The 142,322-nt window shown below is 46.2% G+C and overlaps 8 protein-coding genes, 1 long non-coding RNA gene and 1 pseudogene across 13 annotated transcripts in view; 6 read left to right on the forward strand and 4 right to left on the reverse strand.

Annotated features, from left to right (window-relative positions):
• Positions 1-9,342: 9,342 nt before the first annotated feature.
• On the forward strand, positions 9,343-10,324 carry LOC146387827 (zinc-binding protein A33-like; annotated as a pseudogene).
• Positions 10,325-23,335: 13,011 nt separating this feature from the next.
• Positions 23,336-27,657, forward strand: LOC146387828 (achaete-scute homolog 5-like). The gene has a single exon (XM_084929676.1). It carries the CDS (start codon positions 23,382-23,384, stop codon positions 23,928-23,930), a length of 549 nt encoding a protein of 182 aa, XP_084785802.1. The 5' UTR covers positions 23,336-23,381; the 3' UTR covers positions 23,931-27,657.
• Positions 27,658-30,724: 3,067 nt separating this feature from the next.
• On the reverse strand, positions 30,725-35,373 carry LOC146387829 (protein phosphatase 1 regulatory subunit 15B-like). The gene is made up of 2 exons (XM_084929678.1): positions 33,079-35,373; positions 30,725-31,674 (listed from the first exon to the last, which is right to left on the reverse strand). The coding sequence occupies exons 1-2, from the start codon at positions 34,519-34,521 to the stop codon at positions 31,417-31,419; spliced, it is 1,701 nt and encodes a 566-aa protein (XP_084785804.1). The 5' UTR covers positions 34,522-35,373; the 3' UTR covers positions 30,725-31,416.
• A 520-nt stretch (positions 35,374-35,893) lies between these two features.
• On the forward strand, positions 35,894-38,573 carry LOC146387830 (uncharacterized). Its single transcript, XR_014800327.1, has 2 exons — positions 35,894-37,376; positions 37,475-38,573. It is a non-coding gene; the product is annotated as an uncharacterized LOC146387830 (long non-coding RNA).
• Positions 37,789-84,256, reverse strand: pik3c2b (phosphatidylinositol-4-phosphate 3-kinase, catalytic subunit type 2 beta). Its single transcript, XM_084929677.1, has 33 exons — positions 83,952-84,256; positions 78,449-79,361; positions 76,666-76,766; positions 76,395-76,555; positions 75,821-75,941; positions 71,434-71,545; positions 71,242-71,321; positions 71,077-71,140; positions 70,730-70,876; positions 70,616-70,649; positions 67,396-67,591; positions 66,663-66,785; positions 66,205-66,372; positions 62,209-62,323; positions 61,792-61,934; positions 59,223-59,411; positions 58,947-59,040; positions 58,780-58,874; positions 58,516-58,696; positions 52,891-52,998; positions 52,706-52,798; positions 52,493-52,622; positions 51,290-51,426; positions 51,046-51,215; positions 50,812-50,968; positions 48,040-48,149; positions 47,703-47,898; positions 47,493-47,617; positions 47,259-47,376; positions 45,224-45,299; positions 41,806-41,912; positions 39,633-39,761; positions 37,789-39,333 (listed from the first exon to the last, which is right to left on the reverse strand). Exons 2-33 carry the CDS (start codon positions 79,256-79,258, stop codon positions 39,142-39,144), a joined length of 4,782 nt encoding a protein of 1,593 aa, XP_084785803.1. The 5' UTR covers positions 79,259-79,361; positions 83,952-84,256; the 3' UTR covers positions 37,789-39,141.
• A 6,701-nt stretch (positions 84,257-90,957) lies between these two features.
• On the reverse strand, positions 90,958-107,665 carry LOC146387832 (actin-associated protein FAM107A-like). 2 transcript variants are annotated; one of them, XM_084929682.1, is made up of 5 exons: positions 107,563-107,665; positions 104,542-104,593; positions 94,657-94,861; positions 93,449-93,608; positions 90,958-92,380 (listed from the first exon to the last, which is right to left on the reverse strand). In XM_084929682.1, the coding sequence occupies exons 1-5, from the start codon at positions 107,584-107,586 to the stop codon at positions 92,273-92,275; spliced, it is 549 nt and encodes a 182-aa protein (XP_084785808.1). In that variant the 5' UTR covers positions 107,587-107,665; the 3' UTR covers positions 90,958-92,272. The 2 variants fall into 2 exon arrangements, with proteins under 2 accessions (XP_084785808.1, XP_084785809.1); XM_084929683.1 differs by lacking the exons at positions 104,542-104,593; positions 107,563-107,665 and adding an exon at positions 100,806-100,928.
• A 1,379-nt stretch (positions 107,666-109,044) lies between these two features.
• Positions 109,045-115,083, reverse strand: mkrn2 (makorin, ring finger protein, 2). Its single transcript, XM_084929679.1, has 10 exons — positions 114,960-115,083; positions 113,602-113,730; positions 113,391-113,530; positions 113,181-113,315; positions 112,929-113,104; positions 112,764-112,829; positions 112,548-112,696; positions 109,724-109,834; positions 109,428-109,572; positions 109,045-109,347 (listed from the first exon to the last, which is right to left on the reverse strand). Exons 1-10 carry the CDS (start codon positions 114,983-114,985, stop codon positions 109,177-109,179), a joined length of 1,248 nt encoding a protein of 415 aa, XP_084785805.1. The 5' UTR covers positions 114,986-115,083; the 3' UTR covers positions 109,045-109,176.
• A 4,352-nt stretch (positions 115,084-119,435) lies between these two features.
• LOC146387834 (MKRN2 opposite strand protein-like) lies at positions 119,436-129,224 on the forward strand. Its single transcript, XM_084929681.1, has 4 exons — positions 119,436-121,446; positions 121,701-121,750; positions 124,086-124,254; positions 128,137-129,224. Exons 1-4 carry the CDS (start codon positions 121,244-121,246, stop codon positions 128,366-128,368), a joined length of 654 nt encoding a protein of 217 aa, XP_084785807.1. The 5' UTR covers positions 119,436-121,243; the 3' UTR covers positions 128,369-129,224.
• A 5,281-nt stretch (positions 129,225-134,505) lies between these two features.
• Positions 134,506-142,322, forward strand: part of tsen2 (TSEN2 tRNA splicing endonuclease subunit) — a 7,932-nt gene continuing 115 nt past the window's right edge. Inside the window, exons 1-12 of one of the 4 annotated variants that reach the window (XM_084929689.1) lie at positions 134,507-135,155; positions 136,527-136,593; positions 136,684-136,723; positions 136,814-137,074; positions 137,393-137,501; positions 137,611-137,685; positions 138,460-138,510; positions 138,600-138,744; positions 140,342-140,378; positions 140,532-140,643; positions 140,727-140,816; positions 142,009-142,322. The exon at positions 142,009-142,322 is cut by the window's right edge and continues 115 nt beyond it. In XM_084929689.1, the coding sequence (XP_084785815.1) occupies positions 134,718-135,155; positions 136,527-136,593; positions 136,684-136,723; positions 136,814-137,074; positions 137,393-137,501; positions 137,611-137,685; positions 138,460-138,510; positions 138,600-138,744; positions 140,342-140,378; positions 140,532-140,643; positions 140,727-140,816; positions 142,009-142,068 (1,485 nt within the window). In that variant the 5' untranslated portion in view covers positions 134,507-134,717 and the 3' untranslated portion in view covers positions 142,069-142,322. Of the gene's footprint in view, positions 135,156-136,526; positions 136,594-136,683; positions 136,724-136,813; positions 137,075-137,392; positions 137,502-137,610; positions 137,686-138,459; positions 138,511-138,599; positions 139,685-140,341; positions 140,644-140,726; positions 140,817-142,008 lie in introns of those variants that run through there. The other 3 variants (XR_014800330.1, XR_014800329.1, XR_014800328.1) reach the window with 3 other exon arrangements.
• LOC146387836 (RNA-binding protein 39-like) overlaps positions 140,730-142,322 on the forward strand; it is a 14,699-nt gene continuing 13,106 nt past the window's right edge. The window contains exon 1 of the mRNA XM_084929688.1: positions 140,730-140,816. The gene's annotated coding sequence lies outside the window, so the exon portion shown is untranslated. The remainder of the gene's footprint in view (positions 140,817-142,322) is intronic.

Below are 142,322 nucleotides of genomic sequence, written 5' to 3' on the forward strand. Positions count from 1 at the left end.
CTTTAGAGATGGAGAAAGCATAAAGTGACAATTATGAATCACTTAATATGATAAGGAGATTCTGCAGGTCATTAATCAATGTATAAAATTAAAATAAAATGTATTTTTAGTGACACAGGACACAAACATGGAAGCAAGATGTGTAATTAGAATCATTTATAATAAATTATTGCAATTTCTTTAACCATAAAGAATAACTAAATCCTTCAGGACAGTGTCACATCAATGCACTGAACTCACTATGTTATTCCTCTAACAGCCTCCACGTGTTCTCACTGTAATTTCCCCTCATGAATGAATTTATGCTGCACTAATGTGAATGTCTGCAGGGAAATCAAACACATTTCACACGCAGTACTCGAGCTGACTTACCTTTGTTTGAATGACGACTTGTACGCGCTGACTCCACAGATAAGGTACAAAAATATTTCAGGCTAAGTCAATAGCGGTTGGTCTTCAGGGTTTCTACTCCACGGCCGGGTCCACATTTCCAATGCACGCTATTTTCTGCAAGTACCGCTGCTTCGCCTCTGGACGCAATCGGTCTCTATACAGTCCATTCTCTTTTGAGCTGCTTTTAAGCATCTTTCTTGTGGTCGTTGTTCCAACACAGTGTGTTTGTTTTGATTTGTGGACCCGGAAAATGGTGCCGCGCTCCCACAATACATTGCGGCGTGACGTCAACTCCAAAGCCCTATCGGACGGAGAACTTCTCCTCCTAGCCCCCCCGCTCCAACAGGCAACAGAGAACGGGGGTGAGAGAAGACTCCAAACCTCCCTCCACCCGCTCATATGTAGTGTTGATGCATGTGTGTTCTAAGGTGCATTTAAAACCCAGGAGGGCATGGAGCTACCTGCCAGAGAGCAGCAGGTAAGCACATAGCCCCTCCTGCTAGCCCTCAATGTCTACGTGTATTTAAATTTGAGAGGTGGGCAACGACGCCAGGGGTGAGGTGTACACCCTGATGGTCTTTTGGAAACCGTGTAGCGTGCCCACCCCCAAGATCCTATATGTATGTGTAATGAGAGTGTGAGTAATGTGAATGTTGTGGGATAAAATTGAGGCACAGGCAGCCAGAAGGGGACAGAGGGGGGATGCCTCCCCTGCACCCTGGTGACACACCTTTACCCCAAGGCCCTGCATGTGTGGGTGATTGTGGTGGAGCGGGAAGAGGGAGGCAGCTGGAGTTGGGGAGGGAAGGAAGGGAGGAGCAAGTGACCCCTCCCTGAGGCCAGCTCCCCCACTGACCCTCCCCTAGCCCCGCTGCACGCAGCCACGAGGAAACTGTCACCTAAGAGCCAACAGAGCCCTTAATATGCCATGACCGTTACCCCCGGGTTGAGCCCCCCAAGGAAGATGGGGGCTGACCAAAAAATAATCCAGACGAGAGTAGGAGTGATGAACATGTGAGAAGAAAGAATATTCTTTACTGTTGGGGTGAAGGGAGCGCCATGCATCGCAAAGACCAAAGTCGCTCATATACTGTTTGATTATATTTGTGGACTGCCAATTACGCTGAGTTCCTGCTGTATTGAGCCTATCCATTTCTTCATTTAGTCCAAGGTTGAGGTCGCCTCCAAGAACAAGTGTGCCATCTAAGTGTTCAGAGAGTGCACTGAAAAAAACGTGAAAGAATGAGGGATCATCAACATTTGGACCATATACACTTACAATATGTAGCTTTTTATCAAGTATAGATAGTTTAATGATTAAGAATCTGCCCTCTGGATCTATAACTGTATCGAGTACTGTGAAATTAATATTTTTATGTATTAAAGTTGCTACTCCCCTTTGTCTAGAATTATAACAAGCTGAGAACACATTAGGAAACTCAGGTGTTTTAAGTTCATTCGAACCTCTAAGACAGGGGTGTCAAACTCAAATACACAGTGGGCCAAAATTCAAAACTGGAACAAGGTCGCGGGCTAACATTAATATTTATTGAAAAAAAAATCTTCCTCCAGATTTAAGAATGAATCTCTTCTTATGGACTCAAACAAGTTTTGCTGAAAAACTGAATATGGAACAAGCAAAGCTTAATAGTAAACAATATATATATTAGCTGTATAATACCAGTAGGCCAGCTCTAATACTAATTTGGTATGGCTTCGCGGGCCAAATGTCATTAGGCTGCGGGCCAAATTTGGCCCGCGGGCCAGAGTTTGACACCTATGCTCTAAGAGGTCTGTGGGTCTCTTGTAAAAGGACAACATCTGCCTGTAGTTTTTTGAGTTGGTTAAATATTTTTAACCTCTTTTCTCTGGAGCCAGCTCCATTTATATTCCATGTAACGAATCTTAGTGCGCCCATAGATGTCTGTGTATAACTAGGGGTGTACGCTGTGTGTGTCGCTTAGACAGGTGGAGAGGATACATCACTTGTTCATAAATAAAGAGAAGGAGAGAGAGAAAAAATGTGTGGTGAGATGCTCCCTGAGTCTGACTATGTGTGTGCATATTTACTAGGGGTGCAACGATACTCGTATCGATATTGAACCGTTCGATACAGTGCTTTCGGTTCTGTACGCATTTGTATCGAACAATACAATTTGTTTTATTTATTTTATCAACTTTTCTTCTGACGATGCTGTCTGTGTTGAGAGCTCAGTGGATCTGCGTTCGACTACTCCGCCTAGGCTGCACTGTCGAGCGCAGATCCACTGACCGCAGCGCAAGCTAGCGAGACAGAAGCTAAGCTCGTTGCAACATGGCAAATTGAACCTCCCCCACCCTCATTCAGATCTGGCTTTTGGAACTATTTTGGTTTTCATGTGACGTATGACCCTGAAGGTAAGCGCGTCATGGACAAAAGTAAAACAGTATGTCGGATGTGCCACGCAATGCTCAATTACATGGGTGGGAAGTAGTGCGTTAGCGCAGTTAGCTTGTTAACGTGTTGACACCGTCCAGCCCCACGCACGGGGCGATCCGTGTTAACTCGTTAACGGAGATTTGCCGCGTTATGGCGTTAACGTCATTTTAACGAGATTAACGCTGACAGCACTAGTGGGAACACAACGAATATGACTGCACATTTACTCCGACATCATCCTCGTGCAAAGACAAGTGGAAGCAGACGAAAACAACAAGCACGCATGCTACAAACTTTACCCGAGTCATTTAGACAGCCGTTAGCACAGGATCCTCCTTATGGGGACCTGATATGTTTAATATGCTGCTGAGAATATAGCCCAGAAGAAGCGTATAGTATAGCTTTTATTTTGGAAAGAGCCATTTCTCTGTAATAAACTCTCTTTTCCAAAGATGAGGGATTCCTCAATCAGATAGATTTATTTTTTTATTACTTTGTTGTTTCAGCAACATTAAATTTAAAAACTGTACTTTTGAGTTAAAATATACATTCATAATTTTAATAAATGATAAATTAAAAAGCATGAACATTTTTTTGTATTGAAAAAATATCGAACCGTGACACCAAAGTATCGAACCGAACTGTGAATTTTGTGTATCGTTGCAGCCCTAATATATACTAATATGAGTACGCTTGACTTAAGTGTGTGTATCCTATATGACTGTGTGCGCTGTCTGACTGATGTAAATGTGCTGCCGTTGAGCGCATGACTGTGCGTGATCGTGCTGTGCGTATGTGTCGAAATAAAGGATGTTGTTTGTGGATGAGTGTGGAAGCAGGTGATTGAAGCAGTGAAAGAAATAAAGAAAGAAACCAAGGACAAGGGTGAGCAGCATAAAAACAAGAGGGGGAAAAGAGAGAAAAAAAACGAGAAGGAGAAAAACAAACCCGGAAACATTCCAATCAAACCACTGACGGAGAGTGACGGTGTTCATTCTGCTATGATATCACACTTAAGATGCGATTTGATATTGGTAAGTTAAACAGATGTTAATGCAAGTTAGTGTGAGTGGATAGGAAAAGGGTGTAGCTGATTCTTATCTGGTGTGAAGTTAATACAGCCACGGAGTGATGTCGGGGTCGCGGTGAAGCTGTCCGTCCACGTACAGCCGGTCCACAGCGATGACAGCGCTGGAGCCCTTCTGGATGAAGTCGCATCGGATTGGGAAGAGGACCCTGCATCGTTCCAGGATCTCTTTGGGGAACTGGTCGTTTACGCTGAAGTCCGTTCCTTTTAATTCCCTGCCGCGGCTTTTCACCTGTTCCTTTTGTTTGAAGTGGCCGAATTTGGCCACAATAGGACGTGGTCTCCCGGTCGCAGCCCGCATGGGGCCGATGCGATGTACCCTATCAAAGGCGATGTTCTTCACCGTGTCCTCCGGCAGCTTCAGGTAGGTTTTGATGAAGCTTTTCACCGTAGTCTCCGCGTCCTCTCCAGCGGCTTCTGGAATACCAGCCGCTATCTTTGTTTAATTGGTCACATGACTGCATCATATGACTAACATGCGTCATCGTTTTCGAAAAGGCTCCGGGTTCGCTGTCCACACTGTGACGTGAAAACGGCATTTTCAAATGTATCCGCTTTGAAGAGCATTTTCAAAACGCTGCGTTTTACTTGACCGAAAACGCCGTCTCAGTGTGGACGGGAGCCCAAAATGGAGAGAAAAAGATGCGTTTTCAAACACAAACGTATCAGTGTGGATGTGGCTCATGTTTATTGGTCTAACACTTAGGGGGAAATTGGGAAGAGTAACTAGAGCGTGACAGGTTACGTCTAGCGGTTGCACTGAGGAGAGAGGAGAACGGAGTTAGAATGGTGGAAGAAATGAGAGCACCGGAGAAGCCGAGTATGGCTGTATTTATAGCTTACTTGCAGGTGGAGTGAAAAATGCTCTGAGGGAGAACCGGCGTGAGTCCGGGTCAGTTAGATGGTGTGAAATGACAGGTGAGGCATGGAGAGATTTCCAGAGTGGAGGTAAGTTATCCGAGGTCCAAGAGAGGAGCTTAAGTAAGAGGTGAGAGTTGTGGAGAGTCCGGGAATACTAAGGCACAAGAGAACAAGGTAAGTAAGGCACTTGGCAAAGAGAAGATGGGGCATAAGAGCCGGCTACCAACATGGAGTAGTTGACAAACTGGTGGAGAAGGAATGTCAGTGTAGGGCTTAAATCTCTCCAGCCTGATTGCTCAAATCAGCTCCAGGCCAAAAGAGGCTCAGGAACCTGGTGGAAATTTCCAGCCACTCACCCAGATCATAACAGTAGTAGTCCAAGAGCACTTTACACTACATTTAGTCATCCACCCATTCACACACTGGTGATGGCAAGCTACATTGCCTGCACCTGCATGTGTAGCCTGCACCAAAATCCTTACATGTCATATGTCTTGATGCATGCTCAGTCATCCAGTTAAGTTAATCTCAAAAGGTCAAAAGAAGCAGCGTGTGAGTGATCATTCGCAGGTGAGTGATCATTCGCAGGTGAGTGATCATTCGCAGGTGAGTGATCAGTCGCAGGTGCGTGATCAGTCACAGGTGAGTGATCATTTGCAGGTGAGTGATCATTCGCAGGTGCGATGAACGCATCGGAGGGCAACGTGGGGTTAGTATCTTGCCCAAGGATATTTGGCATGCAGACGGGGGAAGCCAAGGATCGAACCACCAACCTTCCAATCAGTAACTGATCTGCTCCACCACCTGGGCCACAGCCACCACCTGAGCCACAGCGACCACCTGAGCCACAGCCACCACCTGTGATTGGGCCGGGGCAGGAACCCTTAATGAGTTGTGCCGCCCCAACAGAGAGGAGTCAGAGGAGAGAAAACAACAACAAACATGGTCCAGAGTGAGATCAGCGGGGACAACCATGACAACTTTTATACACAAATGGGTTGGTTGGGTGGCCAATCCAACTTTTTCGGTTGTTTTTTCCGGCCAATATTTTTTACATTTTAAATGCTTTGTTTTTATCATTAATCACATGTTCTGGCTCACCTCCTCACCAGTAAGCTCAGCCAGTCTTTGCACAGGGTGTTCTCTTTACAGTAAAGAACTCCTGCGTAGGTTTGTTCATAACCCTTTCTAAACACAACGTATTACCCATATTAAATTTAAAAAGTCACCTTCTGTGATTTTGTCTTGCACAATGTGTTAAAAACATCTTTCTCATTATGTTCACCTCAGCAGGTGCCATTTTGATAGATCTATAATAAGACTTGTTCTATGAGTGTACCAGACCCTGGATGACGTTTACATATCTTTGCAAGTTAGCAGATATAGAGTATTTCCACATACGGCCCTTAAATCTGTTAAAATGTTCAACAACATTTTATTCAGTCTTGCTCAATGTTGAGAAATGTGTAATATTATAACGAACCATTACCATTACCTCATCATTATCCTCAACAGCAGAGTCCACCTTCTTTCTTCTTTCTTTGCCACTCTCCTCTTTAAAGGTTCTTTCTTTAAATTTCTTCAGCATCTCTTTGCTCTCATTGCATTGTCCTGGAGTTTCACAGATATGTTTAAGTCTTATCAGTTGGCTTGCAGTTAAGCTTTTTTGAGGTGGCTAGGGTAGAAACTTCCAGCATGAAGCAATGTATTCCGATCGGTAGGTTTGGAGTACAGAGAGGTGGACAGAGATTTGTCTTTTTTTTTACTTTTATGTCAAAGAAGTTAATTTCTTCAGTGCTGTAATTAAGGGTAAAAGCCTGCAAAATGTCCATTTAAGAATTCTACAAACTCCAGTAACGTACTGACTGGTCCCTTCCAGAGTAAAACTACATCTATGTATGTTTCCAAGGCATAAGTGGTAGAAAAGGATTATTTTGGTGGTCACATAAATTTAGTTCTTCCAGCTGACCAACAAATAGGCAGGCAAAACGAGGTGCCATTTTTGTTCCCGTTCCACTGCCAGAAATCTGGGGAAATGGTATGTTGTTAAAAAATAAATAATTCCTCTTTAGAACAAAAGCAGACAGCTGAATAAGGAAAGAGGTAGATGGTAATTTTGTAGACCTAGTGTCAAGAAAATGTCCCAGGGTCTCTAGGCCTTGTTCCTGGTTAATATTAGTATACAAGGATTCAATATCCAAAATGGACAATATTATATCTGCATCAATTGGTGGGAGGTCTTTGAGAAAAGCACAAAGTGAGAGTTATCCTTGTAAGAGTTCAAAGTTGGTACAAAATTCTTGATGTGAAAGTCTCCAAAACTTGATGTTCACTCAGTTAGCCTTCCAATTCCAGAAACAATGGATCTGCCAGGTGGTTCTTCTAGGTGTGTGTGTGTGTGTGTGTGTGTGTGTGTGTGTGTGTGTGGCAGCTACAGTTGTAGCCACAGCTGCCCTGGGGCAGACTGACAGAAGCGAGGCTGCCATATCGCGCCATCGGCCCCTCTGGCCAACACCAGTAGGCGGGAGGGTAAAGTGTCTTGCCCAAGGACACAACGACCAGGACAGAGAACCCGGGGATCGAACCGACAACCTTCCGGTTACAGATGCGCTTCCCAACCTCCCTGAGCCACGGTCGCCTGTAGCTCACTGAGATGGCTCGCCTGAGCTCCCGGCTGACAGAGGAGGCTGAGTCAGCTTCCTCCGGGGGACCAGAGGTAGCTGAGACCACATGCTCAGCCTCCGGGTACACAAACCCCGGGCAGAGTTTTAGGTGGCTCAGTTTGGTCGTACCAAGAAAAAACAGTCTTTCGTAACACAGGTCTGGAAGCGGGTGATACAACCTTGGAACACAGTCTTAATATTCCCAGGCTCGGAAGGAGCGTGAACAAAACAGTCTTTAATGTCTTTAGAGGCAGTGTGAACAGGCTCTTTAGAAATGGTTCCAAGCTCAGAAGGAGCAGGACAAAGTCTTTGAAATCCACTGTATGGGAATATCCGGCCTCAGCGTGGACCCCGCTTCCTCTTGATGAGGGAGTGGGGGACGGCAGATGTAGCTGAAGGTGACACCTACTGTATGCCTACTGGCTGAAGAAGTTGACTGCACTCCATGAGCGCCTGGCAGCATAAATGAACCAGCAGCTCGTTGACAAGAGACACCCAGAATGGCTAACTGAAGGGCGGACAGTCCTGATCCTCAAGGACCCCCAGAAGGGACTGGTCTCGTCCAAACACCAACCAATAACCTGCCTCAGCACCGCGTGGAAGCTCCTGTCAGGCATCATAGCGGCTAAGATGAACAGGCACATGGGTCAATACATGAGTGGGGCACATCATGGGAGGACAGGCCCCTGCACGGTATGTACCACTGGCAGATAGCGGAGGTGGCTGATATCCAGAAATCCTACCAGTGGCTGGACAAAGCTGGACCTAAAGACAGCACACCAGGCAGACCCCAGGTGCAGGCTGTGTAAAGATGCCCCAGAGACAATCCAGCACATAACAGCAGGGTGCAAGATGCTAGCAGGCAGGGCATATATGGAACGCCATAACCAAGTGGCCGGCATAGTGTACAGAAACATCTGTGCCGAGTATGGCCTGGAAGTCCTGAGGTCAAAATGGGAGATTTCCCCCTAGGGTGATGGAGAATGACCGAGCTAAGATCCTGTGGGACTTCCAGATACAGACGGACAAAATGGCGGTGGCTAACCAACCAGACATAGTGGTGGTAGACAAACAGAAGAAGACGGCCGTAGTGATCGATGTAGCGGTTCCCAATGACAGCAACATCAGGAAGAAGGAACATGAGAAGCTGTAGAAATACCAAGGCCTCAGAGAAGAGCTCGAGAGGATGTGGAGGGTGAAGGTGACGGTGGTCCCAGTGGTAATCAGAGCACTCGATGCGGTGACTCCCAAACTGGTGAGTGGCTCCAGCAGATCCCAGGAACAACATCGGAGATCTCTGTCCAGAAGAGCGCAGTCCTAGGAACAGCTAAGATACTGCAGGACCCTCAAGCTCCCAGGCATCAAACATCACAGTTCAGTCATGCGAGCTCTGAAACAGGAGTGGTGCTCCCAGTCCTTTATGCATTCCAAGGAAGAGGGAAGAATTTACAAACTAATCACCACACATCACGCGCCTCGCTAGGAAACCTAACAGAACAGCGGGTATGCTGTTTTGTGCCCTTGGCATTATCAGCACCTGCAAAGGGAGTCGTCTTCTCCAACTGCTGAGCCTGAAATAAGGTCATCTAGTTTTAGAAACTTTCACTGAACAGTCTATTACAGTGTCACAACCAAGCATATGCATAAGCACTTAAATACTTCAAATGAGAATAATAGAAATTTTCTATTACACTACCCAGAACGTGTCCAAGGGGAAGACACGTGCACGCATGTACACGCACATGTACGAATGGTGGGACAGAAAAATGCATAATATCTACTACTGAGAAACACATGTAAAGAGTACAAAACTGACACCTTTTTCTGTCTTTTTAAAAATGTAATCTAAATGTAATGTAAAACTTATTTTTTTAAAAATGTAATAAAATATTTATTTTTTTCTCCCTCAGAGTGCAGACATGTCTGTTGTCAGCTATCAGTTTTTGTGCTCCATCTGTCTGGATGTGTTCACTGATCCAGTCTCTACACCATGTGGACACAACTTCTGCAAAAACTGCATCACTCAGCACTGGGACATGAGTCAGAGGTGTCAGTGTCCCATGAGCAAAGAGACTTTCTGCACTAGACCTCAGTTAAGAGCCTGAAGGAGCTCATAAAGGAGATCGAAGACAAACAGGAAACTACAGAGAAACAGGCTGAAGGTCTCATAAAAGATCTGGAACAGGAAATCTCTGAGCTGATAAAGAGAAGCTCTGAGGTGGAGCAGCTCTCACACTCTGTAGACCACCTCCACCTCCTCCAAAGCTTTTCGTCCCTGAAAGCTGCTCCACCCACCAAGGACTGGACAGAGGTCAGAGTCCGTCCACCATCATATGAGGAGACTGTGGGGAGAGCTGTGGCTCAGCTGGAGGAGACACTCAGGAAACTCATGAAGAAGAAGCTGGTTGAGGCTGCAGAGCTGAAGAGGGTCCAGCAGGATGAGGTGGATGTGACTCTGGATCCTGATACAGCTCATCCTAAACTCATCCTGTCTGATGATGGAAAACAAGTGTACCACAGTAATGTGAAGAAAAATCTTCCAGACAACTCAGAGAGATTTTCTCAGTGTGTTAATGTTTTAGGAGAGCAGAGTTTCTCTTCAGGTAGATTTTACTTTGAGGTTCAGGTTAAAGGAAGGACAGCCTGGGACCTAGGACTGGCCACAGAGTCGATCAACAGGAAGGGTCAACTCACAGTGAGTCCTCGACATGGTTTCTGGACTGTGTGGCTGAGAAATGGAATTAAGTATGAAGCCAGTGCTAGCCCTCCAGTCCGTCTCTCTCTTCAGCCTGGTCCTGAGAAGGTGGGGGTGTTTGTGAGGAGGGTCTGGTCTCCTTTTGTGATGTAGATGCTGCAGCGCTTATCTACTCTTTTACTGGCTGCTCCTTCACTCGCAGGTAAAAACTCTGCACCTCTGATCATCTGTCAGTCACACTGAGCTGATCAACAACTGATTTTATTTGATACACTGATTTTGCATATTTGCAAAGTTTGCATATTTCACGATCATTAACATGCACATTGGCATATTAATGATGATGAAAACTGACCTCGCGGCCCACGGTTTCAGTTATCATGTCTTGTTTATAAGGTTGGAAACCTGCAGTCAGCTGAGACTGAAGAAGTCAGTGAAAATGTTAGGTCCAGATGAACAGAATGATATTTTTGGGAGCCTACAGGAAGGTTTACATACCTACAAAGAACAGTTGTAAATAGAGAGCTGTGTGTCTCCTTGGTGTATTGCTCATGCCATTAAGTTTTTCTGTTATTCCTAATTTTACATGTTTTCCTGTTGTAATTACATGAGTTTCAGCAATAAAGCTGCTTTTAAGTTACTTCCCGAGTCCTGTATTTGGAGTTTAACTGAAACCTTGAAAACAGCCCTACAGTTCAAAACTCTGTTTGGGGTTTCTGGCTTTGTTGTTGAAGTGAACAGACTTGCTCAAGATCACTTTCCAGTTCAATTCAACTCAATTGAATTTTATTTATACAACGCCAAATCACAACACCAGTCGCCTCAAGAAGCTTTATATTGTAAGGTAGACCCTAAAATAATACATACAGAAAGTATGTATTATTCAATCATATGACTCCCTATGAGCACTTTGGCGACAGTGGGAAGGAAAAACTCCCTTTTAACAGGAAGAAACCTCCGACAGAACCAGGCTCAGGGAGGGGCGGGGCCATCTGCTGTGATTGGTTGGAAGCCAATGAAGGGAAGCCAATACAGGAGAAATCTGCTCTCTCTTTCTAGTCCCTGTCAGGACTCTTGCTGCAGCATTTTGGATTAACTGAAGGCTTTTCAGGGAGTTTTTAGGACTTCCTGATAATAATGAATTACAGTCGTCCAGCCTGGAAGTAATACATGCATGAACTAGTTTTTCAGCGTCACTCTGAGACAGGATATTTCTAACTTTAGAGATGTTGCACAAATGGAAGAAAGCAGTCTTACATATTTGTTTAATATGTGCGTTGAAGGACATGTCCCGGTCAAACATGACTCCAAGGTTCCTCACAGTGTTACTGGAGGCCAAGGTAATGCCATCCAGAGTAAGAATCTGCTTAGATACCATATTTCTAAGATTTTCAGGGCCGAGTACAATAACCTCAGTTTGATCTGAATTAAGAAGCAGAAAGTTAGCGGCCATCCAGGTCTTTATGTCTTTAAGACATTCCTGCAGTTTAACTCATTGGTGTGTGTTATCTGGCTTCATAGCTTTTCAGTTGGACTTTGTCACCGTTTAGTTCCCATGTATGTTTCCTGTTTTATTGTGTTAGTCATCTGTCTGTATGTGTTATGTTTAGTTCTACTTCCTGTGTCATTAGTCAGATCTAGTTCAGCTGTGTTCCCACCTGTTTCCATTCATCATCATTATCCAGTCTATTAAACCCTCAGTTTCCCACAGTTCCCTGGCTCGTCATCATCGACTTCTCGTGTGTGTTTTCAGTCTAGCTCTGTCATTGGGGCAGCTAGTATCCAGCTGTCACCTGCTCCTGTGCCTGCTCCCAGGGCAAGGGCAGCTGAGACCTGGTCCACTCCTGCACCCATACCTGTTCCTCGGGTGCGATAGCTGGTGTCCAGCTAGCTCCTTCGCCTGTCCCTGCTCCTAGGTTGAGAGCGGCCAGGACCCAACACGTCCCTGCACCTGTACCTTCAGGTTCGGCCAGTTCCTCCACCTGTAATGGTTTCAAGGGACGGAAGACCCAGTCCTCAACCTGAGCTCCATCTGCAGCATCCAGTGCTTGCTGCAAGCTACGCGCACCCCCAGCTAGAGCCACCTGAGCCTGCTGTGATCCATACACAGCCCAGCGTAGGTTTCTGCACCTGCTGGTCCTGCTCTGTCTAAGCCAGAGGTCTGCGCTTAGACAGAGGTCTAACCCTGCGCCAAGCTGCACCACCAGCAACCTCCCCACCTCAGCTGATCATCGCTGTCACCGCTGCTGGCCTTGCGGCCGGCCTCCAGATAAGCTCTAGTGATGCTGCTGACCACGTGGCTGCCCTCCTGAACACTTGTTTCAGACTCCGCCCCATTCATCCTTTGTTTTGGTCCTTTCTTTCCATTCCCACACACCGGACCGTGACAATGACAAGTACAGAGCAACAGAGCACTGGAGGAATCAGTAACTCAACAGATATAACGAGGCCAGTAATGAATTATAAACAGATCCGAAAAAGGAGAATGACCGATTAAGATAAGAAATTCACCACCTGGGTCACAAGATCAACTCCAAACTCGATACACTTGTGAGAGATATGCTAAGCTTGTCTGACCATGTAGCTGAAGTGGAAACGATTAGGGTGAATGGAGGAATTGTCGGCAGAGGCTATTGAGGTATTAACTACTTGCCTGGAGCATGAAGTTCTACAGTCAAAGCTGACGGACCTGGAGTGCCACTCAAGAGGAAACAACATTCTAATATTCGGTCTGTAGAGGGAAAGGAAGACAATTCTTTCTTATAATATATTTCAAACCTCCTTAACCGTGAATTGCTTCTGTCCCCAGGCCTTTACTCGAGCTGCAGAAATGTGGCTTTTCTGTGGACATGGCAGTGGGGAACATTGAATAGCGCGCAGCTTCGTCTGCTATTGGGATGAACCGCAGTCTGGGGAAAGGATAGCAGCCCAGAGAGTGAGGGAAATGCTACAATAGTTCATTAGAGACAACAACAGAACTAAAACTTGAGCCACATGGTTGGGAATGAATACTTCAGGTCTCTAATAGCAAAATAATTACATATACCTGGTACTTTAAAACTGCCTCATAGCTTTTAGTTTATGCTCCACGTTTCAGTTCACAGTCCATGGTTGATATTCTAAATATAGCACAGTCTGTAAAAAAACCTCTGCTATCATGTATAACCAGTGCCTCCATCTGTGTCTGCATTTAGTTCATTCTCCTGGTCTGGCCTCCCGGCCATAACATTACCATGGATTTGAGAGAAGCCAATTGAGTCTAATAACAGATTAAATGCCATAAGGCTGTCATTGTTAGCATCTACATGGATGTTAAAATCACCCACAATAATTATTTTATCTGAGCTCAGAACTAAATCAGATAAAAAGTCTGAGAAATCAGACAGAAACTCTGTAAGGCCCAGGTGGACGATAGATGATAACAAGTAAGACTGGTTTCTGAGTTTCACAGCTGGGGTGGACGAGGCGAAGCATCAGCAAACACACAAACTGCTTATGTGCAGTTTGTCTCACAGTGTGTTACTGATAAAGGTCCAGCTGCTTATTTCACTCAGAGATGGGGAAAGGTGTAAGAAAAGACTGCTTGATGAACTGCAGATTAAAGATTACATGCAGTGTCATAATTTGTAATGACATACTGCATCTGTATATGATGGATTTTGATAAATGATGTATTTTTGTATTGTGAAACGTCCTGCAAAACGCACAAGTATACTAACGTTGTGTTATTCAAATGTTGCATGAAAACAGGTTAGTTTGTGTGTGAAATAACAGATCCAAGCTGAATATGTTCATTACACCACAATTAGAACTTAGACTTGTTTGTATCCTCATGCACTAATATTACTTTTGTGTTATATTAACATAGCAGAAGGTCTTTTTACCCGTGCATGTAAATGAGGGTGGACTCTTCAAGGAGATACTTTTTACTTTCTTACTTTGAGTACATTTCAGAGTAAATTTGCTTTTTCACTTTTACTTGAGTAAAACAGTTGAATCAGTTTTTCAGCTTTTACTGCAGTGTTTTTTAACACAAGTGTGGCGGGCGTGGTCTGCGGTGCTGGTGCAGGGGAGGCAGATGCACCTGCACGGCATCTGCGATCACGCCTCGCCGACATAAAAGGCTGAACTAGGTCCTGATTGTTGTTGTTGTTGTTGTGGTGCATGTGTCGGTCTGTAGAGCTGCAGCCGAACATGTGAACCGTAAATAAAAGTGAAAATTATGCTGAAAAGCATAAAAAGGTCGTCTGGTCTGTCGTGGTTCATTTACAACAAATATCAGAATGTGTACTTAAGTACAGAATCTCTGTACGTTGCCACCTCAGCTGATACGTTTATAGTATTTCACAGCAGCTGTTAAACTACAAAATGTGTTTCATTTTGTAGTTCATCTTCTGCACGTTGTAGTTTCAGCACAGCGGATATCTGAGGTCACACTACGAGGAGACAGTGTAAGCTTGTTTGGATCCCAGCTCGCCGACCGTAGGAAAAGGAGATGGGAGGGACTTTTGAAATATCCTCTGTTTTCTGGACTCGTGTTTGTTTAGTGGCTTCAGTTCAACCTGAGTGCTCATCAGAGGGGATAAGTGTGTGTGTGTGTGTGTGTGTGTGCGTGCATGCACGCTGTAATAATAGAGCAGCTGATAGAGGTCTGGTGAAATCTTCATCACGTCTCTGCATGTGCAGCAGCTTTAATTTTTCATCTTTGATGTGACACACACCTGTTTTATTTGTGACTTCGCTGTGTGCGCGCGTGTGTGCGCGCGTGTGCGTGCGTGCGTGCGTGTGTGCGTGCGTGCGTGTGTGTGTGTGTGTGTGTGAGAGAGAGATTGATTAGGACGAGGAAACTAGAGGTACCATAAAAATTAAATATTGTATCAACACCAAAGCTGCTGACATCGATACTTTGTTTCTATCCTTAGGTTTAGTATGTAGCCCACTGAACTGTGTTTAGTTTTTTGGGGGAAATGAACACATCTGTTTTATTTACAGCCTCCTGAAGCCGAACCAAAGTGCTTTAGAGACAAGCACATTTAGAACAGAACAGAATAGAATAGAATAGAATAGAATAGAATAGAATAGAATAGGTTAGATATGACTGAGATACATTTCCTTATTTCCAGTCTGCCCCAGGGCAGCTGTGGCTACACCTGTAGCTGCCTGCACCAGTGTGTGAATGTGAGAGTGAATGAATAGTGGAATTGTAAAGCGCTTTGAGGGTCTCGAACAGCGCTATATAAATGCAATCCATTATTATTATTATTATTATTATTATTATTATGAAAGGGAAGTCCAGTTTTCCTAAAGGCAGCATCCAAAAAGTTTGAGTTGGTGAAGTTCAGCTGAATACCAGGGGTCAGAGCGATGTTGGCAGGAAAACTATGTCAGGTTTCCAGAGTCGACTGTCACATGATCTCCCGCCCAAACCCAGCTGAGACAACTCGAGGGTCTGATGGGTATGTGGAAACTGAAAACTGCAGGAGTGGAGGTGATGGAGGTGGCTTTTAGGATAAATGCTGCCTGTAAAGCAGGCGAAAGCAACTCTGAAAAAATAAACGTATTATTCTGATTTTTCAGTTTCCAGTGTTTTAATGTAAATACAGTGGACAATGATGCAGGTGTCCATTGAGAAGGCATGAGTGCTGTGGGCAGAGGGGCAAGGAGCAGTTTACCGAGCTGTGTTTGCTCTGAAGTCGTCTCTGGTTGCGCAGTCAGAAGAACCTGCATATAAAACTCAACAGGTTCTTCTAAAACTTGAAGCTTTGCAGGAGCTTGAAGACATTTAAAATGTCACTTTTTCACCACTGAATTTAAAGTCTGGTTTTTCTGTCTTTCATTCTTGATTTTTAATGTTCAAGTTGTTTCTTTCCAAGCATGTAACATGTAACAGCTGGAAACCTCAGCACAGGCAGGAAGTTCAGCAGGTTTTTCTCCTGCTTACCTGGAACCAGGTCATGGGGAGGCAGCCTCTCCCCAGCCAGCTCCTCCAGCTCATCTGGGGGAACACCGAGGTGGTCCCAGACCAGCCGACTGATGCCATCAGATGATTACACACGGACCATCAAAATAAAACCTGAACTCACAAAGACTGGGGATAAACGGACATGAAGACCAGACAGACCGGGAGAAAAGGACACGAAACATGGAGAGATGATCATGGGAACAGGAAGTGAGAAAACACAGCAACAGCACTACAAACGCAGACATGAAAGGATAACAAAACACGGAGGTGAGACCAGGAAAAGACAAATAAACCCGAAATCAAGAACTATAAATCTGGAAAGTAACGTACTCAGAAACTACAACATGATGATCTTATACTTTCAAAGAAAAAAATAACACGTCCAAAACAAAACTTAATCCAAGATCCAGGGCCATGACACCGCCACAAACTGGAAACTGCTAGAACACCAGCATCTCTGTCCACAGTGAAACCAGTTTGACATCTCCAGGTTTGACTGAAACTTACAGCTGCCCACATGGTCGAGCTAAATGGCTTCTGAAAGAAAGTCTGATGGTCGGAGATGTCATCCTTGAACGTGGCCGGGCACGACAACACTCTGACTGAACTGCAGGACTGTGCCTCAAACCACTCTGACACCATCGCCACTCTCGAGGCCACTGTGGAGCGTTTGTCTACGGAGTTAAAGAAGTTAGATGAGAAATGTGAAGATCTTGAGGCACACTCCAGGAGGAATAATGTAAAAGGGACCCGGGATGACTGAGTTTGTTTCACAACATTTGGCGGAGGTACTGTCTCTCGAGGAGAAGCCGCTTATCGATCGAGTGAATCACCAACGTCCCAAACAAAGTGATCCTCCTCAGCCTATCATCTTGCACTACTACCATGTTCGCGAGAAAATTCGGAGGAAAGCTGCAGAGAACAGGAACCTGACGCATAGTGGGTTTAAAATAACCATCTTCCCAGATTTCCCTCTGTTGCCAAACACAGAGCCGCATTTGCAAATGTGAGAGAGTTAATACGTGGGACGTCAGGCACGGACTGGTATGCCCTGCAAAACTAAACAGCAAGGATCTATAACGCTGACACAGGGCTGTGTTTTTTTCCATTTAAATTCCACTTCAAGCGAGCTGTCAGTTAGAAGGTAAGAGTTACTAGGTTAACAGAGGTTAACAGAGGTTAACAGAGGTTAGCAGTAACAGTACAGGGAAGTAAATTGTGTTGTTCTTTTGTTTTTTAATCTACTTTGGTTGTTTTTTTACCTGCTGTGCTTCCCGTAGTTTTTTTCACGCCGCTGCCTGTTTTACTTTTGTATATGCAGCCATAGTTCATATTCATGTTTATTGATCTATATCTATTTTTTCTAATGTTTGTTTGGGGGGTTAGTAGGGAGGGGAGGGTGGGTCCCACGCCCAGCTGTTATGTTGTCGCTTTAAATACTGCAGAGCCAGATAATAACACTCCCTACTTTTAATTGACATGGCTGCTCGGAATAATGTAAAGCTTACAAGGCAGGAGAAATGTAACCTTCGTGAACAATCCAGTGAAAAGAGGGAAAGTTCTTTCTCATCTTAAAACACTGGGGATATTGTTGTGCAGGAAACTAATTTAAAGGATAATTTTCATATACAAATGTAGGTGGATTGAGAATGTGTACAATCTACCTTCCCTGCTAAAGCGAGAAGTGCAGCTATGATGACAAAGAGGTTTCCATTTGTACATAAAAGCACAATATCAGACAGAAACAGATGCTATTTGATTGTGGTCGAGCTGTTTTCTATACCTCTCACTCTACTGAATGTATACGCCCTGAATGTGGACAGTCCATCTTTCTTCACGGCACTTGTCCCAGACATGTCCCAAACAAACCTTGTCATTGGTGGGGAATTTAACTGTGTGTTGGACCCCTACCTTCTTTAACTAAGCAGGTCAGGAACAACTCCAGTGCATTTCTTAACACCGTTATTGAAAATTCAAATGTGTCTGATGTTTGGAGAACTGCAAACCCCACTGGTAGGGATTACTCTTTCTTTTCAACTAGGCATAATTCATATAGTAGAATTGACTACTTTCTTTTGGATGCCAAATAAACGCCATATGTCATTGACACAAATTATCACAATATTGTCATCTTGGATCACTTCCCTGTCACATTAACCTTAAACATCCAAAATGCAACTAGACCGCAGCAAATATGGTGGATTTTCATGAATATTTGGAAACGCAGATCTCTGTATTTTGATGTAAATGACAACTCGGAAACTAAGCCTGCTACACTTTGTATATGAATAAATATGAATATAATGATCTACTCTCAGCAAAAATCAGTGAAGCTTTTTTGTACACCAAGCAGAAATACTTTGAGCTTGGTGACAAACCATATAAAATACTAACAAGACAACTTAGGAAACAAGAACAAGAACAATAATGCAGGTGAGGCTTCAACGGACCTCAGAGACATTAACAATCAATATGTCCAATTCTATCAAATTTATACACTACACAAAATATAGATTGTGACTCTATGAAAAAGTTCTTGGATAGCGGCACTTCTCCAAACCTAGGGGAGGATGAACTCGCACACTTAAACTCACAACAGAACAATAGAACTAACAATAGAAGAAATCAAGAGGGCAACTGCTTCAAGTAAAATCAATAAGGCTGCTGGACCAGATGGCATCGCCAGTGAATTTTAGTGAGGTTTTTGTGCCCATACCTGCATAAAACATTTACTGAAGCTCTAGTAGATAAAGTCCTCCCTCCCACCCTTACAGAGGAAATTATAACTGTCATTTATAAGAAAGTAGGAATGCTGAGGATGTTGGTTCTTATCGTCCCATCTCCTTGCTGGATGGGAAACTATTTGCAGAATATCCATAATGCAAGACACTGCTTGATTCAGGTTAAAGCTTCACATCGTCTCACTTTTCAAGAGAAAGGTTAAATAAAATATACCCTGAGGTGTCTCCTCTGTGTGAGAAATGCTCCCTAGCTAAAGATACATTAAGCCACAGTTTCATTTTTTGTCCCAAGGCTAAAAAAAATGCTTCAATTCTTCATGTGCAGTTGAGCCCTGATCCACTAACAGTTATTCTGGGCATCTTTGATGATACTGTGGGAATAGACAGTGCAAAGCGACGTGTTATAGCTTACTGTATTATTATTGCAAAGAAACTTCTCACTCACTGGAAGAAGAGAGATGCATCCCCCTTACAGCTCTGGCTTAATGAGCTGGCAAATACATTAAATCTGGAGCGAATACGATATACTCTTTGTGACAGACCGTCCCTACATGTCTGCAGCTATAACCAGCAGTTCTAGTTTTTTGGCTTCTTATTATGACAAACGAGCTGGACAGCTGGGACTGTGGGTGTGTGGGAGGGTATTGTACCATATTATGTAATGTTTTGTTATATTTTGTTATGTGATGTGATGTTAATGTAAAAAACAGAGCAACTATCTGATACTGTAATTTCCATTGTCATACAAACATGTGAACTGCTCAGTAAATATATGTTGAAAAAAAACCAACTGTTTCTGGAACAGATGAAGCAGAAAACATCTGGAATGACTTTCCCAAACATTTAGGCGATTCCTGCCTTTCTTCAGGTTTTCATCCTATCTCTAAGGGAGAGACCAGCCACCGCTTGTGTCCACGATCTCCTTCTTCCGGTCACTACCCACAGCTCGCGACCATAGGTGAGGGTAGGGACCTGGATCGACCGGTAAAATGAGAGCTTTGCTTTTACACTCAGCTCTCTCTTCACCACGACGGACCGGTGCAGCGTCCGCATCACTGCAGCTGCAGCACCAATCCATCTGTCGATCTCCCGCTCCCATCACTCGTGAAAAAGATCCCCGAGATACTTAAACTCCTCCAATTGGGGCAGGAACTCATCCCTGACCCAGAGTGGGCACTCCACCCTTTTCCAGCTCAGGACCATGGCCTCAGATTTGGAGGTGCTGATTCTCAATCCCACCGCTTCACACTCGGCTGCGAACCGTTCCAGTGGAGGGCATCACCTCACGAAGCCAAAAGAACCACATCATCTGCAAAAAGCAGAGATGAGATTCACCACCCTGGTGAAAGCTGATGCTAAGTGGTGGAATTGAATTGAATTGCCGGCTCTGCAGACCGAGCTCTTGCAACGGTTGTATAAGGATCAAATGGCCCGTAGCAATGGGCCAAACACCCCTGCCAGAGCGCCTCCCACAGGACACTCAGAGGGATGCGGTCGAATGCCTTCTCCAAGTCCACAGAACACATGTAGACTGGTTGGGCAAACTCCTCGAGAGGTTAAAGAGCTGATCCAGTGTTCTACGACCGCGACGAAAACCGCATTGTTCCTTCGGTATCCGAGGTTTGGCTAAAAGACAAACTCGTCTTTCCAGCACCCTGGCATAGGCTCTCCCGGTCAGTCTTTTTGGTGCCTTGTAAATAAAACTGTATTTTAGTAAAGCTCATGATCTTTATTCTGAGAGATTTTTGCCTCAGCTGTAGTTTAAGGTTCAGACCTGTCGGTCATGTTCACGGCTTCTTCATTCGTGGGACACTGTTGTCTTCTCTGCTTTCACAGAGGAAGCTCAGCGTCTACTCAGCTAAAGGAGGCAACAAAGGAAGCACTGAAGTTGCTTTCTTCACCAGAGAACTTATCGAGCTGATTGTGCTCGCAGATCCTTCAGATCTGGAACCGTCAGCTCATCGAGTCAGAAACTTCTGCTCTCCAGTCGTGGCCAAACTCGGACAAACACAGACGTCTCAGGTGAGTCTGACGGCTCACAGGTAACAGGTCTCTGTGTGATGAACAATCAGAGACGTTCATGTGAAGGTGAACGCAGGCTCAGGAAACTCTCAGACAGCAGCTCAGGTTACAGGTGTGTGTGTGTGCGTGTAAACAGTCATCAGGGTGTGCTGTGTGATGAGATGTGTGATGACAGGAAGGGCGTGTGTCGCTGACGCCTTTCATCTGGAAGTGCAGGATTTAGGAAGAGGAAACTGCAAACACTCATTTCTGTCTTTGATGTTTCTCAGCCAGAGAGAAAGAAGAGACGGCGGCGAGCAGATTTAACCTGCGTCACCTGAGTGAACCCCCCCCCCCAAAAAAAGAAAGATGATAAATTCAACATTTTCCACACAGGAAGTGTGCAACGTTTGTTTTCACCTTAATCTGACCTCAGAGCTGCGAGTTAATCGGCTCAAGGTGAAGCTAGACGCAGCACGCTGGTTTTCTACAGTTTCTCTTACCTGATGACCCTGTATACACCTGTAGGGGGCGGGGCTTCAGTAGGCAGAAGCAGGTAAAGCATCAGCTTTTCATCGTGCACTCAGTGTTCCTGTGAAGCTCGAGGAGGAAGGAGCGCAGCTGCACCTGAAGGTGAGATGAAGACACGACTAATCACATCATGCATTCACACACACACACACACACACACTGTGCAGTTTAAATGATGGTGTTTGTAATGTGTGCAGCTGTAGTCTCCACTGTTTTGTTTTTAATTGTCTTTCACTTTTTATTTTTTGGAAGAAATCTCAGTTTTAAGAGGAAAGTTCTCACATTTCCTCCCAGAAAGGGTGTCAGAGTGTTATTGGAAACCAGTGAGTGTGTGTGTGAGCTGATCTGGTGCTGCGTTCACTGACTGGGACTAAACGTGGGCACAGTGGTTCTTCGTGTTGCTGTCAGAATAAAAACTAAAACTAAAGATGAATGTAAAAAATATGTTGTACAACATGTAGACTAAAAAAAACCTTGAAATTAATTTACGTATTTAAAATAGGGAGAAAACCTGTTTTTCATCACTTTGTTCACGTACGCAGACTCTTCATGAAGGTTTTGGTGCTTTTGTTCCCCTGAATGCAGAGTTTAAACCTGCTCTGAACTTTTAAAGATGCCCAGTTTAACTGTGACATTAATTCAAACTACAAAGAAAATCTTAAACAGGTAAACTTGCTCTGGAAACTATTTTAAACATAACAAGTAGCTGTCTCCGTGCTGGAGTTCAGCTCTGGATTAGACCGGCTCCATCGGGCGTGGTCTCCAGACTTTGATTATTTTAAATCCAAAGCAGGCTTTGAAAAACCAAACCAAGTAAAAAGCAAGAAAAATTATTTTTTTAAGTAAGACTGAAAAACCTTCCTGAGTTTACCTGAAGTTCATCCTGATTTCAAATCAATGATTCTGATCCATCAGATCGTCTCATGTGTTTAACACGTGGATCACCTCATTTCAGGACAAAAATTACACACCCAGTAACAAAGAAGAAAGCTGCTGTTGCTCCAGATGTACAGTCATACAAATACCTTATACTCAGGCTTTGATCATCAGCTCAAGTTCAACGTGACCATGAAGTCCATCATAAAACAAGGTCAAGACACAACAGATTTGTTTTAGATTTAGATGTTCTTCCCACAGAGCAGAACACAGATTTGAGTATCTGAGTATCTCCACGTTCATGATTTAGTCTAAAAGTTATGAATCAGCACATCTGAAAGATCGATAAACTGCACACGTGGTGTTTTTATGTCCAAACTCCTCCTCATATCATAGTTAATTTAATCCTGATGATCCAGAACGTCAGAAATATTTATTTTTCCTTTCAGCCTCTGAGATCTGAGAAGTCCTCAGAAATCAGAACATGTGATTTTCATACTTTTTTTTTCAAGACTTCCTATATATTGTTCAAAATATCAGGTTCAAATTTCTCATTATTAATTTTGACCAATCACAGTTCGACCCACACAGGTGAGTCAAAGAGGCCACACCCCTAATAATGCAAATTTTAAGCCATATTCCAGGTATGTTAGAAAACCATTCTTCCCCATACACTTGTATTATTTTTCTTTGACTCGTGATATTAACTCCAGATGAATCGTTAAAGCCGTCTCCAGAATATAAAACGGTGTCATTAGCATATAGTGAACTCTTCCTCTTATTTTTGTTCTGTAACAAAAGTTTAATACGGCATGAAATTATCCATCAAGACCAAAACAGTTTTTGTTTCAGGCTGCAAACATGTCTGTTTCTGCTATAACGTTGGACATTTTAAAATGCAAGTCTATGGGGATTGACTCACTGCTGGACCCTCTGCTGGATGGTAGGGGAACTGCAGTTTCAGTCAGCAGGACGATAACTCACCTGTGTGGCTTTTCAGGTTGGAAGATTCAGGATTAAAGCTGAATTTGTCTTTATGTGTCTCCCCAGATCTCTGCGTGCTGGTGATCGACTGTCTTTGAGGTGGTCTTTGAAGACTGTTGTTGATCCAGCTGGGAGTTCGGATCAGGTACTGCTCAGCCAGGTTGCACGATGAGCTCTGCCTTCTCTCCTTCGTTCATCGAACAACGATCTTCGAACCTGAGCTTCGGCGTGTCTCCGCCTGCTGGACTCTCTGAGGATCACAGCATCTCGCAGCACTCAGACTCTCTCTCCAACTCCGTCCCCTTCCTCCTCTACCCGTCCGGCATGGACCCCACCGGCCTTGGCCTCTACAGAGGTCCTCTGAGGGGCCCTGGCCCTGGGATCCTGCCCTATCTGACCCCCTTTCACCACCACGGACACTTTAGCGTCTACGAGTGTCCATTTGAGCCAGCATTCATCCAGAAACGAAATGAGCGGGAGCGTCAGAGGGTAAAGTGTGTCAACCAGGGTTACGCCAAGCTGAGAGACCACCTGCCAGGTCAGAGTGCCGACAAGCGGCTAAGCAAGGTGGAGACGCTGCGGGCCGCCATCAGGTACATCAAATATCTGCAGGGCCTAGTGGAGCTGGAGGACACCAGGCACAGTGGAGGGGTATCGCCCAGCACCTCGTCTCCAGGCCTAGACTGCAGCGCTGAGGCGGAGACCTTCACCTGCTAAACAACCACCATAAGGTCACACTGAAGTACTCTTTCCACTGCCGGGTTCAGACTGCAGGACGCTTCTCGCATCACCTGATTGAAGAGACAGATTACATGCCGCTGTTCTTCACCTGTGTGATGACATCAAGGAGGAGCCAGGAGGAGAGTGGGAGTCACACAACGTTACAGAGGCCTCCATCAGTCAGGTGGATGCCGTGCAGTCTGAACCTGGCATCAGAGCTCGAGTTTATCAACAACCCTTTTGTTTGAAGGTGCAGCAGAAGCAGGAACGTGGTCACCACAATCCGTCCATCACCACCAGAACACGAGGAGCACGATTTGTTTCTCCCTTGAGTATCCCGCACACGTTATCCACATCGTTACCAAAATGGAGTCTGGCATCCATCCGTGTTCTGAACGAAGGCAGCAGGAAGTCTTCTTTATGAAGATGTTCATCCACTGAACTCCTTATGGTCATGAGCGTTGTTGACCCGCCCCATCGTCACGTGACTTGTTAAGGGTCACATGGGTCCCAGTTTGAGCATGGAGGGAAAGGATTTGAGCCGGCATCATTTCACTGTATTGTGGATGGGTGAGAACTTTATGGTAACAGAGATGTGGATGCAGATGACCTTGGAAACATCATGCACTGTTTAATCAGAGTTTAAAACAACTTCATTTTTCTGACATGGATAAAAAAAAGTGTAGATTTACAGGAGGAACATCGTAACAAAGTATAAGTACTGCATTACAGTACTTGAAGGTGCAGCAGGAATACAATTTTCAGGTATCTCTACTTTGAATATTTATTTTTCTGACAACTTTTTACTTTTACTCCCCACGTTTTAGCAGAAATATCTGAACTTTTTATTGGTTAATCTGTCAAACAGGCTTGTTACGTTCAGTTAAAGACATCTGGAGGAAGTTTATACTTCCAGATTCTTCCAGATTCCGAAACAATAGCGCTTAAAGACAACCCTTTTGGTGTATCATATATGCATCAATTATATCGCTAAACTCAGGAGTTAAAGTGGGCCAGAATGATCCACAAGAGTGTTTATGGTGCAGACTTCAACTACTACAGAAGAGCAGCGAGCATAAAAGCAGTAATGTTTTTCAGGTGTCTGGTAATTTCACATGCAGCATTTCTAAGAGTTCAGCAAACACACAAACTCTTTGTGTGCAGCTTGTCACACAGTGAGTCTGCTAGCTAAAGGTCCAGACACTGTATTTCCCATCATGACAGAGAAGTTCACTCACAAATGAAGAAAAATGTAAGAAAGAGGAAAGGAGAAGAAGAGCGGTTAGATCAGGGGTGGGGAACTCCGGGTCTCGAGGGCCGGTGTCCCGCAGGTTTTAGATGTGTCCTTGATCCAACACAGCTTATTTAAATGGTTAAATGACCTCCTCAACATGTCTCGAAGTTCTCCAGAGGCCTGGGAATGAACTCATCAATTGTTTCAGGTGTGTTGACCCAGGGTGAGATCTAAAACCTGCAGGTTCCCCAGCCCTGGGTTAGATAGAAGTAAGGACGGGTGCAGAGCAGCTGTGAGGTTCATGGTCAGTCACAGATAGCACCCTCCGTCTCCGTCCCATTCAACACAGCATAGTGAGGTATTGCCGACTTAGCCTCTATGCACTGTATCAGTGGTGGTAGCTCCTACATAGCAGAGGCATATGTTTGCTCATTATGAAGAGGTAATTCCTCCATCGCTTAGGTATGCTTTGCCTACGTTCTACCACTCTCTGCACGACCCACACAGAGAGGGATTTGGTAGTGCTGATGTAGCATGCTTGTTGGCAAGAGACTGGGACAACGTCGTTTACCTCTGCTTCTCCAACGCTTTTTCTCGCTCTGTGACGCACACGGGAGGCTCTGAGTAGCTTGGAGATCATTTGAGGCGCACGAGTAGTGTAACTGGATAGCGACTGGCAACTCTTCTGTTTTTTTTTCGATACCTCCGGGTTTAAGATGGACTCATGGCATGCACAATGCGAGATAGGATTGGTTAGCATGGGGGAGGTTCCAGCTAGGCACCCAAGCATACCTTAAAATTTACATAATTCAAACCTGATAAATTCCGAGACTGGCTTGGGAGTTGTTTCTCGCAATATGAGCAAGAAACAACTGCAGACTGGCTTAGATGTTGCCTCGATTAACAAGGTCTGCCTGAGGCTATTGTTAAGGCATTTCAATAGGAAAACTATACTCCTGCTATCTAACGCATCGCTAGTCAAAGAGGAAACCTCCAATGAAGCGGTGATAATCAACGTCGCACTGACATTTTGTCGATGAGAGCTCCATTAACGCTACTGGTTCCCTCTGTGTGTGCTACCTAGAGAGAGGTGTAGGCAAAGCGGCTCTAAGCAACATAGAAATAACCTCTTCCCAGTAATCAAACACAAGCTACATAGTGTGTAACACCTGCGTCTGCTGTCACAACAGATATACATCAGCAAAACGTCACTGTGCTGGGGTGTGAGGTGACATCGAGGGCAGCAGATACTGACTAGCTGAAGTGCACGTGTGCAGGGTTGGAGTCAGCTGTGACGGCTCATCAGCTCACATGTTGTTGACCTGAGTCATGTAAATCACAACAGCGGTCTCCACAAGCTCCTTTACATCGTAAGGTAAAGACCCTAATACAGAGAAAGCCCAACAATCGCATGACCACCTAATGAGCAAGCACTTGGCGAAAGTGGGAAGGGAAAACGTCCCTTTGAACAGGAAGAAAAGTCCAGCAAGTCCATAAAGAGCAGCAGCAGCAGGTCAGCTGATCACAGCCTGAACAGAAATCCTGGTCCCTTTTTACCCACGCTGAGCCGCTACACCTGACCTTCCCCACCTGATCAATCCCAGTTGAACCCTTGACTGTACCCGTGTTCAGCTGTGGTGGCAGGGAAACACAAACAGGCCGAGTTTTAAAGTCTTTCTTCTTCGCTGTGTTCCACATAACGAAGGTTCAAGCTGAGCGTCATTAGAATTAGAGCTGAAATAAACTTTGTACTCTTGCGTAAGAATATTGTTTTCAGAGCCTGTACTTTTTCCACTTTAGTTCAGTAGATCAGCGGTCCCCAACCTTTTTTGCGCCACGGACCGGTTTATGCCCGACATTATTTTCACGGACCGGCCTTTAAGGTGTTGCGGATAAATACAACAAAATAAAACTAGTACCGGTACCGAAAAAAAGAAGATTTATTCATAACACACGTGAAAAGACCCAGGAAAACCGAGTTAACGATAAAAACAATAACAAAATAACGCTGAAAACCGATAAAAACCCTGAAAACTATACATTTCACACCTGAGCCTCAATTCTCGCGGCCCGGTACCAAACGACTCACGGACCGGTACCGGTCCGAGGCCCGGGGGTTGGGGACCGCTGCAGTAGAGAACATGAACCATAGCATTTCTTCTTCTCTGTAGTGACAAACGTGTGGACTACTGCCACCTCTGGTTAAAGGAAGAATCTGTGGCATTTAAAAAAGCATCATCTGAACGGTTTACCATCCAGCCTTCTTCCTCTGAACCAGTTCAGGATGTTGTGGCCTGCCTGTCCCAGCTTCTCATATTGTGAATAAAGAAAGTCCAAGAATGTGTCAAAACATGGTAATGACTGATTACTGGTTAACTCTGACAATGCTGCCTAGGCTTAAATGAACCTAGGAACTGATTTTATTTGAATAATTTAGGTTACATAGGGGAGAGCAGTGTTACAGCCGGGGACAGGACGTAACAGATAATTACTTATAAAACAGTTTTTATCCCCCCTCAATAAAAGCCCATAAAACAGAGCAAAGGTACTAAAGGTACCTCTACTAGTAGAGATAATAAAACACAAGATCTAAAAATGGCAAGTTAACGTTATTCCAAAAACAGTATCACTGAGAGGAATTTCCAAACAATAAAGAGAAAAGTTCAGCGCAGGCTGGCAAGTGGTTAGTTACCCTGAATCCAAGATTCATTGAAGGCTGAGATTCAGCGACTGTCTGGGAGCAGTGAGTCCTCAGTTGAGCAGCAGTGCTTCCCTGATCATAGCAGCTCTCTCCTGATGACACTTCCAGGTCTGCTCTGTCAGTGGCTCTAATGGCACAATGGTGGCAGTACTCTGAAGGACACAGCCGTGTACAGTCACTGCCCGACATCACGCCAAAGGAAGACTTACGGCTTAATCTTAGTACCCTGACATCCCCAACTCGAGTTTGTCTACTCCAGTGCTCTCTTCTGTCGAGGTCTCCAAATCTCCTTAATTATTACACCTGGCGCACCACATCATGGCTGCTGACTGGCCTTCTGCAACCAACCTCCAGATGCAGACTGGGTCTCATGCCTGCTGTTGGGTTACTCAGTTAAGTCAATCAGCCAGTGTTGGGTAGGGAAACAATCTGGCAGAATATTCTCAAACATATAACCAAAGTAAAACTAAACCTTATACATTTGCACAATAAAATCAAACTTTAAAATGAATAAAACAGAATTTGTTAAAACACAATAAGAATAATTAAATATTATTTAATTATTATGAATTAATAATAATTACATTTTTCAATTCAGTTTTATTTATATAGCACTAAATCTCAACAACATTTGCCTCAATGATCAGCAGCATGCTCGGTGCTTTATATTGTAAGGTAAAGACCCAACAATCATATGACCCCCTATGAGCAAGCACTTTGGCGACAGTGGGAAGGAAAAACTCCCTTTTAACAGGAAGAAACCTCCGGCAGTACCAGGCTCAGAGAGGGGCAGGGCCATCTGCTGTGATTGGTTGGGGTGAGAGAAGGAAAACAGGATAAAGACATGCAACCATGCATACTGTCACTACCCGATCCGTACCGGAAACCCGATGTGCGAACGGTGTCTACTTCCGGTCGAAGCATTTTACGATAGTTACAGGTCAGAGTATCTGTTAAGATGTTAAGAATAACAAGTATCTCTTAAAATGTTTCCAATAATGAAGCATTTCAATATAATGAAGACAAAAACGAAAAATAAAAAGATAGTTACAGATCAGGACTCCCCGATCCATACCGCGCATGTGCAGGGGTTTTCTTCTTCTTCTGTTCGTTTAATGGCAGTTTACTCCCCAGTGTACGAGGACACCGCCACCTGCTGACTGAGCGAATGAACCCTATTGTAAACTGAAGTAGCGTCATTACAAACGCGTGTTTAATTTGATTTAGTGATAGTCGAGCGTGTTTATGCTCGTCTGTGTGGAGAGGATTGTTGTCACTGTCAGTTGTCAGTAAACACTTAATCTGGCTGATGAATCTTTACGTGACACATTACTAAGTCAGTATTATTAACTCTGTAATTAGCCGCCATTCTTCTTATTTTACGGCGCTGTTGTTCAATCGGGGGACGCTCTCTGTTGGGGAGAAAAGCATGAATTTGTTTGTAAACGGATTATCCGTTGTTTAAATGTCCGGGCAGTCGAAAAGGAGGCAGAGCTGTGGAGAAATGCTAGGAGCTAACTGGGCGCTAATCTTTTTGGCTGCTGTTACAACCAAATTTCCCCTTGTGGGACAATTAAAGGATTATTCTATTCTAACCGTGTCATTCAAATACATTAACTGTCGCAATGTTGGAAAAGAGAGGAAGTGACGTAAGATTTGTGCATGTGGGGCACCGATCGGGTTTCCGGTACGGATCAGGTAGTGACACCTACCATATTTCTAAGATTTTCAGGGCGGGGTACAATAACCTCAGTTTGATCTGAATGAAGAAAATTTTAGAACATTAGATGAGAAATGATGATGCTGTCGAGTACCTGCGTGTGTCTGGCTGCATCACCTGCATACATGCTGAACTCTCACCTGAAGCTGTAAGCGTTCTCTCTTTTGCTTTCACAACTCGGATCAATAAAATCTGCAGTGTGTAAGAAGTGAAGTGTGTGTCTCTTTGAATTTCCCGACAATGATTCAACCCTTTACTGACACGTTTATTACCTCGGGCAGTTCAGGGAGCACAGCGTGGGATTTCCTGCTCCATCTACGACCCTGCAGACGCTGCTTGTGCTGATTATTTTTAATGACTGACCCAGAAATCAGTGATTGACGCTACAGGTGGGCAGATCGAACCAAACGTCGACAGTATCAATGCCAACGCTGTTATCATCATTGGATTGATACTAGAGCAACAGGTTTCTATCCTGTTGAGTTCAGTATGTAGCCCACTGAGTGTTGATTATGTTTCAATGAACATTTCTGTGGTGCCTGTTCTATTTGCAGCCTGTAGCACATTAGAGACATAAGTCTACATTCAGCTCTTCAAAATAAAAGCTGAGAGGTGTGTTTTATTAAGTCATTATTGTGGAAAGTAAAAGTCACAGTGATTTAATGGTCAGTAAAATGTGTTCAGAATTTGCACTTTGATTACGATTCTTATCATGAATCAGGACACTCTGCTCTCCCCAACATCAGCTGCCATTACAGGTTAACAGTATCTGTACAGGTGTCTGTAATACTGATGCGGTGTACTCGGTATCAGACCAATGTCTCAGTGTCACTAATAAATACATGCGACCTCTCCCTGAGGGTGATTTAAAGGTCAGCCACACAGGCCTACAGAGAGATCACGACACCCAGCAACCACAAAACTAAGTTTAAATGTTTTCCATTGCCTGCGATTGGTGTGAGGAAGACACCTGGGAGCTGATTGGTCCGTAGACCTGTGTGACATTTTCTAACAGAATCCACCCTGAACACAAATCAGGAAGCTTGTTGTTACCACTGCCTGGAGGCTGCCAGTGGTACTGCAGCTGACTGCTGGGCAGGTGTGTGCAGGTGTGAGGAGAATGACAGGAGGCCGTGTGCGATCATTAAATATTGGATTTATTTAGATTGATATTTAGTCTGTGAGACGATCAATGGGCACGAGTCCTCGGCAAACACGCCGTTAGAAAAATAAAACGCTTCTCTCGCTAAAATGACGCCAAACAGTTCAGGCAGCGCTCTTCCTCATCGTCAGTCACAGAAACATCTGGAACATCTGCCACAGCGTCAATGTTCCTGACCGCTGAATGCTCTGAGGGGCGGGGCCTCGGCTCTGACGTGTCAGCTGTTTCTGTCCAGTCTGAATTACATGGAGAGGGAGTAAGAGCGCCTCCGGCTGGACACGCAGGGTTAATACACAGTGATCAGGAAAACTCAGTATTGATTATCAGTGAGTCTGGGGGAGGTTTGCCCATGTGACAGGTGAACTCGCTCACACACAAACACGCACACACACACAAACTCTTCTTCTTTGGTTTCAGAGTGAAAACACTGGAAACAGCTGGATGCCCAGCTGCTTCAGACGGGGACTTTTTATTGGTTAATCAGAGGCAGGAGCCTTCATCATCCTCATCCTCACTGCTCGGACACATTAACACTGACAGGGTTTCCAGACGTGGAGCGTCTGGACCTCTCTTCTTTTGTGGTGCTCATGGGTTTGTGGTAGGAAGCAGGAAGCTGATGATGATGATGAGGCTCAGAAACACTGAAGAACCCAGTGGCGTTCTTCCTCACAGTGGAGCTGGGCTCGGCCTCGGGCCCGCCGCCAGACAAACACCCTGAGGAGCATGCCTAATCGCGGCAAGCTGTTCGTACACGCGCCGGCGGTGCTGAGGCTGCAGGCAGTAAGCGATGCTCTCTTCCACCTCCTGGCAGCGCCGCAGGAAGCGGCAGCGATCTCGGGCAAGCTCCTCCCACGGGCCCCGCCGGTCCTCCTCCTCCTCCCCACAGCTGGCAAAGAATTCCTCCACATCATCACAGAAACGAACCTGACGGAAAAGAGCGGGAGAAAACGACATCAGCTCAGTCATACAAAGAAAGGTCAAAGGTCATCAGGTCACTGAAACTTCCAGGAACAAATCAGCTTTCAAACGACTCAACCGTTTCACTCCCTACATCCTTACATCTGTATTGGGGATAAGTTGAAGCAGCAGAATCGTCGGGTTTGATTAAATCTTTGGGTCCAAATCAAAGTGAGTTTCAGGCTTTTATTATGTTTGAAGCACGTTTGGAGGATCTGACTGAAGCTGAAATCTGATGGGAAACGTTAGACGTCCTTCATTAAGACCTGACACAAGATAAGTCGTTCAACCATCATGGCGCTGTGTTTTTGGCTTTCAGGGGCGAAAAGAGCGTCTCTGAGTTCATGGCCCAGATGTGGGCTCGCCATCACAGCTGTCCGGACAACCTGCTGGGAACTCTGGGTAAAGGCTGAACTGGGAGTTACTAATAAACTGGCCGTGTTTACAGAGTAAATAAAGCACAGAGCTGCCGTCTGTTCTAATTACAGCTCACAGATCCAGTTTCTCCTCACGTCTCTCCAGGAAGCAAACAAACCCACAGGAGGCGGAGCTTCCTGCTGTCTGACTCATGTTTACTGTCAGACACTCCTCAGCTGCAGTTCCTCTGACGGCCAGCAGAGGCTCCAGCAGTGAGTCGGTGCCACAGACTCCCATGTTCAAATCGGCATGTTTACCCCAAATCACAAGTCAGTGACAGCAGTCAACTCGGTGTGCTTTACCTGGAAGGTAAATACCCACAAGAACACAAAAAGCCCAAGTATCAGACAACTGCCTCGGAGCAAGCACTCTGCAACAGTGGGAAGGAAAAACTCCCTTTTAACAGGAAGAAACATTCAGCAGAGCCACACAATGAATAACTTTTTAAAAATAGTTTTTAAATCCTAATCTAAGTTAAGAGATTTATTAAATATTTTAGATTAAATAATTAAATATGTGACGTGTTAACCTGAGAATAAACACTGAAAGTCAGCAGGTCGAACAGCATCTGCTGTAATAAACATGGAAAAGCTACAGGTGTGTCGAGAGATCAGTATGCAGCGTGAAGATTTTATTTCTTCTGCTGGAAACTTTCAGCTCACTTTGAATAAACTTTATTTTCCACACGTTCTCTGTCTCACCTGTTCATGAGCTCCTGACGCAGAGCGAGCCGCAGTAACCTGAACAAAGAACAGACTGAAGCTTCACTTTCACTCTGACTGTTCCCAAAACCCCACAGGGCAGGTGTGTCTGCAGGTGTGTTCAGGTGTGACTAACAGAACTCTGAGTCGTCATCGGAAGACCCTTTGACTGTCCCTCAGGTGAGCCTCACCTGTACCTTAATCAGTGTTTTAACCACCTGACCCGCCCCAGCAGCACTGTCTCCCAACGCACCTTTTTCGTGGAGCTGCAGTTCTGGGCGGAGGCGTCACAGAAACCGCTGTCCATCCGGTCCTCCGCCTCCTCCTTCCTGTACTCGGGTGGAGACTCTTGGCGGAGGCGGTGGTAGGTGGAGTTCTTCCTGGCCCTCGCCGTGGCAGACTCACGGGTCCTGATGGGAGCCTGGAAGTTGAGTGGGTTGAAGGGGTCTGAGGAGGAGCTGAAGGAGTCCCACAGGCGGAGGCTCTCCTCATCCGCCTCGCTCGCAGACGGCGAGTCGTCCCATGTGTCCGTGCTGGAGGGAGGAGAGGAGGAGGGGGAGGACTGAGCAGAGGATGGTGGCGTGGAGACAGGGATGGCACGAGGTGCAGTGACACCCGTGTGCAGGTGGGCAGTGAAGTTTCGGGGGTCATAGGGGTCCTCGCTGTGGCACAGAGAGCGCCACAAACGCTCCACCTCTGATTCCGCCTCACTGTCATCATCCTCATCATCATCATCATCATCAGTGCCATCAGACATCTCAGAGGAGCCCTCGCTGTCAAAGCCATCATCATCATCATCGTCATCATCAGAGGATGACTCCTCTGATTGGCTGTCCTCATCCTCGCTGCAGGGGCCACCCATGATGAAGTTGATAGTTTTGTTCTGGCACTGAGGGACGGTGAGCACCACCTCCTCCATCCCCTCAGTCTCCTGTGGTGGCGACAGCTCTGCTCTGGCGGACGTCACGCCGGACAGGTGCTCCTCCTCCAGGCTGGAGTACCCATTGTCCTGCTCGGGGGTCACAGGTAAGGCTGCGGCGATGGTGGCTCCTGAGCAGTTCTGTGGATCTCTGATGCTGAGCTGGCGGTCTGCCACAGCGTTCTGGACTGTGGGGGGGCTTCCATTGTTCACCAGCTGCTCTTTGTGGTCGCTGGCTCCAGCATTTTCTCCCAGCATCCCGCGGGACAGCTGCTCCCTCTCCGAGCACTCCTTGCCCCCCCAGAAGCTGTCCCACCATGGCCTGCTGGACCAGCTCTGCCCTCCCGGGGGTTTTACTTCCTGAGAACTGAGTAGCATGTGGCCCAGAACAGCCCGGAACGAAGACAGGTATCTGAATTGGGTCTGCTGGCAGAGGCTCAGGTCCACCTCTGCCCCATTCTGGAGCCCGATTTCCCGTAGCGAGTCCGCGGAGAGCCACGGCAGAGCCCCCACGCCTCGGGGCTCACACTGCAGGTAGGAGAGGTGAGGAGGCCCGAGCTGCACGTCCTCCAGCGGGCTAAGAAATTCGCTCTCCTCGGTAACCAAGCTGCTTTTCAGAGTTCGGTTCCGGATTTTCTCCACCAGTGCCATCGCGGGCCTGGACAGCAGGCCGATCCACGAACTTTCCTGGCTGTCCAGTCCGGGCATGGAGGAGGAAGAGGAGGGGGGGCGTCTCCCGCCCATTAAACGTCCTTCTTCGCTCATATTTCTGAACATGTCCTCAGTTTAATGTGCGAACAACTTCAATACGAACAGGCTGTTAGCACGTTAGCTGCTAATCCAACAGCTCATCACGCCTACTCCGCACATCACACACACCGGCTACAGCTGCGGGAGGATCCGAGGGCCGAGAGCCCGGCGCGGGCCGCGGTGCTCTGCTGACAGTGGTGCTTCTTTCTTGTGGAGAACTCTGTGCGGACGGAGGTGGAGAAACATAAGTGCTGAGACACGAAGAGTACCGGGTGTGGAGACCAGCAACGGGCCATTCTGTCTGCGGCGGGGCTCCAGTTAGCTTAGCACGTTAGCTCAGCGCTAGCAGCTAGTTAGCCTGACGGTTAGTTCCCCGGAGGCGGAGACGGATTCAAATACTCGAACCAAAGCAGCACTTCACCGGGTTATAATCAGTCTGCGGTGCTCTCCGGACTCCTCCTGGCGGTAATACTGCTGCGGTCTCCGAATACAGAGCAGCTTCCACGGCCGCTTCGCTCCGTCCGTCCGTCCGCTGAGAGATTTCATCAGACAGCCCGGGGACGGTCGCCTATGACGCGAATCTCTATTTCCGGGAGGCCGCGGGCAGGGAGTGCAGGAGGTGCTGTTCGCTCCTGCGTCTCCGTTACATAAACGAAACTCGGGCTCGAGTGTGCCACGTGTTTGTCAGCGTGAAGCTCCCACGGTCCATTTATAGAAGCGGCTCAGACACTGGAGGTGGTGAAAGGACCCAGTATGGATAGTAGCCCATAGTAACCGATGCCCATATTGGTGTGAAATCGATACTTTGTTTCTATCCCCGAGTTCAGCATGTAGCCCACTGAGTGTTTTAATGAACATGCGTCAAACATGCTGTGAAACATGTCTGAACCTTTCTGTGGTGCCTGTTTTATTTACATCCACATTAGACAGGCACGTTTACATTCAGCTCTCCAAAATAAAAGATGAAAGCTGTGTTTTATTGTGCTAACTGTGGAAAGTAAAAGTCACAGTCATCATCTAAGGAACATTTCAAAACTCAGACTAATGGTGAAAAAGGCTGAACTGGAGATGATTATGCATGCTTATATTTCTTCCCGTCTTTTTACGTGTCTTAACCATTTAGCTTTAGATCATCTTCAGACTGTGCAGCGCGACTCTTAACAGGCAACAACAGAAGATCTCATATCACTCCAGTTTTGGCCCTCCTTCACTGGTTGCCTGTAACTTTTAGGTTTCATTTTAAAATTTTGGTTCAACCTTAAGGGCCAGAGAGGGTCAGATAACGACTGTGTGTTGACTATTCTTCCCATTCCATGCAAGGCCACCTGGGTTGGCTGGCAGACTGTTTACTTAGCCTGATAGGGCGGAGGACACTGTCTCAGCTCAACTCTGGACACGCACACACATACACTGATAAGTACACACTCATCCCCCTCCCTTTCCAAACGCCTTCGATGCTTGTTTCCTGTGGGGGAAGACGGCGACATGCAACCTGCATGTGGCCAATAAAGCCTTTCATTCATGTGTTCAGAATTTGCTGATAGATGATGGTTCATCTCATGAATCAGGACACACTGCTCCCCATTCTATTCAGTTTTATTCATATAACGTTAAATCACAGCAGTCAACCAAAGGCACTTTATATTGTAAGATAAAAACCCTACAATAATCAGACGAACGCCTACGAGCAAGCACTTGGCGACAGTAGGAAGGAAAAATGTGATTTTTCCAAGCAGAAAACCTCCAGCAGAACCAGGCTCAGGGACATGTGGCTGCGGGGACAAAGACAGGACAAAGAGACACACGGCTCTCTCACATAAGCTGAAAGTATCAGTATTGGTATCGCACTGGCTCTGCATTTACTTGATATTGGATCGATACCAAAAGGCTGACACTGGGATCAGGCGTCAAGTCCAGGATCAGAAATCATTGATCAAAATCTGACAGTAAACTAAACTCCATAAATACTGTATGCAGATATATATGTGTGTGTGTGTGTGTAAGCTAGGTGCTGGATGATGCTGTGGAGGATCACCTGCTTTGTGTGAGGACGCGGCGAAGGTCAAAGGTCCTGCTGTCCCGTCAGCGTCACAGGAAACAGATCAGGATTAATGTAAAAACCAAAGACATCCAAACTGTTCCTACAACTGGATCTGTCAAATCTGCAGTTTCACAATAATTACAGAAACAGATAAAAAGTGAACCAAAACGAGCCAGCCTGCAGTAAAAAAGTTTAGCGTTCTGATACCAAGTAAATACAGGACCAGTACTGCTGACACAGACACCATTTAAAGGCAGCTGATGTAGGGGAGACCAGTGTGTCCTGCCTTCTCACACATTTCAGCTTTTATTTTGAAAAGCTGCTTGTAAACGTGCCCGTGTCTACAGCGGTCGGCTCAGCTCCTGTAGTTTAAATGTGGCTATGAATAAACCTGGCACCACAGAAAGGTTCAGAGATGTTTCTGGGATATTTATTTGTTAGAAATTATTTAACAGTTCAGAGGATAGACAAAGTATCGGTCCAGTCACACTAGTATCGATCTGATACCAATATCAACATTGGGATTGAGATGATTGATATCTGATCCACACATTACTTGTAAGAATCTGCCCTACGTAAATATGGTAAATGGACTGATTCTTATAGAGCGCTTTTCTACTCTCCTGGAGTACTCAAAGCGCTCTATACAACATGCCTCATTCACCTAATCACACCCATTCTCACAAGCACTTTATCTATACGTAGTGCTTTCTAACTACATTCACACACATTCATACTCCGATAGATGCATCAGAGAGCAAGTTGGGGTTAGTATCTTGCCCAAGGATACTTGACATGCAGACTGGAGGAGCCAGGGATCGAACCACCAACCTTCCGATCAGTAGGTGACCTGCTCTACCTCCTGAGCAAATATAAAATATTATTAAAAACTGTAGTAACAAAGACGTCCGTGGGGTGTTTTCTGTGCCGCCACTGCAGGAGTACCTGCCCGAGAACCGACAGCCAATCAGCAGACCTGAGTGGTTCACCTGGACTCTATTGTTTTCTATTCTATATTTTAAAAAGATTTCTGGCATTCTTGGATTTTAAAGAAATCTCAGCCTCGACTGCAGACCTGCTGTTACAGACCACACTGTGCTCACCTGAGCTCCACCCTCTTTAGCCCCAGACATCTGATAGACCAAGCCAAGCTTCTAAAACCAGGCCGACCTTCATCCCTCGCAGCAGGGACACAGGAAAGGAGGTGTAGACCCTAGGAGGAGGGAGGAAGAGGAGGACAGACCACCTTCAGCTGCTTTCATTTCAAGTTTATTGTGTAGTGCAAACAATAGAAAAGGTTCAGAATCATTCGTCTGTACAGGTCGTCATCAGTGAAGCTGCATCCAAACAAAGCCTGCTTCTGCGCGTCATCATGCTGCTTCACCCACAGCAACCTCATCTGATTGGTCAGGACCTCAGTCACATGATGCAGAACAAATACAAACACTTGAACTGTTCATGCGGAGCTGATTTTACCCACGAAACACCAGCACGCTACTGCTGCCTGCTGTTTGGTCGGTTAGAGTTCAGGACAGGACGTCCTCCCTTGACGGCGCCTGTTTCCAAACCTCCAGCACACGTTAGCAGCAGAAGCAGGAGCTGGCTTCACACCCCAAATCAAAACGCAGGGTGCTGTAAAGCGGCTCGTGGTGCTGTGACGTCCTCAGCGACTTCACTGCAGTAGAAACTGTCGAACTCTTCCATCAAAAACAGGATGAAATTTGCCCCGAGAGCGCCCCCTGCCTGTGGAATGACACGTCCACAGGCAGGGGGCTCTAACAGCTCACAGGCTGCCCCTCAGCAGGCTTCCGCATGCTGGCCAATCAGGGGAAAGTGCCCTCAGGGAGAGAAGTGATAGCTGAATGAATGAGCAGCGTGATGACATCACAGAGTCACATGATCAAAAACAATCCAACAATAAAAATTTAATTTCAGTGTTTCAGAATTTTGAAATTCTTCAGATTTCTCTCATCTTTAAACGTGTGAAGCAGTCATTGTGAAAACCTCGCATTCATTTACAGCGCAAACACAAAACAAATCAGCTGATCACAAAACGCCTGCCGTCATTGAGCTAAAAACAGGAAATGACATGGTTCAGAAACCAGGAATGAAACATAGGCACGCAAGCAGCCGGCAGTCAGTCGCACTTTAAAAGTAAATCAAACCCGCTATAAAAAATAACCTAAAGTCTTCTCAGCGGCGCTGCCCGCGCTCTTCAACCTGCTACGTCTTCTTCACCGCGCCTCTGTCCTCGTTTCCTTTTTCACAGTTAAACTTCCTGCTGCGGTCCGAGGAGAAGAAGAAGAAACAGCTCGAGCACGTCTGAGCTCCTGTAGGTCTGTTAAAAAAGGAATCCACTCCTTCAGTCGCTCTCAGGTCAAAGGTCAGGGCGAGCTCGTTAGTGCGTTTGTTAGTGGAACTCGTTCACTGAAGTAAAACTCAGTCTCTTATAAACTAACGAGCGTGGCATTACACCCACAGAGCAGCCACAAGGCTTTTACTTTGAAAGGATCTCCCTTTTTTTGTTTCGCCGTTCCCCCTCAGCAGGAACACCTGCAGTTCTTCTTCTCTTTCTTTTAAGTCCGCTGCCTCCCGTTTCCTGTCCATCAGTGGGCGAAGTCTGAGCCAGGGGGGCCCAGTTTGTGCCAGCCCACCCAGTGCTGACCTGGGACCAGCCTCTTCAGGGGGATGAAGGTCTCTCCCAGCAGCGTGTTCTCCCAGAAGGCGCCGTCTCCCAGGACCCGAAGGTGGATCACCCTCTGGTCCAGGTCCCCCCGTGGGATCCGCTCGTACACCAGCTGGGGACACAAAGGGAGGCAAAGGTGATGTTGCTATGGAAACAGCAAAGTTAGTCATATCAACATCTAAGAGTTGAACCACAGTGACATCAGCGATTCTTTACACCAGAGATGGGCAGAACAATCCAAATACCGACAGGTTAACACCAACACTGCTATCGGAGCGACACTGTTTCTATCCTCCAGCATGCAGCTCACTGCTACATTATTATTACTATCTGCACAGCTGGGCCAGTATTTACTTAGCAGATCGATAGCAGTATCTCACAGCACTTCCAGACGCTGTGAGCGGATCGTACCATCTCATTGTAGGTTGGGTTGCACGTGCGTCGCGCCGCCTTCGTTTTCCTCTTGCTCATCTTCTGAGGGTCGGGGAGGAGATAGAGCTTCACGTAGGGGTCGGGGTCAGTCCCATCCTGCAGGGGCTGCTACACACCCACACACACCCACACACAGAGGCATCAGTGTCAGTCTCACAGAGAAAAAAACAAAACAATCAGAAGCCCCAAATATCAGGACAGGACTTAGACCCACTGATCAATATAAAAATATTATTTAAAAAACATTTTTAAAAAAATCCTTAAAATTATATAAATACATTTATTAAAATATATTAACAATTAGGGCTGCCATGATTAGTCGACTAGTCACGATTACGTCGACTATCAAAATCGTCGACGACTAGTTTAATAGTCGAGGCGTCGTTTGAAGCTTTGTAAGATCCCAAAAGACGCAGGAATAAGCAGTAGGATTTAAGAGTGTAATAACGGACTGAAACAGAAGATGGCAGCACTGCATGTACAAGGATGCCGGCTGCCGTTAAACCCCGAAGAAGAAGAAGAAGCTGTGTCCCAGAATTCATAGCGCAGCCCAGCTCAGTTTCCAACAATGGCGGCAGCTAGTTAGTTTTAATATTACTCTTATTATTCTTTCTGGGTCACAAAATAAACGTTTAACATATTTTCAGGCGAGAATGTAGCTGTGTAAACTTCAAATATCTGCTCAGTTTATCAAGACACCACATATTTTCAAAAGCGCTCCGACGTTTTCGGAGACGTCTGTTACCCACTAGCTCGATAGCGAGCCGGGGGCAAGGCTCACTAGAGCCGTGAGAACACCGGACTCCCGGCAAATCGTTTTCAAACCCACTCAGGTTAAACATGATATATAAGTCACTTAGAGAACTTCAAAATGTTATTGTTTGGCCTTTTTTTAGTATTTTATTTGTTCCTGAGTAAATCGGTTTGGCTGAGATTAAAGTTATAGTTTTTACACAGCTGAATAAACGTCAAGCAGACAGCTGATTATCAGAAGTGTGAGATGCTCGAGAATTTACTCCGGTGTCCTGTTATATTTTAGATAACAAGGAGTTTATTAAACTTCACCGAAACAATCTGCAAATTTCATTAATTTAATAAACTATCATCTTGTCTTTATTTTTAGTTAGCACAGACCTTAAACACTTAAAGCTGTAAGCTAATGATAGTTATATAAGAGCAGATGCTGCTGGTGCAATAAGCTGTACGTTGTACATCCAATGGATGATGATCTGATTAGTCGACTAATCGCAAAAATAATCGGTGACTAGTCGATAATCAAAATAATCGTTTGTGGCAGCCCTAACTGGAACAATGATCATAAATAAATAAAAAGTGTTTATTCCGAGGAACACTGGGGACATTGAGACCGACTGGACCATGATCAGCACCTCCATTGCTGAGGCTGCTGCACTGAGCTGCGGGTGTAACCCCCAAACCAGCAAGTGGACACCAGAGGTGAATACTCAGACGGCCGTGTCCATCTGAGTATTCTGTGGGTTGGGCTTTGGGAGTATGGGGAGTCTTCATCAGGTAACAGCCTCCAGCTCGCACTGGAGCAGTTCACAGCCGAGTGCGAAGCAGTGGGAATGAGATCAGCACCTCCAAATCTGAGGCTATGGTCCTCAGCCGGAAAAGGGTGGAGTGCCCACTCCGGCTCAGGGACGAGTTCCTGCCCCAAGAGGAGGAGTTCAAGTATCTCGGGGTCTTGTTCACGAGTGATGGGAGAAGAGAGCGGGAGATCGACAGACGGATTGGTGTTGCGGCTGCAGTGATGCGGACGCTGCACCGGTCTGCTGTGGTGAAGAGGGAGCTGAGTGTAAAAGCGAAGCTCTCGATTTACTGGTCGATCTACGCCCCTCCCCTCACCTATGGTCACGAGCTGTGGGTAGTGACCGAAAGAACGAGATCGCGAATACAAGCGGCGGAAATGGGCTTCCTCCGAAAGGTGGCTGGCCTCTCTCTTAGAGATAGGGTGAGATTTCAGCCATCTGGGAAGGGCTCAGAGTAGAGCCGCTGCTCCTCCAAGAATACATAATTTAAAAAAAGTATATACACAACAGAAACTAGAGTAATCATAATAATAAAGAAATATATACAAAAACAAATAAAAATAAAGCTATAAATGAATCCAATAATAACATGACACACTGACCAGTCCTCGGATGTGTATCACCATGATGAAGAGTTTTTCATTCTTGTAGGAGATGGACAGTTTGACCTCGCCGAGCTCTTTTCCTGAACCTGGAGACCACGAGATCTCTGCGAACACACGCACACTTTCAATGTTAGTCTTCAATGAACATGTCTGATATTTGGCTGTTTCTAACACTTTCAGTCGCAGGTTGAGTTTAAGAAGTACTTAATTCTGATAAACAAAGATATTTCATCTTCTGACTTAAGTTTAAATATTACAGATTTATTTCATAACCTCTGCTGGACATCAGAGGAACTGCAGCGTCTGAGTATTAAAGGAACAGACTGCTGTTTACCTCAGCTGTCAAAGCCGGGTGAGAAGTATCTTTATTTACTGTGGAGGAGGCTGTAAAACTTTGAAAGGAAGCTTCTGATTGATGAACGCTATACTGAGGTGAGCTGTTGAGGATATGCTGAACTTTCCTATCAGTAACTCTGCCGTTAGCCTCTGCTAGCCTCTCAAGCTGGCTGTAGTTAAACCTTCACTCAAAAAGCATCTCTAGACCCAGCAGTCTTAGCTAATTATAGGCCAATCTCCAACCTTCCTTTATATCAAACATCCTTGAAAGAGTAGTTGTCAAACAGCTAACAGATCATCTGCAGAGGCTTATTGAAGAGTTTCAGTCAGGTTTCAGAGCTCATCACAGCACAGAAACAGCTTTAGTGAAGGTTACAAATGATCTTCTTATGGCCTCTGACAGTGGACTCATCTCTGTGCTTGTCCTGCTAGACCTCAGTGCAGCGTTCGATACTGTCGACCATAATATCCTATTAGAGCGATTAGAACATGCTGTAGGTATTACAGGTACTGTGCTGCAGTGGTTTGTATCATATCTATCTAACAGACTCCAGTTTGTGCATGTAAATGGAGAGTCCTCTTCACACACTGAGGTTAATTATGGAGTTCCACAGGGTTCAGTGCTAGGACCAATTCTGTTTACATTATACATGCTTCCCTTAGGCAGCATCATTAGAAGACATAGCATACATTTACACTGCTATGCAGATGACACCCAGCTCTATCTGTCCATGAAGCCAGATAACACACACCAATGTCTTAAAGACATAAAGACCTGGATGGCCGCTAACTTTCTGCTTCTTCATTCAGATCAAACTGAGGTTATTGTACTCGGCCCTGAAAATCTTAGAAATATGGTATCTAAGCAGATTCTTCCTCTGGATGGCATTACCTTGGCCTCCAGTAACACTGTGAGGAACCTTGGAGTCATTTTTGACCAGGACATGTCCTTCAACGCACATATTAAACAAATATGTAAGACTGCTTTCTTCCATTTGTGCAACATCTCTAAAGTTAGAAATATCCTGTCTCAGAGTGACGCTGAAAAACTAGTTCATGCATTTATTACTTCCAGGCTGGACGACTGTAATTCATTATTATCAGGAAGTCCTAAAAACTCCCTGAAAAGCCTTCAGTTAATCCAAAATGCTGCAGCAAGAGTCCTGACAGGGACTAGAAAGAGAGAGCAGATTTCTCCTGTTTTGGCTTCCTGTTAAATCCAGAATTCAAAATCCTGCTCCTCACATACAAGGTCTTAAATAATCAGGCCCCATCTTATCTTAATGACCTTGTAGTACCATATCACCCTATTAGAGCACTTCGCTCTCGCTCTGCAGGCCTACTTGTTGTTCCTAGAGTATTTAAAGTAGAATGGGAGGCAGAGCCTTCAGTTTTCAGGCCCCTCTTCTGTGGAACCAGCTTCCAGTTTGGATTGGGTGTATCCCCCCACAGAGGGACAAAAGTCAGCAAAGAGGCACAGAAAAGAAGACCAGACACCAACGAGGGAGGATAAGAAGGACAGACGCAACAACATTGTCATCCCCTATGTAGCCGGTGTATCAGAAAAACTTAGGAGAGTTTTCTCCAAGCATGACATCCCGGTGCATTTCAGACCCAGCAACACGCTCAGACAAAAACTGGTTCACCCGAAAGACAAAACGCCAAAACACAGACTTAACAATGTGGTGTATGCTGTACAGTGCAGCAAGGAATGCCCAGACCTCTACATTGGAGAGACCAAACAGCCACTTCACAAGCGCATGGCACAACACAGAAGAGCCACCTCCACAGGACAAGACTCAGCAGTCCATCTGCATCTAAAGGTCAAAGGTCACTCTTTCGAGGATGCCAATGTTCACATTTTGGACAGAGAGGACAGATGGTTTGAAAGAGGAGTGAAAGAAGCCATCTATGTCCACTGTGAGCGACCATCTTTGAACAGAGGCGGGGGTTTACGACACCAACTGTCTGCCATCTATAATCCAGTTTTGAGATCCCTTCCCAGACGCCTTAACGCCCACTCACATCCTGGGCCATCTGACCTCAGGAATTCGCATGATAAGGTGGGGCCAGGTTTCACAATGAACACACCCGAAACTCTGGCTGATTGGGACCCACACCCAGTTTCACACCTTGGCTCAGGCGATTAGAGGATCATCAGGGGGTCCTTTTGTCCCTCTGTGGGGGGATACTCCCACTAGGTTTATATCTGGGACTCTCCACCATTTGACCTTAGAACTGAAGAAGCTTCTCGGATGAGAGGTGAAACGTCTTCAAGTAAACTTAAAGAAGTCCAGATGCTTTTCTTTGCAAGCTCCTTTGACTACGATGACCTGGATGACTGAGAACCTTCACAGACGTTACATAGATGCTCAAATTCCTCAAGGTGGATCAATGAACACGCTGTCAAGGGTCACATGTCTAATCTGTGGACAATAAATAATTAAGACAACATGAGTAACAAATGAGCATGTTTGTGCTTTGGTGTGTTCAAGCCCCGACTTGAGCTCAGGAGATGAGGGTCGAGGTAACGAGGATGGTGTTTTAAGATGGCGATAGCGCTCTTTCCTTCCAGTTTGCGCATCTTTGGTGAAGGCGACCTCTGTTCCGATAATAAAACCGCTACGATGCTTCATATGTTGATCTGAAGGAGAAGGCATGTATTTAAATCTTGCTTCCCTTTGCTGGAGGACATAATCACGCTGTGATGATGTATAATTATGAGAATAATCTTTTTACTGGCTGTAACCTTTAACCAATCAGCAGTGATTCTGTATGAAAACATGCCACAGATCTGCTGTTACATGCTGAGTCACAGAGCACTGACCTTTGACCTTTGTGTGAGTTAAAGTTTAACAGAGCGAAACCTCTTTGGTGCAGTCTGACCTCAGATAAGCTTATATTTGATATGAGTACTCCTCATTGGGTAACGCCCCCGTCTAATCAGCGTGAGGAACCGCCCACTGTGGCTTCCTAAAATCCGTACACTGTCCCACTGAACAAACAAAAAGTCTTCCCAGTATATTTCCAGTTCTCGAGCTTTACACATTAAACAGCGTGTGGGTCCAAAATCACGTACCTGCTGGTTTGCTCGCCGTCGTTCCTGATCGCTCGTCTCTGGGCAGCGGGTGGAAGAAGGTGTACACCAGGTCACACTGTGCAGACACACACACGGGGTGATCAGCCTGTGATTAGCTCACTGAGGTAAATGGGACAAAGGTCAGTGTAATCAGAATAACGACGAGTGGACCTGACACAGCTCAGAGAACATCCCTGCATCGGTGCTGTGGACGTTCAGCTCAGGACAGAGCACTTCTGAGAACTTCCTGGAACTTCCAGAAAGTGAGGGGTCAGCTCTCCATCCTTATCTTATGTAAGAAACAGGAAATGTATCTTTCTGCAGGGCGGAGAACCTTCATCACAGCGACACGATCACACACCTGCCTCTGAACCTGTCTGCCTGCAGGCAGAGCTTCCACAGTCAGGGAGAGATAACCTTGAAGAGGGCGGAGCCCTGAGGACTGCAGCGAGCTGATAGAACAGCAGCGCCACACCCACTCAGTGTGTGTGTGTGTGTGTGTGGGTTTCGTCCTGAGAAGCGACTCAAACTAAAAGCGAGCTGGTGAGGTGATGGCGGCACTCTCATGTTCGGCCACGTTGTACTTTGTGTTTGTCTGCAGCTGAGAGGTTCAAGCACACCTTCCTTCACCTGTCTGGGCTCGAGGGTATAACTGGCCGTTTTCACTACTGCAGATTTTAGCTCTTTGAAAACTGTTTACGTTGCCTGTTTGGTCTCGTTCCTTTCAACATTTCATTCGGGCATTTACATGTTTCTATAAATAAATACAAGCCAGTAAAGACAGGAAGGAAGGATAAAAAAAGGATGACACAGGACACAATAAGGTTACATATGTACCTGAGTACACACACCTCCCTCCCCAGGAGTGCATTGCTACTGACTGATTTAGTTGTTTTTTGTGAGGTGAGAAACTGAAGGCTGCAAGATGTTCTCAAAATCTTTCAGTTGGTCTTTTAATACAAATCTGTCCACACAGAGTCAGGATGACGCCGCCTTTTTAAAGAAGGACCGATTTCTTTGAACAACCTCACATGTTTGAATTTACTGTTAATTTTTCATTTTGACATTTTGTATAAACACAACGGTAAATGGCCTATTTACTCGTCCCTAAGGACCCCAAAGCGCTTTACACACCCAGTCATCCACACATTCACACACTGGTGATGGCAGCTACATTGTAGCCACAGCCGCCCTGGGGCGCACTGACAGAGGCGAGGCTGCCGGACACTGGCGCCACCGGGCCCTCTGACCACCACCAGTAGGCAACGGGTGAAGTGTCTCGCCCGAGGACACAACGACCGACGATTCAGAAAAAAACATTGTGTATATTTTTTACCCTAACTCTGGTTTTTATGTGGCCTATCAGCACAATTTAAAAAAAACTGGTGTACAGTTTGAAGTCCACACTCAGGGTGGCTGCATCTTGTTGTTATGTCATCCTAAACTGGCCACAAAGCCCCTTGAACACCACGGCTAAATCTCAAAGGGGCACAAGAAGCCTGGAGACAGCCTGCGAGCCCCTTTCGTAACACGGCAGACCAGCAGGTGCTGCTCAGCACCAAAACCCAGGCAGCTATCACTGCTGCCACACACACTTTAACTGTGGAGAAGCTTTTATGCTGGTTGAGAATGACAACATGACACTCACTGCACCCTGGAAGGTGCTGTGGCCCCGATCACGGCCCTCCATTTATGTGTGGAGGATGGCCTAACAATCTGAATATTATTGTATATTGTATAATATTAATGTCACGGCTTACTATCATGTACATGGACTGTTTGTTATATGTTCTACTCTGTCCGAGCACTCAAAGTTACAACTAATTCAAGCACTTCTTCTAAGCTCTTAGGTGCTCGAACTAACATTCACACACATGGGGTTAGTATCTTGCCCAAGGATATTTGGCATGCAGACTGGAGCAGACGGGGATCGAACCACCGACCTTCTGGTTAGCGGCCGACCTGCTCTGCCACCTGAGCTACAGCCACCCCTGAGCTACCACTCATGTGAGAACAGACCCAGAAAGCCACTGACCTGAGCGACCTCCGGAGCGGCGTGGATCAAGTGCCACACGTAACCGTTCAGCTCGTCCTTCCTCCTGTCAGCCATCGCCTCGCTGCGGGAACGGCCAATCACAAAGCGACTGGGGAAACTGTGGGAGGGGATAAGAGGACAGGAGGAAGGAACTTCTGCAAAGCTCCTTTGTGCACCTAGGAGTGTGTGTCTGTGGGCACACATGTGCGCATGTCAGTGTGTGTGTCTGTGTACCTGGGCAGTTTGGATGAGGGGAAGATGAGCCTCAGTTTGCTGTGGAGTTCCTGAAACTCTTCAAACGTCCTCTGAACCAGCTGCACCTCCTGCTGACCTTCATGCTCCACCTTCACCACAAAAGCCTGACACACACAGACACACACAGCTGGTTACTTTCTGCTTCCCATGTGCTTCCCATGTGCTTCCCACTGGCACGTCTGGACTCACATATCCCTTTCCGCCGGTCCGGATGTGTCTGCAGATGTACAGGTTCTTGATGATGCCGTCGCTCTTTGCCGAGTGGAACCTGGGGGCGAACGACAGCGTGGGGCGCTCCTCCGACGAGGTGAACTTCATCTGGGCCAGATTGTGGATGAAGAAGTTCAGTTTGGTGGCAACGCTGCCCAGACTGGACTCGATCAACCTGCCGGGGTCAGAGGGGTCGTTAACAAAGGCGGCAGGTGTAGCCCGGACGCTGCCAGAGACCGTCTGCAGCGCAGGTCATGATGACTCATGTCTCTGTCCTGAAGGTCGGAGGCATCTGTGCAGGTGAGCCCGCGCCTACCTGGTGAAGTACATGGTGGCGTCAGCCTCAGACTCGTGAGGTCTCAGTGCATCATAGACATACTTCAGGTCATCGAGGTCGGAGAGCTCCGGGATGCCACAGGACAACATCTGGACACACACACACACACACACACACACACGTTTAACTTCCTGGTTGGTTCCTTTAGCAGATGTTGTATTTACTCCATTATGTGAGTGTGCGTTTGTGTGTGTCCGTGTGTGACTGTGTGTCCGTGTGTGTCCGTGTGTGTCCGTGTGTGAGTGTGTGTCCGTGTGTGTCCGTGTGCGTGTGTGTCCGTGTGTGAGTGTGTGTCCATGTGTGTCCGTGTGTCCGTGTGTGTCCGTGTGTGAGTGTGTGTCCGTGTGTGTCCGTGTGTGACTGTGTGTGAGTGTGTGTTTGTGTGTGTCCGTGTGTGTCCGTGTGCGTGTGTGTCCGTGTGTGAGTGTGCGTTTGTGTGTGTCCGTGTGTGAGTGTGCGTTTGTGTGTGTCCGTGTGTGAGTGTGCGTTTGTGTGTGTCCGTGTGTGAGTGTGCGTTTGTGTGTGTCCGTGTGTGAGTGTGCGTTTGTGTGTGTCCGTGTGTGAGTGTGCGTTTGTGTGTGTGAGTGTGCGTTTGTGTGTCCGTGTGTGTGAGTGTGCGTTTGTGTGTCCGTGTGTGTGAGTGTGCGTTTGTGTGTCCGTGTGTGTGAGTGTGCGTTTGTGTGTCCGTGTGTGTGAGTGTGCGTTTGTGTGTGTGAGTGTGCGTTTGTGTGTGTGAGTGTGCGTTTGTGTGTGTGAGTGTGCGTTTGTGTGTGTCCGTGTGTGAGTGTGCGTTTGTGTGTGAGTGTGCGTTTGTGTGTGAGTGTGCGTTTGTGTGTGTCCGTGTGTGAGTGTGCGTTTGTGTGTGAGTGTGCGTCCGTGTGTGAGTGTGCGTCCGTGTGTGAGTGTGCGTCCGTGTGTTTGTGTGTGAGTGTGCGTCCGTGCGTTTGTGTGCGTTTGTGTGTGACTGTGCGTTTGTGTGCGTTTGTGTGTGAGTGTGTGTGAGTGTGTGTCCGTGTGTCCGTGTGTGAGTGTGCGTTTGTGTGTGTCCGTGTGTGAGTGTGCGTTTGTGTGTGTCCGTGTGTGAGTGTGTGTCCGTGTGTCCCTGTGCGTTTGTGTGTGTGACTGTGCGTTTGTGTGTGTCCGTGTGTGAGTGTGTGTCCGTGTGTCCGTGTGTGTCCGTGTGTGAGTGTGCGTTTGTGTGTGTCCGTGTGTGTCCGTGTGTGAGTGTGTGTCCGTGTGTTTGTGTGTGAGTGTGTGTCCGTGTGTTTGTGTGTGAGTGTGTGTCCGTGTGTTTGTGTGTGAGTGTGTGTCCGTGTGTGAGTGTGTGTCCGTGTGTGTCCGTGTGTGAGTGTGCGTTTGTGTGTGTCCGTGTGTGAGTGTGTGTCCGTGTGTTTGTGTATGAGTGTGTGTCCGTGTGTGACTGTGCGTTTGTGTGTGTGTCCGTGTGTGACTGTGCGTTTGTGTGTGTCCGTGTGTGTGTGAGTGTGTGTGTCCGTGTGTGACTGTGCGTTTCCGTGTGTGTCCGTGTGTGTGTGAGTGTGTGTGTCCGTGTGTGACTGTGCGTTTGTGTGTGTCCGTGTGTGACTGTGCGTTTGTGTGTGTCCGTGTGTGACTGTGCGTTTGTGTGTGTGTCCGTGTATGACTGTGCGTTTGTGTGTGTCCGTGTGTGACTGTGCGTTTGTGTGTGTCCGTGTGTGTGTGAGTGTGTGTGTCCGTGTGTGACTGTGCGTGTGTGTGTGTCCGTGTGTGACTGTGCGTTTGTGTGTGTCCGTGTGTGACTGTGCGTTTGTGTGTGACTGTGTGTGTCCGTGTGTGACTGTGCGTTTGTGTGTGTCCGTGTGTGACTGTGCGTTTGTGTGTGACTGTGTGTGAGTGTGTGTCCGTGTATTTGTGTGTGACTGTGTGTGAGTGTGTGTCCGTGTGTTTGTGTGTGACTGTGTGTCCGTGTGTGAGTGTGCGACTGTGTGTCCGTGTGTGAGTGTGCGTCTGTGTGTGTCCGTGTGTGACTGTGCGTCTGTGTGTGTCCGTGTGTGACTGTGCGTCTGTGTGTGTCCGTGTGTTTGTGAGTGACTGTGTGCGTTTGTGTGTGTGTCCGTGTGTGACTGTGCGTTTGTGTGTGACTGTGTGTGAGTGTGTGTCCGTGTATTTGTGTGTGACTGTGTGTGAGTGTGTGTCCGTGTGTTTGTGTGTGACTGTGTGTCCGTGTGTGAGTGTGCGTCTGTGTGTGTCCGTGTGTGACTGTGCGTCTGTGTGTGTCCGTGTGTGAGTGTGCGTCTGTGTGTGTCCGTGTGTCCGTGTGTGACTGTGTGCGTTTGTGTGTGTGTCCGTGTGTGACTGTGTGCGTTTGTGTGTGAGTGTGCGTTTGTGTGTGTCCGTGTGTTTGTGTGTGTCCGTGTGTTTGTGTGTGTCCGTGTGTTTGTGTGTGAGTGTGTGTCCGTGTGTTTGTGTGTGTGTCCGTGTGTGACTGTGTGCGTTTGTGTGTGTGTCCGTGTGTGAGTGTGCGTTTGTGTGTGTCCGTGTGTGTGTCCGTGTGTGACTGTGTGCGTTTGTGTGTGAGTGTGCGTTTGTGTGTGAGTGTGCGTTTGTGTGTGAGTGTGCGTTTGTGTGTGAGTGTGCGTTTGTGTGTGTCCGTGCGTGACTGTGTGTGTCCGTGTGTGAGTGTGCGTTTGTGTGTGACTGTGTGTTTGTGTGTGTTTGTGTGTGACTGTGTGTTTGTGTGTGTTTGTGCGTGTTTGTGCGAGTTAGACACACCAGGCCCAGCAGGTTGAGGAACAGGTGAGTGTGCTTCCGGATCAGGTTGTATGCTTCGCAGCACAGATCCACAAAGTCGTGGAAGCGGCTGGACGGCTTGTCGCCGCCATTGATGACATAAGCCATGTCAGAGGTGAAGACGAAGGGGGCGCGGTCCCTGCACGGGGTACAGCAGTTAGTCAGCTATAAAGGTGAACCGAGGACAGGACAGGTGAACATCTGCTTCTCTCTTACCGTTTGATGTTCCCGAACATCTGGGCGTGTCCCAGGAACTTCCCGAAGTCGATGTGGAACATGTGCCCGCTCGTCTTCAGCATGATGTTGTCGTTGTGGCGGTCGCAGATTCCCAGGACATAGGTGGCCACGCAGCAACCGGCGCACGAGTAGATGAAGTTCTCCACGGCCTGAAAGAGCAGATGGATGAGTGTCTCACACCGACAGGTGTGTACAGGTGTGTCAAAGTGTGCGCGTACGTTACCTTATCGTACTGCTCGTCAGTGGGGTTGTGTTTCTGCAGCCAGTCGGCCAGAGTGCGGTCTTTGAACGATCCCGTGACACCGTGTTCCACCTGGATCTTCCTCAGAGTATCAGCGTGAGGAATCATCTCCACCATACCTGAGGACACACACACACCTGTCAATCACACCTGAGGACTAGGGGCGGGTTTTGATGATCGATTTATCGATTAAATCGACTCTGTCTTGGATAACTTGATATCGATTCATTAAAATCCTGAATTTTTTTTTTTATCATAAATTTATTTTGCCCGAAACGCCAGAATCTCAGGTTAAACCTCAGAAATTCCAACAACCACCAAACAGCTGAAACAGTAAATGAGAGCAGGAACACGGATTCTGCACAAAGACGTAAACACAAAGCGCCGACCCGCCGACGCATCAGAATCAGCGAGCTGTCGCCCCCGACGGCTCGCTGATTCTGAAGCTGCAGGTTTTATATCTCCTAACAACATCGACTGAACCAGCAGCCAAAGACGATCCAAACTACGCTTCATATTTAGCTTCACATAAACATCGTCATGAATCCCTCTGACTGTTTTGCTTCCACAACGATAAAAATCACACTTCATGTAGAGCTCTCTCTCTCTCTCTCTAAATCGATAATCCAAACCCACCCCTGCTTATTACCCAACAGTCCACGGTGTCGGCCGCTGTTTTTGTTTTGTTTACTTCTGACCAGAAAGCCTCATTTCTGCTGTTCAATACTGAACATATGTAAACTTTTTAAAATGAAGCCAAACTGCAAAACGCTGTGTCTGTAATCAAACCTCTGTAACTTTGCTCTGCTTCACTTCGTTTTTGACTGCACAATATTTTCAGGGTCATCTGCTATAAAATCCCAGAACAGGAAAACCTCCTTCATGTGTTTCTGTTTTATCCGCAGCTACTTTGACACAAAGGCCTCTGCTGTGACGCTCACACCTGTGATAAAGTCTCACAGTGTCAGCTTTCTTTTTATAGATATAAAAATATAGATATGTACTGATAAGTGATCAGAATTATAATATTTCTGACTGTCTGAGGCAAAATTTCCCCGATTCGAATTGAATCGAATCAAATTGTGGATCGAATCGATTCTAGAAATCAGTGAGAATACCCGGCCCTACTCAGGACAGGACGCACTCCTTTCTGTCACACCTGAGGACAGGTGTGTCCGTGCTCACCTCGGCCCCTCCCCGTGGAGAAGCACTTAAAGAGGACCATCCTCATGTCCAACCCCTCCTGGATCCAGATCTTGTTCATGATGCGGATCATCTGCAGAGTCAGCATGTCCTGCCTCAGGTCGTCTCCTGACTGCACACAAAGAGAGAACAGCCGGGGTCAAAGGTCAGCTCGCAGAGGTCGCTGTGTCTGGGATCACTTGTAAGGGGCGTCACCTTGAAGATGACACTGATGTTGTCTCCCAGTGGGTCCCGGTTCTGGAAGGACAACTTCAGAGGGACAGCGTTGGAGTTGAAGAACGAGCAGGACTGGAAACCACAGAAGAGGAAGATTAACTTTGTCCAATCAGATACAAACGCCAGCTGGGGGCGTGTCTCCTGTCTTTAAGGTGTGTGCGTACCTGGATGTTGATGCTGGTGACGAGCAGTGCTGGGTTCAGAGGAAGCCTGCAGCTGCTGTTCACCGAGAAGAACTGCTTCATCTCCTCCAGACTGTCTCTGAGGACACACTGAACACACACAGAGACACACAGAGGGACACACACACACAGTATGAGTCTCAGGGTTCAGACGCCTTTTTCAGGGTCAAATTCAAGCAAAAAAAAAAAAAAGGTCTCAGTAAGACCATGTGAAAATCATTCCAGGTGAACTTTAACACCTTTGTTCACCTTTTGTTAAGACATAGAAAAACAAACCACACAAAAATACTGCAAAAGGAAACTGTCTTATATACATAGTGTATAAACTCAAAATGCACATTTCACTTAAAAATTAAGATGTGAACAAATCAACTTGTTAGATATTCTTCTCCTGTTGACCCCCCCAAAGAAAAAGAAATAAACCAGTCTTCTCATCAGATACTGATGCTTCTTTCCTGTGTGACAGAAAATAGGAGACAGATGTTTGTTTTTTAAGTTAATTCCCAATAAAACTATTTTACTGCTAACTACATTGCTGTCTGTATTACTGCTGAAGTCCTAAACGACCACCTTTAAAGTGTTTGTGCTAATAACATCATGTCAGACAGGCCTGGACAACAGCACTGACTGGGAGGCTTTGAACAGATCATAGTTCAATTCAACATATAAGACTCTAAGAATGCACAAGCATCTACTTAAAATTATTGAATTTATCATCTGTGATATTATTATGTACAATTCCAATGTACTTTGTTCATCTCACTTAAATAAACAGGCAGCCTTAAAGTATGAAATATTCATATACAAACACATTAATGTGTGTACTGTCTCAGCGGCTGATTGTGCCCACAGGCCTCAGTGTGAGCTTGAAGACATTTATAATGTTTAAGTAGTTTAATGTGTCGGTGCTGACCAGGAACACAGTGTGAATGAAAGCCGGGGAACTTTGGTAGCACAGAAACAAGAGGCTATTCTTTGTGCCCATATGGATCCCCATATTTCAAATACTCCAAAAAGCTGGGGTCCAGGGTGTAACTGGCCGTTTTTCACTACTTTTGATTTGTTCTCTATATTTCACCTTTAAAAACTGTTTATCTTGCCAATCTGTTATTTTCTCATTTTGACAAACTGTATCAGCACAATTTATCTAAATCCAGACAAAATTTAAAATACGAGTAGAAAGTGATATTTTTGACTGTAAAAACCACAAACATGTTTAACGAATCATTGTCATAACTTGAAATGCAAATAGAAATTGTACATTTTTAAAAATATGCACAAGTTTTGCAAACAAAGTTATTTGGTACTATTTACCTAAAAATGCAGCCAAGGCTCAGACGTTTTTAATATAACCATTTCAAACTATTTACAGAACAATCAGCTGTTCTGCATCAAATAAGAAGGCACTTAAATTATTTATGCAACTCCAAAAAATAGTTTGTGTCACTCTAACACAGATGAGAACAGCACAGGGATAAACCTGCAGGTCTGAGAGCAGCTGTGTCACTCAGCGTTTACACTGCAATCTGCCTTTGGTGGCTTTTGTGGAGATCCAGAAATTCTTTTATTGCTGCCATATAATCTGCATCATTATAATTGCATTAATAACATTCTTTACAGCATTATTCCATTTAATAATATTTCTCACAGTATTGATATTGCATTAAAGTTGCTTATTGAGGATGTTTAGTTAAGGATCCTTCTATTATGTTAACTTTTATTACAGGTACAGTCAGAAGTATTTCATACACATTGCATATTTGTGCTCATTTCGAGTTGATGTTCGGTTCATTAAGGGTTTTAAGCTTCACTGGCGTGACTGTCCAGGTGATACATGCTGAGGGAAACTAGAACATAGAAGGATGATTGCATGCATGCTTACAGTACATATAACACATATAATCTAGGAATGTGTCAGGCCTGAGGCCTTAACTCATTTGGTGTCTCACTATATTTTACTCTACTTGGCGACAGATGACCAGAGTCAATAATTAGCCCCAGAGACCCTGAGGGCTTGAAGTTTATTACCTTGTATGGAAGGTGTTATAGAAAAGAGAAGTTCTATGTCTGTTTATAGCCATTAAAGATGTACAAGATGTACCATTAACTGTGACTAATGTCTGGAACCTATTTTAATCTGTAATTGACGCCATTGGGGGGGGCGTGTACCCCACTGCCTTGTAAGTGTTCACAACATGTATTTTGGTCAGAAGACATAGGCTGATGTTTTCTCCTGGCTGTTAATAAACTCACCGTTTGATTGCACTTTTCTGGGGCCTCCGTGGTTTGTGACACTGCTCTACATTGATCGATTTCGCGACACTTTAAGGCAGCAACTGTGACGTTCACTAGTAGAACTGACACACAAAACAAAACAACGACTACACACTAACTACACAAGACAACACACTAACTTGAGACTCCAAACACGGTAAACCTCACAAATCTCTCATGTATCAAAACTCTCTCTCTCGCTCTCTCTTTCGCTCACTCCTAAAACTTCCCCCTCTTCCCAAACAACCAGATGCCACACAGGGCTTGCAAAATTTCAAACTCCCTGGTAGCCCTTCAGGCAGGGACTCTTCAGTTTTTGGTAGCCCAAAATAAATTTAAGTAGTCCGAATAAAAAAGAGAGCAATTTTTTGATTGATGTTTTGTTTCCTGTTTTGTTTCCGTTACAATATTATACATTAAAGTATAATATTGTAACAGAAACAAAACATTAATCAAAAAATTGTTGAAACACAAATTACAACATTGTATAAAAATTACAATCATCAACTCAAATACTTGGTTCTAGTTGAACAGAAATTTCTATGAACTTGTAAGAACTGTGTGGGACATGGATCAGTCTGTGTCAGATCCTGAATCTGAAATTTCCACTGAAGTCACGGGTAAGAGGCAAGTGGAACCAAGATCGAGGCCGTTTGCTTTTTGGAGTTTGCAAAGACTGCTACATTGTGCCAGTGGTAGTTCACTCTTTGCAACGTAGTAGCTGTTTTAAACTGATTTTCAGGTTTATTTTTAGTTTGTTATTTGCAATTGGTGTTTGTTCTGGGAAAGATATTGCAGACTGAGCAATAATGCATTAATGCATTTCTCATGGGTTCTAATGGGGGCTTTCTTAAAATGACTGGTCCCAGTAACAAAGGCGCTTGTCGACTCAGAAATCGAGGGAAAACCAACAACACACCCGGCAGAACATCATGTTATTTACACGGGTGCACATAAGTGGTCCGCATGTGCGCATTCGCTGTCAAAATAAAAGACACGCACCAGATAAGAAGTTGCAACGCGCGTTTGCGTCCATAAAAAAGGCACTGTTTTTGTCCGCTAGAGTGGGATTTTCACGGCACATTCCACACCACATCTCTGTGCGTTCATCATTTGTTTGAAGCCAGCTCACCTCCTGCAACCACTTGTCCGAGAATACGCGCTTCTTTTGTGGTTCGGACTCCTTCTGACATTTCTTTGGAGGTGGGGGAACATCACAGTAATTGCTTAAAGGAGCTTCTTCGACATCTTTAAGAGTTCTAAACAAATGTCTGTCCTCCTCCTGAAAATCTTATGTACGCAAACACGCGTTGCAACTTCTTATCTTGTGCGCGTTTTTTATTTTGACAGCGAATGCGCACCTGCGGACCACTTATGTGCAGCCCTGGTTATTTAGCTCGTCATGTTGCAGCCACAGAAATTATTTTGTCCATGAAACCATAAAGCTGCACTTTCTTTTTGCCTTATAGTCTGATTTGTCATAACTTTTCCGTTTTGTGGTGAGCTTTTCTTTGGCTGTCACTTCTTCACCCTGACCTGTTTTATTTGACTCAGCAGAACTAAAATATATATCCTGCTGCTTTTACACACACACTCACATCACGCTCAGCGATTCTCTGTGTGATCAACCTCTCACATGTTTAAGCTGCGGGAGATTTCACTTGTCATGTTTGCGTAGTAAGCTAACGATTGATAAGACGATGTCAGAGGAATTGGTGCGCAAATTATCGTCACTCACCAATCAGTGCTGTCGCTCTCTATACACAGTTCGCAAAGTGAAAGCAAAAAACAAGCGCAAATTCAAACACGATTTCAATATGTCACATATTGACAGTGGCTCACCGATGCCAATGACATAATTACCCAGCTACATTTCCGAAAGAATGCAAAAGCATTGACATATATTTTTCCTTCCTACGATAGGCCGACGGGCAGGGCAGAGATAGATTTTGGTAGCCCGACTGGAAAAATCGCTAGCCCCGGGACGTCGGGCTAGCGATTTTGCGAGCCCTGCCACATGTTGCCATATCATTTTTTTGATTGGTCGACGTGGTACATTTTTCCACCAATAGGGAAGGAGTGTTTTTTCTTTTTTCACCAATGACTGTTGTTTTTCACTCACAATCAAAGCGTGTTTGCTAGCGCTCTCCTTAGAAAACGCCGTTTTTACCGTTTCTTCCCGGAGTAAACGCCACTGTTGTATTCAGAAAAAAACAAAAAACATCGGTTTTACGTGGCCTATCAACACAATTTAAAAACTGGTATATAGTTTGAAGTCCGCACGTTCGACCCAAGTTGAAATGGAGACTCTAGGTCCGTCGACCCCAGAGGGTTAACCAGAAAGCCTAAGTTGACTAGTTATGTATCGGGCTAATGTTTAAAGCTTTCACTTGAGTAAATTAACTCATATCACTGCTAAGTAATGTTAGCTAAGTTCACAGCATATTCCATAATAGCGCTGCCATACTGCATCACACTCTGTGCGTTTCAATCATTTCTCCAGCGAGTTTGATAGTTAGCAAAATAATAATCATAATTTTAAAAATAGCATGTGTAACGTACACGTACTGGAAAATTATTTACTAGGACTCACCTATCATGCGACTGGAGAGCGCAAACTCCGCCATTGTTGTTTTCCATCAAACACTCATTAAAACAGCGACCTACAGGTATGTTAGCACACTCATCCCCGACTGTCCGAGGGGGGGGCGGGGTCACACGGTGAAACAGACACGAGGCAGCCAGGCGGGGAAATTTTGCGTCTACATTTTGCGACTCATTTTATTTCTCTGTCTGATAAGAAAACGATTCAACCAGTTATTTGTGGTGAATGAAATACACTTTCAAGCACTTTTAAGCACCACATCTGAAATTCAAGCACTTTTCAAACCTTGAAAAGACAACATTAAAATTCAAGCATTTTCAAGGATTCCAAGCACCCGTACGAACCCTGTAGTCTGTGCTGCCCCCTGCTGGACTATCTGCACTCTACATGAAGTCTTTGTTGATGACCTCAAACGCTGATGTCATAAGTAATGGCGGCTCAGCATGTGTTACACAGTCAGAGGAGACCTCGTATCCACTGTGCTGAATGAGGGAGCAGCTGAAAAGCCTTATTTTTTAAAATAATCAAATAATTTCAAGACTGGAGCGATGGTTCAATTTTACAGGTGTGTTACAGGTGAACGAACACGCCTCACCGGACGTTTGCTTTCTGCCCTCTGACACAAACTGATCAGAGGACAGCAGGACCCCCCCAACACGACAGCATGAATCTTGATATTAGTTTTGATCCGGTGAACGAGTCATCTGGACCGTCGGTGGCGTCATTACCTGTCTGCTGGATGGCGTCGCCTCTCGAACTTTGTGAGCCACCCTGGCGAGGATGGAGACGAGCCAGCACTGCCGGTCAAACTCCTCCCGGAGGCCCCGACCAACGCAGCACAGCAGCGCAGCGAGGAGGTGCTGATAGCGAGCACTGAACTGACTGTCCTGGAGGTTATCCTTCAGCAGCCTGACGCACACACAGACAGACATGAGCAGTTGAGCTCAGAGACGCTAGATGTGACTGAAGTGGACTCGGGGGGGCGGACTCACCAGAACAGGTAGTGAGCGACGCGAATGTCCCCGATGGCTCGCCGCAGGAGGAATCGAACCAGAGAGCTGTCCAGGTAACACTCGTACTTCAGAGCCTGAGACACAGAGAGAGGTTACAGACATCAACACCCACTGCTCCGCCCACCTGCTGCACTTCCACCTCTTACCTGCACCAGCTGAGGCAGGAAATCCAGCAGCTCCGGGTCGGAGATGGAATCCATCCACTGGACCGCCGTCCTCCTCAGCTCCTGATCTGGGAACCTGAAGCACACGCGATGATGTCACACTCAGCTGGTGAGAACTTTTTCATTATTGTTATCATCACACCTGAAGAACAGAGCTGCCCGTGTTTTACATCAACAAAGCGATAACAAACCATCACCACCACGACCTGTTTCAGACATTATTGCCAGCAGAGACAGAAACACGAGCAGAGAACGTACGAGGCATGGAGGAGGCCCAGGGCGTCCAGGTGACCCAGGCAGGCCCACTGTCTCAGCAGGGCGTAGATATCTGGCAGACACGCCCACTCCCAGCAGGGGGCGCTGGCCAGAACCAGAGGCAGCGCGGCGCTCTCAGCCTGACAGAAGGCCTTCTTCTCCCACAGCAGACGCTTGTCCTCCACCGTCAACCTGCAGACACAGCTGCAGTCTCACCACACCTCAGCTCCATTATGGCCCGCCCCTCAGGACTTAATGCTTATGGACTAATCCCAGTCAGAACATGGCTGTATCCCAATTCAGGGTCTGCAGCCTTAAAGTACGCAGCCTTACCGGTCCACAAGGGCCGCGTACTCAAAGACCGCTAAGGCCGGAAGTGCGAGGCTTGTGAAATAGGAAGGTCTAGCCCCCGTCGCGCTGCCCAGGTTGCCTAGCAACTATGATACTAACAGCTGGAAACGTTTCATACAGCTTTGTTTGACAGAAATGAAGGAGAACACATTTTGTTCATTTGTTTCTACATGAACTCTGGGTGATTTAATAAGTATCTGAGGCTGAGACCACAGGACTGTAAAACATGATTGTTGGGCTTCATTTCTGTGCTGAACAGTCATTTTAATATTAGTTAGTAAATAACAATTAGCTAATGTTGTTCATGATACTAAAGATTCAACCTGCAGTTATTTATATTTCCTGTCACCTTAAATCTTCACTCAAAGACGAGTATCTGTGACAGTGTATATATAGATGTATTATATACATAAGAGAAATATTGTTCGTTTAATATGTTGGCATTACTAAATTTGGCTCAATGCTTACATATATGTGTAAAAACAAAATGTACGAGCTGTGATAACTGTTTCTGATAGAATGAAGAGTAGACTGATATATGAAATATTCCTTTATTGGGGGAGAAAATCAGACCATGTCATAACTGCTTTAAGTCACACAGAATAGATATCAGAGCCTTAAACAGGCTGACTTCTGCTAAATGGGTCAAACTGGGCAGAAAGTCTACAAACACATAACATCCTTATAGAATATGATGTAACACTATAGATCAACTTAGCTCAGAATATATAAAGCACATAAACAATTACAGCAATATGATGCAACAAACACAGCAGCTACTGATCCAAAATACTCAAAGCTTCGTAGAACTGAAACAAACATTTATTTTAGCTCCATTCTGCTGCTGATACAGACTTTAGGTTTCTGAACATTAAACTTGTTGCTGCCTTTCATAGTGTGTAACTTGAAGGCCCTGAGTACTTTCTCCCACACTGAAAACACTGGATGATCACATTATTTGAACATTACCTAATAAGACTGATTCAGGACAGACAGTGATGTTAAACTTTCCTAGCAGTCCTTCACAAACAGGGAACAGTCTGTCTATTCTCTCCATCTGTCAGCTGCTGCTGGCTCTTCCTCCTCCTCTTCCTCACACACTGCTGAGTTTGTCCTGGTGGATCATCAGGGCTGCAAAGCCTCACAGATGATGTGCAGCAGTGGGTCCCTCAGTCTGTCCTCACTCTGGACACTTGCAGTCGTCACACATGGAAATCAAATGTGTGATAAGCTGCAGGATTCAAACACAAGTGTAACTTATAAACACATGTTCATACTTTTATTCCACAATCAGAGAGAAAGAAACAGAGAGAGAGTGCAGGACAGACAGACAGGTGACAGTCTCAGGTGTACACACTGCTACACAACAGCACCAGAGAAGGAGGATTTAGTGTTTGTGTTATTACGAGTGCTAAACAAGAAGAGTTCCAGATGGTCCAGTGGACACATGTGTGACTGCTGTGATTAAAGCATCTTTCTTTCAGCTTAACGAGTGAACCGTCAGCTCGTTCAAACACACGTTAAAGTCCGTTTGGCTCGACACCACCGAACAGAGGCAGCAATATAACATAGCTGACATTAACAGTGCAGTGAATCCTGCTTGTGCCGTGATGTTCAGGACTGCAAACCGAGCAGCATCACTGACTTTCAGCTTGTTGTGTTTGTGGATATATGACTGACTTTAATTATCCATAAAATCATCACATCCTCTGTAAGATTAAGGTCGACTATTGAACGGCGTATATTTTGAAGTAAAGGCTTTAAAACCAGGTTAGTACAAACATCACTAATGTCACATAACTTTGCCGACATGTGGCCAACAGTAATGTTTTAATGTTCTTCATTATTAAACATTTGCACATAAATAAGTGACATCATATTCAGTACTTACTTTTAAATGTTTGCTCTTTGGCCGCTCCGCTTCAGCCGTCCGCTGTTTTTTTTCGGCAAAATTATCCACACCCACCGCCGCGCTATGAAATCTGGGATATGTTGGGCCATGGAGGATACACCAATCCATCCTTCAAATCCGGAGAAATTAAGGACGCATTTGAGGGCCGCATTTCAAGCAGCCTTTGAATTGGGACAGCCTTCGTTGTGTCGCTGTGACGTAATCGGCCTTAAAATGCAGCCTTTAAGGCTGCAGACCCTGAATTGGGATACAGCCCTTGAGAGTGTGTGTGTGTGTGTGTGTGTGTGTGTGTGTGTGTGTGTGTCTGACCAGAAGAAGGCCTTCTTGTGCAGGACGTCCTGCAGCTGTATCTGGCTGATGGTGTCCAGTCTGGAGAAGTTGTATTGAGGGCAGAAGTCTGCAGGAGGCGGCGTGCTGAAGCGCACCTCGAAGGATGATGTGGGGAAGTCCACCTGAGAGGAAGCAAGGACACACACATGCTAGTCTCTTGGCCTCAGATACCTGCAGGTCTGACCTCAGCTGAACTGAGTGTATAAATAAAGAAAGGGGCACACCTGCATCCAGCACACAGGTAAGTAGACACGTTTCATCACCCATCCTGGTGACTTCTCTTTGGACAATGAAAACGTCGCCTGAACAGCTGATGAAACGGCTCAAAAAGCTGCTTTTTTACAGGTTTGTGATGTCACAGACTATTCAGGTGCTAGCAGCTGTGGCGGCGCTTACCTGTAGGATGACGCTGTCCGGCTGGCTGAAGTTGGGCGAACTTGTTCGGGCGTTTCCGCTCCTCCCCGGGGTTGAAGGCCACAGACCCAGCAACTTCCTGCCGCACGTCAGCACGCTGCACGTACACACACACACACACACACACACACACACACGTAAACACAGCTCTATAATAAAGATGATGATGAAGAAGTCACGCCTCTCTCGCCCTTTGTTTTTAAATCTGTTTCCATTCTCTTTCCACTCTGGACTTTCAGGTAAATGTGAGGAAGCGAGCTGCTCCTGGGAGGAAATGACATCACAAAGCCTGTGTAGGAAGCTGCAGGACTGAAGGAAACATTTGTTTGTTCAGCTGTGAGCACGAAGTGAAAAAAAAAAAAAATCAGGATGGACACACCACAGGGGAAGCGTAGCTTTCATTTTGTCCTTTATATCAAACATCCTTGAAAGAGTAGTTGTCAAACAGCTAACAGATCATCTGCAGAGGTTTATTTGAAGAGTTTCAGTCAGGTTTCAGAGCTCATCACAGCACAGAAACAGCTTTAGTGAAGGTTACAAATGATCTTCTTATGGCCTCTGACAGTGGACTCATCTCTGCGCTTGTCCTGCTAGACCTCAGTGCAGCGTTCGATACTGTCGACCATAATATCCTATTAGAGCGATTAGAACATGCTGTAGGTATTACAGGTACTGCACTGCAGTGGTTTGTATCATATCTATCTAACAGACTCCAGTTTGTGCATGTAAATGGAGAGTCCTCTTCACACACTGAGGTTAATTATGGAGTTCCACAGGGTTCAGTGCTAGGACCAATTCTGTTTACATTATACATGCTTCCCTTAGGCAGCATCATTAGAAGACATAGCATACATTTACACTGCTATGCAGATGACACCCAGCTCTATCTGTCCATGAAGCCAGATAACACACACCAATGAGTTAAACTGCAGGAATGTCTTAAAGACATAAAGACCTGGATGGCCGCTAACTTTCTGCTTCTTAATTCAGATCAAACTGAGGTTATTGTACTCGGCCCTGAAAATCTTAGAAATATGGTATCTAAGCAGATTGTTCCTCTGGATGGCATTACCTTGGCCTCCAGTAACACTGTGAGGAACCTTGGAGTCATGTTTGACCAGGACATGTCCTTCAACGCACATATTAAACAAATATGTAAGACTGCTTTCTTCCATTTGTGCAACATCTCTAAAGTTAGAAATATCCTGTCTCAGAGTGACGCTGAAAAACTAGTTCATGCATTTATTACTTCCAGGCTGGACGACTGTAATTCATTATTATCAGGAAGTCCTAAAAACTCCCTGAAAAGCCTTCAGCTAATCCAAAATGCTGCAGCAAGAGTCCTGACAGGGACTAGAAAGAAAGAGCAGATTTCTCCTGTTTTGGCTTCCTGTTAAATCCAGAATTCAAAATCCTGCTCCTCACATACAAGGTCTTAAATAATCAGGCCCCATCTTATCTTAATGACCTTGTAGTACCATATCACCCTATTAGAGCACTTCGCTCTCGCTCTGCAGGCCTACTTGTTGTTCCTAGAGTATTTAAAAGTAGAATGGGAGGCAGAGCCTTCAGTTTTCAGGCCCCTCTTCTGTGGAACCAGCTTCCAGTTTGGATTCAGGAGACAGACACTATCTCTACTTTCAGGATTAGGCTTCAAACTTTCCTTTTTGCTAAAGCATATAGTTAGGGCTGGACCAGGTGACCCTGAATCCTCCCTTAGTTATGCTGCAATAGACGTAGGCTGCTTGTAAGATCTACTGTACAATATAAAGCACCTTGAGGCGACTGTTGTTGTGATTTGGCGCTGTATAAATAAAACTGAATTGAAATTGAACTCTGGCTCAGGGACGAGTTCCTGCCCCAAGAGGAGGAGTTTAAGTATCTCTGGGTCTTGTTCACAAGTGATGGGAGAAGGGAGCGGGAGATCGACAGATGGTTTGGTGCTGCGGCTGCAGTGATGCGGACGCTGTACCGGTCTGCTGTGGTGAAGAGAGAGCTGAGTGTAAAAGCGAAGCTTTTAATTTACCGGCTGATCTACGCCCCTACCCTCACCTATGGTCACGAGCTGTGGGTAGTGACTGAAAGAAGGAGATCGCGAATACAAGTGGCAGAAATGGACTTCTTCCGAAGAACAGCTGGCCTCTCCCTTAGAGATAGAGTGAGAAGTTCGGCCATTCGGGAGGGGCTCAGAGTAGAGCCGCTGCTCCTCCACATCGAAAGGAGCCAGCTGAGGTTGTTTGGGCATCTGACAAGGATGCCTCCTGGGCGCCTCCTGGGCGAGGTGTTCCGCGCATGTCCCACCGGGAGGAGACCCCGGGGCAGACCCAGGACATGCTGGAGAGAATATATCTCTCAGCTGGCCTGGGAACGCCTTGATGTTCTCCCGGATAAGCTAGAGGAGGTGGCTCGGGAGAGGGAGGTCTGGGCTTCTCTGCTTGGGCTGCTGCCCCCGCGACCCGGCCCCAGATAAGCGGAAGAAAATGGATGGATGGATGAAAAGGACCTCAAGGTTTACTTTAAACATGTGAATGAGGTTGAATCTCCTCAAACCTTCATCAGCTCACAGAAACAGAAAACAAGCAGGAAGTCTGGATTTAACCACATCCCAACTTCATGTTTCACTTCAGTCAAACATGTTTCGGCAATTCAGATTCATTATAGACGTCAAAGTCAGCCAAACATCTGGATTGAGCTTACCATCATCCTCCTCCTCGCCCACCTCTGGGTGGGTGTGATCACCACCATTGGAGCCACCCCTTCTCCAGCATTCGTTTAAAATGGTAATGCTTCTTCTCTGCTAACCTGTGTTCCACCTAATTCATTGATCGACAATTATCAAAGAAAATCAAGACTGATCCTCACCTCTTGCAGTTGAATGCAGCCCCTCCCTTCACTAGCGGCTCAACGCAGCCCCTCCCCTCACTAGCGGCTCAACGCAGCCCCTCTCGTCACTAGCGGCTCAACGCAGCCCCTCCTCTCCACCAGCGGCTGAACGCAGCCCCTCTCGCCACTAGCGGCTCAACACAGCCCCTCCCCTCACCAGCGGCTCAACGCAGCCCCTCCTCTCCACCAGCGGCTCAACGCAGCCCCTCCTCTCCACCAGCGGCTCAACGCAGCCCCTCCCCTCACTAGCGGCTCAACGCAGCCCCTCCCCTCACTAGCGGCTCAACGCAGCCCCTCTCATCACTAGCGGCTCAACGCAGCCCCTCCCATCACTAGCGGCTCAACGCAGCCCCTCCCCTCACTAGTGGCTCAACGCAGCCCCTCCCCTCACTAGCGGCTCAACGCAGCCCCTCCCCTCACTAGCGGCTCAACGCAGCCCCTCCTCTCCACCAGCGGCTGAACGCAGCCCCTCTCGCCACTAGCGGCTCAACGCAGCCCCTCCCGTCACTAGCGGCTCAACGCAGCCCCTCCCCTCACTAGCGGCTCAACACAGCCCCTCTCGTCACTAGCGGCTCAACGCAGCCCCTCCCCTCACTAGCGGCTGAACGCAGCCCCTCTCGCCACTAGCAGCTCAACGCAGAGCCACCCTGAGGTCTTTTTGAAGGATTTCAACAATACTGAGTACTACAGCGTTACACAACCGTTAACCTGGGCGGAGCCTTTAACTCTGAGCATGTTATTGTACCTGCTCTGTGTTCTACCCTACACTCTTACATTACTGTAACCCTCACTCTCTGAGTGACCCGATAGAAACATTTCACACGTTATAGATCAGCATGTCATTCACTACAGTGTAAACACCACCCATCACTTTGTGGCGCGGCACCATCACCGACCTCAGATAAATGGACCACATGCTGTGTGTTACTTTTAATGCTATCAAAATGGTATTGTAGTATTTTCCTGGGTATCACATCAAACATAAAGCCTGAATACGGCTGAATAACATCCAACAGCATTTATTCAAAGTTTCTTCTTCATCCGCCTGTTTGAGGTTTGCGTGGATGGATGGTGTCTGAGTGTCATGTGACTCACTGTCTGAAGTTGAAGAGCGGCATGGTGACCCAGCCCAGCGCCTCGATGCTGCGCCGCTGCTTCCCCTTCTCCTCAGCTCCTCCGGGGGGCGGCAGAGGGCTGGCGTACAGCACCACCGTTAGCTGAGACTCTCGGGGCAGCTGATTGATCTGCACGGGGAAACACACCCTGCAGGGGATATGGCGAGGGGGCGGGGCTTAGCGTTTTTCCCAACAAACAAACAGATTAAAGTTTATTCATTCAAAATCAAAGACATCGCGCACACAAACACACACACTTGCAGAACAGGAAATTCTTACTTTTAGCATCTTATTAAACTCAGGTAAGGTGTTTGCAGGTGTGTCTGATGCTTCTGTCTGCTGGAATAGTTTCAGTGATGCAGTCACTCTGCTGTGCCGTCAGGTGTGCGTGCGTGTGTGTGATGTCACGGCTCTGACAGGTAAGGGTCAGGTACGTACCTCTGGTCCCAGACCACCAGGTGGAACAGGTATTTGCTGACCGACTGCTTGCTGGTGTGCTGCGGTGCACAAAGCTCCGCCCCTCCGTGAGTCAGAGAGCAGGACAGGAAGAAGCATTCATAACTGCGACCAATGACAGCAGGACAGGCGAGTTACTTGTGCAGCACATATTCACACCTGTCCCCAATCACAGAACCACCTGAGTTTCTTTATTCTTTTCATAGAAGTGTGATTTAGTCAACACGCCTCCAACCCAAGCTGTGCGTGTCTGTGTGTGTCTGCGCGTACGTGCGCGTCTGTGTGTGCGCGCATGTCTGTGTGCGTCTGTGATTGAGGAACAATTATTAACGACAATGAGAGAAGAAGAAGAAAGGAAGCACGGAGCGCTCAGCTTCTTCTTCTTCTGCTGCTGCTTCCACCTGCAGGTGGAGCTGCACTCACAGGAGACCCCCACCCCCCCAGCACCTCCTTCACGAGCAGATAAATCTATCCCAGAATCCTCAGAGAGCACCACCATGCCCAAAAAAACCTGGAGGTTATGCACGTAACTCTGATCCCCTGAGGTGCAGTCCGGAGGCACTCCTTTTGTTTGCCGTTAGTTCACCTTTGGTGTGTGTGTGTGTTGTTTGGTTGTGAGCACCACTGAGTCGGCACTGTGCGACTCCTAAACCTGCAGCACTGACACAGGACGCCCCCCTTTAGCCTGTGGGCGGGTACCTTTTGAGCTCCTTACCTGGCAGCCCACGTGATGGGGATGCGGTGGGCGGCGTAGATGTTGAAGGAGAGGATGTTGGTGATGAGGCCAGCCTCTTGGATGGGCGCCGTGCAGCAGTGGCTCTGCGGCGTCGTGTGGAAGTTGGCATTAAATGTGCTGCAGTACAGCTCCACTAGATCCAAGATGGCTGCCGTCAGCTTCTCCACCACTTTCTCTGTGAGGCGACAAAGAAGCCAGCGAACCATTAGAGCGTCAGAAGAAGACAAACCGGGATCGTCACTAACTTATTAAACAGAATCAGTTCAAAGTCACTCTGGTAGTGTCCTGACTGTGGGGGCGGAGTTACAGCCCACAGGTGTAGCTCTACCCCTACAACCAGGTCGCTCTGTTCGCAAACTGAGTTTAGGTACAGATGTAGCTCCGCCCCGAGGCACACCCAGGAGAGGTCAGGTGTCCAACACCTCAGAGAGCTGGAGGAGATGCCTGGGAGGGGAAGGCCCGCGTGACCCCAACAAAAATGTAAAAAAATTATTAAATGTATTAAAGAAATGAATTAAATGCAACGAAGTGACATAAAAATGTGAACAAATTATTTATCCATACGTTTAACCCTTTAAAACCGGTCGGAGCGGGCACGCTCTGTTTTGCGTAACTATTTTTAAATCGCGGTAGCACTGCAACCACGTAAGCTAGCGCAAAGATTTTTTTTGCATATGAAACCGGAGGAGTTGTACTTACATCTTATGCCATCAGCTTGTCCTCGGTCACGGTTTCCTTCCACATATAGCTTTGCAAAAACTGCATAAAAAGCGCTTGCAGGAACAAAAACATAATATTCCAGAAACACGCTTTGCCGATCCGATCAGCTGTTCGTAACACTTCCTACGTGGAATAGACGTCAGAGCGAACTTTCACATGTCCGCCATTACCTGCCCAAAACCGGAAGTGACATCATTGTCGCGGAAATGTAGTTTTTTTTACCATCAGGGCCTCATGAGCTTATACTGGTGTTTTTAAAAGTTATCTTTGACTTTCTGACTTTCTGTGTCGTTTCTGGGATGCTTAGGACTCATATTGCACTGCTGGAAATAGTTTATTTTGATGCATATGCTGCTTTTTTGCAAATTTGCATTACAATATTTATTTTCGTTTTTCCTGCAGTATATAAAAATTGGTATATTTCAAAAATAAAACTATGAAGACACTCAAAATAAATTTCCTGTGGTGGGAAACTATTTTGTGCAACTTTTTTGTATTTACAGTTTTGAGGGATAAGCCTCTTAAATTTCTCTAACTAGAAATATATGTCAAAAAAACAAAAACGATTTTACATTTTTTTGTAGTTTATTGCACTTTTTTTGCAATTTATGTAATTACTATGCACTTAATGCATACATATTATCAAAATTTGGGCTATAATGGTTGTATTGATGTATAGCAACTTGAAATGCTCCCAAAAATGGCTCCACAGCATGTAAAAATATAATATAAGCTCTGGCGGACTTGGTTCTATGGTAGGTCTTAAAGGGTTAAAGAGAGCAGGCCTTTGTAACAGAAAACCATGCTGGATTTGTGGACTGTAGCGCAGGTAGTTTGGGTGAAGCTGGACTTTTCTCAGACGTTTTGTTTAAAGGGGACATGAAACATAAATTTACACCATGGAGTCTGTCCCGGTCCTTTTTGTCTCATTTTGATAACGTTCACTTCGACTAAGTTGTGTCTTCGTTGTGTGTAACGCTCCTCCACATCCCATGCTCTGTGGATAGCGCTTCCTGGTAGCTTCAGGAAGGTGTTTTTCCAAACTGTTCTGACATCTGTTCCTGACGATCTTTGCCGGTCGATTTGGGTTCCTCTCCAAAGGAAACGGAGAAAACGGGCAGGTGTATCAGTGAGCTTCAACGTAGCGGCTTCCTCGACAGCTAATGAACCACTTTCACGGCATTTCGCATCTCCCCCCGTAGAGGTGGTTCCCTGGAATCTCCGCCCTTCCCACCCGTCCCTGGTCTTGATTAGGTTGACTCGTATTCACACCTGATTGCTGGTTAACAGCTCCCTCGTGAGTTCTTCTCCTCCCTGGACTTGGGGTTTTATTCTCGACTGAACCTTGATTCTGGTGAGTTAAGCCCTTTCTCAGAACTCATCGCTTCGGTCATTTTTCCAAATCCCTGTGGCTAACTGGTCATGGCGGAGGTCTTGCATCCATTTTTAAAGCCACTGATATGTATGGCAGTTCTGAGTTATCACTACTTTGATGGATCTGTATTCTCCTGTGCTGTGTGCACTTGTTTATTGTTCTCCCGAGTTTAACAAAGGTTTTATTCTAGACTTGTTATCTGGGGTCAAGTTCTTGGGGATTTTAACATCCATGTTTGCTGCCCCACAAAACTCGTGTGATTTATCAGACATCATCTCTAATAACAGCCACAGACCCGAGTCTTATTTCACCATTAATTCAGTTATTAACCCGTCACACAGTTTTCTGAAAACCTTTGCTGCTGTCAGGACTCGCATCCCTCCAGTTTACGAGCCTCCTGTTCCCCTGTATTCTTCAGCTGTTTTCAGTCACTTTGAGCCGTTTCTCTGGGCACTCTGGCTGAAGTAGTTTCCCGTCTTAAGCCCTCCGTGTCTCACCTCGACATTATCCCCACTCGCCTTTTCAAAGAACTCGTTGACACTCTTGCACCAAGCGTGCTATCCATTATTAACACCTCCCTTCTAACAGGAACAGCTCCAGCTGATTTCAAACATGCCACAGTGCAGCCAGTTCTCAAAAAGGACTAATCTCTAAACTCCCTTTGGTGTCCAAAGTCCTGGAGGAAATGGTCTTCCTTCAGCTCCAGGCTTTTCGGACCTCTGCAACACTCGACAGCTTTAAAACCTGCCTGAAGACACATCTTTAACTTTTAGTTTCTTTGTTTCTGTCATGTCTTTGATTTTGTGTTTTGTCAGTTTGTACAGGACTTGACGCTGAGCCCTGCTCTCAGACACTGACACAGGTGTAACTCCGTCAGGCTGGATTTAAGAAACAAGAGCTTCAAGTTTAAAAAACAAGTTCAGCGCCATTTTCTGTCAGTACGGAGATGTGACGTCACCAGATTGGAGGGTAATGTAGTGACTAATGTGAGTCTGTTGACCCCAACCAACCAAAGCTTGGTGCCCCCCCAGTGCATCCTCTTAGTGTTCCCGAGGCTGCTTTTACAGCGTTTTACAGCAGTCAGAGCTTCCTGTTAGTACGTACCTCTGTTCTCCCTGACAGCCAGCACTGATGCATCCTGGGAGGACAGATGAGAGACTGTCAGTGAACAAACTCACACCCTCACCTGCTCTGAGCCTCACTGAAACACACGTTTACCTTCAGGACTTTGGGCTGCAGGCGACAAGGGCACGCTGGGAGCTGGTTAAGGGCCGAGGTCACGTCGGGCGTCTCCACGGCAGCCAACGAGCTGCAGAGCGCCTTCACGGATTGGACGAGGCGCTCCACATGCAGCGGCAGCTCCACCTTCACAGACGACAGAACAGAGAAGGAGGAGGAGGCTCAGCGAGCAGCTCAGAGTCTGACTTTATGTTTTCATGAAATCTCTGATAGTCCGGATTCAGTTTAAGCTCCGCCCCTTCACATTCATGAACTCAAACCTCATCAACGTGAACACAAGACGGAGCGCAGCGCCACACATCTGTGTGTGTGTGTGTGTGTGTCACCTCTGACAGCAGGAAGGACTCGGCCTCGTTGTGAAATGTGTCGAGCAGCAGGGTCAGAGCCTCCCTGATCGACAGACACAGATGTTATCAGTAAATCGGTGATTGATTGATCAGCTGTTGGAGGAAATCAGAGTGCCTCTGCGAGCTGCGGGCTCCGCCCCTCACCTGGTGACTGTCTGTTTGATTGGACGCTCCTGCAGCAGGATGCTGTGGTTCATGGTGGACGCCGTCTCATCGTCATCTTTCTGTAAAAACAAAGACTCAAATCATGCAGTGGCGTGACGATGATGGCGATGGGTGACCGGGTCACACCCTGGTTTATATGCTGTGTGTGTGAGTGAGTGTGTTTACGTGTACCGTGCGGGCCAGCTCGATGCTGATGGACGATCTCTTGACGAGGCACAGCCGGACATCCCAGTCGAACTTCAGACACTGCTGAACGAACTCGAGCCCACCCAGAGTCTGCGTGCTGAGATGCACAGAAAGGCACACACAGGTCACAATACTGCTTCCTCTAAGAACCCCTCCACAATAAAAGCAGCTGGACAAATTCACTCACTGAGTGGATTTCTGAAGCTTCACAGACTTTGGACCCAGCCGGTTTAACAGGTGAGGGTTCTGACTGGCTCTCATCGTATCTGAGGGAGTTTAACACCTGCAGTGTTTAGTCCGTTTAAATCGAGCTCTGGTTCGATCCCCCTCGGTGCGGTGCAGGCGTGAACACAGTAACCACACTCGGCTGCAGACCAAAACGAGCGGTTCACTCACGGTGCGAACGTGACCCGACCTGAACCAACTACCAGGAACACGTCACAAGCTGGAGCTAAAAAAGGTCCCGTAGCCACGTGTTTTTGTATTCTCACCCTGCACAGGTCTGTACAGCAGGGCTCGCAAAATCGCTAGCCCGACGTCCCGGGGCTAGCGATTTTTCCAGTCAGGCTACCAAAATCTATCTCTGCCCTGCCCGTCGGCCTATCGTAGGAAGGAAAAATATATGTCAATGCTTTTGCATTCTTTCGGAAATGTAGCTGGGTAATTATGTCATTGGCATCGGTGAGCCACTGTCAATATGTGACATATTGAAATCGTGTTTGAATTTGCGCTTGTTTTTTGCTTTCACTTTGCAATCGCGCGAACTGTGTATAGAGAGCGACAGTACTGATTGGTGAGTGACGATAATTTGCGCACCAATTCCTCTGACATCGTCTTATCAATCGTTAGCTTACTACGCAAACATGACAAGTGAAATCTCCCGCAGCTTAAACATGTGAGAGGTTGATCACGCAGAGAATCGCTGAGCGTTATGTGAGTGCCTGTGTAAAAGCAGCAGGATATATATTTTAGTTCTGCTGAGCCAAATAAAACAGGTCAGGGTGAAGAAGTGACAGCCAAAGAAAAGATTATGACAAATCAGACTATAAGGCAAAAAGAAAGTGCAGCTTTATGGTTTCATGGACAAAAGAATTTCTGTGGCTGCAACATGACGAGCTAAATAACCAGGGCTGCACATAAGTGGTCCGCAGGTGCGCATTCGCTGTCAAAATAAAAAACGCGCACAAGATAAGAAGTTGCAACGCGTGTTTGCGTACATAAGATTTTCAGGAGGAGGACAGACATTTGTTTAGAACTCTTAAAGATGTCGAAGAAGCTCCTTTAAGCAATTACTGTGATGTTCCTCCACCTCCAAAGAAATGTCAGAAGGAGTCCGAACCACAAAAGAAGCACGTATTCTCGGACAAGTGGTTGCAGGAGGTGAGCTGGCTTCAAACAAATGATGAACGCACAGAGATGTGTTGCAGAATGTGCCGTGAAAATCCCACTCTAGCGGACAAAAACAGCGCCTTTTATATGGACGCAAACGCGCGTTGCAACTTCTTATCTGGTGCGTGTCTTTTATTTTGACAGCGAATGCGCACATGCGGACCACTTATGTGCACCCGTGTAAATAACATGATGTTCTGCCGGGTGTGTTGTTGGTTTTCCCTCGATTTCTGAGTCGACAAGCGCCTTTGTTACTGGGACCAGTCATTTTAAGAAAGCCCCCATTAGAACCCATGAGAAATGCAAGAAATGCATTATTGCTCAGTCTGCAATATCTTTCGTGGAACAAACACCAATTGCAAATAACATACTAAAAATAAACCTGAAAATCAGTTTAGAACAGCTACTATGTTGCAAAGAGTGAACTACCACTGGCACAATGTAGCAGTCTTTGCAAACTCCAAAAAGCAAACGGCCTCGATCTTGGTTCCACTTGCCTCTTACCCGTGACTTCAGTGGAAATTTCAGATTCAGGATCTGACACAGACTGATCCATGTCCCACACAGTTCTTACAAGTTCATAGAAATTTCTGTTCAACTAGAACCAAGTATTTGAGTTGATGATTGTAATTTTTATACAATGTTGTAATTTGTGTTTCAACAATTTTTTGATTAATGTTTTGTTTCTGTTACAATATTATACTTTAATGTATAATATTGTAACGGAAACAAAACAGGAAACAAAACATCAATCAAAAAATTGCTCTCTTTTTTATTCGGGCTACTTAAATTTATTTTGGGCAACCAAAAACTGAAGAGTCCCTGCCTGAAGGGCTACCAGGGAGTTTGAAATTTTGCAAGCCCCGTACAGGCTAGCAGCAAGCCGGGAAACAACCTAACTTCTCAGGTTTCTCCCACACACCTTGTTCCTGTGTTTACTTGTGCTGGTCCCATCCCCAGACACACCTGGCCAATGAGCGGACTGAACACTGATGTGGTTTGTACTGACACATTTCCCTTTGCTTGAAGTTCACTTGGATTTTTCTCTGTGTGACAACAAACCAAACCACAGGAAGACGGTGTGAAAACGCCCCAGAGGGTCGAAGTTTCAGCCCTCGGGCCATCGCTGTGTCACCTGTGCATGCTCACATATACCATTCTATGCAGACGACACACAGCTGTACTCACTGCTGCTCGACTGGTGTTAATGGTGCATGTCCCAAACTGAACTGAACAGACGAGACAGAAATATTTGCTCAAACATATCTCTGATCTCAGGTCTGAAAAATCACATCGACAAACTTATTCATAGCTGAAACTGGGGCTGGGCCATATCATACCGTTCACAGTATAATGTTGGGCAACGATAAGGAAATGAAATATGGCGATAGAATATGGGTAAAACGCACATGCGCAGTGCCTTTGTTTTCATACACACACGGCGGAAAAAGCATGGCGGTGACGCAGAATGAGAAGAGTGAAAGCAAATCGTTGAATGAAACAGATGAACCAGAACTGGTTTGTAAAAATGCTGCAGCTTCAGTGGTGGAACTGGTTTAGCTTTCGTCCGTCAGAGACACAACAAAGCACTATTTTTGGTAGCGCATGCTAGCGGGCCGTCGTTATTACCGTGTTGTTTGGAAAATACGGCACACTTAAAATCAACCCTTTGATTTTTCTGAAAGTCGACAGAGCCCCTTATAATCCCGTGTGCCTTATGTTTGAACTCTGGTTGTGTTTACTGACCTCGAAACGATTTTATGTGCACGGCGCTCGAAAATCTGTCAAATGTTTCAGTACGACTTTGCTAAGCTACGAAGCCGCGCCGCTCGATGGATTGTGGGAGCATTACGGCTATCGTAGGCGGAGCCTCGCGGAGTGATACGTACTGTGCTTCAACATAATATTACCTTATTGTGTGTGTTTAACCTCTTTTTAAGTGTTGTGGATGTTATACATGGTTATGCTGAGGATATGTCGGCCAGTTTCCACTGGAAATGCCTTTTGGTTAAACTGTCAGACAGGAATTTGCACTGTTACATTTTTATATAACTTTAATGCACATAAAAAACAGCTGCTTCTTTAAGTGAAAATACATTGATGGGTTTTTTTGCACTAATAAAGTTGAGGAGTTGTAAAGTATTTTGTCTCGTGTCAATTATATCATCGGTTATATCGTTATCGCAAATTTTCAAACGTATATCGTGATAAATATTTTTGGCCATATCGCCCTGCTCTATGTGAAACTGAGTGCAGCACACTCCAGATCAGCAGCAGCAGAGCTTCAGCTCACGGTACATGCACATATGAGCACGTCACGCCAGTACTGAACGCACTTCATTGGCTCAGATTATAAAGCTCTCACTGTTAAGAGCCCAGCACACCTCTCAGGTAATCAGCTGCACATCTTAAACTGCTCCACAATCATATCTCAGTCTGCTGACCTGAGGTCAGTTACAGCACTGCAGCCTTAGTCCTTATAAACCAACACACGTCTGTGTGAAGCATGTTAAGTGTACTGAAACATGACGAACGGGCTGTCTCAAAGACTTCAGGACACGTGACGCAGTAAAGACACCGACAGGCAGCAGAGCGCCAGGCGGACCGACAGCTGTTCACAAGTGATAAACACTCATTGTTCCACCACAGGAAGTCCAGTCACACACACACACACACACACACACACACACACACACACACACACACACACACACACACACACACAGCTGCTGTGGGGATTTGTACAGGCAAACAGACGCACCGCCTAAAACAGCAAGGACGTCGTTGGTGTGTGAACCCAGAGCTGGAGCACTGTGTGTGTGTGTGTGTGTGTGTGGTCATTACTGCTGCTGGTGTAACAGCAGCCACAGCTCTGCTCTCTGTTATTATGTCTGAACCACAGACCAGCTGGAAGAGGACGCTCCCCTACAGAGATGCTGAGTTCAGGCACGGCTCGGAGACCCCGAGGGTCTGAGGTTCTTACTTGTGGAGGAACTCGTCATGTCCGCAGACCTTCAGCAGGTAGTCGTCCACGTTCACATGGTCGAGGTCGTCCTGAGCGTAACACAGAGTCTGGTAGATGAGAAGGTCCACGGTGGACGAACCTCGGACACACACACACACACGCTGCAGTATTATAAACAGGTGAAGTATAACTCTACACACGCACGCACAGCTGGATGCCATCAGCAGGTCCTTTCAGGGTAAAGTAACATCACAGCATAATTTAGCGTTTCTTGGACATAAAACAGACTTTAAGAGGACAAACTGACTGAATTCCTTTAAATCGCACTGGCAGACTTTTGAAGGGTCAGTGCTGTTCTGTTTGCTCTCCTGACCTTTAACCCCTGAGCTGACCTGACTGACCCTCCGGGGAAATAATGGCGTGTCCCAGATGAACTTTAAAAAGCAAGATGGCAGCCAGCGCGGCGGTCGCGTTTGGGTATTGCGTGTTCATACGAAGCTAACGTTTTCAGTCAGACATTTTTATCCTCACGGAAAAACCAGACGTCACAGCTACAGACGCTTATTTGGTGACAGTGAAGGCAGCGTCTTACTGTCACAGGTAAAGGTGAGCGGCTCTCTGAAGTGCTCACTGATGACCGTCACCTTCACACTGACCCCCAGGCCCTGATGGAGCTCTTCGTGGCCAACGGAGGGCGACCACACAAAGCCGGCGTTCTTTGAGCGGTCACAGCACGGGTACGCCGAGCGCAGCCTGAGGGCAAAGAGACGCAGACAGGTGAGAGGGCAGCAGGTGGAGACGCCTGCAAGGGCGAGACGGAGGATTGTGACCGAATGTGATCGTCACGGCAACAGGCTACTCACACATCCAGCGTGTGGCAGAACGCTGCCACCTCCTCGTCACGCTCCTCCGACACCTGGAAGAGCTCGTACCCGAAACCGTTCATCCTAGCGCCCAGCGACACCTGCAGGACACACAAAGACAGCCAATCAGAGACTCTCACACACACAGTTCAGAGTGTGTGTGTGTGTGTGTGTGTGGTCAACATTAAAGCGTGGCGGGGATTTTTTTATGTTTCATTTAAACATTGACTGAAAAAACGTCTGAGGCAGGAAATGAAATTGAGGCTGCAGAAAAAGAAGAAGGAGGAAGAGGAGGAGGAGGAAGAATGTGGTGATGAGTTCGTGTTTTGAGGGAAATAAAAATGCTGAAACTGAAGCGTCAGTCTGAGCACGTCCAAGCGCGGCGAAGGAAGCGTGTCAGGACGCCGCCTGCCAATCTGGTTTCAAGTTACAGCTGGTTGAACTGGTCTGACTGGGTTCCATGTGAAGGGCTGGGAATCAAACCGCAGCACTTCTCCAGAAACCATCTGAAAACCTGGACTTCCTGTCAGGACTTCTGACAGGAAGTGACACAACTCTGAGCGCAGGGTGTTTTTTTCTAAATGAAGCCGCTGCACAGCTGCAGCGTGTCTGAACACAAACACATCGACAATGATGTAAATTCAGCTTCCTGCTCTCAGAAACACGAAGGAGGCGATTAACGCCCCTCAAAGACGAACACTTCCTGTTTTCTGCTGTCGCACTCAGATTCACGTTGGCTACCGTCAGCGCCAACATTTTAGCCGCCGCCTGTCTGCAGCTCTAACCTAACAGAGCTCAGAGCAGCAGCTGGGTGCCGACAATCACGTATATTGATCTACTGATCAGCAGTGCAAGCAGCTCTACGAGGGTTTGCAGATCAGGTGTGTCTGCACGGCGCCACGTCTTCCTGAGTGCGAACCAAGCAAACTCACCCCAAACTGCCCATAAAGCACCAGAACAAACAGCAGAGAGAAGGAAGATCCGAGTGCACCGGTAACTCCTCTGTATTCAAATCTGAGGTCATCACAGCTGAAGCTTGGCCCAAACCGGGCCGTCGACAGGTCGGCGAGCACAGCGGCAAATCTCCAACACAACGACTGAACGAGCTGCTGCAGAGCTCAGAGAGCTGCGCATAAATAATGATGTCCTGTGTTTCACATCATCTCAGGTTGTATCTGAATAACTCTACGATCTGCTGAGGACCAGATCATCTTCATTATAACAGGCTGTGCTTTCTTTTTAGCATGCTGACTGTGCTCAGAGCGCTCAACACGGAACAACAAAAGCAGAACAATTTAAGGACCCCACCTGGACCAAACATGATCCAGGTGGGGTCTGCTGACATCAGGAGAGACACACTCAGCCACAGTCTAACCTGGCCTTCAGAGAGTGTTAAGAACCAAGTGACAAAGATCCAGGTGAAGCCCATCAGAATCCACCCCTGACTTATTAGCTGCTGGTGGCTTTGTTGACTTTTCTGTGAGTTAATTAAACTGATCGGTTCTGATGAACTCGAGATACGTATTGGGATTCATCTCAGCTGAACTGGCTGTGTGCTTTAGTTCAGCTTGAGTTTGATTCATGTGGAAACATAGTGACACCAAGGGTGCAGCAGGACCCTCGTTACAGAAGAAGCAGCTCTTCAGAGACAGAGATGCTGCTTATAATCACACACTGCAGTATTCAATAGTGTTAGAAATGCAATCAGAAATAAATTGTTTAAGTGGCCAATCAGAGTACACCTCAACACAAACAGCTGACGCACGACCTCAGAGGGGCTTACCGGGTCTGCAGAGACCGGACGCTGGTTCTTGTTGCTCTTGGGAACAGCTACGTACGTCCTGGGAGGCACCTGAGGGGGGAGCGTCTTGCTGCGGGCCACGGGCTTGCCTGATTGGTCGCCGTTGGCCCTCCGACCTTGCCAGCTGTCATTTAGTCGGGATAGCGAGTCGTTGATGGTGTCATAGTTCAGGTCTCCGGAGGTCACTTTGGGCCGATCCACGTCGGGCATGAACAGGTTCACGTCCCGCGGCACGGTGGAGGGTCGGGGGGGCAGGAAGGGGTTCTCGGACACTGCCAGTGGCGGGATGGGGTTTCTTGGTGGGATGGCGGGGGGTATGTCATCTGGAAGAGCGGGAAAACCCTTTGGCAGAAACCCTGAACTGGATCCGGGAGAGTCCCCGAGGCTGGGCACAGAAGCGTCCCTGAACTTGCAGACTTCAGAACTGTCCAGGATGTATGGGGACTCCTTGACGTAGCCGCCCTGAGGGGGGAGGGCCCTGGCTGGGGCGGACTGTGGAGATTGGGACCCTCCCGCTTGGTTCAGGGAGGATTCGGACCCGGAAAGGCCCATCAGCAGGTTTCCTCCCGGCGGGGAAGGTGTGGACTGGTGGCGCTCGATGGAGGGATTGGGGGTCTTGGAGCCGGTCTGGCTGGGTCCCGTTCCGCTCTTGTCCTGTCTGAGTTTGGACAGGGCGTCGTACTCCATCTGCAGGGCCTCAGCCAGGACGATCTCCTTCTGACTGAGACCCAGAGCCTCCAGGCAGCCCCAGCCCGCCTCGCTGCTCTCCTTCTGGGTCTGAGCCGCCGACATGCCACCTCGCAGCAGAGGAGGAGGAGGAGGAGGAGGAGGAAGAGCTCGGTTGAAGTGCTGCTGGAAGAAGCAGTGACGTCACATGGAGCTGCTCGAGAGTCAGCTGAGGACAGAGAGACAAAGAGGTGGTCAGCCAAAGCTACAACGCTTCACCCTGGAGCTTTATTCTGAAGGAATAAACAGGAAGTTAAGGTGAAAATATGTCGTCTTTCACAGCATTAATCTGGTTTACGCTCATAAACATAACAAGAACAGCTGCAGCTACGGAATTCATTTGAAAACCTTACTTCGTGATGACAAAGTCGGGTGTCCGCGCCGCCGCCCGCTCGGCGGTGAAGGTACCCAATCAGCCTTTTGGCTGAGGCCAGATAAATATCGCGCTACAGAAGGAAGTCCCTGCGCATCGTCATTTTATCAAACTGACTGAAAGTCAATGATTTAAAAACCGGACCAGCTCCAGCAGAACTGACAGGTAATCAATAATAATCAATATTCATCAGTGAGCTTTGTGTGTGTGTGTGTGTCAGCAGGATGATCAATAACTGACATTAATCAGAGAAATGACTGATTAAATTCTCATTTTTGATAATCGATCAATAATTTAAATATAAATGTATTTTTGATAGTTGTTCAGTATTGATAACGATTAATGAAAGCAGCTTTCATCGCCACCTCAGCCCCGCCCCCTCTGCTAACTGACAATCACTAATCAATCAGATTTAAAGTGTTTCTGTAGCCACGCGGCTCTGAGGCTGGCTGATGGGAGACGTTCATCATCGCTGACGAGCTGATTGGCTGCACACACCTGAACTCGTCCAGGATGCTCAGTGCGACTGCTGCTGACTCCACCCTCCCCCACCCTCCACCCCCCGCAGAGCGAGGCCCTTTTCAGTGAGGGTGGAGAACAAAGAGCTGCTGTCACGCAGCACGTGGTTGAGGCGACACTGACACACAGTGGGGGGTGGAGCCACTGTCTGTTTCTGACTTCCAGGCTCCTCCCCCTGAAATCAACGCACGAGCTGACAAAGAGCCGCTGTGTTTGCATACCTGGAGCATCATTAAAATGGCGAGAAAAACCAAGACAATTGCACACGGGTGTCTCCGACCCGGCTGCAGAAATCGAGACGTTCAAGACCGGCAGACGCATCACATGGCGTGCGTCGCTGATGCCGCATGACATCAGCAACTGAATCAGAGCCTGGCTGCAGATCTGATTCGTTTCGTCTTCTGTGGGACAAAAAACATCCGGGTTATCTGGGATTAAACAATCCGATCTGTGACGTCACCTTGTCAGTAGGGCTGCCACAAACGATTATTTTGATAGTCGACTAGTCACCAATTATTTTTGCGATTAGTCAACTAATCAGATCATCATCCATTGGACATAAAACGTACAGCTTATTGCACCAGCAGCATCTGCTCTTATATAACTATCATCAGCTTACAGCTTTAAGTGTTTAAGGTATGTGCTAACTAAAAATAAAGACAAGATTAAATTTATTAAATTTGAATGAAATTTGCAGATTGTTTCAGTGAAGTTTAATAAACTCCTTGCTATCTAAAATATAACAGGACACCGGAGTAAATTCTGGAGCATCTCACACTTCTGATAATCAGCTGTCTGCTTGACGTTTATTCAGCTGTGTAAAAACTATAACTTTAATCTCAGCCAAACCGATTTACTCAGGAACAAATAAAATACTAAAAAAAGCCAAACAATACAATTTTTAAGTTATCTAAGTGACTCATATATCATGTTTAACCTGAGTAGCGAAAGACGGCGGTGGGTTTGAAAACGATTTGACGGGAGTCCGGTGTTCTCACGGCTCTAGTGAGCCTTGAAACCCGGCTAGCTATCGAGCTAGTGGGTAACAGACGTCTCCAAAAACGTCGGAGCGCTTTTGAAAATGTCTTGATAAACTGAGCAGATATTTGAGGTTTACACAGCTACATTCTCGCCTGAAAATATGTTAAACGTTTATTTTGTGACCCAGAAAGATTAATAAGAGTAATATTAAAACTAACTAGCTGCCGCCATTGTTGAAAACTGAACAGGGCTGCGCTATGAATTCTGGGACACAGCTTCTTCTTCTTCGGGGTTTAACGGCAGCTGGCATCCTTGTACATGCAGTGCTGCCATCTTCTGTTTCAGTCCGTTATTACACTCTTAAATCCTACTACTTATTCCTGCGGCTTTTGGGATCTTACAAAGCTTCAAACGACGCATCGACTATCAAATCAGTCGTCGACGATTTTGATAGTTGACGTAATCGTGACTAGTCGACTAATCGTGGCAGCCCTACTTGTCAGTGAGATCTGTAGCCTGCGCTATGAGACCGGCTCCAGGTAAAGGTGCGTCTGCGTGCGTGCTCAGGTGGACTTTTGTACTTTCTGTGGGCGCCAGCAGGTGAGATAAAAGCTGCTGATTCGTCACAGGTAATAAAGTTCAGACGTGTGCCGATCAGCTGAAGATGAAACTGAACACAGTTCCTGTTTTTTCGTTTTTCTCGGTTAGACTAAAAAGAATAAACGAACACAGTCGCTGACATGTTTTACCTGCTCGTTAGTTCAGAGTCAGCGTTATAAACTGACGTCGCAGCTCGTCTTCATCACGGTCTGTGCGAGTGTCGTCAGCACGTTAAATCGTGAACTGTGACTGCGGACGTGTGCGACTCGTCCGTACCACACGCACGCTTTAACCTAAGTGTGCCCTACATGTTATGCAGCCACCTGTCACCAGGCGGAGTCACAGCCCTGACGTTGCTACAGAAATGTGTGATAACGTGATTAATCTAAGGCTGAATTTATCGCTGGTTACTCTGAAGGTGAAGAAGCGAGACGGTGGATATGACCTTCGCTGAAGGGTGGGTGGGCTCTCCCAGAGATGGGGCAAGGAGGCCGCTGCTCCTCCTCACCAAGGCGGTCACCTCGTCGGCGAGGGGCTCTGAGCGCGCCCTCCCGAGGAAGCCCCTGGGACGACCCAGGACACCCTGGACAGATTACATCACTCGGCAGGCCTGGGAACGCCACGACACTTAGATCTGAACTTTAAATGAAATGGTCGTCGTAGAACGAACTACACTGTTGATAATCACGGCGAGGATGCCACGCTGTGCAGCAGCTTTTAAAACACGCCACGTGTTAATGTGATTCAGAGTTTTGTCTGCAGGCTTTCACACTTGTCGCTGACTGAAGGTGACTGAAGAAGTCACCTGATGATGATGAAACGCTTCACTGAAAACGTCCAGATGAACAGAATCAACTTTTTAGGCCTTCCTCACCTGGATGACTGAGCAAAGCCTGATACGGTTTGCTCTCCATACATAATCTCCTCATTCTAAAAGCTGTATTAAAGTTTTGTTACAGAATAAAAATAAGATTGTGGGGCGATCGTGGCTCAAGAGTTGGGAGTTCGCCTTGTAATCGGAAGGTTGCTGGTTCGAGCCCCGGCTCCGACAGTCTCGGTCGTTGTGTCCTTGGGAAAGACACTTCACCCGTTGCCTACTGGTGGTGGTCAGAGGGCCCGGTGGCGCCAGTGTCTGGCAGCCTCGCCTCTGTCAGTGCGCCCCAGGGTGGCTGTGGTTACAATGTAGCTGCCATCACCAGTGTGTGGATGGGTGTGTAAAGCGCTATATAAATACAGGCCAGGCCATTTAAAAGGAATAAAAAAAGAGAGGAGATGACAGTGTTGACCTCACAGGTTCAGGGCTCTAAGCGACAAGTGTGACGAAACCATGAATCATTAATCAATGCTCAATCAGGTGGATCAAGACTACTCATATTTATACGTCTTATCCGGTTTCTTTATCGATGTTTGCTGTAAACAGAACAGGTTTCACCAGTTAGAGGCCTGCCCCGGTAATGACGTCATAGCCACATATTTTGTTTGCAACTGTGAAAGCGTTTGCTGCACAGAAACACGAGCCCATCAACTGTGAAAATACACACTTTAGTTCAAGTTAATCCTAACTGTAAGAGAGGTGTGGGTGACGTCATAGCTGACCCTGAACCTGTTAGTTTGCTAGCGGACAAACTGCGCAGACTCAGCGGAAAACAGGTGGCAGGTGTGAAAACAGGTGTGATGACAGCGGAGCTGACTGTAATGAGTCCAAACATCTGAGCAGCAGATGCACCGTTACAGCGAGTCCTACCAAACTCCATTCAAAATACACGCGTTTTAACATCTTTCCCGGCGAGGGGCTCGGACCCGCGCAGTACTGCGGCTCCGTCAGTAACACCCGGTCACCAGCATCCCAGCAGCCTGCGGGCCCCTGTAAACACGCCGGGCCTCTGCTGATGGGGGCTTTGATGGGGGCTTTTGGGGGGGGGGGGTTCCACCCACATCGCGCCGCGGAGGGCGGTGGCGAGCAACCCGCTCTGATTCTTAGTGGTAAACACCAACCTCCGACTACAGCGACCACCCACGCGGACCAAACACAGGCCGAATGACCCAAAACCCGAACACAGATCCCGGGTCAGGGCCCAGAAGCAGCCCAGGTCCACAAGGACGAGAATCGGCTTATTTTTGGAGGTTTTCCAACAGAGTTTGGTTGAAGCTGCTCTCCGAAGAAAGACGTCCGGTGAAGCAAAGGGACCGGCCGCGGCCACAGCCCCCCCTCCCCTCGCCCGCCCTCCCTCCGGACACAAGTGCGTCAGAGCCGTTAGCAGTGCGGCGGCAGGTGCGGACTCTTACCTGAGTCGGTGCTCGCGGTGCCCGGGAGCCATTTTACACCGTGTCCCGTCCCACAAATCACACCGGTCCCTCCGCCGGGTCTCCCGGCAGACTAACGCTCTGCGCTCGCAACTACGGAGGTTTCCTCTAAGGACTGGAAACACCGGAGCACCGGCTCCGCGCGCTCAGCCTGTGGCGAACAAAGCGGGCGGCTCCGGCGGTGCTCCAGCCGGGAACGACGAACTCTGCGTCTGTCTCTGCCGCCAGCTGCGGACCTGCGCAGTCAAGCCGCAGAGAGCACCACTCTTTCCAAACCTTTCCAAAATAAAGCGGAGATGACGTCACATCATTCAATAACTGCAGCGGACGACTCCCGGGGGTCCAGGCCCCTCAGCCTGAGTTCAGTATGTAGCCCACTGAGCTATGATACGTAACATTTTAATGAACAAAAATCCCTTGTTCACATGCTGTGAAAAATGTCTGAACATTTTATTTACTGCCACATTTAAACTACAGAAGATGAGCCGAGTGCATTCAGCTTTCCAAAAACCTTCAAAATAAAAGCTGTGTAAGACTTTAAACCCCCGACATTTTTTGTTGGCTTTTTCTGATTTTTCAAGACTTGAATAAACAGATCTGACCAATCATAGCACTGCGTTTGGCAACAAGCATCGTCGTAGCATCAGTACTAAATACACAGTGATGTGAAAAAGTAAAATAATCCTGTTTTCCCTCAGACTCAAAGCTAGGTGCCTCCCAGGGTCAGTCGGCTCTGTGAAATGATTTCTTTGACATCCGGAAGTACGTCTGAAAGCTTCGACTCCGGGATCAAACCAGGAAATTCTCCTCCTGCTGCCTTTTCCTGAGAATCCAGTCTTCACCTAGAAACATCAGAACCAGCTCAATGCCACTTTCTGTCCACTCCATTTTTTTCACAGCACGATTTTTCAGGAATCATTTTTCGGTATTTTCAAGTGAGTTAATACCCTACACGACGTGTGCGGAACCAAAAACATCTGAATTTCAAGTCGTTTATTCGTTACATACTGAGTGTATAAAGGCCTTTAGGGTGGGTGTTTAGTCTGTTTAAACCCAACTCTGGTTGGTTTTCTTTTCGGTGTGGTTCGTTGGTGCAGGTGTGAACACAGTAATCATACTTGGGTGCGGACCAAAACAACAGAGACCCTTTTGGAGAAGGTGTTCTCGATATGGTTCCAAACCAACTCCAGAGAGGTTTGTTAATGGTGTGAACGGGATCAGACCTCGATCTGAACCAACAGCCCAGCTACTGTAGCCATGTCTGCATTGTATTCTCAATGTGGGAAGGTACTATGAATGTGCACAGGTCTGTACTGGCTGGCAGCTAGCTGGTTAACTTCAATTTTCAGTTTTCTCACACACCACGTTCCTCCTGTGTTTAGTTTTACTGCTCCTGTCCCAGACACATGTGACCAGTGGGCAGACTGAACATTCTCACGTTGTTTGTGGTGATGCATTTTGGTTCGCTTGGAGTTCACTTCAATTTTTCTCTGTGTGAAAACTAACCAAACCACTGGGAAAAACTAACCAACATGGTAAGGACACTTACCATGTTGGTTTTGGGGGAGTACAGATTTCAAACATGCCTTATTAAAGTCCCCAGCAACAACATGGACGCCCTCTGGATGTAAACAATGATAACTATGGCTACTGTTAGCTCGCAGGTAGATAAAAGGGCCCGCACTGAATGGACATGGCCTCCAAGTCTGGTGAGCAGTGACTTTTTATAATTCTGTATGCATTATGGCCCCCCTCCCTTACCAGAGTTTTGTTGCGGTCCTGGCTCAGGTGCAGGGAGAGGAGTGCCGTCTGTGTTGCTTGCTGTTCCAGACAATAGCCCATGGAGCACCTGCTGGTCTCACAATCTCTGAATACTGTGTGTCTAATCTAAAGTAAAGTCCAGGTTCAGGCTAAGGCTGATATCTATCGATTCCTGACGAGTGAAAGTGATCAGTGCATTGCAGCAAGTCACAATAAAAAGCATAAAAAACAGAAAAACGTGCACAGTAGTCGGGAGCGCTGTGACACCGCGTACACGTCTGTACGCACCACCAGCTTGGCAACTCGATGAGTTTACTACCTCATTAACTGATCTGGACCAGAATAAACAACTATATGTGTGTAAACACCCTCAGACTCCGACATCCACCACAAATGAAACATCATTTAGAATTTTGACTTTTTTTAAAGAACAGGTCGGCTGAGTCTGTGCAGGGCATGATTTGTGGACGGGTCACCAGTTGAGTTCTCACTGTTTTGTGGGCTGTAGATTAAGGCTGGACTCAAAAGCAGACTCAAATGAGGCGCTGTGACTGAATTCAAGCTTTATTTACAAGCAGAGTCAGAAACAGCAAACAGTCATGGAGAAACCCGTAGCAGTCAATGAGTGTGACAAGACAGGAGAGGCCGGACAGTCCTGATCCTCAAGGATCGCCAGAAGGGACCGGCCCTATCCAATTACTGGCCAATAACCTGCATCACTACCACATGGAAGCTCCAGTCAAGCATCATAGTGACTAAGATGAACAGGGATATTGCTTACATGAGTGGGACACAGAAAGGAATCAACAGGAGCACCTGAGAGGCAAAACACCAGCTACTGGAAGAAAGAGCAGTTCCCCAAGACTGCAAGACTGTGCACTGCTTGGATTGATTACAAGAAGGCCTATGACTCAGTGCCCCACACCTGGATCCTGGAATGCCTAGAACTATACAAGATCATCAGGACCCTAAGAGCCTTCATCAGGAACTCAGTGGGGATGTGGCGTACAATACTGGATACTTCAAACACACAGCAAATGTCATCATCAAGTGTGGGCCCTACCAAGGAGATGCTCTGTTCCCACTGCTGTTCCAGGTTGAACCCCCTCAGTGAGATCATCGACACAACTGGCCATGAAGTCCGACTACGGAATGAAGCAATCGTCAGTCGCCACCTCTACATGGATGACATCAAGTTGTATGCCAAGAGTGAACGAGACATCAATTCGCTGATCCACACCACTAGAATCTACAGCAAGGACATCAGAATGTCTTTCGGACTGGAGAAGTGCAGTCAAACAAAGAAAGCCCCAACAATCATATGACCCCTTTTGAGCAAGCACTTGGGCAACAGTGAAAAGGAAGATAAGTAGTGGCTTGATGAGCCAGGCTGGTTAAAGCAGAAACAGGGAGAGAACAGAGTTGGTGCAGAGAAGTCGAGGAAACGATAAAGAAGCCGACTGACCCTAACCCTAACCCTGAAATCTGGCAAGGATTGGATGCTGGTCCTTAAATATCGGAGGTGACTCCAGCTTGATGAGGCCTGACTGCAGAGAGAGAACCCACCCACGCCCGGAGCGAGGAGAAACCACACCTGGCCTGGACTCAAAGGTGGGGAAAAAAGAGACTCCAAGGGTGTGTTCCAAAAGTCCCTCCTATCTCCTACTTCTAACCTCTGTTCCTTGACCTCAGTGACATTTTCAGTATTGGAAACGTGGGTAGGAGAATCGCTAAAAACTTAAGAAAAGAGAAGAACTGCGTGCTGAGAACTGGAACAGCCTTATACTTGTCTCACCGCTGTGCGAGACGAGTATATGTCCACCAGATGTCCACAATGTTGAAACTAGGATTTATAGATGATGGACTACAAAATGTGCACTTTACTTTGCACTATATTTTCTAAACCCGGTGTTAGAAGTGACTTCTCTCTGCTGAATCTGTGACAAATAAAAGTGTTAGTGTGTCAGATTAATGGGGCCCTAACCCTCACCCTGAATGTTGCCATTAAACTAGAAAGCCAAGCACACATACATGCATGTGTCACAGTAACGTGGGACGGCTCGTGATCAGACGGTAAATGGCGTTCCTGTTCTTCTGCACATCATTCAGGCCAGCTGTTCACACAGACTTCAGTTTGTAATGATGCAGCTCTCCTGTAGATGAATCCCGAGCTCCACCTGAGTCCTAATCCTCAGACCCTCAGACCTTTGCACAGTGCTCATTGGTTTCTGTCACAAGAGTTATTTGTTAAATCCAAAGCAGACTGATTCTCCTTCAGCCTCCTCTCATGTATCTGCCTCGCTGTGTTCAGAGACAAACACTTGAACCTGAGCTCACACTGGATTATTTTGTTAGCGGGCCTGCAGCGCCCTCCCTCGCCCTCCCTCCTCAGGATTGTTGAGCCACTAATTAACATTCTCTCAGCCGATTGTTGGTTTTTACTGTGAACTGCTAATTGTTAGATCACCCTGTGATGTCACAATAATTTACCTCATTTAATAAATCTGTCCAATATAAGATAAAAAATCAAATCTCAGTTTGTTATATTTTCCTGCTGTGATCCAGTGGAGCATCTTTCCTGTTTAGGAATTCTGTGAGTGCAGTAAAATTCCTCCATCATCACTGATCCCAGTTGACCTGAACATGAATCCTAAATCCTGTAACACAACAAAGGACATTACTAATGAACACTCATTATACTCAAACACGCTTTGATCAGTTACTATAGATCATAATGATGAGCTCATACAGGAACAACTCCACAGGAAGTCGTTTTTATTACAGCAGGGTGGCGTTCAGAGTTCAGCTGTGAGTTTGCCCTTTGACCCGGGGGATGGTGTCAGGGTTTCAGCCTCGTTTGCAGGGAACCAGACCTGCATGGAACATAGTTGCAGTGACTGCTGAGGCCGTTATGACGTGCATATTTAAAATGAAATAAGGAAGGAAGCTGTGCAGGTGCACGAACAAGCGAAGAGGTGAATTTGATGATTTGACGACTGAAATGGATGCGATTGGTTCGTTGCCTCTGTCAGCTTCATGCAGATATGCTCTTTTTTTCCACAGAGAGCTGATTATGGGTAATTTTTTCTCTTATGGTTAAAATTTTATTTGTGAAGAAGTTCATGAAGTCATTACTAGTTAACGTTAAAGGGATGGTTGGCTCAACAGAGCTCTGACTGTTTGTCAGCCTGGCTACAGTGCTGAAGAGAAACCTGGGGTTGTTCTTATTTTCTTCAATCAGTGATGAATAGTAAGATGTTCTGGCTTTGCGGAGGGCTTTCTTATGAAGCAGCAAACTATTTCTCCAGGCTAAATGATGATCCTCTAAATTTGTGACACGCCATTTCCTCTCCAGCTTACGAGTCATCTGCTTTAGAGAATTTGAGAATTATACCACGGAGTCAGGTACTTCTGATTAGAGGCCTTAGTTTTCACAGGAGCTACAGTATCCAGAGTCGTACGTAGTGAGGAGGTAAAATTATTAACAAGATGATCGACCTCTGTTGGAGCAGTGTTCAATGGAGTAATCTCCAAATATGAGACGGTATTTTCAACCTGTGTGAAGTACACAAAGCAAAAAACAGCCTTTCAGTGTGAAAAGGACACGCTTTACACTACAGAGAAAGGTTCACTGCTTCGGGGTTTTCATCTTTCTCCTTTAAAAATAAGCAGGAATCATCTGCCAGCTCGTAAAATCTGAATTCAGTAATGCTTGAAAAGAAGTTTTGCGTCCAGCAACCAGCAGGAACAGAAATATGGAGATTGCACAGCCTTGTTTTAAACTTAGCGAGTTGGAATCAGAGTGTAGTCCATCTCACGGGACTTCCTGATTAAATACATCTTTTAAAAAAAGGTTTTTAACAGTTAGCTCCATCCCTCGCTTTTCCAACATGGAGATAATGGAAAACATCTGGATGTGATCTTTCAGAAACCAGCAGGTGAAGTCACAGTAGCTCTGTCATCTTTAAAGCGTGTGGTTCAGTGAGAGCGGCATTCGTAACAGGCGCGAAGCTTTCTCACGCTCTCTGCACGTCTGTCTGGCGAGAACCAGCTTCTTCTGAAAGGTGAGCATGGGAATCTTCGCCATCATTACCTGCACTCACACATGCAACCAGGTGCTTTGTGAAACTGTTAGCTCCAGGAGTGAAAACACTTCCAAACAGTCCAGATGTGTCTGCGCTGGAGTTAAGAACAGGTGAGGAAATGGAAATAAAGCAGATGTTGTTTATCAGATCAGACTGGTGACCCCTGCAGAGTGAGGCGTGAACCATGGCCAGACCGCCGACTTACAGACTCCTGGGCTCAGGTGTTTGGTGGCCCCTCATTAACCTTTTCTGATGATCACAACTTTTCCTTTCTCCAGTAATTAGCCTCAGCCTAAAGTAAGATTTACACACCTGTACAAAGAACAGTTCTAACTGGAGAACACTGCACCTTACTTCCTGTTTAAAATGCTTCAGAATAAGTGCCCACAAAGGTGCCCGGAGGGGTGTCAGGCCTCCAAACTGACAAATAAAATACAATCACATGATTCTTTGTTTTAAACATAAAAAACAAACGATCATTCGAGTTAGTCGAACTAAAACTTCTTCCACTCACAGGCTGAGCAGGAGCACAGCGCCACCTGCTGGATAAACAGAACTCAGCTCCACCCAAATGGCACATCATCAGGATTGTGAGGAAAAACGTTTCCTCGGCTCCTCCTCTGTGGTTTCAGCTTTATATTCACCATCACTAACATGTAAATGATTGATTCTTTCTTTACTGGTGGTTTTTGTCTCTCATATAAGTCATTTTTAGACACTTTGTTTTCTCCGTTTCTTTCACTTGAAGCTAAGAATTACATTTCATCCATATAAATCTGTTCTTATTGATAAAAAGACACTAAATTCCTGCGTTGAGGCAGCCAGTGCAGGACAATGAAGACGTGCAGGAGACCAGCACTGCAGGCAAACATGACCTCCATTGTCTGCTCTCCATTAATGAAGCAGGTAACAAAAGAAGCACTGAAGCTCAGAGAAGCTCTGACGGCAAAGTGACTGAGAAATAAAGGACTGCAGACCCTATTCTTAATGTGATCCAGATGTGTAAGGTCAGGTTTTCCTCTACATGATACTCATGTTTGCAGACGATGCTGTACGTGACATAGGGAACAGCAGCATGAGAGGAGGTGGTGTCAGCAACACAGTTTCACACTTTAAATGAAATCTGCAGAAGAAACCAGACAGCAGGGTTAGTTCTTTATTGATCAACAGACACATGAGAGGCGTCAGGCTGAACACGATAAAAGACACACAAATACAAACAGTAAAATTTGAATCCCCGTCTCCACAGTAAAAGTCTAAATTGCACAAAGATTATCCCGTCAGAGTCCCGTGAGCACAGGAAGTAAGGCTTCCCCGAGAGGAGCTCGCAGGCTCGAATCACACGAGTCTGAGTTAGAGCTTAAAATCTCTAATAAATCTCTAATGAAACTGTAAAATGTGCCACAGATAAAGGAAGCTCACTGAGGTTTGTAGTCATGTCAGTGTTTCATCAATCTATGTGATTAGCATGTTGAGGATGAGAGAGGAAGGACAAAGTGATCACAGTATCTGATCTGTGAGAGGCTCACAGGTGAGCTTAGGCACAAGTTCAGTGCAGGAGAGCAAACAACACACTCAGGCAACGTCCACACTGGCCCGGATAGAAACGGCGTTTTCGTCTGAAGACGCTCCGCGTCCACACCAGCGTTTTCAGTCATTTTCACAGAGTTGTGCGTCCACACTGAAACGGCTGCAAACGCTGACGTTCCAGTGCTGCGCATGCGTGAAACGCAAGAAGAATCGGCCTGCCTCATTTCTGTCTGCCGCTTATTTACTTTCCTGCTCGTTGAAACGTCGCAGCAAAAAGTCGAGGAAAAGCACCGAGTTTTTCAAATGGACTAACAATGAAGTGGAGTTGTTGCTGCGAGTAACACAAAAGTACAAAGTTGCAAAAGCGAGTGAGAATTAAAGAATGTGAAGAAAAGCTCTCTGGAGCACGTACAGACTGATATTCATCTTTAATAGGGCTGTCAAACAAAACAGCTGCTGTGTAACGCCCTCCGCTATCTTAGTTTAATTGGTCACATGACTGCATCACGTGACTAACATGTGTCATCGTTTTCAAAAGTCTCCCTTTTCGCTGTCCACACTGTGACGGGAAAACACCGTCTTCAAATGTGTGCGTTTTCGAGAGCGTTTTGAAAACGGCGTCTCAGTGAGGACGGGAGGCCAAAATGGAGAGAAAACGAATGAAAACACATTAGTGTGGACGTAGCCTCAGACTCAAACGAGCACCGGTTCAAGAGTCCTTTCCTATCTGTGCAGCAGCGCCTCCTGCTGTTTCCTCGCTTTAGTCGCACGTATCTGCTCACAGAGGCAGTTGTCGTTTGCTCGTGTTGCTCTGTAGCGTCCTGATTCAGAACCACCGACCCGAGCTGCCGAGAGGCATCACGGCCATCCCGTCCAGCTGCCGGCACCTGTGTCTTTGGACGCTCGCCGTCTCCGCTCCCGCTGCCTCTACACCTCCTTCTCCTCTTTGCCCTGAACGGACGTCCTCCTCAGGTTCTCCTTGACTTTGACGAACTCGGGGGCTCTCAGGTATTCCTGCTCCTGCTGTCTCTCCAGCTGAGGACACAAACACACAGAAACATCTGGATTCACCCCCCTCAGATCAGCAAGACCAGGGTCAAAGGTCATGGGCAGCACACGCAGCATAAAGAAAACCTGCTACTTTAACGCCGACTGAGCAGTGACGCGCTTCTCATCCTGCGACTGCTGCCACAGGTTTACGTGCTTCAGGTGAGCGCACAAGTACGACTGCAGGTACACAATGATCAGCTGTGATCGAGACGACAAAGCTCCAATGTAAAGAGAAAGGTGGTGATGAAGAGCAACACACACACACACAGACACACACACACACACAGACAGACAGACACACACACAGACAGACACACACACACACACACACAGACAGACAGACAGACAGACACACACACACACACACACACACACACACACACACACACAGACAGACAGACAGACACACACACACACAGACAGACAGACACACACAGACACAGACAGACACACACACAGACAGACAGACACACACAGACACAGACACACACAGACACACACACACACAGACACACACACAGACACACACACACACAGACACACACAGACAGACACACAGACACACACACACAGACACAGACACACACACACAGACACACACACAGACACAGACACACACACACGCACACACAGCGAGCACTTCATGAAGAAACGATGAGAAGCGTCTTGACGCTGCATCCAGGTCTCCAAAGGTTGATTCTGTTCGTTTGGACGTTTTCAGTGGGAGAAACGTTTCGTCATCATGCAGGTTTCTTCAGTCTCAGCTGACTGCAGGTTTCTTCAGTCTCAGCTGACTGCAGGTTTCCAACCTTATAAACAGCACATCTATAAACAGCTGGACAGCCCATTGTTCCTTCAGTGGGCTGGTTTCAGTCATCATGCAAATGTACAGATGAAACGTTTCTCCCACGGAAAACGTCCAGATGAACAGAATCAGCTTTCGGAGAAACGATGTGAAAGTCTTTGAACTTGTGTAGCGTGACACACAGAGCGTCACAGCTTTGTAATTCCACATCGCTGTGATTCACTGGTGTGTGTGTCTGTGTGTGTTACCTCCTCCAGCTTCTTGTGTCTCTTCAGCAGTTCGGCCTCCAGAGGAGAAACCTTCCTGCGAGCCTCGTCCTCCTCCTTCCTCTGTTTGATCAGCTGATCTCTCCTCCTGGACTCCAGCACCCGCTGCAGCTCGGGCTTCATTTCCACACTGACCCCCGCTCTGCGCGCACACAGACACACACACACACACACATACACAATTCAGACTGTGTGTGTGTGTGTGTGTGCAGCATTCGGCCCCTCATGAATCATTCACGCCGCTCGCCTCCTCTTTTCCAGGAGCCTTTAACTTCTTTGTGTTTCAGGCCTGGAGCTTAAATAAAGTTGTTTTGTGCCTCGCTGCTCCTCCTGAATGAGGTGAGAACTTTCCCAGCGTCCTCGGCGGTCAGAGGCCTGGGAGACAGGAGGCTGTTGCTTAGCAGCGCCTGCTTCACAAACCCCTCACGGCCCAAGCGCGACCGCAGCGACGCCATTTAAATGGCCAAATGCTGATTGGTCAGCGGGTGTCAGGTAAACCCGAGGACACACGGCAGCGGTTGAGCGATGTTGAGCTCTGAATACAAGTGAGGACACCGTCCTGCTGACAGTGGAAGCCACAAACGAGCTTTTGACACAAACGAGTTCACCGAGCATCGCTGACTGCATGTGATGTGTCACATGCAGTTACCGAGTTCCTGTCACATGAACGAATTCTGGTCATGTGACAGGAACTCGGTGACGTGGTCACGCGGGGAAAGAATTTTAGCTCGGCCTGATTCTGTGTTTCCAGAGGTCTTTTATTTGACTTCAGGAAGTGTGATCAGTGATTAGACACATGAGCGTGACCTTCACTCACTGGCGCTCTGCCGGCAGCATCGATAACACGCTCAGTATATCAGAAACATCACTAATGACACTTCCCTGAAATATGATCTAAATCTGAGGCTCCATCAACCCCAACTCCCACAACTAAAAAACATCTTTTCCACAAATGTTTCCATGAAATCCATCTCTAATAATCTAAAAACACATCTCTGACTGCGTCCTGAGACACAGGCGGGTTCAGATGGCGTGACTCGAGTTCAAACTTTCAGCTTTCATAACTGAACATGAGTGGATTTAAACAGTCTGAATAAAGCTGAAGGTGGGAGCTTCAGTCACGCTGTCTGACCCCGCCCCTTCTTCTTCCTCTTCATTCTTTGGAAGATTAAAACTAATCAGAGCGTTACCGTTTGTAACTGCTCAGCAGCTCGCGGTGAAGCTCCTGGTGACTCTTCGAAGCTTTGACTGGATTCACCAGCTTCTTGGGTTTGATGAGGTCCGCGTCCTCGTCCCCCTCCAGGTAATCCGGCCGGGGTACGAAGACGGCAACCGGGGACGACTTCCCATGGACGCCTTCGGAGCCGTGCTGCTGCAGGCTGGCATATGCTGATGCTACGGACCCAAAGAGGACACAAAATGTTAGTGAGAACAAATCATAGCGCCACCTACTGGACAAACTGCAACCCCCAGCAGATGCTAGCAGGATATCATACATCCTGAAACATCTTCACAGTCCATTCACAGCAGCTGAGAAAAGCCTCATTCCCTGTTTTTCTGCTCACTCTGTAAATGTGTCCCCGTTCCCAAAACATCATTAATACTGTCCCTTCCCCACTGGAAAAGTCCGGACTGTGTTTAAAAGTCCTTGCTTTAGAGAAACGTCTTCACTGGGTCAGGTCTTGATAAGGCGCTGACAGCAGGTGTAGCCAGCAGGGGGCACTAGCAGCAGCTCATGGCGTCTGTGAGCTGGGGTGTTTGAGGCAGACGTCCTCAGTTTCCGGCCTGCGGCGCATCTGTGCCAAACAGGAGAAAGGACAATGAACCCAACCCGTCCTCGGATATTCTGGGATTCAGATCACATGACAGGTCACGCCGCACAATGACCCTTTCTCGAGTGCAACCAGAGCCCGCCTTCCAGCTTCATATTTCAGAAAAATGAAACGAGCTCCGGATGTCTGTTCACTCCTAGACACGCAGAAGAGAGTAAGTGGACGGCTGTTTTGACAGCCTCCCTGCCTCCAGATGTTGGCGCTGCTACAGCAAATAGGAACGGGCTTGTGAGGTCGCACATGGCGGATAACCATCAGAAACTTCTCTGAGCTCCTGTGATTGTAAGGACTGCTGTAGCAGTTTGTCAGTAGGTTCAGTAGAAGGAAATGAAAGGCTGGCAGGAGGAGCGCACTGAGCTGCAGCACTGATCTCTGTGAGCAGCAAACATCTCACACTACTCACAATGTTCACAGCTGAGCAAGTCAGTCACGGAGCCTGCTGCAAACTTCAATTCACAACCTGACACATCTGAAACAAGCCTGAAACACACCTAAAACACATCTGAAACACACCTGAAACAAGCATTAAAATGTCTGAAACACATCTGAAACACATCTGAAACACATCTGAAATACACCTGTAACAAGCCTGAAACAAGTCTGAAAATGTCTGAAACACGACTGAAACACATCTGAAACAAGCATTAAAATGTCTGAAACACATCTGAAACACATCTGAAACACACCTGTAACAAGTCTGAAAATGTCTGAAACACGACTGAAACACATCTGAAACACACCTGTAACAAGCATTAAAATGTCTGAAACACATCTTAAACACACCTGTAACAAGCATTAAAATGTCTGAAACACACCTGAAACACATCTGAAACACACCTGTAAGAAGCCTGAAACAAGTCTGAAAATGTCTGAAACACGACTGAAACACATCTGAAACACACCTGTAACAAGCATTAAAATGTCTGAAACACATCTGAAAAAAGCCTGAAACAAGCCTGAAACACCTCAAACGCTCATAAAAATGTCTGAAACCAGACTGAAACACATCAGTAAATGTATGAAACACATCTGAAACAAGCCTGAAACACATCTAACATATGTGAAACACACCCAAAAAACTTCTGAAACAAGCATTAAAATGTTTAAAACACATCTGAAACAAGCCTGAAACACATCTGAAAATGTTTGAAACAATCCTGAAATACCAGAAAAGGGGCCGGAAAATGTCTGAAACACGCCTGAAACAAGCCTGAAAAACATGAAAATGTCTGAAACAAGCCTGAAAAAGCTTGAAACATGCCTGAAACACATATGAAAATGTCTGAAACAAGCCTGAAACAAGCCTGAAACACATATGAAAATGTCTGAAACACGCCTGAAAAAGCTTGAAACACGCCTGAACACGTGTGAAACATGTCTGAAAATATCTGAATCACATCTGAAACAAGCCTGAAACACCTGAAATACCAGACCTCAGACGTTCACTCTTAAATACTGAACCACTGCATCAGATTTTAAGGAGTGAGACAATCAATTTGTAGAGGACACTGAAACACAGAGAACACTTCCTGTTTTGTGATTAGACTCCCACAGTTTATTAATTTGATCTATTTTTGTGATGTAATCTTTTTGTTATTAATAGTTCCTGCTTGAGCTCAGTATATAATCTCCACATTTTATGTGTTAAATCCTAAAGGATTCTGAATGACCAGGGTTAAATGAAAAACAAACATGGTTAACAATGAGGTGCAGAAACCAGTGTCCGTGTACATCTTTTATGTACAGTGTATGACCTGAAGGCCACGCATTTTGAGTGTTATTAAAAACTTGTTGGACCCACAGAAGTTACAGTAACAGGGAGCTCTGCTGCTGAACTTTACCCACCTCTCTCTGTTAGCTCAGTGTTTGTCTGCCGGACTTTGAGCCTTTCTGAGGTTTGTATTGATCGGAGGGAGGACGTGCAGACCGGAGCCTCTCTGTATCGACGTCCCCGTGAGTGCTGCCAATCTGGTTACAGCAAAGCAGACAACTTGAGCTCGAGTCTGAGGCCGGAGCCGCACCTCGGGAGGAAACGTGATCGCTCTGTAACGGCAGGCCATAACGCATCTGCTCGTTCTTCCGCTCATCCTGAGGAAACCCCGCAGACTCTAAATCAGAGCAGACGAGCCACTAACAGGCTTGCTGAGGAAACGCCGCTTCCTGTCACAAACCTGATGATCAGCCATCAACACCACCATGAACACAGCCACCCTGAATACAACCACCACCACCATCAACACCACTGACATCAACACTGAAGCTCTACATGACTCCCCGTTGCTGAGGCTAAAACTCAAGCAGAGGACGTGAACTCCCACTGCAGTCCGTCTGCATGCCAGCGGTGACTTCATCTTCATCAGCCTTCGCTCCTCACAGCGCTTCATGAGCCGTGAGTGGCTCTGGTACAACGCAGCACCTCAATTACTTAAGAAGATGCTGAACAGACAGGAGCAGCAACAAGTCCACCACCACCATCATCATCCACACCAACACTATTATCATCATCCACACCACCACCATCATCATCATCTACACCACCACCACCATCATCATCCACACCAACACCATCATCATCATCCACACCACCACCATCATCATCATCCACACCACCACCACCATCATCATCCACACCAACACTATTATCATCATCCACACCACCACCATCATCATCCACACCACCACCATCATCATCATCCACACCACCACCACCATCATCATCCACACCAACACCATTATCATCATCCACACCACCACCATCATCATCCACACCACCATCATCATCATCCACACCACCACCATCATCATCATCCACACCAACACTATTATCATCATCCACACCACCATCATTATCATCATCCACACCACCATCATCATCATCCACACCACCACCATTATCATCATCCACACCAACACTATTATCATCATCCCCACTCACATCATCATAATCATCCACACCACCACCACCATCATCATCATCCACACCAACACTATTATCATCATCCACACCACCATCTTCATCATCCACACCACCGCCATCATCATCCACACCACCACCATCATCATCATCCACACCACCGCCATCATCATCCACACCACCACCATCATCATCCACACCAACACTATTATCATCATCCACACCACCACCACCATCATCCACACCACCACCACCCTCATCCACACCACCACCATCATCATTCACACCACCCACATATCCACACCACCACCACCATCATCATCCACACCACCACCATCATCCACACCACCATCCTCATCATCCCCACTACCACCACCATCATCATCCACACCACCACCACCATCATCATCATCCACACCACCAACATCATCATCCCCACTACCACCATCATCCACACCACCATCCTCATCATTCCCACTACCACCACCATCATCATCCACACCACCACCACCATCATCATCATCCACACCACCAACATCATCATCCCCACTACCACCATCATCATCATCCACACCACCACCATCAACCACACCACCACCACCATCATCATCCACACCACCACCATCAACATCATCATCCACACCACCATCATCATCATCATCCACACCACCACCACCACCATCATCATCCACACCACCATCATCATCATCATCCCCACTACCACCATCATCATCCACACCACCACCATCATCCACACTACCACCACCATCATCCACACCACCATCATCATCATCCCCACTACCACCACCATCATCCACACCACCACCATCATCATCATCATCCACACTACCACCATCATCATCATCATCCACACCACCACCATCATCATCCACACCACCATCATCATCATCATCCACACCACCACCATCATCATCCACACCACCACCATCATCATCATCCACACCACCACCATCATCATCATCCACACCAACACTATTATCATCATCCACACCACCATTATCATCATCCACACCACCACCATCATCATCCACACCACCACCATCATCATCATCCACACCACCACCATCATCATCATCCACACCACCACCACCATCATCCACACCACCACCATCATCATCATCCACACCACCACCATCATCATCATCCACACCACCACCACCATCATCCACACCACCACCACCATCCACACCACCACCACCATCATCCACACCACCATCATCATCATCCACACCAACACCATTATCATCATCCACACCACCACCATCATCGTCATCCACACCACCACCATTATCATCATCATCCACACCACCATCATCATCATCCACACCACCACTATCATCATCATCCACAGCAACACTATTATCATCATCCACACCACCACCACCATCATCCACACCACCACCACCATCATCCACACCACCATCACATCATCATCCACACCACCACCATCATCATTCACACCACCACCATCATATCCACACCACCACCACCATCATCATCCACACCACCACCATCATCCCCACTACCACCACCATCATCATCCACACCACCACCACCATCATCATCCACACCACCACCACCATCATAATCCACACCACCAACATCATCATCCCCACTACCACCATCATCATCATCCACACCACCACCACCACCATCAACCACACCACCACCACCATCATCATCCACACCACCACCATCAACATCATCATCCACACCACCATCATCATCATCCCCACTACCACCATCATCATCCACACCACCATCATCATCATCATCATCATCCCCACTACCACCATCATCATCCACACCACCAACATCATCATCCACACCACCACCATCATCATCCACACCACCACCATCATCATCCACACCACCATCATCATCATCATCCACACCACCACCACCATCATCCACACCACCACCATCATCATCATCCACACCACCACCATCATCATCATCATCCACACTACCACCATCATCATCATCATCCACACCACCACCATCATCATCCACACCACCATCATCATCATCATCCACACCACCACCACCATCATCCACACCACCACCACCACCATCATCCACACTACCACCATCATCCACACCACCATCATCATCCACACCAACATCATCATCATCCACACCACCACCATCATCATCATCATCCACTACCACCACCACCATCATCCACACCACCACCATCATCATCATCCCCACTCACATAGTCAAACTTGAGCACAAACACAAACATGCAGAAATGTTTCTGATAGAAACACAAAGCTGATGAAGGCTCTATTTCCACTTTGGAGATGATAATTAAAACTTCCAGCTGTCATACTAAAGTCCTGTTTATTTTTAAAAGTTTTTTTTTTTTTAGAGATGACATCACAGCTTAATGATAATTTTAGTGAAAAGCATTACAAGTGTGAATGACGTCAGTCTGAGCTTGTTTCTCCATTTGTGGAGTAAAAGATTCAAAAAGCTGGGAGCTGATTTTCTTCAGCATGAATCTGATCTGAGAGCAGCTGACAGCCTCACAGCTCGATCCTCAGCTCTGTCCGCGGCCGGGTCTTACCGGACTTCACCACCCTCCCCTGGGCGGTGCTGGGCTCCATGCTACCGGAGCTCCTCTGCTCCTCTGCTCCTCTGCTCCTGCTCTCCTGCACAGCTCAAAGCCAGGCGGCGGTCACGTGGACTGCCCCTCCTCCTCGGGACCGCTTCCCACGCTGCTCTTATTCATCAGCCAGCGGCTCCACACAGCCTAAAATCCCGCTGCCACCCTGATGGGGGCGCTGACTCTCACTGCAGCCTGGAGCAGACTCTCAGTGTGGGTTGCATGCAAACCACGAAGATAAATAATGATGATCTCACAACATTTAATCTGACATTTATCTTTAATATTCACACTTCCTGTCGGCGACTTTAAACACTTTTGTTCTTCTTGCCGACACTGTCACTTTATCAATGCTGGTCATCAGGCTCTTTGCTGCTAAAGTATTTATTTATACCTACACTCTATGCCCATACTCCATACTGGTACTCAGGTTGTTGCACTCTACTTATCGTATTATTTATCGTAGTGTTTTATTACTTGTTATTCTGTTTGTTAAAAAACAAAACAACTACTCATTTATTTTTTATTTAAAATAAAAAAAAATTCTTCATTATTTGGTTTCGCTCCGGGACCGTGTGTACACAATTTCTTTCCACCTCATGTTAACATGTGATGCAAATGACAATAAAGCTCCTTGAATCCTGCATGGACAGATCTGTGACATCATCAAGCCTGACGTCACGTTTATCTTTGATAGAAACTGTGAACAGTTGACTTTATTCTTGTTTTCAGTCACATGGTCCAACCCTGACCAATCACAGCTGTGTGAGTTACACCTGTGCGCATGTTGAATTCATTTATATTTCTAACTATGGCGTACGGTGGCCCCGAAGGTTCAAACACAGCAAAAAGAAAACACGTCGGGAAGAAGTTTGATCATCAGCTTCATGTTCCTCTGGTCCAACACACACACAATCACACACGCACAATCACACAATCACACACACACAATCACACACACACAACAAAGACTCTGGTAAGGGAGGGGTGGTGGGCTGTGTGCCTCAGGACTGGTGCCATAAACAGTTGTAAACAGTCACTGCCCACCAGACTTGGAGGCCTTTTTATCTAGCCATAGTTACCATTGTTTACATCCCCCCCCCCCGAATGCTAATGTTAGCTCAGCACTCAATCACTTCCAACTTATCATCAGTAAACAGCAGAGAGAGCACCCAACCCCCGAAAGCAGCCTCAATGAATGGAGAACCGGAAGAGCTGCATGAGGATGCTCTTCATGGACTACAGCTCAGCATTCAACAACATAATCCCAAACATCGATCCCAGATCCGTCCTGTCACCTGCTACTGGATCAAAGACTTTCTCACCAACCGGCCTCAATCAGGTCGACTCAATCCAATTTTCAGTTGCATCAAGGAGCTTTTTATTCTAAGGTAGACCCTACAATAATACATACAGAGAAAAACCCAACAATCATATGACCCCCTATGAGCAAGCACTTTGGTGACAGTGAGACCTAACCCTAACACCCAGTGCATCATCCAGCAGCCTATTGCAGCATAACTAAGGGAGGATTCAGGGTCACCTGGCCACTTGTATTCGCGATCTCCTTCTTTCAGTCACTACCCACAGCTCATGACCATAGGTGAGGGTAGGGGCGTAGATCAACCGGTAAATTAAAAGCTTCGCTTTTACACTCAGCTCTCTCTTCACTACAGCAGACCGGTACAGCGTCCGCATCACTGCAGCCGCAGCACCAAACCATCTGTTGATCTCCCGCTCCCTTCTCCCATCACTTGTGAACAAGACCCAGAAATACTTAAACTCCTCCTCTTGGGGCAGGAACTCGTCCCTGAGCCAGAGTTCAATTTCAATTCAGTTTTAGTTATACAGCGCCAAATCACAACAACAGTCGCCTCAAGGTGCTTTATATTGTACAGTAGATCCTACAAGCAGCCTACGTCTATTGCAGCATAACTAAGGGAGGATTCAGGGTCACCTGGTCCAGCCCTAACTATATGCTTTAGCAAAAAGGAAAGTTTGAAGCCTAATCCTGAAAGTAGAGATAGTGTCTGTCTCCTGAATCCAAACTGGAAGCTGGTTCCACAGAAGAGGGGCCTGAAAACTGAAGGCTCTGCCTCCCATTCTACTTTTAAATACTCTAGGAACAACAAGTAGGCCTGCAGTGTGAGAGCCAAGTGCTCTAATAGGGTGATATGGTACTACAAGGTCATTAAGATAAGATGGGGCCTGATTATTTAAGACCTTGTATGTGAGCAGCAGGATTTTGAATTCTGGATTTAACAGGAAGCCAAAACAGGAGAAATCTGCTCTCTCTTTCTAGTCCCTGTCAGGACTCTTGCTGCAGCATTTTGGATTAGCTGAAGGCTTTTCAGTGAGTTTTTTGGACTTCCTGATAATAATGAATTACAGTCGTCCAGCCTGGAAGTAATAAATGCATGAACTAGTTTTTCAGCGTCACTCTGAGACAGGATATTTCTAATTTTAGAGATGTTGCACAAATGGAAGAAAGCAGTCTTACATATTTGTTTAATATGTGCGTTGAAGGACATGTCCTGGTCAAAAATGACTCCAAGGTTCCTCACAGCGTTACTGGAGGCCAAGGTAATGCCATCCAGAGTATGAATCTGGTTAGATACCATATTTCTAAGATTTTCAGGGCCGAGTACAATAACCTCAGTTTTATCTGAATGAAGAAGCAGAAAGTTAGCGGCCATCCAGGTCTTTATGTCTTAAGACATTCCTGCAGTTTAACTCATTGGTGTGTGTTATCTGGCTTCATGGACAGATAGAGCTGGGTGTCATCTGCATAGCAGTGTAAATGTATGCTATGTCTTCTAATGATGCTGCCTAAGGGAAGCATGTATAATGTAAACAGAATTGGTCCTAGCACTGAACCCTGTGGAACTCCATAATTAACCTCAGTGTGTGAAGAGGACTCTCCATTTACATGCACAAACTGGAGTCTGTTAGATAGATATGATACAAACCACTGCAGCACAGTACCTGTAATACCTACAGCATGTTCTAATCGCTCTAATAGGATATTATGGTCGACAGTATCGAACGCTGCACTGAGGTCTAGCAGGACAAGCACAGAGATGAGTCCACTGTCAGAGGCCATAAGAAGATCATTTGTAACCTTCACTAAAGCTGTTTCTGTGCTGTGATGAGCTCTGAAACCTGACTGAAACTCTTCAAATAAGCCTCTGCAGATGATCTGTTAGCTGTTTGACAACTACTCTTTCAAGGATGTTTGATATGAAAGGAAGGTTGGAGATTGGCCTATAATTAGCTAAGACTGCTGGGTCTAGAGATGCTTTTTGAGTAAAGGTTTAACTACAGCCAGCTTGAAGGCCTGTGGTACATAGCTGATTATTAGAGATAGGTTGATCATATTTAAGACTGAAGCATTAATTAATTAATACTCCCTTATAATAAACCCTCATCACTCAGGCCACTCACACACAGACTCTATTCAGACCAAGTCCTTTTGGACTACCTCCAAGCACTTTGCAACTTATAAATATTTTATTCTGGTACAGTTGGTGTCGAGCACCCACAGTTTTGTTGTACATGTACAATGACAATAAAAGGCTATTCTATTCTATTCTATTCTATTCTATTCTATTCTATTCTATTCTATTCTAGAACAGGTCTGTGACATTGGCTGCTCACAGGTCGTACCGCCTTTATTACCTGAGACGGCCTAACTCACCTTTGCTGTGCGGCTGCTTCGGCAGAGCCTGATGGTCAATGTTATACGCCTTCTGCAAAACAAAGAAGAAAGGCTCATCATTTAGCTGAGGAGGAGGATGAGAGCAGTGGGGAATGGCCAACTTAGGCTAAGAACAAGAGAAAAAGAAACACACGCAGTGACACAAGGTGTTTGAAAATCTCCGAACCTGGCAAAATCAGGTAAAACAGGAACAAGTGCAGTCACAGCTTCAAGCTTCCATTCACTCGTTTACTCACACAGGTGAGTCTCTCAGGTGGAGATCCTGACACCTCACTGCTAAAAGCTTTCTCTGTTTTTATCCTCCTCTGACAGAAGAACCAACACTGAGACAGCAGGAACGAGAGCTCCAACCGAACTTTCACAGTAAAAGCATTAGATTATTATTGATCACTGATCACAGAGACAGCCAGTCTCATGTGTGTGAGATCACCCTCAGAAACTTCAGCTGCTGCTGCCACCTTAATGATCCACCTGACATCACTTCATCAGTCAGCTGACCCAGAATCAGCTGATCTCAGGTTTTTGGGGGGTGAAAGGGTTAAACAGTCCGGGTCAGAGAGAGAAAACACGAGTCAACAACATCAGAGAGATTTGAATCCAAAAACAAGAACAAAGACACGTTCACCAGTTTTCACAGTAAAAAACAACCATGACGAAGTGAGAAAGACGCAGCTGCACCTGTGCTCAGGTCACCAGCTTCTGACCACAGGTCTGAGCCTCTGGGTTCCCGTAACAACAGACGAAAGCTGAAGTAATAAAACACGCTGTGATTGGCTCTGGAGGACCGTTTCTGCAGTTCAGGCTGAAGAAGAGCCGAGGCACACCTGTGTGTGAAGAACAGGTGTGTTAGAGACCTCGGCACAGATGTGAAGAACAGCAGCTAAGATGAGAGCTCCGGCCGCTGCTGGAAAGGGAATAGGAAGCAGAAGACCACCGGAACCCTGAGGACTGTCTGCCCCCTGCTGGACTCTCGGCAGTGGTACAGCTGCAGCTCCGAGGCTGGGGTCAGCGGTGAGGGGGACTGTAGCAGGTTAGCATAAGCACCAGCTAGCATCATCTGATCGAGCAAGGAATGTGATTGGACCGCAGGCCAAAACACATCTCACAGCTGTGTGTGAGCTTCCACTCTGACCTCTGACCTCATCACTTTGATCTTTCCCTGCTGCTTCACTCACTGCTGGATCACCTTAATCTGCCCGACTAAAGACTCACACACACTAACACAAACAGATACACACAGACACACAAACACAAACCGTGTGGGAATTTGAACACCATGGCTTATCCCCCCCCCCCCCAGATAAATCCGGACCTCTCCTCTCAGATCGTTCCTGAAACTCGATGCTCCAAGCTCGTCTCCACCTGCTGCACTGAAAACAGACAAACCTCTAGCCCCGCCTCCTCTCAGCTGCTCTTCAGCCTCGCTGACAGCTGCGCCGCCTCATAACTCGGATATTTGCGAGAGCTCGGCTTTCCTATAAGGTCGCATTCCTGCTGTCTCCTCCCCTGTGGAATTCCACTCTGCAGTCATCCTCACCCTGATCGGAGAGGCGTACGATTGGCCTTCGTCCTCTCTCAGACTTGCTCAGTTCCCACCTGGCTAAAGCTCTCAGGTGAGAGCAGGTGCTCCTTTGTTCTGAGGTGTTTCGAAGCCAAACATGAATCGCAGGAAATCATCTGAACGAGTTAAAAATCTGTAAATAAACGATGTGCAGCACCAAGCCTCTCTCACTCTGACCTCAGAATAACTCACTTCCTGTGCTCGAGGTGGATCAGCTGATTCAGGTTGGACGTGCTTTTTCCAAAAATTCAAATAAAAGTTTCTGAAACGATTTCTGACCTCTGCTCATGAGGTCGTGTGACTCATCCAGTTTCTCTGAAAGTCGAACCTTACGGAGCAGGTCATGAACGTCTGGAGCCAGGTGATCTGAGACATGATCCAGGTGAGCGTTCGACGCTAAAGAACTGGAACCTCCACGCAAAAACCTTGTTTATTCTCAGAGACTCTGAAACACTCGTACGGTGGCAGGTCGTGATTTCAATCAGCAACAATAAACAGCTCATCTTTCATGTTATCTGCCAGCTTCTGCTGAATTTAGGTGCCATCAGAGGTGAACTTCTAACTGATGTCCAGCAGGGGGCGACTCACCTGGAAGTCTGCTTACATAGAAGCTCATCAGGAAGATGTTTACTGATGATTTTATGGTGTCAGTCACTGCTTTTAGGTCTGACTGAATAAAACATAAAACTCATTTTGGTCCCATTCAGAGGAGGAAGTAGGAATCAGGAAACAGGGAGTAGGAGAATGTCGCGCAGCGTCTCGCTCCTCGGTCAGATTCTTCACGTCCCATCTCAAAACACAAAGATGGAACGAGAAAACGCTCAGCTCAAGGTGTGATAACTTCCCTGACCAACGGGCAGCGTCACATGGGCCATCTTTTACCTGTAGTCTGTTGCCTTCAGGAGCTGTTCTGGACTGCTGTAGGCTCACAGACTCACGGTGATGTCAGTCACTAATCTGTTTTTATATCCTTTAATTTATCACATCTAAAAATGGCGGCTTGCGGCAGTCTCGACCGCAGCGCCGAACGGCTTCATCTGAAAGCGACTAGCCCTTGCCCACAGCGCCATCAGGTGCTCTGCAGCACACCAAACACTCACACTGAAACCACAGAGCGCCTCAGATTCACTCCAGCAGGTACAGGGGAGCTCTTCGTCCCACCGATCTCTGATGTCTGCACCATGGATGGTGCTTACAGCCGTCCCCCACCCCACACCACAGGGGTACCATTTTCCTTCAATTTGTCACCTGTCAGGACATTTAAAGCACACCTGCTGCAACCTTCATCGCGCAGAATGAATATCCTCACACGTACATGCAGGTGATCACATGACCGAACACCAGATTTCTGAGTTTAAAGTGTTCGTGTGAGGATCTGATCAGAGTATTCTCACTAACTGTAAAGATGATCGGATCATTGATCAGCGCTTATCACTCACCTTCTTTCCATAAACTGCTCCCATGATCCTCGGAGCCCTGCTCAGGCCTCTCCCTGGCTCTGCGTCCTCCCCACAACTTCTCCTTCTTTTGCTTTTTCCCAGCAGCCTCGGCGCCCCCTCCTCCGCCTTCCCCTCCTCTTGCTCGCCCTGCTGCCTGGCAGCCTGACAGCCCGGTCGCTGGGCTCCGTTAACCCTGCAGACTGTGAGGCGACTCCAAAAACTTCATACCAGCAGGAACCAGAGAGGAGCGGCCAGCTGAGCACACGCAGTGTGACTGCGAGGAGGAGGCCACCTGTTCCTGCCTGACTCCCTGCTTTCAGCTGTGAGGAGTTAAGGCGCTCCGGCTGGATTAAAGTAATCAGAGGAGACAGCAGAGCTTTAAGTCTCCTCCTTACCTCCTCTCAGAGGAGTGCAGACAGTCGAGGAGTTCAGCGTTCGTACGAATGAAGCGAACCAGTGACACACATTTGAATATTAATGCTGCATATCGATCTGATATTGGCGCTGGTATCAGATCGATATTTGATTCTGTCCTCTGACCCATGTTAAATCATTCTTAATGAACAAATACAGGTCAAACATGCTGAGAAACATGTGAACCTTTCTGTGGTTTATTTACAGCCTGCAGCACATTAGAAACAGGCACGTTTACATCCAGCCCTCCAAAATAAAGGCCGGGAGGTGTTTTATTGTGAAAAGTCAAAGTGACAGTGATTTAATGGTCAGTGTGTTTTGATGGTTCATGTCATAAATCAGGACACACTGCTCTGCCCATAATCAGCTGACTTTAAAAGGTAAAAGTCTTCAGTATTAACGACCAGACTGATACTAATGTTTGCAGTGCCCCCCAGCAGTGCTCATCAGTCTGCAGCGTTCGGTTCCAGTCCGAGTTTCTTCGCTCGCAGAGGCCCGTTGTGTTTGTCTGGAGCAGATTTAGGAGTTCAAACCTCACACGTTTTTATTTCACAGCTTCATACGATTCTTTCACAAGTCCACATTTTATTTCAGCAGCTCAATTGTTTTCCTTTCCAGTCATGTTATCATAAAATTACACCCCAAACACAACCTTCATCATGCAGAGCATCCTGGAATTGATCCCCGAACTTCTGATTGGGTCACACTCACATGGAGTCTGCTACTGCTGCCCCCTGGAGGGCTGTCAGAGCACTGCGGCGGGATGGCGAGGCGCTCTTTACAGTAAAAACCAATAGTTTGAACTTCCAGTTTTAAAATTGATTTTGAAATCACCATCAGGGATTCTTGTTTAGGTTTAAAAGCAGCAGGAAACCTCAGAGAGCACTTCCACCGCCAGCTCGTCTCCTGCTGCACCTCAGTCTGAAGAGCCGACCTCACAGCGGGAGCCATCAGAGGTGCACCAGGACACGAGCCACATTCATATCAGATCTGGTTTTGAGTTTTAAGGACCTTCCGGGACCTTTATGCCCACCCTCCACCACCAAAATAACTCCACCACACAGAAGCTGGTCTTCAGACTGTATTTACTCATGTACACAATAAATTAAGCGCCATCCCGTCTCAGGGAATCAAACCTGCGGACACAACGTGCCCCTTATCACATGATCTGGTGTGGACCCGGCACAGGTTTCATGGAGACTACAGGTCGTTAGCGGGCGAGGTCTCCGGCTCGTCTTCGTGGCTCGGCCCCGACATCTGCATGAAGAGCTCCCTCAGTTCTGTGATGTCATCAGTGAGGGACGGCAGGGGAGGGACGGACCGCTGCTCGCGCTCCTCGATGAAGTCCCAGAGGCGGACGCTGTTCATGAACTAAACAGAGAGACAGAGTTTAGAGACTACTACACCCAACAGCCTCCCACTTATGGACAACAACAAGGACTCAAACTGACCCGCACACTCCCCTCCGAGCTCAGCTGCTTCCGTGGGCGCTCAGCCTCCGCCCGCGATCCGTCCGGGAAGGCGTGGAGGTACAAACACTTCCCACCAAACGGACACGAGCCACGGCCCTGATCAAAGTACTTACAGGCCTTCTTACTGCAAACACACACACACAGAGTATGAATGAAAGCTGAACACACCTTAGCTACCTTTGTTTCCACCACCTGAAAGCACATCCTGGAAGATCTTTGGATCCTCTTCATAAGCGCCTGAGAGCAGGTGGGCGTGGCACAGAGAGGCAACTCACCCGACTCCGGACTTGAAGAGGTCTATAAGGTGGTCTTTCTCATCCTGGTCCTCCACCCAGTACATCGACGGGATGACAAACTCTGAGATGACCCGACACTGTGGACACGACCTGAAAGAAACAGAGAGGTCATCAAACCCAACCAGACCCATCCAGAGCCAGTCACGCCCAGCCAGACCCAACCAGAGCTAATCACACCCAGCCAGACCCAACCAGAGCCAGTCACGCCCAGCCAGGCCCAACCAGAGCCAGTCACGCCCAGCCAGACCCAGTCAGGCCCAACCAGACCCATCCAGAGCCAGTCACGCGCAGCCAGACCCATCCAGACCCATCCAGACCCATCCAGAGCCAGTCACGCCCAGCCAGACCCATCCAGAGCCAGTCACACCCAGCCAGGCCCAACCAGAGCCAGTCACGCCCAGCCAGACCCAACCAGAGCCAGTCACGCCCAGCCAGGCCCAACCAGAGCCAGTCACACCCAGCCAGACCCAGTCAGGCCCAACCAGACCCATCCAGACCCAGTCAGGCCCAACCAGACCCATCCAGAGCCAGTCACGCGCAGCCAGACCCATCCAGAGCCAGTCACACCCAACCAGGCCCAACCAGACCCATCCAGAGCCAGTCACACCCAGCCAGACCCAGTCAGGCCCAACCAGACCCATCCAGAGCCAGTCACGCGCAGCCAGACCCATCCAGAGCCAGTCACACCCAACCAGGCCCAACCAGACCCATCCAGAGCCAGTCAGGCACAGCCAGACCCATCCAGAGCCAGTCACACCCAGCCAGACCCAGTCAGGCCCAGCCAGACCCAACCAGAGCCAGTCACGCCCAGTCAGGCCCAGCCAGACCCATCCAGAGCCAGTCACGCCCAACCAGACCCAACCAGAGCCAGTCACGCCCAGCCAGACCCAACCAGAGCCAGTCACAACCAACCAGACCCAGTCAGGCCCAACCGGACCCATTCAAAACCAGTCACGCCCAACCAGACCCATCCAGAGCCAGTCACACCCAGCCAGACCCAACCAGAGCCAGTCAGGCCCAACCAGACCCAGTCAGGCCCAACCAGACCCATCCAGAGCCAGTCAGGCTCAACCAGACCCAACCAGACCCAGTCAGGCTCAACCAGACCCAGTCAGTCCCAGATTACTGAATGGAGATGGAAATAAAGTGTTTCTTGTGTTTAGTTTTCTGAAGACTCAATGTGATGAAGATGTTTTTAAGTCACAGTGGAGAATGAAGCTGAAGCCAGTATTTGATTATCCAGGACTTTCTTACTTATGAGAATAGGGCTGTGCGATATGACCAAAATCGCATATCCCGATATAAGACATCTATCGTCCGATAACGACATAAATCACATAAATTTAACATTTTCTGTAAATTCTGTGAATCTCGGGCAGCTCGACTTGCGTGAAGTGTTTCCAGCTGCGCGTCATGTACCTGGAGTCGAGTGTTTTAACCGATGCATGAAACGATACATTTTTAGACATAGGTTGTAACGGCCGCCGTTTTCTTTGTGAGTATTTATTACACAGCGTGCTGCGGGGAAAAGCCTGTTCTAACGTTTGAGTCTAAGGTTTATTTTTTAGCACCTGACGGCTCTTTTTTGCTTCTCATCCATCAATGCTCTGCATAGTCTTTCACGTGATTCAGTTTATTTTGAAAAGTCTCAACAGGGTCTTGAGCTTTATTGTGAAAGGTTTATGTGGAAAATAAACAAGCGGACACGCGATGGTTTTACCATCGTTGTTGCTAACGACAACGCATAAAAACAAGCGCTTGTCCGTCCGTAGTGTGGTTATATTAAATATAAGAGAAAGAGAGAACTTTAAGAAATGAATATAGCCACTGCAGTGACCATCAGAACGATGAGAAAATATTGCTATAAACAGTTTATTTTGCGACACCACAAAACAAACGATAGCGTAAAATGAAACGCTAGATGTTTTTATATCGTCATCTGATATACAGTGGAACCCCGACTTACGAAATTAATTCGTTCCCGAGGGTCTTTCCTAAGTCGAAAATTTTCGTAAGTCAAAGCACCCATCGCGACTTTTGAGTGAACGATAGGCTATAGGCTAATTGCTAACTGCAACAACAATACGTCGTTCCAGTGGAACAGCGAAGCGCAAGGACGAAAGCTAAGGGGGTTGTCACATGATTCGGAAGGCATTGTAGGCGTTCTGGGTTCAGCCAATCAGAGCCAGTGGATTTCGTTACGAGAGTATTTTGCCGTAACACGGGCTGAAATATTGCCGTTAAACGCCTTCGTAACTTGAATTTTTCATTAAACTGTTCCACTGTGTATCGTTATATCGAACAGCCCTATATGAGAACATACCTGAGTGGTGAATGACAGGTGTATAAAAAGTGTAATCAGACAAGGCAAAATTGGAATTCTGAAATGTTTAATGTTAGTCTCTTTAGAAATTACAGAACATTTAAGAAAGACTTCCAACTGGAGAATTATTTGTGTAGTTTGATCGTTTGGTATCCCAGCTGAACATATCAAACATTTAAGTGAACTTCATATTTTGGGAAAGCCTGGAGATGAGTGTCATTATTTAATATCTGTAGTTATTTTAAAATACCTACCTGTATGATTTAGGTGAAGTTTAAATGTTTATGAGAGGAAATTATTATTCAGCAGACTTTTGTATTATATTTGCTGACTCAGGGAAGGGTCCTAACGAGAGTGAAACAAAGTACAGCCCCAATCAGATCTCACGAGACACCATCAGTCTTGGTTTCCCCCAGTATACAGAGACCCAGTCCCTGACCCTGGTGCCTGACCCCTGACCCGGTCCTGTCGGATTCTTACTTGATGATCTTGTTGTGGAAGTTTCGGGTGCAGCGCCACTTTCGGATGCAGGACAGACAGAAGATGTGATTGCAGGAGGACAGGATGCCGAACCGGCGCTCTGACGGGTTCGCCTTCTGCACCACCACGTCCATACAGATGGAGCACACCTGAACAACAGGTAACTAATTAAGGCCGGTCACCAAGACAACCAAACCCAAAACAAATCAAACCCACCTTGTCATTGCTGAGCTGGGCTGCAAACGCCTTCTCCATGTCGGCCTCGAAGGCCAGCAGACACATCTGCAGACAGACACGAGATCATTTACAGCTGCAGCACATCTGTGTGCGCTCACACTGACGAATGCAAAGAGGTCACTGAAACGCCATGAGCATGCACACCTTCTCGTGCGCTCTCCTCTGCTCGGGGTCCTGGGGGTGAAGCACCTGCAGGCCGCACACGTCGCACAGGTCGCCGTGGAGATACGTACAACTGTCCTCATAGAAACAGCGGCCGCCGGCAGCGTAGGGACACAGCTGGGGGAGGTCCGGGTAGGCCCCGCCCCCTGGAGGAGGAGCTGCAGAGAGCACAGGTAAACATCTTCACGTGCTACCAATAAGAGCCAATCAAATGTGAGGATTCTCAAGTCTTACCTCGTTCCTGCGCTGAGGCGTCTAGACCCGCCCTGATGGCATCCACGTATGAATGCGGAGATGCAGTCGCTGCTGCTGTGACCTCTGACCCCGAGTTGTCTGATGGGCCCCTGAACACGTCTTCGACGCCCAGCACTGAGAAAACACAGAGGGGGCGGGGTTACCTGCAATCATTATCGTGACTCTGTAAGAGCTTCATCGTCTCCTCACCTCTGTCTCTCAGCACCAGCGTCTTCTTGGCTCCGCCTCTGCCAGACCTACTTGCCCCTCCTCCTCCTCTTCCTCCCCCTGTCAGGTCCTCTGAAGTTCCACTCCCTCCTCCTCTGGATGACAGCCTGATGTGATCATACCTGCAGCACAAACAGGAAGTGAAATGAGTCACAGTGATGTAAACGTAGGTGAGAGGTAGGCAGGGCCTTACCTGCAGCGCTCTCCGTAGGCACACGCCCCTCTCTGGTAAAACTTGCAGATGGTGGAGGGTTTGCTGGTACTCGGGTCGTGGGAGAAGAGACAGCGGTTGCCTTCCCTGCACACGCCGTGGAGGAAGTACCTGAAACGCAGCACACCTGTGAGCCACAAGACCCGCTACTCTAGTGAAATCACTCTCGCAGTTTAACCTGTTACCTCAGTTTACTGTGTGTTTACTTCACATTCTGACCAATCCTGCATCCTATTCTACCCGCCCAGGTGTTTCAGCCCCCGGGTGACAGAGAGAGGACATCTCTTTGTTGGACGGATGAATATTTGATGGGAGAGGTGTCAAACTCTTTGACTTTTATAAGACTTTATTTTTTACTTTTATTTAAATAACTTTCAAAACAAAGTTTTTAACTTGTAGTTTTGTACACGTGCTACATTTTTCATCATTCTGTTTGTGTTTTGATTCATCAAAGATCTTACAGAGGCCACGCCCCCTTTGAGTTTAAACAGGTGAGTTCTAAAAACATTCTCCTCCTGTGCCCTTATAATTGTCTCTGACTCGTGATATGAACCAGATAAACTGTTAAAGCCTTCTCCAGTATTTAAAAGTGCGTCATCTGCATACAGTGACACTTTTCCTTCTCATCCCACTCTTTTACGTCCTCTTTATTCTGTAACAAAAGTTTAATACAGGTGTTACAAAGGGGGGAATTATCTCTAGAGGCCAGAACAGTTTGTGTGTTAGGCTGTAAACATGTTTATTTCTGCTGTAAAGTTTTAACATGTCAGTCTGTGGGGACTGAGTCACTGCTGCCCCTGCTGGACACCAGGGGAACTGCAGTTGCAGTCTCAGCGGCTTCTGATTGGCTGTTTGACAGTTTGTTTCCCTCCCACCCCCTGTAACCTACCAACTACCGGAGAGCGCTCAGACTCGGACCAGCTTCCGGTGTTCCTGTGCTTGTTATTGAAGTTTCACGCCATCAGCGGCCGCCTTCATTTTCGCAAGAGGGAACGTTCACGTGACCCCGAGGTGAGCCTCGGGGCGGAGTCTGCCCTCTGATTTAAAGCTGCAGCTCTTTACGTGACTTTAAATCAGAAGTATCGATCCTGGAGAAGCTGATTAGTCTCAGCTTTCACTTAAACACACCTGGAATCACTGATTAGTAATCGATCAGTTAGAGTTAGAGGCACACGCGCTGACGAGGACAGGCGAGTGCGGAGCTAAGAGCTAAAAACATTAGCACGAGGCTAACAGTCCGCGGACATCCGGGTCACACCAGCGCGACACCCGACGACACTCAGACAGATCAGACACACACACACAGACACACAAACGCCCGCGCACGCACGCACCCTCACCTGCAGGTCACCTGTTTGGTGCTCATCTTTCCTGCGGACCTTCAACAACTGCTCCGAGCTGTCACCGCGGTGCGCCGCTTAAACCGCTCCGACGGAGAGCGGCGGGCACAGCAATAAGGTTCCACTTCCTCCGGAAGTACGAACCCGTGGAAAGCATCTCTTTTACCACAATAATCACAACACAATCAGTTTTTTTTGTTATTTTGCAAGTGGGATTTTTGAAAAGCTGGAATGTGAAGGTCTCTGTGTGTTCGGTAATAAAATAGAGCTGAAAGTCTGTTTGAGTGTTTTCAGTTGGAGTTTCTTTGCCAGGGTCTGTCGCTGCTTCTTCTTTTCTTCTTTTTCGTGCTCTTCATGTCGTCATATAAGCTGGTGGTGTTACCACAGCAGAGAAGTTTCCTTCCAACATGCGTCATGTTTGCAGTGTTTTCATTTAGTAAGTAAATAAAGTTCATTTATAATGTTCTTTTCACAGCCCGCAGTCATAAAGCAATGAACAACAATTACAACACAATAAAGAAAGAATCACGTTACAAAAGAATTTAAGGTAACCCCCCCCCACACAAAAACAAAACAAAACAACAAAACACAAATAGTGAAAGAATATCAGCAGAAGGGTGCATTAAACCGAAAGTATTCAACTACTTTTAAAAGACTCCAAGAGTCGACTAAGCTGGAGTGGTAAACCGATAAACCTAATATTGTCTTTAATCGAAAATAAGTAGCCTGAACTCAGTTTTTATCAACAACAAGTTTTCATTCAAAAAGCTGATAAGCTCGGTTTATTTGAGTTGGCTTAAATGAGAAAAAGTGGTGGAATGTAACTAAGTACATTTACCCCATATTGTACTTGAGTAGATTACAACTCATAGGTTGCCTGCTTTACTCGAGCTTTTCAGAATCGGCATACTTTATTAATCCCAAGGGAAATTATGTGGGTTACAGTTGCTCCAGTACAGTAACATTAAGAAAAACAGACAGGACTATTTAACAATACAATATAAGGAATAGCACAATATATACAAATCACCAAATAATAAATATCCAGGGTTGACAGATGTGATTGTAAATAAATATCAAGAAGATAGACATCAACATTACCGAATAAGAAAACAGTGTGTGCAAAAGGCTGTAACTGTTGCAGTGTTTACAGTGTGTTAGATGGAGGAGTTGTAGAGGGAGACAGCCACCGGCAGGAATGATTTCCTGTGTCGTTCAGTGGTGCATTGTGGGTAATATCAGCCTCTCACTGAGCGTGCTCCTGTGGCTAGCCAGCCACATGGAGTCATGGAGTGGGTGGGAGGTATTGTCCAGCATTGTCTTTATCTTGGACAACATCCGCCTCTCAGACACCGCCTTAAGAGAGTCCAGCTCCGTCCCCACAACATTACTGTTGTGATCAGTTTATTCTGTGTGTTGGCGTCTGCGACCCTCAGCCTGCTGCCCCAGCATGCAACAGCACAGAGGATAGCACACAACAGACTCACAGAAAATCCTGAGCGTTGTCCGACAGATCTTGAAGGACCTCAGAGACTCTGGCCCTTCCTGTAGAGAGCAAAGGTTTCCCTTTTATTCCTCTCTCTGTTGTTGCTTCACTGTATTTTATATTTTACTTCATCATCTGACAGTTTATGTTACTGTTGGAAGTTTGTATATAAAACATGCAAATAAGTCCCCCAGGTGTGGATATAAGTGCAACTAAAATGATTAATTAGTTCATTTTTGATTTACTTTTTGTTTCTAAACAAAAACAAAGAATTACAGCTTAGGTCACACAAATGCCTGAAAAATGTTAAATAAAACCAGATGAAATGGTCATTGTATTTATTTTATCTCATTATCGAATGATTTTGCAAAGAAACAGACAAAAGGCAGTCTCCCTTCAGCTGAAGGATAAAACAAGATGGTCTGAAAATGCCACGTCAGTGTGTTCCTCCTCCCTCGCACAGAAGCAGTGTGGCAGGTGGTGGTCAGGGCTATCCAGACTGACAAACAGGACGTTGAATGTCACCTCTCGGGTGGGGAGCTAGCCTGATACTGAGTTGATAGCTGAGTTTTCAACTAATCACCACCTGGTGGTGAGGTGGCTCAGGTGGCAGGGAGCATGCCGGACACACCTAGTGCACCCAACAGCATTCTGACAGAGGCTGAGGACCAAAGTTCCCTCTAATGTTTCATGTGTCTGAGCGAACAAACTCCCTGAGCGTCCCCTTGGACCACTGTGAGCAACAGCAGACGTGTGCGCTGTGGTCACGCCAGCATCGAATCCATCCAAGTTACATGTTTATTAAAATAATCAAATTACAGCATTTACATTTATGTTAGACTACTTTTAATTAACTGCTTTAGCCCACTTACAATGGGAATTTAAAAAAATCTTGTCCATGTGTAGCATGTTAACACTATTGGAAGGAAAAATAAGTTGAACTCCAATTTTTAAAACACAACTTTCTTTTTTTCTTTTTTATAAAGCTCTGACTGTATTATGAGTCTGTGGTCTGGGAGAGAGTCTGTAACTCTGTCTGCAAAATACAGTAAATAATGACCAATGTTGGCAATTAATTATATAGTTACTTCTTCAAAAAAGTAACTGAGTTTTGCAAACAACAAAGTGTTTTGCAGCTGTTTACCTAAAAATGCAGCCAAGGCGTTTTTTAAATAAACATTTCAAACTATTTACAGAACAATCAGCTGTTCTGCATCAAATCTGATGCCACACAAATTATTTGTGCCGCTCCAAAAATAATTTCTGTCCACTATGAGATGAAGGAGAACAACAGCCTGATACCTGCAGGCCTGACAGCAGCAGATGCATCACTGCTGTAACACCTGTAACATTCAGCAGTCGCCTCATTGTTCTGACACACACAACAAAACTATTGACTACACTACACACTAACTACACAAGATTTGTGCTAAACGTCGCAAATCTCTCACATCTCAAACACGCCGTCACTCCTAAAACTTCCCCCTCCCTAAACAACTAACAACTAACATAAGGACGCTGTCATAGCCTGTCAACCACGTTGATTAGCTGCGTATATACGAATGTGAATCGCATCATTGGCTGGACTTTGGGATAAGGTGGCATCGTTCTAATCCCATACGGGAGCAGCCAGTCACTGACTAACACTGCAAAACAGAATTGTTAAAGTTTTAATTTCAATTCAGGTTAGATTTGTTTTTGTGGACAAAGCAGATTTTCTGTGCGCAGAAACTGTGCCAGCAGTGAGGGAACATTGCTGAGGATAGATATCGTTGAGGTTGCTGCAAGGAGCTGTGACTTTAGGGTGGTTGGTGCCTGTTGGTGGTAATGAGCATGAAGCTGAAGAGGGGTCCTGTCGGGGTTCTGTCGGGCTTGGTCAGCCATCAGGTGGTGGCCTCCAGCTCTCACTGGAGCGAATCACGACTGAGTGTGGAGTGGCTGAAATGAGAGTCACCACCTCTAAATCTGTGGCCACGATGCTCAGCCAGAGAAGGATGGAGTGCCCACTCTGCATCAGGGATGAGTTGGTGCCCCAAGTTGAGGAGTGCGTTGTTCACGAGAACGAGAGATGGATGGATTGGGGCTACAGCTGCAGTGATGTGGAGGGAGTCCATCCTGGTGAAGAGTCACTCAAGCTGGGCTCAGAGTAGAGCTGCTGCTCATCCACATTGAAAGCAGCCAGTCCACGTGGTCTGACTAGGATGCCTCCTGGCTGAGGGGTTGTGGGCGTGTCCCAGGACCAGCACACTCTGGAGTTCCCCTGGATGAGCTGAGGAGAGGGAGGTGTGGGGGTTCTCTGCTTAGACTGCCAGTCTCCACGACCCAGCTGCAGATGAGTGGAAGTAAATGGATGGATGGCATCATGTTTATATCAAACTTACAATATTGTTTGGTAATAGTGTAATAATGCAGCTCGATTGTCTGTCCTGAGGTCTGTTCTGTAGCAAATACAAGAAAAACGTTTAAGAAAGCAAATAAGTCGGTGTTCTAAAGAATATGTTTCCTTACATCAGGTGAGATGAGTCCTCCGTCACAGGTGGTGCAGTCAGTGAAGATGGTCACCTGCAGGATCAAGGTAATTGGCTCTCCAACCCACATCCACTGTCACTGTACTGGAGGGAAGCTGGGACAGTGTTAAAGACTTTCTTCAGGCAGTAATGGAAATAAACCATCCTTAACATACTACAACACGCCAGCTTCTGTGTTGTTTGATCTGGAGACAATAAATACATTTATATTGATTATGTCAGTGATGTAACTACAATACAAAGCTACAGGAAGCCTAAACTTGGTTTAGAATAATTAAATCTGAGACTTTGTTTCATTGTGAGAATATTAAATATTTAAATATGCTAACAACTAAATATAACATTTAAATGTGATCATATTTAAAATATAATTAAATAACAAAAGCTACAGTGATGACATTGTACTCATTTGCTGTTCAGTAGAACAGGATGTTGGATGATCACCTGATTGTGGATTTGTGTGTTGTTAATTATTATGTTTAAATCATACAGTGTTTATATTAAATGTTGTGCCAGAAATCTCTAAAGTTCAACGAGATCAAACATAATGTGATTTAGTTGCATTTAATTAGTGTGTCAGCAAATTTTAAAAAGTTACCACAAATAGTTTTTGAATGTAGAAGTTGAAATGTTTGTCAGAGGGTAAAAGTTCGTCCTGCACAGTCAGAAACTTTGAGCACGATGTCGTTATCTTCAGTAAGCATTACTTCGTTTTTTGAGGCAACGAGTTTGCACAATTTTTTTTAAGTTCTGGGAACTAATGAGAGCCTCGGTGCCCCCCCAACCCCACCTAATACTAATAGGTTAGAGCGCAAGCAGCAGTGTGTTTGATGACGAGTAGTCTGAGGTCGGTATGTACGATCCCACAGACATGCTGTGAAACACGCCTGAATCTTTCCGTAGTGCCTGTTTTATTTACAGCCACATTAAAACTACAGAAGCTGAGCCGAGTGCTGACGAGCACATTTACATCCAGCTCTTCAAAATAAAAGCTGAAAGGTCTGTTTTATTGTGGAAAGTAAAAGTCACTGCAATTGGCAGATTGAGGCCCACAGGCAGCAGCTGGTGCTGACGGAGGGGAGGGCTGGTCAGCCGTGTCGTCATGGAGGAGATCAGGGAAATGAAATGCGATCGGCTCATCTGGTGCAGAACCAAAACATGGAAGAGACGATCAGAGAGTCTCAGGACAGGAAGCTGCCCTGAAGCAGAGCTGCTTCAGTCACGTTCAACGTGATGATAAAATCTGATGATGTCATAGCAGATCTTCTGACTGTGTCAGAGTGACGGGAACCTCTGGTTTCCATCTAAGTGAAATGTGATTGGTCGACTTCCAGTGAGATGCAAATCTGTCATCTGACTTCGAAGCTCATGGATCAGGTGTTCCTGACAGGTGAGACGGAGAAACTGAGGCGTGTCCTGTGTGCTCGGCCAATCACAGCTCAGTGACGACTGCAGTCAAAGCCGGCTGTTCTCCTTGTTCTCTGGAAATAATGACAGTTGTTCTCAAGTTTCTCTGTCTTTTATTTTGTATGGCACTTCCTGCTGTAACGTCTTCAGCTTATTCAAAATGCTGCTGCCCATCTCTTCACTATCACACGCAGCATCTTGTCTTCTCATCGTCGGCTTCCTGTTTATCACAGAAGTCCTAACGTTGGCTTATGAACGGTCCTGCTCCTCCATACCTCTCTGATGTTCTTCAGCCTTGTATTCCCTCGCCGGCCCTTAGATCAGCTGACCAGCTGCTTTTGGTTGTCCCGAAAACTAGGCTGGAACTTGGAGGAGAACTTTTTCAACTGTGTCTCCCAAACTTTGGAATACGTTGCCTTTAAATATGAGACAGGCATCTTCGCGTCCTGTTTTTAAGTCTCTTTTTCCGTTTGGAGCGGTGTGAGTCGATGTGCTCTTTGTTTTGTTTTTGTGCAGCATTTTGTGTTTTTAGATGTGCTCTTTAAATGAAAGCAGGCCTGTGATTACAGGACATTGAAATCCCAGAATGCACTGCAGCTCAGGTCCCGTTTCCGTGACAACACTGCCCACGCAGTCCAAAGGTCGCCTTGTTCGAGGGGAAGAAGTGACAGGTGAGCCTGGTCACGTGACCATCTTTGTGACTGCACCCACAACCCGATAGGCTGGGGCCAGACAGTGATGTTATCTGATAGGCTGTAACCGCGCAGACGGTTGAAAAGGAGAAGGAGAGAAGAAGAGGAAGGCAGAAGTCAAAGAGGAGAAACGGAGGAGCAGAACGAGAGGAGACGAGAGAGGAGGAGGTGATGGAGCGCAGCGTGATCCGTCTGACTCACTGTCAGAAGGAGATCTTCTGCTTCTCTGTGCCGGAGCAGTGCCCGAGCTGCGGGGAGGAGCTGAGGGGGAGCAGACTGCAGGAGGCGCCGGTCAGCCTCCCCTCCCCCTTCACCAACGGGCACAAGACCTCCTGCTGCCTGCTGGTCACACCTGCACACGACAACCTGGACAGGTAACACACACACAGGTGAAGGTACTCAGGTGTTTACACACAGGTGAGCACACTGCCAGGTACACAGTCAGTGTACCCAAAGGAACATGAAGAAGTTTGAACCAGTCATTATACTGGACCAGGTGATACGAGTATAACCAGTGTACCCAGTAGAATTACAAAACCAATCCTACCAGTCCAATCAGTGTACCCAGTGTAACCAGTCCAACCAGTGTAACCAGTCTAACCAGTGTATCCTGCTGTTTGATCCTCAGAGACTTTGATGGGGCGGCTGATCTTCACACCGGCATCTCCAACACCAAAGGTAGGTCTCTGAGGTCAGGGGTCACCTGGTGATCGTGGGCTCAGGTGCGAGGAGGCGAGCAGACAGGTGGAGGCTTGGTCAGGTGTCGTTTCAGCTTCAGATCAAACTTTCGCAGACAGTCACCATCCTCTCGTAATAGGACGCTACATGATCGCTGACCACGCCCCCGACCTGCCATATCCCTGATTTCATCTAATCAAAGACGTTCAAACACGTCTCAGTTCGGTCACGGCGACAGGAAGGACGAAGGCGAGTGCAGAGCGTCGGTGTCAGTCGGCGACTTTACCGACTGACACCAAAATCAAACTTTCAGACACGTTTAAACATTTCATTTATTTATTTATTTCACACTTGGTACAACAGTTTCCACAGTTAGTTCTTTCAGACAAACCAACCACACTTTCTATCAGTAAAGCAACCACGTGTGAAAAGCAGCAGGAAGAAGAAAATATTCTTATTAAACCCCGCCCCCTATCTACCATCCAACTTATATTGCAAGCGGGCACCAAAAGTCAAGGAACAAACTAACATTAACATTTATCTCCGGTCCTAACTCAAACCAAACAACACATTTACAATCAGAATGTACCACTCCACATAGTAACAAGGAGAAAAGATGAGTAAATAAAATAATGGATCCTTTTTCAATTAACTCCAATTTCATTCACATTCTTCATATTGAGTTATCGTTTTAAGCATGTAACACTTTTTAAAACAATGTAAATTTATACAACTCTTTAAATGATGATGAAGACACTTCCACAGTCGTATACCTCTAACCGTTGGACTCATTAATCTTTGTGTAGTCCTAGCTAGCTGATGCTTAAAATAAAATTTCCTTCTGCTGTCTTCTCCCCCGAACACATTAAAAATACTCTTTGTAACTTAAAAGGCAAAATATTACTTTTAGCCTTAAACATAATTAATAGTGTCCGTAGTTTCACTAAATCTCCTAATTTTAATAATTTCGATTTTATAAATAATTTATTTTTATGTTCTCTATATTCAACGTTATGAATCATTCAATCATTCATCTCAGACAGATGTGATCCTCCCACGCAGCGCCTGACTGATTTCAGCTCTGATTAACCTGCAGCCAAACAATGATCAATAATCAATGTGATCGATGACCCGTGGCCAGGGCTGGACTGGGACAAAAAATCGGCCCGGGCATTTTGACTAGAGACCGGCCCACCAAAAATGTGACGTCATTCAGGGGTAAAACCGCAAAGGATTCTGGGAACTTGTGGCAAGAGGTACTAGCGCATGCAGGCTTTCAATTGAACTCAGTTACACAGCGATAAAAAGAAACACAAAAAATGGCAAGAAGCTGTTGTATTATTAACTGCAATAGCCGGTGTTGTGCCAAAAAGTGATTGTCTGCCAAAAACTGATTTCCGGTATTTGCCAAAAACTGATTGCTCGTATTTAAACTGCTATAAGTAACTTGTTGGGCTATAATATGTGAAACATATGTCAAATGCATCCCTCATGGATGACATAAAGTCATCTCTCCATCTCCATCTCTCTCTGCTGCTCTTCTGTCTCCTCTGTCACAGACTTCTCCACCTTTGATGATAAATCAGCCTGGTGCAACATGTAAGGATTGGCACAATTTGTTAAGATTTTGAGGAGTTTGAGAAACTAACCTTAAGCATAAAATAAAATTTACTATCAGTAACTTCATAGCACCGCCCAGCAGTATATAAACTCCGTCATGCTAGCTAGTACGCAGTACCAGTTATTCTAAGCGACTGTAAAAAGTCAGCACAACGAAAACAAACTCCAACTAAACTTGGTTTATATCTGACACAGATAGACAGCAGGTCATAACTTCTTACCTGAAGTTCAGTTCCTCTGCCACTATGACCGGCGGCCGCCTCGGGTCTCTCCTCCTCTTGCCTCCCCCTTCCCTTATCCACCTGCTGGCCTCCACCACTTGCTGATGTTGCTAAATCTGTGGAAGCTCTGCCATAGCTACCGCCAAACAATTCAGTTATTTTTACACATTTGGCAGCGTCCGCCTGAAGGGCTTGTTACTTTTTGGCCCTAATTTTTTCTGCACCTCCTTTCCTTTTTTTGTTCTCCATTTTCTTTAGTTCGTCTATTGCTAAACAAGGGGGAGGGTGCATCCGACCTCCTCGGCTGTAATTGGTCCAGCCCAGAGTCGATCATGACCAATTGGCCAATCCAACACCTTTCATTATTTATACCCTTCCAAAAAAAAAATAAAAAAAAATCGATCGGCCCATAAAAACAAAAAATCGCCAGCGGCCCACCGGGCAAATGCCCGGTATGCCCGTGGCCAGTGACAGCTCCTCCTACCTGTGTGCAGGTGTTGTGTATAACTACACTCGCGGCGGCGTCCGCAGGGATCAGAGCGGCTGGGAGCGCAGCATCAGCGTCCCTCTGGTCCGACCCGACATGTTCCACCTGCTCGCTCAGTGGGACCAGTACCTGGAGCGCTTCTCTGACGGGCCTATGTGGGACCCTGCCTGGCACAGGTAACTCACACCTGACCTTCCTGACAGTATACCTGAGAGCTGTTTGAAGGGAAGCTTGAACGCGTTCTGTCGTTATGAGCCTCCCTTATGGGCAGAAATCTGTGCCATCAGAAACCGAATTTGAATAAGTTAAATTTGAATTTGAATCGCTCAGATTGAATCTGAATTGTAACTTGAATAAATTCTTTTGAAAACTGAATTTGAATTAGTCTAATTTGAAATTGAATTTATGGTTTGAAAATGATCGTCACTAAATTGAAATTGAATTTTATATTTTGAAAATGAATTGATTTGCTTTGAAACTGCATTTTATCCTTTAAAAATTCAGCTCTCGAATAATTTCAGTTTCACTTCTCACCATTCAGTTTCAGTTCTACAATTCAATTTCAGTTCCAAAATTCAGTTTTTTGGAACTTACATCCGGTTCCGGTTCAAGCGCAGATTAATAGAACTACGTTTTACTAGCGGACCGAAAGTGTTACCGACGGGAATCTACAGCGTCTTGAGCTGAATTAAGACTTCAGAAGTCATTCGTCATGTCGAATGACCAGCGGATAAACTCTCAGGTTGGTAATAAATGTATCACATGTATAAGAACAAGCGTCATGTTAACAAATGGTAGCCGTAAGGTAACTTTTATGCTTATTGTAGCTGCTAGCTAAAAACGCTAATTTAGCGTAGTTTGCCCTGAATTCAGCTTTGACAAACAAATATGATCGACTGTTTCTAGTAGAATTCCAAAGTTGTCATCTTGTACCCTCTCAGAGTACCCCCTCTGTATGCTTGCAGAGACCCCTACAGTAGGGAAACATGCAAAACGGTGTCCAAACCTTTGTATTTTAGCTTTATTTATGTCTTACACAGCATCCCAACTCTTTAGCTAACTTAATAACTTTAGCTAAAGTGAATAGTTAGTCTAATTCATTAGTGCAGCATTACTGGATCACCTCTGTTTGAAGTGATATAATATGATATACAACTATCACTGTGTTTAACTACCATAATAATTCTTAGGGTACTGAGTGCATGCTTAATTAGATTTTTTTTTTATTTATTTATTTATTTTTTTAAACATACTGCTCCATTAATATGTTTGACAGGCTGAAGTTGTCGGGTCACCTCCTAAATCAACCATCTCTTACAGGTGTTTTGTGCCAGAAATGGAGTGTCCACTGAAGACTGAAGATACTGAATTTCTACGCCTTGCCATTGATCCCTCTTGTGCCTTCATCTAGACAAGAGACATTAACTTAACCACTCTCATATGCTCTGTACCTACATCACCTTCCCTGACAGTCGTAGCTTGGCTCATCTGAGGGTGAAATTATAAGAATGTGTTATTTTGCAAAGTGCTCTCTAGGGTTCCTAAATAAAATATGGCATTGAGGTCTTTTTTTTTTTTTTTTTAATTAATCCCTTCTTCTGAAATATAAGAACCTCTCCTGGTTTTAATGGCACTTTGGATTTCTTTACTTTCTGTTCCACTTCCAAACCCAAATAGATGCTGACAAGCTGACACAGTAACATGGAAGAGGGAAAGAAGTTGGAAAGGACTACTACAAATAAACCTAATGCCTAACAATGAAAAGTGTAAAATAACAATAATAATAATAATAATAAAGATAAAAGATGAAGTAACAAGTTTTTAGTTTATTCCAAATGATCATCCAGATGTCTGTGACATGTGATGACAATTCAATTCAATTCAATTTTATTTATATAGCACCAAATCACAACAAAAGTCACCTCAAGGCGCTTCATAGATACAGAGAAAAACCCAACAATCATATGACCCCCTATGAGCAAGCACTTTGGCGACAGTGGGAAGGAAAAACTCCCTTTTAACAGGAAGAAACCTCCGGCAGAACCAGGCTCAGGGAGGGGCGGCCATCTGCTACGACCGGTTGGGGTGAGAGAAGGAAGACAGGATAAAAGACATGCTGTGGAAGAGAGACAGAGGTTAATAACAGATATGATTCAATGCAGAGAGGTCTATTAATACATAGTGAGTGAGAAAGGAAAAACTCAATGCATCATGGGAATCCCCCGGCAGCCTACGTCTATTGCAGCATAACTAAGGGAGGATTCAGGGTCACCTGGTCCAGCCCTAACTATATGCTTTAGCAAAAAGGAAAGTTTGAAGCCTAATCTTGAAAGTAGAGATAGTGTCTGTCTCCTGAATCCAAACTGGAAGCTGGTTCCACAGAAGAGGGGCCTGAAAACTGAAGGCTCTGCCTCCCATTCTACTTTTAAATACTCTAGGAACATGGAAATGACAAACACCATAATGGAAGGCCTTAGTCATCACATGCTTAAACTCATAAATTTTTGCATATGCTGAACAGGCAGTCAGACATGCTGAACAGGCAGTCAGACATGCTGTAACTGTGGGGTAGAAAACAGCATGAACACCATACGGCAGGGGTCTCAAACTCCAGTCCTCGAGGGCATGGAAAAGTTGCATGACACTGGCCCTTGAGGACTGGAGTTTGAGACCCCTGTCATATGGAATATGACAGGTGTGGTTGAACTGCATGAAGATTCTGAAGTTTCTCTTGTCTTCTGGCAGGACCGGAATGTGGCCTTGTCCTGTGAGCCACTGTAAGGATGTACTTAGAGTAGAACTGGACTGTCACCGGCCTCAGGCTCTTCACGCTTTTCAAAGACAAAGGAGTCATTTAGATAAAATATTAGATATTGTTTACCTGTAAATGCACAAAGTAAATTTAGAAATGTTATTGTCAAGAGTGAACAAGCACTGATAGTGTAATCTACAGCTGTGGCCAAACGTTTAGAGAATGAGAAGTGTTGTTTTCTTATTTACAAAGTTTGCTGTTTCAGTGATAGTTGTATATCATATTATATCACTTCAAACAGAGGTGATCCAGTAATGCTGCACTAATGAATTAGACTAACTATTCACTTTAGCTAAAGTTATTAAGTTAGCTAAAGAGTTGGGATGCTGTGTAAGACATAAATAAAGCTAAAACACAAAGGTTTGGACACCGTTTTGCATGTTTCCCTACTGTAGGGGTCTCTGCAAGCATACAGAGGGGGTACTCTGAGAGGGTACAAGATGACAACTCTGGAATTCTACTAGAAACAGTCGATCATATTTGTTTGTCAAAGCTGAATTCAGGGCAAACTACGCTAAATTAGCGTTTTTATCTAACAGCTACAATAAGCATAAAAGTTACCTTACGGCTACCATTTGTTAACATGACGCTTGTTCTTATACATGTAATACATTTATTACCAACCTGAGAGTTTATCCGCTGCTCATTCGACATGACAAATGACTTCTGAAGTCTTAATTCAGCTCAAGATGCTGTAGATTCCCGTCAGTAACACTTTCGGTCCGCTAGTAAAACGTAGTTCTATTAATCTGCGCTTGAACCGGAACCGGATGTAAGTTCCAAAAAACTGAATTTTGGAACTGAAATTGAATTGTAGAACTGAAACTGAATGGTGAGAAGTGAAACTGAAATTATTCGAGAGCTGAATTTTTAAAGGATAAAATGCAGTTTCAAAGCAAATCAATTCATTTTCAAAATATAAAATTCAATTTCAATTTAGTGACGATCATTTTCAAACCATAAATTCAATTTCAAATTAGACTAATTCAAATTCAGTTTTCAAAAGCATTTATTCAAGTTACAATTCAGATTCAATCTGAGCAATTCAAATTTAACTTATTCAAATTCAGTTTCTGATGGCACAGATTTCTGCCCATACCTCCCTCGCTGTCAGACAGGTTCGAGGTGACCCGCGGTGGTCGCCAGACACAGGCGTGTTTCGCCGCCACGGCGCCTTCACCACCATCACCACCATCACCTGCAGGTGTAGAAATCTGTCGACAGCTTTTCTCTCTGTGTGTCGCAGGTTTGATGAAAACAACCACAACTGCTTCAGCTTCTGTTTGCACTTTGTGAACGGCGTTCTGGCAGCCGAGGGCCGCGGCGCTCTGAGCAGAGACGACTTCACCCACACCTTCATCCTGCCGAGGATGAGGAGGGTGTCCAAATACACCACGCTGTACCGGCACATCCAGAAACACCAGTTCTACAAGGTGGACCGACAGCAGCACGCTCAGGGGGCGGAGCCCAGCAGCTGAGCAGCTGTCATTGGTCACATGTGACGCTTCAGTGTCAGACCTGATGTGCAATGAACTGACCTTCACACACGCACACACAGACACAGACACACAGCTTTGGTTCATGTCGGTGTGTGTAAGGATTTGAACCTGGGGCTGCTCGTCCTCCACCTGATCTTCTTTAGCTCGTTAGTTGTGTGAATTTTGACCTTTTGTTGTCCCTGAGCCACACCGAGGGTCTCAGAGGAAATTACATCTTTTATTTTATTCTGAAATAAAGTTTCTTAAATCACACTTCCTGCAGCTCTCCGCTGTTTTCCGCCGTGGAGCTGCAGGTTTTCACCCTCAGGGGGCAGAATGTGGCGGGTGGGGTCATCGCCATGACCGTGAAAGTACGACCATGCAGCATTTAAAGCATGGAAGTACTCACATTACTTTGAGTTTTAGTCCATAAAAAGTGATAAAAACATTAGCGTCCACTGTACACTCTGCGTGGGAAGAAAACTTCTTACAGCGAAACATTAAACTTCAGATCTGAGCGAGCACGCTGCCACGGAACGTGACATTCACAGAGAAACCCCCGGATCCTCCCACTGACATGACCGCTGTGGGCAAACCTCCACCCGCCCCACTCCTGCTAAACTGGTGACAATAAATTTAAGAGCCACACGACTCAGTGCTGCTGAATCTGTGATTTTATTTCTTTTCTGATGTGTTTTACTTTCATCTGTTGGAAAGAGTGTAAACACAAAACATGATTTTATTTTATATGCTGCAGGTGATAGGTTTAAATGTTAAACAAGTTAAACACTGTTGCATATAATTTAATATTTGCTTGATGCAAAGATTAAAACAAATAAAATAAGTTTTAAAAAGAGACTTTTTCATTTGATTACATTGTGATGGATTGTGCAGAAAAATAGAATTGGGCTGAAAGGTCAATTCAATTTTATTTATACAGCGCCAAATCACAACAAAAGTCGCCTCAAGGCGCTTCATATTGTACAGTACATACAGAGAAAAACCCAACAATCATACGACCCCCTATGAGCAGCACTTTGGCGACAGTGGGAAGGAAAAACTCCCTTTTAACAGGAAGAAACCTCCAACAGAACCAGGCTCAGAGAGGGGCGGGGCTATCTGCTGTGATTGGTTGGGGTGAGAGAAGGAAGACAGGATAAAGACACGCTGTGGAAGAGAGACAGAGGTTAATAACAGGTGTGATTCAGTGCAGAGAGGTCTATTAACACATAGTGAGTGAAGAAGAAACACCCAATGCATCATGGGAATCCCCCAGCAGCCTACGTCTATTGCAGCATAACTAAGGGAGGATTCAGGGTCACCTGGTCCAGCCCTAACTATATGCTTTAGCAAAAAGGAAAGTTTGAAGCCTGATCTTGAAAGTAGAGATAGTGTCTGTCTCCTGAATCCAAACTGGAAGCTGGTTCCACAGAAGAGGGGCCTGAAAACTGAAGGCTCTGCCTCCCATTCTGCTTTTAAATACTCTAGGAACAACAAGTAGGCCTGCAGTCTGGTAACAGAGAAGGTCTGTTACTTTATTACTTATTCAGGTTGTGTATCATGTTTTTAAAAAGTAACTAAGTAATAAAGTAACTAATTATGTTTGAAGATAAATAATCAGTAAAGTAACACAACACATATTCAGGTATTTATTCAGAAAACATGTTTTATTTGTATCGTTGTTCAAAATCCTGAAGTAATAAATGAGTTTTGCTGCTTTGACTCTGAGCTCCCACATTTATTATGTATAATTTTACACTTTGCAGGAGGAGGCCTCAAGTGTTTCTGTGATTCAGTGCAGACCAATCAGAACGCTTTCAGAGCAGGGGCGCGGCTAGGCTGGCGTGGAAACCAAAGCCATTTTTTACACATATGTAGGTGTTACATTCTTTAATGTGCACACGAAGGGTTAACTGATGGCACGACCACAGCTGGACTGGCCATCGGCCGGGCCGATGGTGATTTTTTGTTTTTATGGGCTGATGATTTTTTTTTTTTTTTTTGTAACAGTATAAACAATGAAAGGTGGTGGATTGGCCAGATGTTGGTCGATGTGTAAAAATAACTCAGTTGTTTGGTGGTGGCTGTGGCAGAGCTTCCACAGAGGCCAGTAGGTGGATGAGGGAAAGGGGAGGCAGGAGGAGGAGAGACCCGAGGCGGTCGCCGGTCCGAGTGTCAGGTGAACTGAACTTCAGGTACGAAGTTATGACCTGCAGTCTATCTGGGTCAGATATAAACCAAGTTTAGGTGGATTTTCGTTGTGCTGACTTTTTACAGTCAGTTACAATAACTCGTACTGCGTGCTAGCTAGCATGACGGAGTTTCTATACAGCTGGGTGGGTGCTATGATGTTACTGATAGTGAACTTTATTTTATTCATAAGGTTAGTTAGTAGAGTTTCCAACCGTCCTGTAAAAAACGGAATCTTCCCGCATTCAGAGAAATTATTTTTCGTTTCGTATTGAGCTGAAAAGAAACACAGTTTGTCCCGAACTTCAGCCAGGATGGAAAAAGACACAAAGCTGGAGTTATTCTGCGTCATTACGCTGTCAGCTGCCTCTTCTCCTCTCATTCTCTCCCCCTCCCTCTCCTGTTGCTCCTTCAATCATGAAACTGATCAATGATCAGCTGATCGGCTTTTCTCTCGTGTTTGTTTATCGCTCACTTTGCGCCAGAAAGAGGAAACCAGTGGATGTCGCGCTAAACAACAGCAGCACGTTCAAGCTTGATCAGCTGTTGTTAGAATTTATTTAATATTAATTTCTAGTATCAGCTGATGTTTGCTGGAGCCACAGCTGTAAAGCTGCTGGTCATGATGTCGGTTTGGATATGTGGTGAGAGGGAAACATGAAGATGAAACCAGGAGATGTCCTTACTGAATCATCAGAGCTGAACAGGTGATGGAGAAACAGGTTTACCTTTTAGGTGACATGGATGAGTTGAAGTTATGAACTGTTTCTGAGAGACAAATAACACCAGGATCCTTTTCTAAGTAGCTGACAGCTGGTAACTGTGCAGGGGCGGGTCTAGCAAAGTGTTGCCAGGGGGCCATGTAGGGCATTAACAGGGAAAGGGGGGCACAAAGAAATACTTTTCTTTCTTATTCTCATTTAAAATGCCAAATCTACGCCCTTGTCGCATAGACACATTAGTTGTGCCACTTCTTAATGACAGTATCTTAGCTAACAACCCCAACTACCAGAGATTCAACTTGTAATTAGCTAAAAATAACTTAGCCTACTGGTGAGAGGGACGTTGCTAGCTGGCAGTTTTATCAAGCGATTGAAATTTCCACATTCTGACACTTCAAATGCTTCAGGAGCTGTCTGCTCAGCGCAGCATCAGCACCACGGAGATACACGGATACATCCGTAAACTTGAGACTGATCAATCCAGAAAGCTTTAATGAGCAGCTGGATTTGTCTCGCATTAACTGTTTGGAAACAGAGGACATCGAAATGCAGCTGATTGAACTGAAAAGCTCGACTCTGTGGGGGTCAAAGTTTGCAGAATTACTGGAATCCACAGCTGTGCGTGTTCATGGAGCTGCATTTTCACCTGCTGGACATCACACCTGACAACTTTAACTGTCTTCAGAACATTGCAGAGGCCTTATTGACAGTATAGCGCTTTTTACTAGTCCCTAAGGACCCCAAAGCGCTTTACACAACCAGTCATCCACCCATTCACACACTGGGGCGCACTGACAGAGGCGAGGCTGCCGGACACTGGCGCCACCTCTGACCACCACCAGTAGGCAACGGGTGTCTTGCCCAAGGACACAACGACCGAGACTGTCCTCGAACCGGCAACCTTCTGATTACAAGACGAACTCCCAACTCTTGAGCCATGATCGCCCCTTGGCTCTACATATCTGTGTGAGCAGATTTTCTCTCACATGACTGTCCTCAGGTAGCCGTCTGAATGCTGGAGACCAGAGATCACATTAACATGTGTGTCTCTGTACTAAAAAACATGCCATATTGGCCCAGTTAATTTTTCTTATCATTGATGTGAGGAGACCATAAACAGCATTTGCATTTTCTGTTGTTCAGTTCATTTGCTGTTATGGATAAAAAGTGTTTTGGGTTTTTTTGTTTCAAAATAGCTGATAACTATTCGCTGATAGCTGCCAACATCTGCGAACAAATATCCAAATATAATTCTATAAAGTTGTTCTATACAGTGTGTAACTGTTGATATAGAGCGTTATTAACGTTTGATTTTACATTTATTATTCATTTTTTCTCACCTTGTCTGTTTCATTGTTTTTTCAGCACAACCTACAACTGATCTGAAATCACACAAGAACATAAAAACGTCCATTTTATTTTAAAAACTTATGCACAAATTTGATAAACAATAAAGTTTTACACAACTACAGACCTAAAAATGCAGCCGATGCATCTGGTGATTTTGGTACAACCTTTTAAGAATACTACTAAAACTAAAATTAAAGAACAATCAGGTGACACAATAAGATGCCCCACAGTACAAAAAATAGTTTGTCCACCACAAGACAGAGGAGAACCCCCACAGGGATAAACCTGCAGGTCTGACAACAGGAAGTGGATCACTCGTCCTGGAGACAGAGTTTACACTGCAGTCTGCCTTTGTGACGTTCATAAGTGCCCTCACTGACACACAAAACAAAACAAATGACTACACAACACACTAACTACACACTCCAAACATGACAAACATCACAAATCTCTCACATCTCACGACTCGCTGTCCATATCCCTCTCTATCTCGCTCTAAAAAAATCATTGCATATATTTTTTATAACTCTGGTTTTAGTAGCCTGCTCAAAATGTGCTCTGGCACAGATGTGGGCGGGGGTGACATTATACGATATGTGTTACTATTTATATTTAGTGTTAACTTGTAGCTAGGCTCTCAAAGTGTTAATGCTAACTTATTTTAATAAACAACATTATCACATGCTAGTGATGGGTCCAGCAACACTGACGCACCGACGCTTGTATCAAGCTCACAGAGTGACGCCTGTATCGGTGCGTGCGTCGCGTTAAGAAAAAGTCACGTGATCGATACAGCTGCTGTAATGCTCATTGCCAACGCGCCAAACTGTGTTTAAAAGGTACCGCGTCCGCATCTGTCAACGGAACGAGTCGCCACCAAAAAAACCCACAAAATTACTCTCGCAAAGATAAAAAATAAAATAAAATACACATCTCTCCATAACAAAATGGAGCCCGAAAGAAAAGTTTCTGCTGTGTGGGATCATTTCATTTTGATCTTTTAACTGCAAATAATTTGTCTGTCTTCGTTTCAGTGTAATCTATCAGAACAGGAAAAACAATAATGTGACTTGCAGTGTAAATTATTTATTTCATTTTATGCAGGTTAAATGTCGCATCTGTTCTGCGGAGCTTTTTACACAAACACAAGCACCTCCTCAGTGTTTAGGCATTACAGAGCCAAACATGAAAACGAGGAGACAATCACACCGTTAATGAACACAGGTCAGCCTATATTGACACTGAACAGCTTTATCATATTTTTTGTATTAATATGTGTTTTATTATTTTGAAATCAAACAGCCTGAACACTGTTCTGGACCAGGCAGTCCTGAATTTTATTATAAAGGACTGCCAACCCCTTAGTATTGTGGAGAGTGTCGGAGAGAAACATTCCAAGATCAGAGGATCCTTTAACGTACTGGGGGAAAAGGAAGACATCTTATCTGAACCTTTTCCACCTGGCTTTACAGTTTTTGTACCCCAGCTTCATCTGTGCCTGTGAGTTTTCCAAAGCTGGGGAAATGGTGTAAAAAAAAAAAAAAAAAAACACAGTAGACTGAATGCAAAAACATTGGATATACTTATTTTTCTGAATAGAAATTTATAAACTCTGAGTCAATTACATTTAAATGGGTAATATTATATTCACAATACTTTCATTTTCACTTAATGTCATTCACAATATATTTTAAAGATGTCTGCAATGTTTGCAATGTAAAAAAAATAAAATGATTCCATGGAAAGTACAACACCTTACAGTGTATACAAGTATGACTAGGTCATTGAATCAGTGTCTGTTGTGAGTCTCAAGTAAGTTGCCTGCAATGATATTTAAGGTCCAGCAGGTGTCAGTATGGAGCAAAACAGCAACACTGTGTCGACACAGTATCGATACAGTTTGGGGAATGTGCTGAAACGCTTCAGGAGGCCTCATTTACCCATCACTATCACATGCAAACCCAGGGAGGCAGTACGGGTGTCGAGAGATTATTTTAGGGTGCCACCTCGTAGATCCGCCCCTGTTTCAGAGGCTTTTAGTGGCAGATAGATGGAGTGCATCCACACAGGTGGTGCTGGCAGCGTGGATGGATCGATTCATTACCGGAGGGACAGCTTCCGTTTTTAGCCTGACAGGAAGTGTTCGTCAGATTCAGGATGACAGGAGCCCGCAGGGGGCGGTAACGGGTTACGGGAAAAGAAGAAGAAGAAGAACTGGAGGTGGAACTACACGGAGGAGACCGACAGTTCCTGTCGGACAGAGATTCGGTGAAGCCACAGCCAAACAAACCGCGCGGAGGCTAACAACTAGCAGTGCCAAACCCGCAGTCCCGGCCCGGTCCGGTTCGACCCCAGGCAGCATGTACGCGGACTTCCGAGCTCCCCGGCGCCGCCTCCGGGTCACGGAGGAGCTCGAGGCTCCGCTGCCGCTCAACCCGCGCGAGAGGAGCCACTTCCAGGCAGAGCTCCTCAATCAGCACGTGCTGGTCTGTGATCCGGAACACAGCCAGAAGATCCACGACCAGGTCTGACCACACCCACCTCACCTGAGCCCCTCCCATCTCCTGCAGAGCTAACAGCCGCGCGTGAGAACACGGGCACAGACGGTCACGGGGTTCGTGTAGTGACCGTTGGACACAAACTGGGGCTGAAACAACATATCAAACAAGCACATATTGCCTTGTTTGCATTAGAAAATTTGGATTGATGTATACGAGGTTTAGCCAGTAAGATTAGTAAATGAATCAAATAAACTTCGTTTGCTTCATTTCCAGGGTCAAAAAAGCCAAACAATATTTTTCCATAACAAATAGAGCGGTCAGAATAGATCATAGAAACAACAAAGGCACAGAAGTCGTGCCAGGAGAGATAAAGAACATAAACAAAGGTCACATGATTGCTGGATTTTTCTCTGTATGTATTATTGTACGATCTACTGTACAATATAAAGCACCTTGAGGTGACTGTTGTTGTGATTTGGCACTGGATAAATAAAATTGAATTGAATTGATGCACTTATGACTAAATCAGAATCCTTTATTAATAAGAGTAAGAACAATAAAAGACTCAACTAAATTAAATATATAAATTAAATACAATATATTACAAAGTCACAAAAAATAAGAAATAGCACTGCTAAACAAATAGCTCAATGATAAATATCCAGATTATTACAGAGATTAAATATACATGATTGACATTTTTCACTCTAACCTGTAAAACGTTGTTTTCACTGTGGAGGACGTATAAACACTGTAACTACTCCACCATGTGTGTGTATTAGGTGGAGTTGCACAGAGATGACTTCTTGTGTCATTCAGTGGTGCATTTTGGGTAATCTCAGTCTCCCACTGAGCGTGTTCCTGTGACTGGCCAGCATGTCATGGAGTGGGTGGGAGGTATTGTCCAGCATTGTCTTTATCTTGGACAACATCTGCCTCTCAGACACCACCCTAACGGAGTCCAGCTCCGTCCCCACAACATTACTGGTCTTGTGATCAGTTTATTCAGTCTGTTGGCGTCTGCGACCCTCAACCTGCTGTCCCAGCATGCAACAGCACAGAGGATAGCGCTGACCACAACAGGCTCATAGAAAATCCTGAGCATTGTCAGACAGATGTTGAAGGGCCCCAGAGGTTCTGGCCCTTCGTGTAGAGAGCAGAGGTGTTTAAAACCCAGTCCAGTTTATTATCAGTGTGTACTCTGAGGGATTTATAGTCCTCCACAGCGACGCCCTGGACTGAAACAGGGCTCAGGTTTTAGAGATGACAATCATTCATGTGTGCTCACAGCTCAGCCAATCAAATTGGAAAGAGGCTTAGTCCCGCCCACTGCTCTGCCTGTATCCACCTTAGTGCAGCCAGGTGCTGACAGCTGAACACCTGTGCTCTTTTCAGGGTTACTTTGGTAAAGGGGTTCTGTCCAGATCCAGACCGGAGCACAGCATCTCCAACCAATGGGAGCGTGAGTTTACACCTGCACAATGACATCATCTCCGGCCTCCTCCAATCAGGGCTGCTCTCTGGAGTCAGCTGGTCTCTGTTTCTGTTACAGAACACGAAGGCGTGTTTCTACCTGTGGTCTCACAGGCCAGGTTAGTGACACCACTTCCTGTCTATATTCTTAATCACACATCTTCCTGTTGTCGTTTGCTCACACAGTGATGTCACCTCTTACCTCACAGGTATGAGGAGCTGCTCAAGTGGGCGGGGTCAGCTCTGTCTGCTCAGGGATGGGATGAAGAGGCTGTTCATCAAACCCTGCTCAGGCTTTCTCAGCCAATACAAATGGAGGATGTGAGGAACCAGATGGGAGGGGAGGGGGAGGCAGAGGAGAACGGTGAAAGGGGGAAGGAGGAGCCGGAGCAAGAAGGAGGAGTCAGCCCCCAGATGAAGAGGTCAAGACGGGGGTCAGAGGTCGAGCCGGAGGCCAAGAGAAGCTGCAGGTAGAGTGTTTTGTTTCACTGCACTGAACTCAGTCAATTTTAGATTCTGCTTCATTTACCTGACAAACATGAGAGGACAAATAAAACCTAAAACTAAAACACTATGTCGTTGCTTCTTCGGCTGAATTTGGCCGATTATCGTCAGTAATTTGACTCTAAACATCTGTGCAGGCAGACAATGGCATTCAGGCCAAAGTTCATAAACGGGTCCATGTGGTTTCTCCTCGTGTTATGGCTCTCAGCACAGTCAGGTGGTCTAGGTTTATGCAGATGATGCAGTTCAGTTTGTGTGAACCAGTTCTCTGTGAACACCTCCAGCTCAGAACAGGACTCCGACTCCAGTTTGGACTGTGATCCTGACTCGGATCCTGATCCTGCTCCTCTGGTTCCTGGTCCTGGTTTCCTCCTGGTGGTCTCTGACAGTGAGGTGGGTCTTCATGGTGGAGGCTGACCGGATGTCTCGAGAAAAAAAGTCCTTGTTTTAATGATCGCAGGAAGCTGGAGTTAACATCTGATCACTGTGTATGTACGCGCAGACTGGAGGCGGGGTCAGGGAGGTGAGGCGGACACCGTTCTTTCTCTCCGAGTACCTGCAGCTCAGTCTGGAGGAGGTAATGCACCGTTTTTCTCATGTAGTCGTCTTTGACGTGTGTGTGTGTGTGTGTGTGTGTGTGTGTGTGTGTGGGGTGGGGGGGGATTTCCAGTTGAGCAAACAGCTGTTTAAGTGGAACTTCAGGTTCAGGTGTTCAGACATTGTTTTTCTTCTTGTTTTTATGTCACGCTAACATAGCTGTGTCGCTAGCCACCACGTAGCACATCATCATATACCAGCTAGCCCAACTTCCGTAACCCTACAAACTGCTGCTTAGCTTTCTGTCTTCATTTATGTCTGAAGTGACAGCAGAGCTGTACGTTTGAATCTCTGTCAGAACATGCTATATCATGTTTAGGTGGACGCTAGCGAGCTAACTTCCTGCTAACTTCTAACTCTGTTAAACTTCATAAATTCTGTTTTCATGGATGCCTGGATGTTAAACTTCATTGTTACACCTGGTAAAGCAGCAACGCTGATCATTTTATTACAGATGAAAGAATTTAGACACCTCCACGATGACAGCATCATCCACTCCCACAGGTAGATAATGGTGATGGTTGTCTGAAGGCTGTGTGGTTTCAGGCTTTCAGCTGCACTGAGCAGGTTTCACAGTTACTTCCAGGGGTGTCAGACACACAGCAGGTCCTACATTACCAACAATCCTCAGCTCCGTCAGGTTTGACAGCGGTGAGCTCCTGCTCCACCTGAACAAGCTGAGATGTCAGTGAGGTGTTCAGAGCTGCTGTTGGAGTCACAACAGGTTCAGGTTCTTTGTCTGTGTCGCCCTCAGGCCTTCTTCCTGGTCTACAGTCTGGGCTGCCTGTCCGTCTACCTGCAGCAGGTAACTGTCTCTCTCTCTCCGCCTCATGTGTTTCACTCAAAGCTCCTCCCACTCTGACCTTATTGCTCTACTAACCTCTGATTGGTCAGGAACCCCTGTCCATCGTGCAGCTGTGGAGGACGTTTCGGTCCCTGCGTCCTGATTTCGTCAGCTCCTATGCAGTCTATCATCACTTCCGCAGCAAGGGGTGGGTCCCTAAAGGAGGGGGCGGAGCCAAGTATGGCGTAGACCTCAGTAAGACAAACACACAAACACTTGGGCAGGGGTTGCTATTAGGGCTGGGCCATATCATACCGTTCACGGTAACACCGGTACAATGTTAGGCAACAATAAGAAAATGAAATATCGCGATAGAATATGGGTAAAACGCGCATGCACAGTGCCTTTGTTTACATACGCACATGGCCAAAAAAGCACGGCAGATCTTTGAGTAAAACAGATGAACCAGAATTGGTTTGTAAAAATGGTGCCACTTCAGTGATGTGGAACTGGTTTGTTGTTTGTCCATCAGATACCCACCAAAGCACATTTTTTATAGAACATGCAAGCGGTATTTGTCGGACTAAGGTGCTCGTAAATCTGGGAGTAATCTGGGTCCTAAACTCTGTCTCTTCAGGTCCCAAAGTCAAACGAACACTGCAGCATCACTGAGAGTTAAAAACTGTCTAAATTCTTTAATCTGTAATAAAATGATCAGCATTGCTGCTTTACCAGGTGTAACAATTAAGTTTAACATCCAGGCATCCATGAAAACAGGATTTATTAAATGTAACGGAGTTAGAAGTTAGCAGGAAGTTAGCTCGCTAGTTTCCACCTAAACATGATATAGCATGTTCTGACTGAGAGATTTTTGAAACTAATTCAAACATACAGCTCTGCTACCACTTCCAACATAAATGAAGACAGAAAACTAAACAGCAGTGACGTTTGCAGGGTTACTGAAGTTGGACTACCTGGTATATAATGTTGTGCTACGTGATTGCTAGCGACACAGCTATGTTAGCATAACATAAACAGTGAAGCTGGAGGATGAAGGCCAACTTTTTTCCACTCGATAAAAGTTAACGTGAGGGTTCCTGATGGTTAGAGACAAATGCGATCGCATGGCAGGATGCTGTAAACGGACCAAACTTCAGTCAGGAGAACAACTGAGATAATCCATCCACAATACCAGGTTAGTCATTCATATACTGCAACAACATGGGAACAGAGCAGCTGTGATAGAATACAGCATTAATGAATCAATGGTACAGAAGTGGAGGAAGCAAGAAGAATGAGTTGAATAAAGTTTGATTTATGTGACTGCTTTGTTTCGCTTAATGTGCCTTATAATCCCATGCACTTTATGGTCCGAAAACGTTTTTATTTGGCACACTGCAGTTAATGTTGCAAAGCAGCTTTTTTTAACTTCAGTGGATATCATACATGGTTATGCTCAGGATATATCAGCCCATTTCTACTGGAAATGCCTTTTGGTCAAACCTTAAGCAAGGAATTTGCATTTGCACTGTTAAATTTTTACATAGCTTTAATGCACAAAAAACAGCTGCTTGTTTAAGTGAAAATAAATGGATGTTTTTTTTTTTTTTTTTTGCGCTAGTAAAGTTGTGGAGTTGTATTTTGTCTCACATCAATTATATCGTCAGTTATATCGTTATCGCAAATTTTCAAATATATATCATGATAAATACTTTTGGCCATATCGCCCTGCTCTAGTTGCTATTAGTCAGAAAACGTGAATGAACCCCAGAGATGGAGCCTAAACTCATGGGCGGAGTCTAAAGTATGACTGGCCAGGTGTGATATCTGACCATGCTGTGTTTGTTTTCAGTGTTGTACAGGAAAGGACCACCTTTCTACCACGCCAGGTAGCAAACACACACACACACAGCGGTGATTCTATGGAGGGAAGCATCTTTGCTTTCAAAGTATTTCAGATATTTTCTGTTTTAAACTCGTGACCTTTGACCTCTCTGATTATTCTTAGGGTCCATAACTTTGTCTCCATCCTCTTCCTGTAGCTACTCTGTGGTAATAGAACGGGCTGACGAGGCATTCAGGGCCTCACCGTTGCGCCCGTTTTCGTGGCGTTCTCTGGCAGCTCTCAGCAGGATTACCGCCAACGTGTCGAAGGTACACGCCATCAGAGCGATCCCGCGTGGACTGAACTCTCTGCTCTTGGTTTCCTCAGAGAACCGCCTGTGTTTGTCTTACAGGAGCTGATGCTGTGCTACATCATCTATCCAGCCGACCTATCAGAGGCTGAGCTGGACTCACCTGTGTGTCTGAGAAGGCTGAAGGTCCAGGTAAGAAACCAGAACTGAAACTATCGATAATAGGGGGGGGGGGCTAAAACAGCTCCCAACAGCTAAAACAGGATCAGATAAAGAAGGATTATTTTGATCTGTGACTCATGCAGAGCTGATGCCTTCTGCACACAGCAGCGGGGGGTGCCGTCGTTTGGGACATTTCTTCATGACCGACTCTAAAGGCATCGAACTGGCATCTTTCGCTCTTTAGGCAGATGCGTGAACCACTCATGGAGCTCCTCTAAGCAGGATAACATGGAGCTGGAATGACCGTGCCTTATTTTAGACGAGGAGAAGTCAAAATGTTCAAACTCCCTGTCGTGTCTTGATGTTCAATCATTCAGGGGAGGAAATCCCAAAATGTTGATTCTGTTCACCTGGATGTAGTCAGTGGGAGAACTGTCATTATCAGGTGACTTCTTCAGGCTCAGCTGACTGCAGCTCCCCGACCCTATGAACGGGCACCAAACTCGTACCCGGCTTCTGCACCTGTCTCGCTTTGTGACTGTTAGTCTGTGCATTATAAATCAACTGATCATGAACCCAGTGCTAGACCTACATGGTCCATTCCATGCAGCGGCTTGGTCGTTCTCCCTGTTGTTCTGACCACGTCCCACCAGGACGAGACCCTGAATCACACCCCGAGACAGTCCTGGAGCCAGTGTGGAAGGACCACGTGACCTTTGAGACGCTGCCTCTGAACCCGAGAGCCCGATGAGCCGTAGAACATGGATGTAGAAGCAGTGGTTGCCATGGAGCTGAAACCCAGGGTTAGGAGCTGCTTCCATCCCAACATTTCGGTTTTTAGGTCAACTTCATGCAGCTCCACCCGCCAGTAACAGCTGAGGTCATTAGCGTCCATCACACTGATCAACACTTCAGGAGGAGTGTCAGGGGTCAGTAAAGCTCCTGTTTCAGCAACACTGACGTATCGACCTGTTATCAGGGATGTTAACATGTTAGCATGAGCTACTTAACTAAGAGCAATTACCCGTTAGCCACGTTAACCATCTGCAAATAAAGAGTGAGACCAGAGCAGAGCAGCCAATCAGCCGAGCAGAGCTGATGAGGACTCATGTGACTCGATGAATAGAAGCTCCGCCTCAATGACCAAGTTGCTAGTAATGCGGGCGGGGTTTAGGGTTGCCTGCTGGTGAAACACTTTGGTGATGTAGTTTTGTCTCCACAGGAAGTGATCGTCAGCAGGTGGGTTTCCTCTAGAGAGCGAGCGGAGCAGGATGACATCTAATTGGCTGGCGTGAGACGCTTACGAGGTCATGAAAGGGTGATGTCACATAAAAGGTCATGAGGCGTCAAATAGAATCTGTGTTTTCCGTTAAAAGACTTTAATGACTGAAGAAAGAAGAAATGTGAGCCCTCTGCCAGCCTCTCACCCTCACCTGTCCAGCTCCATGACAGGTGGTGATCAGCTGAAAGGTGTCAAGGAACAGTCATTCACTGACCTTTGACCCCAGGCCTTCAGGTACATGATTGGACCTGAAT

The sequence above is a fragment of the Perissodus microlepis genome, chromosome 5 (assembly GCF_051167445.1).
Source record: "Perissodus microlepis isolate ML-2025 ecotype Zambia chromosome 5, ASM5116744v1, whole genome shotgun sequence".
NCBI lineage: Eukaryota > Metazoa > Chordata > Actinopteri > Cichliformes > Cichlidae > Perissodus > Perissodus microlepis.

Excerpts from the sequence above, each read along its gene's own strand:
- LOC146387829 (XM_084929678.1), bottom strand. The coding sequence starts at position 34,521 with ATGTTCAGAAATATGAGCGAAGAAGGACGTTTAATGGGCGGGAGACGC. Across the intron at positions 31,675-33,078 it reads ACTGCAGCTCCACGAAAAAG|GTTCGTTTCTGTGATGATGT; the intron begins GTGCGTTGGGAG and ends CTTTTCCGTCAG.
- mkrn2 (XM_084929679.1), bottom strand. The coding sequence starts at position 114,985 with ATGAGCACCAAACAGGTGACCTGCAG. Across the intron at positions 113,316-113,390 it reads GCTGGTGCTGAGAGACAGAG|TGCTGGGCGTCGAAGACGTG; the intron begins GTGAGGAGACGA and ends GTGTTTTCTCAG. Across the intron at positions 109,348-109,427 it reads GCTCGGAGGGGAGTGTGCGG|TTCATGAACAGCGTCCGCCT; the intron begins GTCAGTTTGAGT and ends CTCTCTGTTTAG.
- LOC146387832 (XM_084929682.1), bottom strand. The coding sequence starts at position 107,586 with ATGGGAGCAGTTTATGGAAAGAAG. Across the intron at positions 93,609-94,656 it reads CTGCTGAGCAGTTACAAACG|AGCGGGGGTCAGTGTGGAAA; the intron begins GTAACGCTCTGA and ends GTGTGCGCGCAG. Across the intron at positions 92,381-93,448 it reads GACACAAGAAGCTGGAGGAG|CTGGAGAGACAGCAGGAGCA; the intron begins GTAACACACACA and ends TTGTGTCCTCAG.
- LOC146387834 (XM_084929681.1), top strand. The coding sequence starts at position 121,244 with ATGGAGCGCAGCGTGATCCGTCTGACTCACTGTCAGAAGGAGATCTTC. Across the intron at positions 121,751-124,085 it reads CGGCATCTCCAACACCAAAG|GTGTTGTGTATAACTACACT; the intron begins GTAGGTCTCTGA and ends ACCTGTGTGCAG. Across the intron at positions 124,255-128,136 it reads TGGGACCCTGCCTGGCACAG|GTTTGATGAAAACAACCACA; the intron begins GTAACTCACACC and ends TGTGTGTCGCAG.
- LOC146387828 (XM_084929676.1), top strand. The coding sequence starts at position 23,382 with ATGAGCTCTGCCTTCTCTCCTTCGTTCATCGAACAACGATCTTCGAAC.
- pik3c2b (XM_084929677.1), bottom strand. The coding sequence starts at position 79,258 with ATGTCGGCGGCTCAGACCCAGAAGGAGAGCAGCGAGGCGGGCTGGGGC. Across the intron at positions 59,041-59,222 it reads CTGGGCCTCCTCCATGCCTC|GTTCCCAGATCAGGAGCTGA; the intron begins GTACGTTCTCTG and ends CGTGTGCTTCAG. Across the intron at positions 47,618-47,702 it reads GGACCGGCGGAAAGGGATAT|GCTTTTGTGGTGAAGGTGGA; the intron begins GTGAGTCCAGAC and ends TGTGTGTGTCAG.